Raw genomic sequence first — 143,379 nt, 5'->3', positions numbered from 1 at the left:
TGAAAAGGCAAAATTGATAAATCTTCTAACACCTGTAATGTATTCAGGACGAAGACGACCATCCGTAAGACGACGATACATCCACGATCGATCATCCATGTTAATCTAATTAACATGATAACACCAATAAGTATTTTTATAAGTAAGCATACTTCTTTAACTACTAGTACTTAAACAATCATTTAAAATAAAATATGTACCACATAGCTATACGTAATTGGTATTTTATAAACATTTTCTTTTAGGATAAGCTAGAAGATGGACAAGAAATTGCTATGAAGAGGCTGTCAAGGAGTTCTAGACAAGGATTAAATGAGTTCAAACATTTATTTGAAATATAAGAATTCTAATAGGTTATTAATTGAATCCAAATTTAAACAATATTGTTATTTATCCATTTCCTTTTTAATTATTGGAGTAAACTATTAATTTAATTTAATTTTCAGATTTTTTTAATATATAAACACTATAATATTACATTTTAATTAGATAAATATGATTTTAACACGGTGATTTTACTTAATGGCTTGTTTTTGTGGGTAAAAAAAATGCAGTATTTATTTGAAATATTTTAAGCATTTAAATTGAATTCAATTACATGATTCAAAAATTTATTTGAAATATAAAAATTCTAATAGGTTATTAATTGAATCCAAATTTAAAAAATATTGTTATTTATCCATTTCTTTTTTTAATTATTGGATTAAACTATTAATTTAATTTAATTTAATTTAATTTAATTTCAGATTTTTTTAATAAATAAACACTATAATATTATATATTAATTACAATGGTTTTGCCGCTAAAAAATTAAAGTATAAGTTTCAAAAAGCATTAATTATTATTTTTTGGACAACCCATTAATCAACATTAAAAATAATTAAAATTGGTTTAAACATGAAATGGCTTTTTTTTGAACTACCCACCCAAAGTTCTAAACTGCCTTGTCATTGATTTATATTGGCTAACCAAATAATCAAAATGGGATTTGGGCCTCTAAATGCCTTCATGGTTTTAAAATTAAATAAAGAAGACTGAGGCTTATTCTTATTCTTCTTAAGAGGAAAAATAACAAAAACATGAACTTCAAGAAGCAATATGTAAAAGCAGAAATAAAAAAGACAGTACTATACCCAGAAAAGTTAATTGAATATAATCCCAGCATCATGTTCACATAAACCTCCAAAACTAGGATCTACAAAGAAAATAAATTTAAATATGAATAATCTTATCCCAATGAAAAGCAGAGTTCCAATTAATTGAAAAGATTACAATAGGCATGCCCAGCAGACAAATTAAGCGTAATCTAATTAAGCAACCATCAAAAAAGGGAGCAAAATAGACTTACCTAAGCCCCAATAATCAATGGCCCAAGGTGGAGATTTCCTTATTGCAACCCAGTCAGACTTAGTCAACTCTATTGATTTATATTGTGATCTAATAAGCCATTCATATTGCTGGAAAAATAAAAAACATAAACAGTATGTTAAACCCATCCAGCTATATCAATTGCTAGTCTTTTAAAAAAAATCTAAGTTAAACTATGAAAAACAGAAAGAATATCCAAGTTAAAGTACTGTTTAGTTTTTATATTTTCATGGAAATTGTCTTCTCATAACAATTTTTTTTCTTCTAAGATCTAATCTAAAAATTTTCAATCTTGAACAAGATTACAAAGTTATTTTAAAATTTCAAAATAACTAACATTTAATTTATAACAAGGAACCATGAACATACCTCACCATGGACTTGTATATTATTTATATTCTTATCTTGTTTATTTATGTTTCTCTTCTTAATTATGTTTAGCTAAGTTTATTATGTCAAGGTGAAAATATTACACTAATGGTGTTATAATAGGTATAATATAAACTCAACATGGACTTCAATGTTTATATCGAAGAAAGTTTGTTATTAACATGTCTTATCTTTTTATCTTACTAATTCTTAATACCTTACTTGTTAAATGGTTAATCTAGATTTGTGTTGTATAACATTTGGTACAACAAATGCTTGGCACTTTCATAGCCAACCGTATGGTATAACCTACACCTGTGCTATGAAAGGAACTTGATTTTTTGTTAACATAAGTTAGCATCACGAATTCCTGACAATATTTTAAAAGTTTGGTGTTACTTAAATAAGATAATTGATATGATCATGTTAACAATTTATAATGAGCTATTAATGACAAATCATCCAATTAGAACCTCCTTGGTTTCTAGTTGAGTAATAAAAAGAGTTTATACTATACTTGTTTGAAATACCATTAGTGGATCCTCTAACCTTGACATTTGTTTTTATCATTGTTTAATCCTCACATTAATCAAACATCTCAAAGTCCTCTTTAACTTATTATTATTATTATTATTATATAGTTAACCTCCCTGTGGTTCGACCCCTGTCTTGCCAAGTTATTTATTACTTCGATACTCCTACACTTAGGAGAAGACATCAATCTTTTGATCGTGTCAAGTTTTTGGCGTCGTTGCCGGGGAGGTAAATTTCTTTACAAATTATAAATTTTGTTATATTTTTCTCTTTTCACTTTTCTTTTATCTAACTTTTGTTTCTTGTGTTTTGTCTCTTTTCTTTTCTTCCTTTTATTCTCTTTCTACACATACATGAGTGTTTGGTCACGTACATTAAGTGGTAGACTTTGTAGGGTATCGTCATCATTTTCAGAAAATATGGCCAAAGAAGATAACCAGTCGCTTCATAATGAGAATAATCGAGTTAGAACACTTAGAGACCACATGAATCCTACAAAAACAATTACGCGATCATGTATATTTTTGCTCTTGATGCATCTTATCTTATTAAGGTTTTATATCATCATTTTTCACTTGAAGTATCAATAATTCCTTAACTAAAGCATGTTTTATAATAACATATCTAATAATATAAGATACCTTTAATTTATGGTAAATGTTCATTTTAAATGCAGGCCTATCACATAAATGAAAGGATTGATTGATGAGTTTAAATACTGAAATTGAAAGGACAAAGAGAGGGTCAAACTTAGAAAAGAGATATTGGTGCAGTCCAAACTAGAACATTGTTCGGTAATTGGATCATATTTAGAGCTCTAGATCTCGAATTTAGGTCTGTTTTATATGGATGGAAAGGTAAGACTACGCCTACAATTTTCATGAGTAGTCCAGGATTTAAAAAGACCATTTTCAAGTCCAAATTATAGCAACAACGAAGAATTTTGAATCTGTCCTACAGCCGAGATACTGTTCAGTGTTCAGCCTATATCTCGAGTTCTAGAAGTCCAAATGACCTCAATTTTTTTTCATGGAAAGCTGAGACAATTTCTTAGAACTTTCATGTGTGAAGTTGGTTCAAATTTGGACATTATCAATGACGTTTTGTTTAGACAAGAAGATAAGGATTTTCACCAAGTCAAGAGTTGGCCACCCGCTCAACAATTAGTCATCAAATCAATAGTTCCAAATTTTGGCCTATAAAAGGAGGCATTTGCCATGCATTTAGGCATCTTGGTTGTTCAGATCAAGATCATGCTCTTTATTGTTTTCTTTATATTTTTGTAATGTTTAAGTTTTATTTCATGTTATATTTTCCTTAATCTCTTGTTTATACTTTTCATTTCCTTTACTATACTTATGTTCTCATGTTGTTTATTTATGTTTCTCTTCTTCATTATGTTTTAGCTAAGTTTATTATGTCAAGGTGAAAAGGTTTCAATAATGATGTTAGAATTGGTATAATATAAACTCAACATAGACTTCAATGTTTATGTTGTTACTCAATTTTGGACCCCACGTGCTAGAGACGGTGTATACCTCTTTTGAAGAGAATATAGGAGTTTAGCTCATATTCGCCAGAAGATTAACAAAAGCACAGAAATAAATATTGTTGTTATTTTCAAAAAAACCTTATTTGAGCTATTTTCTGGGTTTTTTTTTTATCCTTCCCTTTTGCTACCAAAATCGCCAGGTTTTCCTAGGTTGACCAATTAGATTTACAGCCAGATTCTGTTCTCTAAAAAGATTTTATCTCACTTCGACTCCTTCATCAAAGTTGTAGTCCTAGATGCGTAGATGATTTTGTACTTTTGAATTGCTTTATTTTGATATCAGAAGCTCAAGATATTCCCGTTTGAATATCTAACGTAAAGGCAGAGAATTGTGTCGCGAGAAGGATATTGACCGGAGTCTGCACTAAAAGAACTCTATTTTTGGCCTAGTTTTGTGATTTTTGTTCTTAGTTCATACTTTCAGTCATATTAAGATGCTCGACAATCGTCAGTTTTTGAGTTAGACCCGTAGATCCGTTTTGACCAACTAGATTACTGCCATTTTCTGTTTTGTAAAAAGATTTTATCTCACTTCGACTCCTTCATTAAAGTTATAGTCCTAGATGCGTAGATGAATTTGAGCTTTTGAATCACTTGATTTTGATATCAGAGGCTCAAGATGTTTCCGTTTGAATATCTAACGTGAAGGCAGAAAATTCTGCCGCGAGAAGGATATTGACCGGAGTCTGCATAAAAAAAAAAAAAAACTCTATTTTTGGCCTAGTTTTTGTGATTTTTGTTCTTAGTTCATACTTTCAGTCATATTAGGATGCTGGCATTCGTTAGTTTTTGAGTTAGACCCGGAGATCCCTTTTGACCAACTACATTACTGTCAGTTTCTGTTCTATAAATTTTTTTTATCTCACTTTGACTCCTTCATCAAAGTTGTAGTCCTAGACACGTAGATGAATTTGGGCTTTTGAATCACTTGATTTCGATATCAGAAGCTCAAGATACTTCCATTTGAACATCTAACGTGAAGGCAGAAAATTCTGCAGCGGGAAGGATGTAGCCCAAGTTCGCGGGGCTGATTCGAAGGATTTTTTTGGGACAAAGGACTAATTTGAAAAGTGTTAAAATGAGGGATTGAATTGAAGAAGGATATTGAAAGCTGGAGAGGGGGGATGGATCATCATAATGACAAGATTCTTTCCACACCAAATAAGGAAAATGAGACTTTGCAGCTGCACCCTTTCCTTTTTTCGCTGCAAATTCCTGCTGTTTTTCCTTTATCATCACGCCTGATTTTTGGATCTGAAGACCACGTTTTTGTTACCTCATTTCAAAGGGAGTAGCTGGCCCTATGGAAGGAAAGAAAATAGCCACACCCTCCTCTAAAACTGGAAAGAAATCAGACGTAAAGAACCAGCACAAAATCAGAATATTGCAGCTGCCTTTTGCATTTTTTTTTTTACTGCAAATCAGTAGGGATTTATGTCCTAGGATCAATGCATTGAATCCTTCCTAAATAGAGACATATTTAGACTATATATAAGCCCTTATAATGACCCAAAAAAAAGAGCATAAAAAGAAAGAAAACGAAGGCGAAAAAAAGGAAAAGAAAAACAAGAAAAGAAGCAGGGACTGCTTTCCGGGTTGCTCCCTTTTCTGCAAAATAAAATCTGCAGAATAGGGGAGAAGAAAGTGCAGATAACCAGTAGAGAGAGAAGGAGAAAGATTGCAGAAGTTAAAATTCAGGAGATGAATAGAGAATAGGGGAGAAAGAGCTGGAACAGATGACAACATTGATAGTCTTGCCAGCAACCTTCAACAGCGTTGCAGCTCCCTCATCTGCCTCCAGAAAGTGCAGATAACCAGTAGAGAGAGAGGGATGAAGATTGCAGAAGTTAAAACTCGGGAGACGAACAGAGAATAGGGGAGAAAGAGCTGGAACAGACGACAACACTGATAGTCTCGCCAGCAGCCTTCAACAGCGGTGCAGCTCCTTCGTCTGCCTCCAGGTCTGTTCTCTTCACCTTTTTGCATGCATTTTCCTTTGTGTTTGTACTGTTCAAGTGAAATATAATTTACTTGAACAGTAGCCGGGTCTTCTTTAAATATATTTTCTCTCTTGAATAATGTCTTGGCATGTGAATGCATCGTCCCTATACAAGCATGGTTTATCATTTATAGCAGTGGAGTTTGGTTTGTTATAAAAAGTGTGCACTGGTTTATCATTTATGCTTAAGCACTGGCGTGTTTGTTGAAAAAAAAATGTTTTCTTGTGTGTTGTATACGGCCAATACCTTAACATGTTTTGAACGTTTTTTATATGTACGAAAAAATATTGGAAGTTTTGAAAATATGTTTTCGCATGGATTTCTTAAACACAACAAAAAAATTATTTTCTTGCATTTCTGAATTTTTACAACATGTTTGTAAAATTCCAAAGGATATTGGCCAATATTCCAAAAAATATAAAAATCTTATTTTGGGGGGAATTCATCTATTATTCACAGCTAATGTTTGGATAAAGATATCCTTAAAGGATGAATATCCAAAATATTATTGGGAATAATTTGTTATTATTCACTGTTAATATTTGGATAAAGAAACCCTGAGTGGTAAATATCCAAAATAAGTTTCTAGGAATAATAAATCCGCACACATCCTTGAAAGAAGCCTTGATTATAATCGAGGACATTTCAATTTTTTACTCCACGGTTTACGAGCCGTGAGAGTATAAAACACTAAGGCAAAAAAATAGGTTTTTTAAAGCGCCTAGATTTCTAAATTTTTGTCCCTCCTCCTTGCGATTTACGAGTCGCAAACTCTTGAAATACTATGGAAAAAATGAGCTTTCGAAGCACATGGAATCTCCTTGGACTTCTATCTTAATAAATTTAGTTTGAATCAAACCTAGGAACACTGATGGGATTAGAAAACACTAACACCATAGCAATTATAAGGCAAACCAAACACCAAGCAGCTTACCTTAGGTAGGGCGTGATAGAGGTGCTAATACCTTCCCTTTACGCAACCAGTCCCTTGCCTTAGAATCTCTGAAATACCAGTTAAGGTTCCTAGTCACCAAAATACTAGGTGGTGACTCCTTAAAAAAAAAAAAAACCTTAAATTCAATCAACAGTCGCCGCGCTCCGCCGCGAGGGTGCGACAGTTTATATCGAAGAAAGTTTGTTATTAACATGTCTTATTTTTTTATCTTACTAATTCTTAATATCTTACTTGTTAAATGGTTAATCTAGATGTGTGTTGTATAACATTTGGTACAACAAATGCTTGGCACTTTCATAGCCAACCGTATGGTATAACCTACACCTGTGCTATGAAAGGAACTTGATTTGTTGTTAACATAAGTTAGCATCACGAATTCCTGACAATATTTTAAAAGTTTGGTGTTACTTAAATAAGATAATTAATATGATCATGTTAACAATTTATAATGAATTATTAAGGATAAATCATCCGATTGGAACCTCCTTTGTGTGTGGTTTCCAATTGATTAATAATAAGATTTTATACTATACTTGTTTAAAATACCATTAGTGGATCCTCTAACCTTGACATTTGTTTTTATCATTGTTTAATCCTTACATTAATCTTCCATCTCAAAATTCTCATCAACTTCTTCTTCATCATCTTCTTCTTTATTACAATTATTATTATTAGTATTACTATTATTGTTATTATTGTTGTTGTTGTATTGTTGTTATTTATAATTTATACAATTAACCTCCATGTGGTTCGACCCCGGTCTTGCCGGGTTATTTATTACTTCGACACTCCTGCACTTGGGATAAGACATCAATCTTTTGGTCATGTCACTAGGCATTATTCAACTTTTACCTTCTTTTCATGGCTTAGATCTAGAAAATCCATACTTGCATTTGAGAGAATTTGAAGAAGTTTGTACACTTATAATGACTCAAATTGTAGTATGAACACCATTAGATTAAATATTTTTCCTTTTTCTTTAAAAGATAAAAGCTAAAACATGGCTATAAAATTTGAGACCAGGATCCATTCGTGCTTGGGATGAAATGCAACAATAATTTTTAAAGAAGTTTTTTCCGTCTCACAGAACAAACTCTTTTAAAAGACAAATCACCACTTTCACTAAAAAACCAGGAGAAACATTTTACCAATGTTGGGATAGGTATCGAGACTTGCTTAATACTTGCCCTCGTCATGGTTTTGAAACATAGAGATTGGTTTCACATTTTTATGAAGGGTTAACACCTAAAGATAGACAAATGGTGGAATTGATGTGCAATGGAACTTTTGAAAATAAAGACCCTGATGAAGCAATGGAGTACCTAGACTTGCTAGGTGAAAATGCTCAAAATTTAAACACAACAGGCACTTATGAACACTACAGGCATCGGATAAAACTCAACCGCATACATCTAGTAGAGGTATGTACAACCTTAGAGAATATCATGACCTCCAAGCCAAATTTGCATATTTAGCTAAAAAAATGGAGGCACTTGAATTTAAAAAGAGTGGTTAATTAAAATTTGTTCAAGACAATGTGTGTCAAATCTGTGAAACGAATGAACATGCAACCAATGACTGTCCAACTTTGCCTTATTTCAAGGAATGCCTTCATGAACAAGCTCATGCTTTAAACAGTTTCCAACCAATTATAACCCAAACTCGTAAACATACAACCCTGGTTGAAGAAATCACCCAAAATTTAGTTAGAATAATGGTAACAATAATGCACAAACTTCACAGCCACCGTTTCAAACACATCATAATTTTCAAAATTCTCATGGATATGCACCTCCTTATGTTCCACCTCTTAGAAGAAATCTTAAGAAAACATTGCATGCATTCATTGAAAAGCAAGAGACAATTAACACTCAATTTGCTCTAAGCATGACAGATTTTAAAGATGCTCTTGCAAAATTTACATCTGCTCTTAATTTTCAAGAGAAAGGTAAGTTTCCATCTCATCCACAACAAAATCAAAAGGGGCAATACAATGCAAATGCAAGTAGTTCCACTCTTGAATCTTGTGAGAAAGATGATGAGTCAATCTCCGAGGGTAAGGAAGGGGTTGAATCTGAACATTACAAAATGAACACAAACCCAACTGCCCAAAAAAAAAAACTCAGAATGGTGTTAAACCCAAAAATCTTGTTTTAAGCCTCCAAACCAAACTCTTTTGGCCTCAGTAACCCATATTATCATAACCAAACATACTTAAATTAAAAAAAAAAACCCGATAAAAACAACAAATCATCATAAACATGCAAAAAAAAAAATCAAATTTCAAAACTATTAACCTAGAACAACCTATATTTTTATGCAATCTGGATTCAAATGTCTTTTAAAACCCTCTAACAAAAATAGATAAAACCCAATATCCCAAAAACATGCAATAACTAATAGAAGAATATCATACCCTTGCTAACCTATTTGTAAAAATTCCAAATCAAACTTAGATGCAAGCATTACATGTTAAAGCAATCAACAACATGTCAACACATTAAAAAAATGGCATTTAAACAATAAAATTAATCCAGTAGGGCCTCTCATTTAATCCAGTAGGGCCTCTCATGGACTCCACTTTCAAGGTTAGTAAGAATGTACAATCTTCAAATAGGAATGGATTTCCAATGTTGCCTTTTTTCTCTTCTCCAAACTCAGCAATAACAAGCTCAATCACTTTATGAGATTGTGACTTTGATTGAATCACTTGAACCTTAATAAAAATATTTTTTTCTCTTCTTTTTATCCTCTTTCTTCTTCCTTTTTTTTCCTCTTATTACCTCTCCTTTTATAGGCAGATTTAGAGCTTCTAGACGAGTTTGTTAGGATTCATCAAACCAAAACTAGGTTGGTTTCACCTTTGGACCAATGATTTTGGTTTAGGTGGTTTTGTAACAAACTTAAATGCCAAGGTAAAGTATTTCTAATCTCTTGATCTTGAGAGAAGGGTTTTACACCCTTGATAAGAATCATCTTGGAGTTTTTAAATGTGAACACACGAAAGAGTTAGGTGGTTTTGTGTAGATGGGTGTTTCATTTAAGATTGTCTGGGTTGATCACTTTTGTGGCTTTGCTAGAGTAACACCAACATCAACGTCACCTAAAATCACTTGATCATTGTAGAGGGGGTGTATATCTTTTGATTGGATCCATTCCTACTTAATTTGGAGGTCTATAGCTCCACATTCATTCATTTGAAAGTGTCAACTCAATCAACATGAAATCTGAAAATGCAATGATGCATAAAGGACAAGATGTTATTGAGATCATTGGAATAAATGAGATGTAAATGTTTGATTTCATGGAAATGAGGTTATAGAAGGGGTGTTTCTCAATTGAATAGTGGTTGTTGCAGCCTCAGAGGTGGTCGGAAACGCCACATTCCCTCACCTGAAAGTGTCTACTTGATCAGTCAAAACTACAGAAAAAGGTGCATAGTAGCTGAATGACATCTTTTTGGCTAAACCCTAAAAATTAAGGTTTTTAATTAGGGATCTAACAGACTTTAATTAAATCCCTATTCTTGTAATTGTTTTTAATTGCACCCGTAATTTCCTTCTGAACTTCTAATTTCATACAATTTCACCCTTGTCAAATTCAATTATTAGCCCTAGATTAAAGCGTCTTTTACAGTTTAGTCCTTGGTTTTTGATTTGTTTAACTGGACCCTTAATTGATCAACACAATTTTAATTTTCTTCGATTTGACCCCTGATTTCACCAATTTCAGTCCCCAAAGTCACGCCCCTTTTACAAGTTGGTCCTTAGTTTATGAATTGTTCAAATAACTTTGTAATTGCTAATAAAACTTTGAATTTTATTCAATTAAGCCCCTAATTTGACCAATACTTCTATTTGTTTCGATTAACATCCAAATTGACTCCAAAAGCTGATTTTCCTTGCAATTAAGTCCTCAATAAATTTAATTAAGCCTTCTAAACAATCAATTGAGTCCTTATACATCCAAATAAAAAAAAAATTCACCAATTAGACCTTTTGTTGATCAAATTTTGGTTGCTAATTTTATCGAGTTTGTACATTTTGATCTCCTAACTTTTTACTTGTTATTTTGACCCTACACCACTAACTTAAGCAATCTTTTAGGGTTTCTTCATGTGTATTTTCTTGTATTTTTTTGGATTTTTTCTATTTTATTTTAATTTTTTTATAGGGTAAAAAAATAGGTAACAATATTCTGCATTGTTGGCTAGAGAGAGATACAGGCTTGGAGTGGATGCCTTGGTGGAAGGATTGATCCAGTTTGGAAAAACAACTTTGATGACTCACTGGCCGTGGCTGGCTGGACATGCTCTGATTTAGTGAATAATTATAAGATTTCCCTCTGCTGCCTCATCTCATTTGCTTTTTCTAACTGCCTGAATCTCTCCTATAGTAGAGCAATTAAGTAATGAAAAATGATGGGATCACAACTTTACCTGCCCATTGAAGGATCTTTTTGTTGGAATATACAAAAAGAAATTGATAAATTGGAGTTAAAGTCTGTAGTTAATCAGAAAGTAGTTAGTAGTTAGTACTTAGAGTTAGTTAGAGTTTGTTACTAACATATTAAAGTTAGCTATACCAGCTGTAAATTAGTTGAAACTTTTGTGTGTGTGTGTGTGTGTGGTATCATCTTGTAAAGAAAGGCTAATGAATATAACAAGAAAGGAGAATTCCTTTCAATCATAATACATTTTTTCCTTCTCTCAGGTTCATATCTCTGTTTTATACAGATTACTTCTATACAATTTTACAGCGTATCAAAGCAGAAACATTTTTTTCCGCTATTTTCTTGATCTTTCTAGCTTCACCATGTTTGATCATTTTAAGGATAATGCTTCTACGACACATATTGATTCATCCAAAGTTTCTATTCATAATCTTTCTAATGATTCATCCAGTTGCTACTACTTGCATCCCTCAGACAATCCTGGTGCTCTTCTGGTCTCTGAGATCTTCACTAGTGAGAATTACATTGCATGGAGTTAATCCATGTCAATTGCTTTAACAGTGAAAAATAAAATTGCTTTTGTTAATGGTTCTCTAGTTCAGCAGAACGCCACTAATCATTCCTTCCATATTGTTTGGCTAAGATCTAATAATCTTGTTTTGTCTTGGCTAATGAATTCAATTGCTAAGGATATATGTGGTAGTCTTCTTTACTTCACAACAACTTTTGATATTTGGGAAGAACTAAGAATTAGATATCTTAGAAGTGATGGACCAAGGGTTTTCTCTTTGGAGAAATCTTTAAGTTATACTTTTCAGAACTCCAAAACTGTCACTGAATATTTCAGTGAATTCAAGGCTTTGTGGGATGAATACATCAGTCATCATCCAAGTCCCAGTTGCAAATGTGGAAATCTTGATCATTGTTCATGTAATATTCTGAAGCATCTAACAAATCAACAACAATCAGATTATGCCATGAAGTTTCTTATGGGTCTTTATGATTCTTATTCCACAGTCAGGAGTCAACTATTGTTTCAATCTCATTTACCATTTATGGGTATAGTTTTTTCTTTACTTTTGCAAGAAAAGAGTAAGAGGTCTTTGACAAATACAATTGGCATTTCTATTGATTTACAAGCAATGGTTGCTGAACAATCTGTGAATCAATCCTCCAGATTAGGTTCAATATATGCCAATCGATTTACTTAACAAAAAGGAAAGTTTGATGCCATCTGCTCTTACTGTGGTCATTCAAGACATCTTGTTGATAAATGCTTCTAGTTAATTGGATATCCTCCTCGATGGAAGGGCTAAGAGGAAAAAGATTTGTTTCTACACTAATCATTGCCAAGAATTTTCAAAGATTGTCCACTACAAACAATACTACTATGTTGGAACAAAATTCTAGCACTCCCAACATCACACCTTCCATGGTTCATTTACCAAATGGTCAAATGGTTCCAATTGTTTTTACTAGAATTGTCAAATTTTCTCCTAATATTGTTTTACACAATGCTCTGTATGTTCCATCCTTCAATGTCAATATTGTTTATGTCTTAAGATTAACTACTGCTAATTCTATTGGATTATTTTTTCTTCAATCAAAATGTATCTTGTAGGATCTAAGCAAATAGAGGATGATTGGGCTTGCTGAAGTTCAATCTGGCTTATACCATCTTCACAAACCATTTGCTCAAGCTAATAATGAAATGCTTCCTAGTTTAATTGGCTTACCTTCTAGTTCATTAGTTGAATCATGCATTGTTGCTTTTGATCTTTGACATTTTTGTTTAGGCCATATTCCAACTACAAAAATTAATCTCCTAAGTAGTTTTGATAATTCTATCAAAGTTACTCACAACTATGTTTGTGAGATTTGTCCATTAGCTAAACAAAAGAAGCTGTGATTTCCTCTGTCAACTAGTAAATCCAATAAAGCTTTTTAATTGGTTCACATTGATATTTGGGGACCTTTTTATATTCCTTCCCACTCTGGTTATAGATTCTTTCTTACCATTGTTGATTATCACACTAGATTCACCTAGTTATTTTTAATACAATCCAAATTAGAAACTAGAGCTATTCTTACCAACTTTCTAGCTTACGTTCATACTCATTTCAACACTAATATTCGAACTCTTAAATCAGATAATGGCTAAGACTTTAATATGCCTGCTTTTTATCAAGAGGCATTATTAATTAATTATCCTATGTTGAAACACCTGAACAAAATGGAAGGGTGACATGATCAAAGAGTTGATGTTTTTTCTCAAGTGCAGGAGTGTCATAATAAACTTAGCTAAACATTATGAAGGAGATAAACATAAATAAACTAGATAAGAACATAGTTATGATGAAAAGTATAAACAAGACATTAATGAAAGCAAAACTTGAACATTATAAAAATACAAAGAAAGAAAGTAATATGATCTTGATCTGAAAAACAAGATGCCTAAATATATGGCAAATGCCTCCTTTTAACTATTGATTAGATGACTAACTATTTAGTTGGTGGCCAGCCATTGACTTGATAGCTGGCTTTTGACATTGATGGCCGGCCAAAACGTCATTGCTAACATCAGTATTGTAGCACATAGTCTTCATGAAAGTTGTGAGCAATTATTTCAGCTTTTCAAAAAAACAAAAGAGCTTATTTAGACTTCTAGAGCTCAAGATATGGGTTAAACACCGAATAGTGTCTGGGCTGCAGGACAAATTCATACGTCTCTTTTGATGCTAAAATTTGAACTTGAAAACGGGAGGTTTGAATCTTGAACTCTTCATGAAAGTTTTAGGCTTATGTCTTAGCTTTCCATCAAGATAAACCAGACCTAAATCCAAGGTCTATAACTCTAGTTATAACCCAATAACCGAATAGTGTTCGAGTTTGAATTGAACCAGCATCTATTCTCTAAGTTTAGTCCTCTTTTTGTCTCTTTCACTTTCAATAGTTAATCACATCAATCAATCATTTGAATTCTGAGATATACCTGCATTCAAAATAAGCATTTATCATAAATTATATTATCATACTTGTTATTATAAAACATGCTTTTGTTAGAGAATTTAATGATACTTTAGTGCAATATGATGATATAAAGCCTTCATAAGAATGCACTTTTAAATAATAATCACACCCCTAACCAGCTTATTACTAGTCTCTAGTAATCAAAGTGTTAAAACAATTTGCGACATTCAAAAGCAAGGCATTCAACATCAACTTTCATTAATCTATCTAAATAAACAAACTCTCATTTAATTTATATATCTGCTTTATACTGTTGAAACAAGATATTAATAAACCTTATTTTTATGTTCAACATATCAAAACATAGCTAAGGAGCTTTTCTTGGAAGAAAACAACATTTTATTCTAATGTTTAAGGTTAACTTCTTTGGGTTAGGATTCTTATCTTTTTCTTCTTCTTTTTTTAAGTAGTAATTTATAACACAATGTATCTTGAACCCATGTAACGAGCTTTTGGCTAATGACTCCCAGACCAATTAGTCTTAGGGCATTAGGTGTTGAGACACCCCTTCGAGCTTAGTAACTCGGGTTGCAGTTACTAAAATGTAGATAGTGAAATGTTTGATTCCCTTAAGCTTTCTCCTCAATCCATGTAACAAGCACTGGGCCAATAGCTCCCAAGTCAGTTGACTTTAGGGTACTAGGTGTTAAAACACCCCTTCAAGCTTAATTGCTTAAGTCAAGGAGGCTACAAAACTAAACTTATCTATTTTATTATTTATTCATTTTATTATCAATTTGTTTTTGTTTTTTTTCAAATTATATACTATCCCTTTCCCTTAGTTGTTACTTTTAACAATAAAACATAAATAATGTAATAATCCAATATGCAACCCATAATCATATGTTAAAGTGTGTGTGTGAAAATGAAGGTTTATGAATACTTAACTAGGTATATGAGCAGAATCAATTGATAATAATGCGAGAGTTTGTGAACCTAAATATTTCAAGAAGTATTCTGATAGACCTTGTTAAAAATGATTACTAAGATGCGTCTCAAGAGTCACTAAAATTCCTCTTTTACTCTGTCATCCAAGTAACAACAGTTTTGCAAATGGTTTTAATAATAGAAAACATAGTTAATTTTTTTTAATATCAACTACTACCCTCTCCCCCAACCAAAATGAGACATTGTGCTCAATGTCCTAAGGTAGAAAGATAGAGTATAGAAGACATCACCTGAAACACACTTAAACAAATATAAGAAATAACAAAACAAAATAATATGCTATTAATAAAACCAAAAGACATAAGGTTTCACAAACGAAAGCTCAAATCCAATCTAAGCTTTTTACGACTTTCCATAGTTGACCAATTTATACGACTCATGGAGGGATCAATTACAAGGATTAAAGATTGTAGTTGATCAATCAATTGTTCAGTAGTAGTAGCAGAGATTAAAAACATAGTTATGATGAAAAGCATAAACAAGAGATTAATGAAAGCAAAACTTGAACATAACAAAAATACAAAGAAAAAAAACAAGAATATGATCTTGATATGAAAAACAAGATGCCTAAATACATGGCAAATGCATATTCTAATAGTGATTGGGGTTGTTGCATTGATACTAGGAGGAGTGTCACTAGTTTTTCAGTTTTCCTTCGAGATTCTCTAGTATCTTGGATATCAAAGAAGCAACCTACTATCAATAGGTCCTCAGCAGAAGCTGAATATAGAGTTGGCTGATTTCAAAGTAACACATTCTCAGGCTGCATTGTTATATGCTGACAGCAAACCTACTTCAAAAATTGCTTCAAATCTAGTACACCATGAAAGAACTAAACATTTACTGGAAGGTTGCATCTAGTTAGGGAGAAATTGAAGGAGGGTTTGATCAAAATAATCTATATACCTTCCAAGTTTCAATTGGCTGATATTCTCCCCAAACCCCTTGGTTATCTCAATTTTCATCATCTTCTTAGCAAGATGGAAATGATAAATATTCATTCTCATCTTGAGGGGGGGATGTTGGAATATACAGAATGATATTGATAAATTGGAGTTAAAGTTTATAGCTAATCAGAAAGTAGTTAGTAGTTAAATTCAGTTAGAGTTTGTTACTAACAGATTAAAGTTAGTTATACCAGGTGTAAATTAGTTGAAACTTTTGTATATATATAGCATCATCTTGTAGACAAAGGCTACTTAATATAAAAAGAAAGGAGAATTATTTTCTATCAGAATACATTTTTTTCTTCTCTCAAGTTCATATCTCTATTTTGTATAGATTACTTCTGTAGAATTTTACACTTGTGATGAGAAAGTCCTTTAGTGAAGTCCTGAGAATTTTCTAATCCTATTTATAGAGCATGTGTTTAAAGATCACAATACATTTATCATAAGCCTTTTCTAGACACATGAAAGGTGAAGTAGCATTGGCATTTGAGCAACAAAGTCGAAGAACACAATTATGTGGCTACCCAAGAAGTCTAGGTTGGTGGAGTTGAAAGGTTAAAAATCTTAAAGGGGCTGGAACAAAAAGAAATTGTAGTAATCTACCCTAAGAAGTCTAGGTTGGTGGAGTTGAAAGGTGAAAAATCTTAAAAGGGCTGGAACAAAAAGAAATTATAGTAATGGAAGGTGTATGTGAGTTTGATTGCAGTTGCTTTTCAAAGTGTTTTTCATTGAAAAATATATCAAAATAATATTTTTTTATTAGTTTTTTTAAAAAATCATTTTTGATATTAGCGTATCAAAATAATCTAAAAACACTAAAAAATATTAATTTGAAGCAAAGAAAAAAAAATAAAAAAAATAATTTTTTTCAAAAGAACTTTTGAAACGTAAAAATAAATAGTTTTTGCAAACGCATTTTCAGTGGAGTAAAAGGTTGGTCATGGGTGATGCTCTGTCAGCTTGTCTCCATGAACTGCAAAGACTTTGGAGAGGACGGTGCCTCATTTGATGGGATCTTAATACAACTGAACCGTCTCTTTTCATCGTTTTGAAAATGCAAAAAGAAAGTAAGGTATACATGACAATGGCTGCAACAGGAAATAACTCTTGATAGAAGCCTTTTATTAAAGTAAACCCACCAAACAAGAGCGGCTGGCAGGCAAACTTTCTACAATTATCTCATGTATGACACACATTTTTCGTTGTCCTACAGTTATTGGATGGGAGTGGCATGGAGGGAAAAGAGTTGGAGTGGATACTCAGTGGTTGATGATCCTTTTGTATAGCAAATTCAAATCAAACCCGATTATATTTGAAAAAATATTAATAATCTAACTAGAAAATATTTTGGCGAAATAATATAGTTTGGTACATGCCGCGTGATTGATAAGCATATAAGAAACATGGAATTTAAAAAAAAATTGTTAAATGAGTTGACAAGAATTACAATGAGAAGAGAAGAGAGAAACAAGAAAGAAAAAAAAAAGACTTTAAAGGCACATCAAAACTATAATTATAACACCATCAATACCATAAAAAAGATATCGAAGAGACAAATTCAACAACACCAATGAAAATCACTAATACAGTTCAGCTTTGTGATACGACCCAAACAATGTCAGATTCACATTTTGGCGTAAGAGTTTCTACCGTTCAGTTTTACGCTATTAAGCATAACTCCAAATCCAACCGTTGGATCGAGATGAAACTTTACCAGACGATTTCAGACTATATGAATTTTGTTATTTATTTTCTTTTGACCTGTGGACTTTCTATTTGGCATGGATCCTGTTTCAAAAAGGATGTGACAACTTGTTTTGAGAATTTCCTAGTTCCAAAAGAATCTTTAATGAGCTTAAACATAACTTCCAAGAGTGACAACGATTCATTAATGTTCCAGAATTCTTTGCTTATAAGGATTCCTTATTCATCCTAGCCGCACACGGAAAGAAGGGGTGACGCAATTTAATGAGAGATTACTTGTTTTTATTATTTTCTTTCATTTTAGGCTTAATTAAAACTTTGTTTTGAGCTAGGATCCAAGGCTTGTTTAGATCAGGTTATGAGCTTTTCAATTTCGTATTTTTGGGTTAGTTTTGTGTGTGCGTCAATTCAGCCGATAAGGGTAGATCCATTAGGGTTAATTTTTCAAGAACTATTTAAAATCATGTAACAAAAAATTTGGGAGCCATTGTCAATTACTTCTGAAGTTTTCATTTTTAACGTATGAGAGTGATTTTTGCATTTTTCAATTCTTGAACGAACTAAATTTGACTTAAAATCAAAGATTAACTGGCTTCGTGGCATCATTATACTTCTTTCCAATAGCGTTGGTGCCTTGGGGTAGGTTTCCATTGTGTCACACTCTTATCAGACTTATTTCGGCTTTCCGGGATCAGATCTCAATCTTGATTGTGGGTTGTGTGACCACGTGATCACGAGGTTCGCATCAATTGGTATCAGAGTTAGGCTCCCAAAACAAGGTCATTTCCTTATGTTATTTTTGTTTTTTTAGTGTTCCTTTAAGTTTTTCAGTGTCCCACGTCATTTTAGAAAAGAAAAAAAAGAGTAATATTTCATCTTGTTGCTATCTCTAAGCATATCAGTAGCATATATATATAAACATGAGAGAGATTAGATGAAATTTGAAGGATGATTTAATTTTGTCATAGAACACAACTCTTAGTGAACAATAAGCAAACCATCTCAAAATTAATTGAAACTTTATATTTTCTCTATTGGGAGTGAGATCGTATCATATATAAAATTTGGCCTTATTATGATATTGTTTGCTTGAGGTTTTAATTTAAGGTTCAATTATGCCGTAGAAAAACAAATCTTAGTGAACTATAAGCAAATCACCTCAGAAGCAATTTCAACTTCATATTCTATCTATCGGGGGTGAGATCACAATATATAAAAAATTTTGGGCTTATTTCGATATCGTTTCCATGAGATTTTAATTTGAGGTTCAATTTTATCATAGAAACACTACTCTTAGTTAACTATAAGCAAACCACCTCTAAATCAATTGAAACTTCATGTTCTGTCTATCGGGGATGAGATCACAACACATATAAAATTTGGGCTTATTTTGATATCGTTTGCATAAGATTTTAATTTGAGGTTCAATTATGCCGCGAAAACACTACTCTTAGAGAACCATATGCACTACTTTTAGTGAACCATATGCAAACCATCTTAAAATCAATTAAAACTTCATATTCTATGTATTGAGGGTGATATTGCACCATATATTAAATTTGAGCTTATTTAGATATCGGTTTCCTGAGATTTTAATTGGAGTTTCGATTCTGCCACAAACTGATCATTCAAGGGGTTTGAGTACCTGGATATAATAGAACGACCTATAAACTAAGATTTGATTTTTTTCTTGGTATCCAAATTCTATATATTAGATTCAAGGTCATTGAATAGTGTTTTCTTTAGGTTCTATACTCGGGTTTTGTCTTGCTGTAACGATCTATTTTGTGTTATCATTCGAAACTTGTTTTGTTTATATTGATTTTGTTCATGCCAGTATATTATCATCATATTTGGGATATTTTTTAGTCATTTTCATCACTTTCATATTTGTTTATTTTCGATTAGTTCTAGTCAAAACAAAAGTCAGATTTGTAATTTTGAGTCTAAATCAGTGTTCTTCCTGTCATAAAACTCTATTCTTCTTGTGTCTTCATCTTTTTCTATTTTTCCTATTTATGTCATTTGTTCAGCAAGGGAAAGGGAATGAAGGAGGATTCTAGCTCAAGGATGCGAAAAACTAAGCCATGGTTTGGGGGTTTTAGAACAAGAAGTTGATAAGTGTAAAAGATTATTATGTGATCTTCAAACTTCATGGGAAATAAGGTACAACACCAAAAAAATAAAACATGAAGGAGAGCTGCTTTTGTTATCATTCAAAAGTATGTATGCAAGTGGTTAGTACGACGTCCTTATCTGAAATTCTTGACAGTCACTACTTCTATACAGTGTTGTTGGAGAAATGTGTTAGCAATAAGGGAATTTCGAAGGCTTAAATAAAAGGCTAATGAAGTCGCTACTAATCCTATTCAAGATTTGAAGGCGAATCTTCTTGAAGAGGGAGGCAATGATACGATTCAGCCTTATGATACGACCCAAGCAAGGTCAGATTCAGATTTTGGCATAAAGTTTCTACCGTTTAGTTTTACGCTATTGAGCATAACTCCGAATCTAACTGTTGGATCCAGCTGAAACTTTACCAAAAGATTACAAAGTTATTTTTATATATTGAGGTAACGTTTCAGGTGAATCGAAGTTCGAAAAGAACTTGTGATATAGGTCATAACAGACTATGAGAATTTTGTTATTTATTTTCTTTTGACCTGTGGACTTCCTATTTGATAAGGATCCTTTTTCTAAAATGATGTGGCAGCTTGTTTTGGAAATTTTCTAGTTCCACAAGAATCTTTAATAGGTTGAAACATAATTTTCAAAAGTGGCAACTATTCATTTATGTTTCGGAATTCTTTGCTTATAAAAATTCCTTATTCATCTCAATTATACAAGGAAAAAAGGGTTGGTGCTATTTAATGATAGAATATGTAAACATCGGGAAAATCAAGGTTGGATTAAATTAAAGAAAATAAACTAAACTGAAAAGAAGTGGGGGCAAACCGAATACACTTAAAGAAAATGGAGCCTAAATAAAAATAAAAGTAATTATAGAGTATAAATACTCCTCTTCTCGTAAGAAAAAAAAAATCTGTAGCTTTCAATCATAAAGAAAGAAAAAAGGGAGTTTTTAGTATCTATTTTTTACAAATCAAGAGAGAAACACAAAAATTCCAAGAATCTATCCAAGATTAAGGGTTATACGTAGAATAAACACTGGTGGGCAAGGGATTTAAACAAGAAAATTTAAACAAGAAGAGAAAAGGGGAGGGCCAACTGTTATTAGGAAGAAAAGGAGGGAGTTGAAGATCGAAACCTTGATTCGTACCAGGTAAGGTGTTCTAAACATGGTTTTATAAGTTGATTATAAATTAATGCCTGGATGTTGAATTATAGTTTAGAGTTCTCAAACTTTAATTAAGAAAAAAGTATGAGTTGCTAAATTAAATAACTTCATGCGTTGTGTGTAAATGGAAAGGTTGACGAATCTGGATAGTTTCATCTCTTCACTTTCAGAGGGATTTCGGGTAGGAGGATGAAGAAATTAGGATCAAGTTCCTCATAAAAATTGTAGTTTTACATGTTGACTAACTAAGGAAATTGGTCTTGCGCAATTTGAAGTTATAAAACTCTAGCTATGAGTCACCAACTGAGATTGCGTCATGAAAGACCATGTAGGGTAATAGGTATGTTTTATTGATAAACAATTTTGACTGCCTTGGAGGCAGAACTGGGTTCTCCCCCTTTCAAAGAACTTGTAGCCTCATATCTTAGCTTTCCACCGAGACCAATCTCGCTGGAAACGAAGTTCTATAACTCTAAATATAGTTAAAAATTTAAGGAGAGGTCGAACAGTAACAGTTCAATGTCTAGATAGCAACCATTGGATAGTAATAGCTCAATGTCTAGATAGTAACCGTTGGACAGTAACAGTCCAATGTATAGACAACAACAATTCTATGTCTAGACAGTGACAGTTCAGGATTTAAATAGAAACAATTCAAATATAAAGAAAGGAATGATACCTACAGCATCAGTGTACATAGAAGGGGGTAAGTCAGTAAAACTTTGAGATGATTCGTTGTCCCGTCAGGCAGATGTATCCATGCCCGAGGTATTAGACAAACAGGGGGGATAATATACCCTCGCCAATGGCACCGGTAGTTGGATCAAACCCATTTTCGGATCCTGGTTTTATGGAATATATAATGAGAGCTGTAGCAGCGAGAATGGTAGCAAGAGCCTTTAGTACAACTCCTAGATTAGAGGGACTAGTCATCATAATGCAATGGGTGAAGGGTATAAGAGAAATGGCTTGTATGACTTACCGTGGCGAAGAGGATGTTGAGGTTGTCATACGCTATTTTGTAAAACAAGAATATCTGTTTTGATCAATTGGAAAATAAAAAATTCATACAAAAATAAATGCATCAATTCATATCTAATTTATCTCAATTCAAGCAACATCTCAAAGTATGACAATTAATCACTAAATTAATCCCAAACCCTATTTGATCAAATTTCTATATAATTGATGTTATTTACATTCTCAATTATATATGAAATCATGCCTAATTGCATCAATTCATACCTAATTTATTGTAATTCAACAAAATCTCTAATTACGCCAATTAATCCTACAATTCAACGCAAACCTTAATTGGTTGAATTTCTACCTAATTGATGTTATAAATAAAATCGGTTGCATGCAATCATATCTAATGACATCAATTCATAACTAATTTATCTTAATTCAAACAAAATCTCCAATTATAGCAATTAATCCTAAAATTCTATGCAATCTCTAATTAATGTTATAAATATCATCAATTGCTTGAAATCATACCTAATTGAATCAATTCATATCTAATTTATCTCAAAATTCAATGCAAACCCTAATGGATCTAATTAATACCTAATTGATGTTATTTACATCAGCAATTGCATGCAATCGTACATAATACATATATTAATGCCTTATTTTTCTCAATTCAAACCAATAAATCTTATTCTTGGATGCATGCATTTTTTATATATACTAATACCACTACTTAACCATTGCTAAAGACAAGGAGGTCATGGCATTCTTATTTAGAGAGTAGGTTCCTTTAAAATCATGCATATTTATTTAATAATAAGTTCAAAAACTGGAAGTAGGGGTGGGTTCCCGTCATAAACAACACTGTCACTTACAATGGTAGAAGCAATGTGCTGTTAAATGCTACTTTAGGCATGTTACTGATGGTTATTACTTGAAAGTGTCAAGTTGGGGAACATCAGTATCTTCATGTTCTAATTTCATATAATGTGAGTTTTAGGAATATAATTGAATCATTCATTTGAAATAGATCTAACATGGTGAAATTATATGTTAGTGGTCAACCTAAACAAATCATATCCTCCTCTACTATAAAACATGATCATACTCTTGTATTAGTCTCCACATATGCTTAAACGGGTAGACAAGCATCACAATATGTTGGCCCATTTAGGATAGTGAAGAGAGGATTAAACTTGTCATTATGGTGATCAAAGTATGTTTGAGAAATCATATGATGATCAACATAGGTATGACTCATCCAAGCCCAATGATAATGAAGATGATGATATATTGGGTTTGGGTGACACATAAGATGATGATGATGATGACAATGATGATGATGATGATGTTGATAACAATCAAGATTGAGATCTGATCCTAAAAAGCCAAAATAGATCTGATAGAAGTGTGACACAATAAAAACCTGCCCCAAGGTACCAACACTATTGGAATGAAATAAAATAACGTCTCGAAGCCAGTTAATCTTCGATATGTTAGATTCAATTCGTTCAAGAATTGAAGAATGCAAGAATCACTCACACATTAAAACTGAAAAATTCAGAAATAATAATCATTAATTACTAAGGTTGTCCAAAATGTTTTTCCATGTATTTTAAAAAAATATAAAAATATTAAAAATGTTATATTTTCAATAAAATCTAGTCAATTTCCATCATTTAATAACTTTTTGCACTTTTATTTTATTTTATTTTATTTTGGATGGCAAGATTGAAAAATAAAATACAATAATAATAATAGATAATAATGAAAATAAAGTTTAGAGAATGAAATTAGAGGCAATAGAGAAAAAGCGAGGACTAAGATGATTGTTAACTAAAGAATCAAGAAAAAATAAAAAAATAAATAAAAAATTGTAGAGAGTTCCTAGTTCAAGAAGGAAATAATATAAATGTGTAGTATCATTTTGAGTTTGCGCTTCTTTTTTTTTTTGAGATAAGCAAGACAATATAAATAGACAAAAAAAAAAATACATAGAAACTTAACCATAGAAGAAGAAAAAAGCAAGAGCAAAGAAACAAAGACTAACTCCGACAACCCTACCACCCAACAAAAAATAGAAACTTGTTAGTAGCATTGCCGAATTCTAACCAAAGCCAACCACCATGTCAGTAACTACAACCCTTATCACTTCTAATCAGATGCATCTCTAGCAATGCCACCAAATCAGCCCCACAAACTCAAATTGACATCTTTCTTTTTCCTCTTATCCACCATAGGGTAAAAATCGTAAATCCAATAGACCAAACCTAATAAACCCACCCAAATCATTTAAAACAACCGGTAAATAAAACACCAAATACCTTGTGGAACCTAATTCGCTTTTGAGGCATTGTATTAGTCTTGGTGGACGTGTTTTGCCGCCGACACAATTTTTTTTATACAAAAAAATAATATTTAGGTATTGAAATAAAGCTAAAAGATGACATAAAAAAAACACACATGATAAATGTGCAACAACGCTAATTGAAATTAAGACAACAATGTTTATTTTTTAACAATAGACGCTACCCATAATTGAAGAGACAACGATGAATAAAATTATACAGTGAAAATCTATTTTTGACCTTCGGATGCCGCCACACATACCGCCTGAAGCACAAGGTGGCCCCAACATGCCAATAATTTTTTTAAATTTCAAAATGCTAAAAGACCCTAATACCCCTGACCTTAATTACTTATATTTTGTGGATTCAAGGGAACATGTATAATTTGGTTGTTTATAAAAAAATAAAAATATTGAGATACCCCTGCCACAACTATGCTAGCTCTTTTTTTCCTCGGGAGTACTTTTGTTTTATAAACCATGTGAAAATACAAAAACACCCCTACCTCCGAGGCAAATGTTTTTTGTTTTTTAAGGCCATAGACTTCACTTGACTATTGTAATGAATTGATTGTTCATATAGCTAACAGGGAAACCCTTTCCTTTTTAATTGTTTATTTTTTATGAGTTTCATATATTATTATTATTATTATTATTAGCACCACCACCACCACACGACTACTATCATCATTTTCATTACCACCACCATGATTATTGTTGTTGTTGTTATAATAATAATAATTATTAAAAAAATAAAAAATATAAACTTGATTTAAAAGATTATTATTATTATTATTATAACCATCACTCACCACCGCCACCATGTCTTCTCATTAGTAAATTTTCTTTTACCATTCGATTATATTCGTATTTTGTTTTCTTGATAATGACGTACACTACCTAAATTCTATTAGTAAATAACTATACTATCTATTCTTTTCAAGATCATTCCCATTATATTCTTATTATCTATTTAATATATTTCTAATATATATTTAATTACCAGGATTACATCTAATACATTTAATTTATATACTATTTTTATATATTTGGTTTTTTTATTCCATTTTATTTTAATAGAATTCAAATTTATATTCATTTAAAATTTAATAAAAAGTTTAATTTATGATTTCTTAGAAATTATTATTCTAAATTAGAATTTAGAATGATTTACTAGTATTATTATTATTATTATTATTGAAATAACAAAAACATAAACTAAATTTGAAGGATAAAATTAAAGACCATATAAACTTTGACAAAAGGACATATTAAAAAACAAAGAAATCAAAAGAAAAGAGACCAAATTGAAATTAGTTATTATTGAAGAAAAAAAATTAAAATACTTGATATGAGCGATAAAATTGAAAACCATAAAAGCTTTGATAAAACAAAAAATAATAAAAAATAGGACTAAAATGTAAAACTTACATTTACAAATTAAAATTCAATGATTAAATTGAAAAAAAGATAAAACTTTAACAAAAAAAAATTAAAAAAATCAAAAATTAAAAAAAACTGAATCTGAAACACCAACCACCATAAAGACTGGAGTTGATTTTTTAGGGGGGAATGAAGGGCAATCGACGACAAACCGACCATTAGATGCCATGCGCCACCAATAAAGGAAGATGACATGCGCCACCAATAAAGGAAGATGACATGAAGTCGAACCAAATGAGATAGCATAAGCTTATTTTAAACCATCGGGAGATGGTGCACACGTCGTCCAATGTGCACAGAGCCGAGCACGCACCAACTTTTTGTATTTAAAAATCATGAATTCAATGCTAAATTACATTACAACTCTCAACCAAACCAATAATTACAAAAAAAAAAAATTGTGAGAAAAGTTGAACAAAAGATTAAACCAAACCACAAAGTTTAGCAACAAAAAAAAAACCATAAATGCTCTTAAACTGAATTTAGTTCCTTCAATTCATGTGCAAATAAAATAAAATATTATTAGCCATAATGGATAACCAAAATCCATAAAGTAATGGCAAAACTATACCTTTTCTAACTAGTAGCAGAGATCATGATTCTTAGAGGCTTCTTGACAAGATTTATGAAGATCATGTTCTAGTGCAATGACTTTTGCACGTAAAGATGTGAGATCCTCATAAATCGAGTTGAAATAGAAATGTATTGTCAAGACATGTTATGCCTCAAGGAAATCATTCCACAAATTACAACAGCAAAAACAACAGCAACAATAAAATCTAACAAATTGCAAGAATTTTACAAACATGAACAATTTAAAACCAAATCACCGAACTGATACCTCTAAAGATGAGAAATCACAATTTTAGAAGTGATCTTTGGGCCTGCTATCCTATGTAAAGAATATATATGTCATTCTAGATAGATTTATATAGACCACATTCATACAACTATCAACATTAAGTTACAGTAGCATTTCAGTATGCATGACAAACATTTCCAACTGTGGTCTTTTAGTGGCCTTTACACCCAAAGTATAATGGGTCTAGGCAACAAATTTAGTTCCTTACAATCAATTATAAAAATTTATCAATGTAATAATAAGCAACAATGAATTCCAAAACAAAACTAGCCACCTAAAGATCCATGGGAACAATGATAAATGGCCTCCAAACCAAATTCAATTCAATCATAACAAAAAATAATATTCATAATCATTTACAAGTCACTGCAATCTCTTCTCATGGTTATGATAATAAACATTAAATGAATAGTAAGTGTTATGAGCTTGTTATTGAAGCTCACCTTTTGTTTTCTCTCACAACCATCAACCAACTACAGTCACAAGCAACTAGCATAGTCAGCAACCTAGAAAGTAAAACAAAGAAAATTTTGCATTCCAATAAAATTTCTTATATATTTTTTTATCCTCGTTAAATGATGTACGTTTCCTTTCTCGTTACAAATGGTTGATGATATCCAAAAAAATTGATCAATAAGTTATGATTGAGTTGCAAAAAGAGCAATTAAGGCATCATGTTACATAATATGTTCTTTTTTATATCTATCTTATTTCTGCAAAAAAATAAACACATATAATTTAGTGACAAACATATTCATACCTTCATTTTCATAGTAACATATTTCCCTCCAGATTTGCTTCATGACGTCCATCATCGTCACAATTATCATCTTCTTGTCAAGATACCACAAAATTTATAGAATTGTTTCAACGACTATCTAGATTGACCACAAATGTATGACATGAAACGTTAAAATGCACTCCTATAGTTATCTCAAAATTTCAACATGAAAAACAAAAAAATATACTAATTAAACTTGGAAAACAATAAAAAGACAAAGGAAGAATGTCAAGGCATTGCATAAGACTAGCAAGGGAAATATGAACGATTTGAGTAAATAAAAGAAGAAATGAAACTAAGACATAAAAGGCTCCTTTAACTAACCTTTTTCTTCATCATAACCAAATAACCATGACCACCTTGCACAAGTTCAACGAATACTTTGTTGAACAGCTGAGCAACTCCTTTGAAAGTAAGATCTATCGATTCATCGTTTTGCTGATCAAAAACATATATAAGTTCTATTATTTTCTACATATAAGCATTGAAGTAAAAACATAATCTTGTTGAAATGAAGATAAATAAATCATAATCTCACGTTAAAAACAGTAAATACAACAAAAGACATTTAAGCAATAAAATCCAATAGCTTAGTCCCTCGTCACTTGCCTCAAGTTCAACTTGCCTTTTCAAGAGTTCCTCCTGTTTCTCAATGATATTTACATGGTTGAACTGCTGAAGTTACTCAGTGCACCTAAAATTATAGCTTAGGTAGTAATATGTGGAAAATTTTAGTTGAGGAAATACCTTACATTTTAGCATAGCACACGTTAAATCATAGCATCATCCTGAAAATAAAGCACATGTTAAATAAAAGCACTCAGCATTCTTTATCCCCAAAAAATAATTAGCTTTTTTCTCTTTGCTAGAGTTTGATACCTTGGCTTGGATATGTCCTGAAATTCACTTTAGCAGGTCTTTCACATCAAGCTCAAGCTCACACTATTTTTTTATGGCTTATGTTTGTCGTTGAAGGAAAGATACATAAATCATAATCTCACCTTAAAAACAATAAGCACAATAGAGGAAATTTAAGCATTAAAATCAAGTACCGTAGTACCTCGTCACTTGCCTCAAGTTCAGCTTGCCTTATCTGGAGTTCCTCCTGTTTCTCAGTGAGATTTACATGTTGATCTAGTGCCTTCTTGTTTACATGGTTGAACTGCTTAAGTTGCCCATTGCACCAATGAAGCATTTTATGCAACTCTTTCACACTCCACTTATACCTATATGTTCCAGTAAAAGAGAGCATATCACTCTTGACAAGCTGAATGCTTCAGTGGAAGGTAAACAATACCTATCTCAGTAAGTAACGAGTACATGTGGAGGAAGATCAAAACATCATCTTCTAAGATTTCAGCAAAGATAACGGCTGGCAAATCAAGCAAGATAAATTGATTTAAAACATTGATTACAAGACATGATAGTTTAACATAAAGAATAAAAAACTGAGATAGGCAAGAACAAAAAACTGAAGCTCAGACTAGCCATTTATCACATAAAGAAACAATAAAAAAATTCACAGTTCAGAGTCCTTGTGTTGTGACTTCAGCCAATGAGTCTATCCATCCTGTCAAAAACACTTAGAAGAATGGTTAGTCAAAAAAATCTTTTTATAGTGAAATATTAAAATCAAGTTTCTAAAAACAACTCAAAACACACTTTAGAGTTATTGTGTTATGACTTCAGCTAATGAGTTAGCATCATTTAGTTCCTACCCCTTCAATTAAGGACCATGTAACATCTCAGACTTCACAAAGGATATTATGGTTTCCAACTTTTGTTTTCGTCATTTTAAAGTAGTTGTGAAATTAATCTCTAGCTCTGTTTTCTCATTTTAGTCTATGTGATGGAAACTACGTGTTCCTGAGATTTCTTACCTCAATGTGATCTGTTTCTGCATAATTATGTTCATAAACTTCAACTTTGAGCATCGATAATCATAAAAAACCCTGTCATAACGACTTTCTTCCTTGCTTAATCACATTATCATTAGTAGCTTGTTAAGGCATCATAAACATGTGCAAGGATCATTATGTATAAGGCATCATAAAATATAAGATTTTTATCCTAACCATCCATAGTAATGCAGTCCAAATGATAAGTTTGTAGACACATCCAAATTTGGACATATCATAGTTTAGGTAAAAACTTAGGAGAAGAAGAAGAATATGCAGCGATATAAGCATGCAGACCATTGCACGAGTCATATCAACATCATTAACAATTTAGCTCATGCAAATTTTGAAAAGGTACACACATTTATAGACAAGCCCTTGGACATAAACAATGCTCCACCAGTATTCAAGAACATGTCAGTCAAATAATTTAATTTACTTACAAATATCATATCAAGGAAAAAGTGTTTTACTTCTCAAATCATATAATTTCCTAGTAGCATTGTGGTTGGGGGTGGACACTAGAAGCATATATGCAAGTACTTTATAGCTTACTATTAATGTTGGTATTAGTCAACCACAATTATCAAGTTAAAACGTTTTCTCACAACTATCCATCCTTGGATTCCAAAAGCAATAACTACAAAGCTTCTCCCACCAAAAACTTTCAACCTAAATTTGGACACCAAGATAATAAAAACATCAGCAATCAATTAACAAAACACATAGAGAAATAACCTTCTCGAACAAAATAGCACAAGTAATTACTTAGTTTTCACTTGTGTGCAACATACAGATTATTAACAACAAAACTCGAACCAATATTTTTGCTAGATCAATACTATTTCAGTTAGAACAAGCACGGTGGAGAACTAACCTGTGCTATCCAGGGGGAAAATTAGGAGAAACTTCAACTTCTCTTTAATAAAGGGACCACATCAGAACCAGGTGGATGGATAAATTAAACGAGAAGACTTACATATAAATTCAGAACAATAAAACTTGAATCAATGTTTCTATTGGATTAATACTATTTCAATTAGCACAAGCATGTGGAGGAATATCCTGTGCAAATACTAGGGTAAAATTGGGAGAAAACCTCAACATTTTTAATAAAGGTACCACATCAGAACCATGTGGATAAGTTACACACGAATACTTTTATCCTTACCTGTTAAGTGGGATAAAAGTGGCTTGTCCTCATTTCAAAGCATTAGGGTGCCTAATTATCTGAGTTGATATGTTATTACTCCCAACCATCACATGAAATAAGTTGCTCTAAAAACATACTGATATGAAGTACATCATTCAAATCATAATGTGACCATGGCAAAAGGTCAAGAGATTGCTAGTGATTATGCCATATCGTCTAGCAGATTGGGAACACAACTCTAAGAGAGAAAATATTTAACATAATAGAATAGACTAGGTAAATTACCTGTGTGATGGTTGTTATAGGAATAATGCAAGAAGTCAAGTGAGGATTACTTGAACTAATCCATGAAGCCGAGCGGAAAAAGAACCTAGTAAAAATGGGAAAAGAAAAATCAATAGTGTTTAGGTTAAATTGTGCAATCATATAGAGAAGCTTCTAATTAAGATGTCTTAACAATTGAAAAGGCCACAGCACAAAACATTTAGATCGATAATCACGGTTACAATCCGATTACAATAGTGTGACTAAAAGTGATGTAACAAAAATAGTTACGAGGAATGGAAGCAAAAGAGCTGAATGGGGTTAGTAAAGGTAAACAATGCTAGAACGGTACGGATAACAGGTATTTTCACAAAGCTGCTCAAAAGTGTGGAGACATGGCTTGATGTAGATGTTCTACTTTAAGATAAAGGTGTTAGCACTTGAATGTAATGTAAATTTAGGAGTTCTAATGTACATAATGTTTAGTAATAAACACACAAATAAAGGAAGGCACAACAACCAGTGGAAGAAACAAGAGACTGTGTACATCTATAATGACTGACCAATTTGATCATATTTGTTTTCCTCTTTGTCAGCTACTAGCATGCCTCTCCTTGTATACTTCAACTAGTAATTTTGGGCAACATTCTATGAGAATCATAAAAGCACTACATGAATAAACCTTTATGCATGTCCAAGCATCTAAACGGTACTGACCTCCAATATTTTTTGTTGAGCGTCATGGAGTTCCATATCATAAATAGTATATTCTAGATATTTTTTATGCTGATATTTTCTAACCTCTTCTTTCTCTTCATCCCTTTCCTTCAGCCTCTCATCCCAGTATAGAACAATTTGTAATTATTTGCTTTATGTCATTCCTTGTTTACCACAGAAAATAAAATTACACGCTGAAAACAACCTCGAAAGAAAACCCAACTTAATTATTCCCCCACCCCCCAAGAACAACAACAACAAGCAGTTGAAGAGCCAACCAAGATAAAACTAACATAGCAAAAACTAAAACTAATCAAACGCAAAGGGGAGAAAATAGACATAAGCTAGAAATAATACAATAACAACATAAACACAATAAAGGAGGAACTGTAAAATTAAAAAAAGAATAAAGAAAGTAGAAAAGGCAGGAACTAACAAAACGAGTAGGCTTGAACCAACCATAGCACCAATAGAAATAACATTTACGTCACAACAAAGATAAACAAGGCAATATCAAAGTACAAAAAACAACAAACCTGCAGCAAGCACAATCAAGAAAGCAATCAAATTTGTTAACTCTAAGCAACGAAAAAACCCGACAAGCAACAAAAATAAATCATAGTGCAATGCATAACAACCAAAACAAGAGTAAAAATGATCCGCTTCAACTAAAACACCAAGCTAGAGGTAACAAAAACATGTCCAAACCAATTATGAAAGCTATTAAAAATTAAATGTACAAACACAAATACAAAAATCATCAAAGCCCGTCCCATTAATCATTTTCCTAAAAATCATTCGATAAAAATGTTTTTTTCCGAAGCACACCTTCAACCCAACAAAACAATTAAATCCTTAGAAGACAAAAAACAAAAAATCTGACAAACATCTTTGAAAAAAAATTAACCAAACACCTCTCAAAACCTTCAATGAACACACCTTACAAGCAACATATGAGAAAAACAAAACTAACCAAGAAAAGGCCCTATTAATATCCCAGACCAACAAGTAGAGCCTAAGCAGAATTCAATCGTCAAATAAGGATTTTGATCGTAATATTTTCTCCTAACAAGTGGTTTATAATAAATTAAAATCGGTTCCAAGAAACAGTTGCGGTAGGTACAGTTATTTTAGTTGTTACAAGGTCAACAATACAATTTGGAAAGGTAGGAAACATTAATGAGAATCAACATCAAAACAAATAAAAAATCAGGTAATTGTTAATGCATGATTCAGGGTCTAAATACTTCCAAACAAGTATTAACATGGTCTAGCCAGTGATGGGAAATTTTGCTTGTTAGAAAGCACAAATAATACATTTATTTAGCAAGAGAAATATTATGGCCACACAAATAATCATGGATGCTAAGGTCTTTACTATTTATGCTAAGAGAAAAGCTTATGTAATAGGTGTCTCACAGTAAGTTAAAGCTTCCAGCCATTTTACCTAAGAAAAGAATCATAAGAAAATTTTTAAGGTTAGTCAAACTCCCAAGTATTTAAAGGTAACAAAATACCCAAAAAGACGTATTAAAAATATTTAACATGAATGTATGGTATGACTAATCTATTGTATTCTTGAGAGGAGTTACATCTTACTGTGTGGATTAAATATTCTATGCACTTTCAACATTTGGAGAAACTAACTGAGGATAACTTAATTATTCATATTAAGAATGTGGTTGATAAAGTAAGACTATGAGTACAACATAAATGTTTGGCAACAAAATAAAGCTATGATGCACAGCAAGATAATATATACCTTTTCACATCACTACTAGATAGTACATAATCCCTTAAAGTTGCAGCCATCCACAGTCTAGACAACATGAAATCAATTAGTTAGAGATCAAATCATGACATAATCATAACTTAGGATCATTGAATGACTCGAAACTTATCAAAAGATGAGTTAACAACATGATTAATACTAAGGGTGACAGAAAGATAAATCTATACAAGCCAAAGCAGCTTTCAGGACCTTTTACCCAACAAATCTAATACTTGAATGAAATGGGAGATTCAGTGATCAACAATGTAAAACCATTTTTCCTTCTCATAGTTACTAGCCAGTACAAGGGTATAAAATTAGATTTACATCTAATAAATCTACACAAGACCAACACGGCTTCTTGAACCTCATCTGCCCAGCAAATCTATTGCTTGAATGAAATGGGATGTTAAGTGACAAAATTTAAAAACATTTGTTTTTCTCATAGTTATCAACCAATATGAGGGTAGAAAATTGGTGGAAAATTTCATGTACATTTCTCTATTTCATGTTTGTTTCTATTTCTAATCTACAAAAATATATCACAAGAACATTTTAATTTTTCTATCTATCAATAGCATATTTTTAATGCCAAGAAGAAAGAGCACTTAATTGAATCTTTGTGCTTAACCTTTTATCTGGGGAGCAACCATAGATCCCATAGCATTTTTAATCCTAGGAAAAAATTGCTTGTTTTAAATGTAATTTCACTTGGAAATTTTGCATGCTTGTAACAATATTGCTGAAATCATGGATACACCGTGTTATAAAGACCATCATCAGAACTTAAAAGCTAATCTTTCCAACACCATCATCAAATAAGGTGCAGCTTTAAGATGACTAACCTGGATGTGATCTTTTGCTGCAGAAAGCTTGAGTTCTACAACGTCTTTTCCATCATGATCGTGATCATTAGGGTACAGAAGAATCAATTACCATTTAAGAGAGTTGTTGTAGCCATAAATATACAGGAATGAAATATTGTAAAGTATTATACCTTTACAAACCAAAAGCACATTCAACCAATTAAGCACTTCCAGAAAAGATGCTTAAAAAATGACTTTCAAGGAAAAACAATGATCACCTAATAAATGGAAAAACAAGCAATTATTTCTAAGATTATCCAATTAAACATCAGAAGGATGACGCAGGTTTGGTATATGATCATGCCAAATGAGGCACCAAATAATCCATAAGAGATGTGATAACCAAGTGTAGGCATTAGCATGTTGTTCCTATATGCTTTGACATCATCAGTGAACATGCATGTGCGTTTAGTGCTGGTTGAATCCAGATATTCTAATACTACTAATAATCCAGATATTCTAACATTAGTTGCTCTGTGAATTTCATAGGTGTTTCTGTTTCAAAAAACTGTTGTTTTTAAGTGCAACATGGCTGGAAAACCTGTTGTGGTTACTCTTGTTTTGGATAGTATGACAGAGAATTTGAGACCTCGTGCAGAACCAACTGATGTTGCCAATGCAATATTGGATGGTAATTTTCAGTTTGAAAAGCTCCCTGCTGGAACCTTTGTTGCGTGTATCATTCTGTTTTGGATAATGATGTGCTAGCTTCTTACACGAGTGAGAGTATTATTCTCCTGCTTATAGCTGTCCCCCATTCCTCCAGTTTGGTCAGTAAGTTAGATAGTATTATATGCTTCATAAATCCCAGACTAATAGAAGTGTTATACTGTGGTTTTTCTGTTGCTTCAGGGAGTAATGCAATTCTTCTAGGTGCAGAGACCTTGCGAGGACTGTATCCAGTGGAGACCTTCTCTACTGTTGGGAGAATTTGTGCCGAGGTAATTTTTCTCAATTATTCCTCCATTTTCCCTTGATATTTCCAAAATAAGTGATTATAACTTGTAAGCTGTACGTTGCAAGAAAAATTGATTGTTGATTTATAGTGTCCACATTAATACTTCAATTATCATTTATGTCCTTTGACAAATTTTTTTTTTAGAAGTTGTTTAACTGAATCTCTAACACAGCTTGCAGAAACAACAGAACCACAACAACTGAGTGGATAGTGGGGCGTGTGTGGAAATGAAGCACTTTTTTTTCCTTCCCCCCCTTTTTAGGTGCGCTTAAAAATACATAGAACTATCCAGCTTAAAAATACATATAACTACCCAAAAATAATAGAAGTTTTAAAACTAAATATGTAACATAGCTTGCGAAAACAATAGTACCACAATTGCAAAAACTAATAGAAGTGTTATTCTGTGGTTTTTCTTTTGCTTCAGGAAGTGATGCAATTTTTCTAGGTGTAGAGACCTTGCGAGGACTGTATCAAGTGTTGATTTATAGTGTGCACATTAATACACTAATTATCATTTGTGTCCTTGACAAAAAAATTTCAGAAGTTGTTTAACTGAATCTCTAACACAGCATGCAAAAAAAACATAACCACAACGACTGAGTGGATAGTGTGGCGTGTGTGGAAATGAAGCACTTTTTTTTCCTTTCCCCCCCTTTTCGGTGCGCTTAAAAATACATAGAACTACCCAGAAACAATAGAAGTTTTTTTACTGAATATGTAACATAGCTTACAGAAACAATAGTACCACAATGACTGAGTAGATAGTGTGGTATTTTTGGAACACTTTTTTTTTACCTCTCCCCTTTTTAGGCGTGCTTAAAAAAACTGTCCTTTCTTAAATTGTATTATCTTATGCATGGAAACTAATTTTATCATAGAACTACCCATCTTCCAGTTATAAAATTCTATTCTAATTTGCTTGGATATAAAGCTGCTTTCACCATGGATATGTTAGGCTGAATCTATTTTAAAATGTAATGTACCATATCAATCTCTTTGGTTATCTTACATTCATCAAATTCATTCAACCAATTAAGCACTTCCAGAAAAGATGCTTAAAAAATGACTTTCAAGGAAAAACAATGATCACCTAATAAATGGAAAAACAAGCAATTATTTCTAAGATTATCCAATTAAACATCATAAGGATGACGCAGGTTTGGTATATGATCATGCCAAATGAGGCATCAAATAATCCATAAGAGATTAACACATAGAAGTGCATCGTAGATTGTAAGAGATGTGGTGACCAATAGAAAGAGACAGAATATAGCTGATAAAACCAACCATGCGGACTATAGATCCACACCAGCATAACAAAAAAAATATGAATATATGTGAACATTAGGTTTTACAAAAGACAACAACCCAACATGGAAGCGCAAAAACTAATCTTTTCTGGATGGACAACCAAAACAGTAATGAAATATGTAGCCAATTATAGAACCTAATAAAAAATTAACCAAATTGGTTGATCTATGTGATAAAAATATTCACAAAGAACAACATGTAGACTGAGCACTTTCGAATAAGAAAAGAGTAATCAGGTTTCCTTTCATCTTTTGAGGGTCGGAAGGTATGAAGAAAATAGAGAAAAAAACTGTACAGAGCACTTCCCTGTCCCCCCCCCAAGTTCCTCTTTAAAGCATTACAAGGATAGTGGCAGAATCCTCGATTTGTTATCCCAATCAATGGTGGCCACAGTTTGACTTTCTGAACTACTCAAAGAAAATTATGCCTCACGACAAAACAACTAATTTCAAAAAAATTCTGGAGCATTGTGGAAGAAGATTTGTAATGATAAAGATAAGATTATATGTTAAAAGAAGAAAAAATATGAACATGAAAATCAGGATCCTTCTCCTTTCATAATAAGATCTAGACCATTATTTACACTCCATACCTCAGAAAAGAAAAGTAAGTAGGTTATGAAGTATTATTGGGATGTCATTGTCAGAATTATTAACACAATCTCAATGAAATCACCTCCCTATTAAATAGCAACAATTATTAGAATACAAACTTAAAAGGGTGTCATTGAGAAAATACCTCAATCTCATAGATTGGAAATGAGAGTGTATGATTAAACATACATCGAGTAGTTGATGCCTGTCATAATTGCATATGTTGTGGAAGACATCAATCAATACAAAACAAATGGCTACTAAAGAAACGTATTGTAAGCCCATAACAAAATTTTGATATCTATTAACTCCAATAAAAGTTTATTGAAAAGGACATCAACAAAAACAAATCAAGGACATGATCACTTACAATGAAAAAAAAAAATTATTGTCAGGTTCGTTATCTCCAGCTGCAGAAGACACTTGTAAGAGAAAGCACAGGTAGTTCATTTTAAATGAATCAAGCCAAAGTCAAATAAATTGATGAAACAAAGAAAGCACTAGAAAATTAATAAATTAACCAAGATCTAATAAGTTCCTGAAAACAAGTAACTGCAACAAAGAAATGCATCCCCCATCCTCGTCTTGATCCTCGCTCCCCCACTTTTAACTCCTACAAGGTGCTCTTTTCAGCCTCCCAGCATCTTTGAACATATACCTCTCTATACAGTGTCAACATTTCCAGAATTTCATGATTTCAAAAGTGTTACACACAAACACATGTATTATGACAAAGTGATGATATACATATCAAAAGACCATACTTTTAATAAATGATAGATTTATGGAACTACCATGCTTTCTCGGCATGAATCTCGGTGCGCCAGATTACATGATGGACAATTTATTACAGAAGATACAGGAATTATAGTATGGGTCTGGTGCCCCCACCAACAAGGAAATTCATATCCATTGTTACCAAACCATAAGATGCACAGTGTAGATAATGAGTTTATCATTATCTTAAAAGATTAATATTCACTTAAAAGAAAAACGTTCTAGGCAATTCAATCATGTTTGGCAGAGACATCCAAATAGTTTTTGTGTTCATATTCCCTTGAAATTGGCAGTAGAATGGAAGTACTTAACTCATAAATAAAAGTTTAAAATCCCAACTACTGTACATCTGAATTGATGAATCGATATGCTCAATCATCTCACATTTTTTATATTGTTTTGGATCCTCTAAGAATCTAACCATACCATCTTTCTGGCTGATTGTTGCATATATCTCACCATCTTCGATCTACAGTTTGAAATGAAATTGTTAATTTAAATTATGGTATGAGATACTAGTCTTTCAAACTGAAAATTACCATCAACAGAAAGTCAAACTGTGGCCACCATTGATTGGGATAACAAATCGAGGATTATGTCACTATCCTTGTAATGCTTTAAAGAGGAACTTGGGGGGGGGGGAACAGGGAAGTGCTCTGTACAGTTTTTTTCTCTATTTTCTTCATACCTTCCGACCCTCAAAAGATGAAAGGAAACCTGATTACTCTTTTCTTATTCGAAAGTGCTTAGTCTACATGTTGTTCTTTGTGAATATTTGTATCACATAGATCAACCAATTTGGTTAATTTTTTATTAGGTTCTATAATTGGCTACATATTTCATTACTGTTTTGGTTGTCCATCCAGAAAAGATTAGTTTTTGTGCTTCCATGTTGGGTTGTTGTCTTTTATAAAACCTAATGTTCACATATATTCATATTTTTTTTGTTATGCTGGTGTGGATCTATAGTCTGCATGGTTGGTTTTATCAGCTATATTCTGTCTCTTTCTATTGGTCACCACATCTCTTACAATCTACGATGCACTTCTATGTGTTAATCTCTTATGGATTATTTGGTGCCTCATTTGGCATGATCATATACCAAACCTGCGTCATCCTTATGATGTTTAATTGGATAATCTTAGAAATAATTGCTTGTTTTTCCATTTATTAGGTGATCATTGTTTTTCCTGAAAGTCATTTTTTAAGCATCTTTTCTGGAAGTGCTTAATTGGTTGAATGAATTTGATGAATGTAAGATAACCAAAGAGATTGATATGGTACATTACATTTTAAAATAGATTCAGCCTAACATATCCATGGTGAAAGCAGCTTTATATCCAAGCAAATTAGAATAGAATTTTATAACTGGAAGATGGGTAGTTCTATGATAAAATTAGTTTCCATGCATAAGATAATACAATTTAAGAAAGGACAGTTTTTTTTAAGCACGCCTAAAAAGGGGAGAGGTAAAAAAAAAGTGTTCCAAAAATACCACACTATCTACTCAGTCATTGTGGTACTATTGTTTCTGTAAGCTATGTTGCATATTCAAAACTTCTATTGTTTCTGGGTAGTTCTATGTATTTTTAAGCGCACCGAAAAGGGGGGGAAAGGAAAAAAAAAGTGCTTCATTTCCACACACGCCACACTATCCACTCAGTCGTTGTGGTTATGTTTTTTTTGCATGCTGTGTTAGAGATTCAGTTAAACAACTTCTGAAATTTTTTTGTCAAGGACACAAATGATAATTAGTGTATTAATGTGCACACTATAAAATCAACACTTGATACAGTCCTCGCAAGGTCTCTACACCTAGAAAAATTGTATCACTCCCTGAAGAAACAGAAAAACCACAGAATAACACTTCTATTAGTTTTTGCAATTGTGGTACTATTGTTTTCGCAAGTTATGTTACATATTTAGTTAAAAAACTTAAATTATTTCTGGGTAGTTATATGTATTTTTAAGCTGGATAGTTCTATGTATTTTTAAACGCACCTAAAAAGGGGGTGAAGGAAAAAAAAGTGCTTCATTTCCACACACGCCCCACTATCCACTCAGTCGTTGTGGTTCTGTTGTTTCTGCAAGCTGTGTTAGAGATTCAGTTAAACAACTTCTGAAAAAAAAAATTTGTCAAAGGACACAAATGATAATTAAAGTATTAATGTGGACACTATAAATCAACAATCAATTTTTCTTGCAACGTACAGCTTACAAGTTATAATCACTTATTTTGGAAATATCAAGGGAAAATGGAGGAATAATTGAGAAAAATTACCTCGGCACAAATTCTCCCAACAGTGGACAAGGTCTTCACTGGATACAGTCCTCGCAAGGTCTCTGCACCTAGAAGAATTGCATTACTCCCTGAAGCAACAGAAAAACCACAGTATAACACTTCTATTAGTCTGGGATTTATGAAGCATATAATACTATCTAACTTACTGACCAAACTGGAGGAATGGGGTATCAAGACAACTATAAGCAGGAGAATAATACTCTCACTCGTGTAAGAAGCTAGCACATCATTATCCAAAACAGAATGATAGACGCAACAAAGGTTACAGCAGGGAGCTTTTCAAACTGAAAATTACCATCCAATATTGCATTGGCAACATCAGTTGCTTCTGCACGAGGAGGTCTCAAATTCTGTCATACTATCCACAACAAGAGTAACCACAGCAGGTTTTCCAGTTATGTTGCACTTAAAAACAACAGTTTTTTGAAACAGAAACACCTGTGAAATTCAGAGAGCAACTGATGGAAGAATATCTGGATTCAACTAGCACTAAACGCACATGCATGTTCACTGATGATGTCAAAGCATATAGGAACAACATACTAATGCCTACACTTAGTTATCGTATCTGTACACATTGCCAGGATTGGGATCACGAGAAATTGAACCTTTTTAAAGTCCTCCAAAAGCCACAAAGTTATCCCACTTACAGCATGATATGTATACGAAAAATAGAACCTACAAAAGAAAGATTGATGATACAGCAATGTTGTATGGTTGTAACAATTTAAAGAATTTTGCTGCATAGCACTTTCTCCGTTTCCTTTCTATCTTCTATATATTGCTATTATGCAATCCTTATCAACTCTAATAGTTGATTATCACATGCTAACAAGCAATTCTAAGACCAGTGTATTTTAATTCCACATGTTTATGATAACTTACACATATGCAAGCTCATTAATCAGGTTTCATAACTAACCTTCTCTGGTGGGAGATCTATCCCCAAATTTCCACGGGAAAGGATGACACCATCTGCTTCTTGTAGGATCTCATCAAAAATCAAGTTAGTCTGGTAGATCCATGAAAGAAATGCATTAGAAATAAGGAATCTGGAACCTATAATGGAATTTAAGCACGGGTATCATAAAGAATGGCATATGATAACAGAATTATAAATCTCAACTCTACAATTTCAATTTTTGCAAAAATTTGAGTCTGGTAGAGGTGCAAGAGTTTAGAAAGAAATTCTCGAGCCTGTATAAAAGGATGACCGACCACAATTGAAATGTTAAAGGGGGAGGGAGAAATATATCGATGGAGCAAAAAATTGTAAGGACCCAGAAAAGGGGAGAAGTCGAAGTAATTTACTTTACAATGAAAAGAGATAATAGAAAACAACTCTTAGACAGAAAATCCTTACATGACGAACATCTTCTGCATGCCTAGTGTATGAAAGTGAGAGGATGTCTATGTTGTTCTGAACACCCCGTGAACTTATAACCTGATATTGATCATTAAAATTCCATCAAAGCAGTAATGGGTAAGGACAAAATAGGTGGCATTTTTCCATTATAAATGAGGGAAGCCAGCACTGATCAGTCAAACAAGAAAAGGTTAACACCAAACATGATTCAATATAAGCTTTTATAACAACAATCGAGTAGAAACAAATACCTCTTTATCTTTATCAGTGAGAGTAGGCAGATTAGTATGGATTTGAGAAACATGCAAAGTACATAGCAGTCCAATCAATGTAACAGTTCTTTACCAAGCAAACCACATATTCACCATTGACTTCAGCGACCTGCATCATCATGAAATTGAATTAAGCAGATTCTTCTTCTTTTTTGAAGTTGATGCAGGCCATTATGTTTTGAATACAAAGTCCCCTGGCTTGTTTGTACCAAGAACAGTTTTAATTGAAATGGGGAGGCAGCTAGCAATAAAAGTTACTGCTTATGGTATGTGAAAGATCCACCTGGCATGAAAAGTAGGTGACATGACATGCCGCAATGAAGCTACTTGCCTCTAGCCACACAGAAGTAGTTTCATTGACCAACAAAAATGGTGTCTCCCTTTTTCACCGCCTGCAAAGGCCATATCAAATTAAAGTTACATGTCATAAATAAAAGTGTAAAATCCCAGCTACTGCACCTCTGAATTGATGAATCGATATGCTCAATCATCTCACAGTTTTTATATTGTTTTGGATCCTCTAAGAATCTAACCATACCATCTTTCTGGTTGATTGTTGCATATATCTCACCATCTTCGATCTACAGTTTGAAATGAAATTGTTCATTTAAATTATGGTATGAGATACAGGAGTGCATTATTACTGGTCTTTCTACTTCCAGTATTTTGCAATAAATTGATCATACAAAAAATAAAAGGAAAGATATTTATGAAACTGCTGTAAGCTTAGCATCAAGGATAATTGCATAGGAAACTACCATTTGAAGCACATGCATCTCTGCCTCTTTAGGACTGCTAAGTTGCACATTTTTGGCTATGTCTTGGACGGAAAGAGTCCAATATGTTTGGGTCAATCTCTGAAAGTTTCTCTTATACATGGATGATATGACTTGCTTCACCAGTCCAAGATTATTGTCCTGAAAAAAAATACAAAGCCTGTTTTAGATGATGATGAATAGATCTTAAATTTGTCTCACTATGTATAAATGTGAAATGTATAACTGTAGGCTCATACTTTCAAACTTCTCCGTATTTGTTTGAATGTATGTCTTTAATTCTGAAACTTTTCCACTGCTATAACTACTTGCTACTTCCATATAGGGCTGCTCAAAGGGTAAAAGAAAGTTTGTACGATAATAGAACCCAAAAACTTCAGAAAAAATATGAATGCAGAATTCTGCATGAAGAGACACAAACACTGTTGATGGAAACAACAAATATTTCATCAAAAATAGAAAAGAAAAAAAATACCATTTATTCCATTTGATGAATGTAAGATAACCAAAGAGATTGATATGGTACATTACATTTTAAAATAGATTCAACCTAACATATCCATGGTGAAAGCAGCGTTTATCCAAGCAAATTAGAATAGAATTTTATAACTGGAAGCTGGGTTGTTCTATGATAAAATTAGTTTCCATGCATAAGACAATACAATATAAGAAAGGAAAGTTTTTTTAAGCTATGTTAGAGATTTAGTTAAAACAATTTTTGAATTTTTTTTTGTCAAGGACACAAATGATAATTAAAGTATTAATGTGGACACTATTAATCAACAATCAATTTTGCAAATCATAAAATGTTGTTTCAAAGAAATTAAAAGAGAAATGAATTATACGTGATCTTGGGATTGGGATGTCAAAACCCATCTAGAATGCAAATCCAGGCCAGCAAAGAATAATACTGAAGTAAGAAACACATGAGCTTGGAAAACTAATTACTTGTAAGCAGGCGATCATCTCTTTATTTTCCCAGAAAGGGGGGGGGGGGGGGGGCAGTCCTAAGAGTGTCCTATCATGAACATAGATTGCTGAATACATCCCAAATTCATATAATAAATGTCAAAAGACTGTCTATTTTGAATGAGAGAAACCAATATATATTTTTTGAATGCTTCAACAGCTATAGCATTTATAGAAGACATAGGAGCCGTCACGACCTGAGATGAGAGAGAAGCAATTTGCATGTAGACTCGGAAAATTTACAGGTTGGCTTGCCAATGAATAGAGTTTTAAGGGCGCCTCAGCACAACCACCATTATGACCATCACTGCCAAAGCCATGAGAGAGGCTCCCAGGGTCTTCTCAGTGGTAGATGATCCGGCCTTTTCATCTGCGGCATCGGGTGTGTGCTCTGCGGATGAAAAGCTAAAAATCTTCTTAAAGTAAGCAGATACATTTGTCACCATGTCAACCACAGTAAGCTTAACGTTATTGATGACATCCATGAGCCCAGTTTGAGAGTTTCCAGTTTCATTTTCATCGTCAGATAATTCTGTGAGCTTCTTTGAAGAAACTGCTGCATCCTGAGAGTCAGTATCTCCAACAGACTCATTATCTGCAACATATTCCTTATCTGCAACAGATTCCTAGGCTTCAGAGGCAAAACAGAAGGACATAGAAAACAGGAATATAAAAAATAATAAGAAAGACGAGTGGATTGAAAGACAAAAGGGTACACTTACTTGCATTCTGTGACTGGAGCAATTCCTGAAGGGCTTTGTTTTCCCAAACTGCATTCCAGACATTTGGATCAGAGGCAAGGGCAGCAACCATAGTCTGAGCATAATACTAAAATCAGTGAACTACAGTCCCATAGGCTGATTTCATCAATCAAAAGACAGGGTATGTTGGATGCAATGATAGAACATGTGAAAATACACTTCAAAATGTTCAAGAGGCCTTGAAGATCCAATCAAATTAAAAGCCCTCAGGTATTATATATGGGGGCTTATAATTTATAAAACAAAACGGTACATCAGTTATATATTCTCGGCATGGTCCAGGCCCTGAGAAATCACAGGGGTTTTTGAAATGCATTGACAGCTTAGTGTTCTTAAAGTTAAGCTAGGAAAATAATTGCAACTAACAATACCAAGCATCATCAACCACAACAAAAACATAATTGAAGCTTAATTTAATTCTGTATGAGCAAAAAACATTTACACATATTTGTGCAACTAACAACTCTATTGTCAAATTAATTCACCATGAATACAAAATAGTCTAAGCACTAGGAGGAAAGAAAAGGAAAGAACAACTTGAAGGGGGAGAGAGAGATATCAGAACCTGAATTCTAGGACTTTCATTAAGCAATGAAAATGCCTGCATAGCATATTTTGGCACAACGTGAGTAGATTGTCAAAGTGGACAAACATATTCTAACTAGATCACATACATTGTGAAGAAGCTCCAGTGCTTTCTGAAAATGCTTTTGTCCAATACATATCATCCCCTTGTCATGATGTCAAATGTCAGATGCATTCAAAGAAATTCCTCATCTAAATATCAAGGGAAAATGGAGGAATAATTGAGAAAAATTACCTCGGCACAAATTCTCCCAACAGTAGAGAAGGTCTCCACTGGATACAGTCCTCGCAAGGTCTCTGCACCTAGAAGAATTGCATTACTCCCTGAAGCAACAGAAAAACCACAGTATAACACTTCTATTAGTCTGGGATTTATGAAGCATATAATAAATACTATCTAACTTACTGACCAAACTGGAGGAATGGGGGACAGCTATAAGCAGGAGAATAATACTCTCACTCGTGTAAGAAGCTAGCACATCATTATCCAAAACAGAATGATACACGCAACAAAGGTTCCAGCAGGGAGCTTTTCAAACTGAAAATTACCATCCAATATTGCATTGGCAACATCAGTTGCTTCTGCACGAGGAGGTCTCAAATTCTCTGTCATACTATCCACAACAAGAGTAACCACAGCAGGTTTTCCAGCCATGTTGCACTTAAAAACAACAGTTTTTTGAAACAGAAACACCTGTGAAATTCACAGAGCAACTGATGTTAGAATATCTGGATTATGAGTAGTATTAGAATATCTGGATTCAACTACCACTAAACGCACATGCATGTTCACTGATGACGTCAAAGCATATAGGAACAACATGCTAATGCCTACACTTGGTTATCATATCTGTACACATTGCCAGGATTGGGATCACGAGAAATTGAACCTTTTTAATGGCCTCCAAAAGCCACAAAGTTATCCCACTTAAAGCATGATATGTATACGAAAAATAGAACCTACAAAAGAAAGATTGATGATACAGCAATGTTGTATGGTTGTAACAGTTTAAAGAATTTTGCTGCATAGCACTTTCTCCATATCCTTTCTATCTTCTCTATATTGCTATTATGCAATCCTTATCAACTCTAATATTTGATTATCACATGCTAACAAGCAATTCTAAGACCAGTGTATTTTAATTCCACATGTTTATGATAACTTACACATATGCAAGCTCATTAATCAGGTTTCATAACTAACCTTCTCTGGTGGGAGATCTATCCCCAAATTTCCACGGGAAAGGATGACACCATCTGCTTCTTGTAGGCTCTCATCAAAATAAGTTAATCCATGAAAGAAATGCATTAGAAATAAGGAATCTGGCCTATAATGGAATTTAAGCACGGGTATCATAAAGAATAGCATATGATAACAGAATTATAAATCTCAACTCTACAATTTCAATTTTTGCAAAAATTTGAGTCTGGTAGAGGTCCAAGAGTTTAGAAAGAAATTCTCGAGCCTGTATAAAAGGATGACCGACCACAATTGAAATGTTAAAGGGGGAGGGAGAAATATATCGATGCAGCAAAAAATTGTAAGGACCAAGAAAAGGGGAGAAGTCGAAGTAATTAAATTTACAATGAAAAGAGATAATAGAAAACAACTCTTAGACGGAAAATCCTTACATGACGAACATCTTCTGCATGCCTAGTGTATGAAAGTGAGAGGATGTCTATGTTGTTCTGAACACCCCGTGAACTTATAACCTGATATTGATCATTAAAATTCCATCAAAGCAGTAATGGGAAGGAGAAATAGGTGGCATTTTTCCATTATAAATGATGGAAGCCAGCACTGATCAGTCAAACAAGAAAAGGTTAACACCAAACATGATTCAATATAAGCTTTTATAACAACAATCGAGTAGAAACAAATACCTCTTTATCTTTATCAGTGAGAGTAGGCAGATTAATATGGATTTGAGAAACATGCAAAGTATATAGCAGTCCACTCAATGTAGCAGTTCTTTAACAAACCTAAATCTGCTTTCTTCAAGTGAATCTATAACAAGAAAAGCTGATAGCCCTTCATCTGCTTTCTTCAAGTGAATCTATAACAAACCTAAATCCACCGCGTTGCTTGATAGCCCTTGGATTTGCGCCACCAACGATTCTGCCGTCGCCATCTTCTGTCTCTGTTTATTCCTTCTTTTTTTTGTTCTTTCTTTTTCAATCAATTACAAAAACAAATAAATTTGTTTGAGAGAGAGAGAGATTTCACAAGGCTTTTTTAAGCAGGAAATTATCTTCTGCCTATCTGTGTACGATCCAAAATCTGAAAATATTCCATGCTTTTTTAAGCAGGAAATTAAAAATAAATAAATAAATAACAGTTTCCAAGATTAAAAAATAAATGCTTAAAAAACCTAACAACGGCTAACTAGGGTTTCAACTTCCAGAGATTTACAAAAATCGGAGTCTCAAACCCTAAGTTCTAAGTAACAAATACAGGCACTAAAACCACGGCGTAGCGCAGCAAGATTAGCAAGAAAACTTACGAAATTGTCACTCCATCGACTAGAAAGGGGTTTGGCTTGAAGAAGAAGAAGATGAGGAGTAGTGGAGGACTGGGTTTGAGCGGGCGAGTTAATGGTTTAGGTGTTGGGTGGGTGCGCAGGTTAAGACCGTTGAGCAAAGTGCTCCAGCGTGTGTTTTAGCTCTAGGATTGTGGTGTGTCTCTATCAGATGCTTTGACATGTTTTCCTCTTCCACCAAGCTCTTGACCGCTGTCGCTGCATAATATGATCCAAGAAATCCTTCCTCTTCGCTACATACTTCTACTTTGTCTCCACCGTGGAACTCCATTGTTACAGAATTTAACTGGCAAAGAAAGAGGAACTTGAAAGATCAAGGAATTTTTTTTCGTGTACTGTAAATCAAAATCAATGAAGTGGAAGTGTAACAAACGGGTTGTTTTTTAACGTTAGTCTTTTCCAGCAGGGAAGAGGATTCGGATGTCGATTTGATTTTTCTACGATGTTAACGGATAGTTTTTTTTCTTGTCTCTTGAGTACTAAAGGGATTCCATGAATCTAATACCCATATTATTATAATATGTGATAAAAATATTTTATGATAGGTACTCTTTTTACGATACGTGATAATAATATTTTTTAAAATAATATCATTTTAATACAGATTGGTACTCTTTTCTTTTTATGTTATTTTGAAGGAAAAAGTTTTACTCATGGGTATTGAGTTGACAAATAAATAAAGTTTATCATAAAATGATATTATTTTAAAAAATAATTAAAAATAAAAATTCTTTAAATTTATAGTATTAGAATCTCATGTTAATTTGACTGATCAATATCCATTTGTATTTAATGCCATGTTTGTTTCTCGGAAAGTAGTTTCCGAGAAACCATTTTCCAAACTTTATTATGTATGTTTGTCATTAGAAAAGTTGGTCAACGCAAAATACTTTCCAGTCAACGGAAAACACTTTACAGTCAACGAAAAACACTTTCCAGTCAAAGAAAAATTTGGCTTGGTTTTCAGAAAAATGTTTTTCCTTTAGCTGTGTTTGTTTTCCGGGAAATCACTTTCCAAACTTTCTTGTGTTTGTTTGCCATTAGAAAACTTGGTCAAAGAAAAACACTTTCCAGTAAAAGAAAAATTTGGCTTGGTTTTCAGGAAAGTGTTTTCCTGAAAAATTTGGGGGGAAAACACTTTCCGGAAGTTATGAAAAATTTAGAAATGTCATTATTTGCTGATTATATCAAATTTGATCCTCAAATTTTTGATTGCTATATATATTTTGTTTTGAATATTTATTTTCAATTTCATCTCTTAAATTTTATTTTTATATTAACTTTGGTTCTTATTTTTATAATTGCTATTTGCTTTTTTCTTATTATTTTTTTATTGAAATTTTTTATTTATCAAATTTGGTCCTCATTCTTTTGATTGTTACTTATTTTATTTGAAAATAATTTATGAAATGTTGATTATTATTATTTTAATCTCTTCATCTTTCATTTTTTTTTTTTAATTTTTTTGATTTGATCTCTATTATTTTGATTATTATTTATTCTATTTGAGATAATTTATGAAATTATATATTTTTTTCAATTTCATTCTCATTCAACTTTTAACTTTGTAAGATTTGTTCCTCATTATTTTAATAAACTTGAAAAAAAATAAAATATTAAGGGTTGGGCCGGCTGGGTCTGAGGTGGGCCCAGCCCCAAAAACATAAATAGAAGAATAGAAAAAATAAAAAATAGAAAAATATGTGTATGCATGAGTAAAAATAATATAAATTTACTGGTTTATTCACCAATACCAGAGTCGGGAATAAAATATTGGTTTAAATTTATATTATTTTTATTCGTTATATTTTATTTTATTTAGCAAGAAAAAATATATGTGTGCATGTATGAAAAATAAAATTATTTTATTGGTTTATTCACTAACGCCAAAGTCATGAATAAAAAACAATGATTTAATTGTTTTTTTTTTTGTTTTATTTATTTATTTATTTATTTTATTTAACTATATAGGAAAAAATATGTGAACGCGTAATAAAATGAATTTAGTTTATTTGTTTATTCACTAGTGTTAGAGTCAGGAATAAAAAAATATTGATCTAAATTTATTTTATAGCTATGTAATAGTTACCAACGCTAGAGTTGAAACTATCCGTAGTTGAATATTCACTGATGCCAAAGTCATAAATATTGTGAATAAACCATTAGAGCGTAAACAAAAAAAATTTGGCAATTCAAGACAAAAACAGCAATGAAGTTTGCCTTAGGCAGAACGTTTAAGGGGTGATAATATCTTATCTTTTACGTAACCAGTCCCGAACCATAGAATCTCTGTTGACCAGTTAGGGTTCCTAGTGACCATAATACTAGGTGGTGACTCCTCAAACAAGACTTTTTCCCCTAAAAAAACAAGATGCTAGAAATCTGTTCTTTTTCCATAATTTAAGATTATTTTTTAGGGCTGCCGCGATGTCGGATGCAACAAACCTATTAAACAAAAAAAAGGTCTAAACCACTAAAACAAACTGGAAAAAAAATTGCATCCTTGACATATATCTAGTTTTTTAGGTTATATCGAGGCTTAAAGCAACCACTATAAGACTCCCATCACCTAGCGAAACTCATTGACACCAATTTTAACATTTTTTTATGGTTGGATCGTCACTAACAAAGAGATTTCTCTTTCTCTCTTTCTCTCTTCCAAAATTTGACAACGCATCTTTCCACTCCCATGAAAAAAATTACTGAAAAAGAAAAGATTCTTGTACCAAAATGTATTTTTTAAAAACATTAAAGGACCAGCCACCTTAGACACAAACCATTCCCTGCACCAATAGATAATTAGGCAAGTAATACTCTCTTCCTCAAATCATGGATACTTGGGATCCAATTGTTCATTGTCACCTCCATAAATGCTGAGATAATTGTTGTGTTGTTGTGAACACACTTGATTTTGAGGCAGAATGTCTTGTGAATATGTTTTCATCTATTTATAATAAATACATTTCTTAATATGATTTTGGTGAACTTCCATGACTGAAATGTAATTAAATGGCTTTAGTGCTGCTAAATTTATAACAACATATTGTCCACCTGTTTTTTTATTCAACATTTGAAATAAAATCCAATTGCTTTAATAATTAAGAACTAGCTAAACATTTGAAAATTGAGTAATGTGGGAGACAAGCAGCTAAAATGGAAAATCCAGTGTTTTACCATTTACTAACTCATAATCAGATCTCAGTAATTGAATATTTGAAACTTGACAATTTAAAATTAAAAAAGACTTCAAAAGTAATAAAATATTATTTAATGGGCAAGAACAGTAGAATTGTTAATCACAATTCATATAGTAACAACATTTTGAATCCATTCAAATTGAATTGGTATTTTCTCCATCATAATTATCATTATAATTATTGAGGAGAAACATTCACAATAACTAACTTGGGATAGTTTGTTTGTGAAAATGTATATCAAAAAACGAACCACACCTAAAATCAGGTCAAGTTCTAATTATTCACGCCGACTCTGTAATACTAAGATTGTCTAAGCCCTATTTGGCCACTATTTCTGAATACGAAATCCCTTTTAATGATAAAGTTAAATAAGTCCCTTTCAAATTCCTAGTTGGAATTATAAGATCTTTTTTAGTTAATTCTTTTACTATATTATAATATTTTACACAGTTAGATGGATCCATTCAAAAATAATTAGATGATGACAAAATTATCAAAGATTGACATTCCATATTTCTATTCAACAACATACTAATACTAATAGTTCTTGATTTTGTTTAAGTGATTGTGGAATCCTTGTCTTGGAATAAATGTAATAATACGGATTAATATTGGTGCGATCTGGCCCATTATCATAGATCAGTCCCAAACTTGATGGATCGTTCCTTTTTCTGCTGATATAGGAAATGCATGATTTCCCTAAGTGGATTCTTGGGAAATCACAAATTAGACCATTTATATTATATTAATATTATTATTAACAATATACTAAAAGGCGTGGGGAAAGCACTGTAGCTTCCCCACGCCTTTCCCTTATTAATATATTATATAATTATAATTATAATTATAATTATTATGTTATATTATATAACCTTTTGTTTTGTGTTTTTAATGAAAATTTTTTGTTTGATTTAGTTTGTTAATGTTAAAATTTTTTTATTTAATTATCATATTTTCATGATACGAATCCCGGGTTTGATGGGTTAACCTGATTTTATAAGTTAACCAATATTTTTTTTTAATTAATTTTTTTCATTTAGTTTAGTTTGTTAATGTTAAATTTCTTTTTATTTAATTATCAGACTTTCATGACATGTATCCTAGACTTGACGGGTTAACTTGATTTGTTGGGTTAACCCAGTTAATTTTGGGTAAACCCATCAATTTTTTTCTTCTATTTAGTTATCAAACTTTCATGGCATGAATTCCAAGTTTTACGGAATAACCTGGTTTAAAGGGTTAACCCAATTAATTCAATTTTTTTTTCTTTTTCTTCATTAGCTTTTTTCTTCCTGTTGGTTTTTTTCTTTTTTTTTTTTTAATTAATCTATTTAATTATCACATTTTTGTGACACGACCTTATAACCAGATCCACATCCAATATTCTTGGGCCCGGTGTTGCAGTCAGACTCATTTAAATTTGGGCATGCAAGTTTAATGTTATTATTAATATTATAAATATTACTCTTAGGTTAAGCATTACAGCCAAACCCAAGACTTTTAAATCTTAATTTTTTTTGATATTTTTTATGTAAAAAAAATGACTCGTGGCATCGCGCAGTTCATGTAACTATTGTGTGTGTATGAAGAAGCAAGGTCATTTTCTTTCTTGTTAATATTGGACCTGACACTTTTAGGATTTGAGTTTCCAAAGTTAATCCACTACCATTTTAGCATTCAACTTTCACGTGTTAATGTGCACCATTTATAGAACTTGGTCTTTTGAAGAGATGGTAAGCATATAGCAGCTTTTATGTATTGCCAAGAACATTTTCCTACAAAATAGAGTAATATACTAGCCTATTGTCCAGAGCTATGCAGGGGAGAGAAAAAAACATTGATAACATGGTTTTTTTTTTTTAAATAGATTTTTATTATTAATTGAATAATATTGTTATTTAATATTGGTGAGAAAACACATGAAATCCACCTTGATTAACTCAAGATGGCCTGCAATAATTAAGGGGACAATCCTAAATTTCCTTTTTTTTAGAAGTTCAATCCTTGATTAACTTAAAATTGAACAAAATTAGTAAAAAATTAGTAATCAATTAAAATAAAAATCTTATTGAACTTGAGTCAACCAAACAAAAGTTTCTATTTATTTTCCTTGATTTTTTCACTTTAGTTCTATATTTTTTTATATACTAATACCACTACTTAACCATTGCTAAAGACAAGGAGGTCATGGCATTCTTATTTAGAGAGTAGGTTCCTTTAAAATCATCCATATTCATCTAATAATAAGTTCAAAACTGGAAGTAGGGGTGGGTTCCGTCATAAACAACACTGTCACTTACAATGGTAGAAGCAATGTGCTGTTAAATGCTACTTTAAGCATGTTACTGATGGATATTACTTGAAAGTGTCAAGTTGGGGAACATTAGTGTCTTCATGTTCTAATTTCATATGATGTGAGTTTTAGGAATATGATTGAATCATTCATTTGAAATAAATCTAACATGGTGAAATTATATGTTAGTGGTCAACCTAAACAAATCATATCCTCCTCTGCTATAAAACATGATCATACTCTTGTATTAGTCTCCACGGGTAGACAAGCATCACAATCTGTTGGCCCATTTAGGATAGTGAAGAGAGGATTAAACTTGTCATTACGGTGATCAAAGTATGTTTGAGAATTCATACGATGATCAACATAGGTATGACTCATCCAAGCCCAGTGATAATGAAGATGATGATATATTGGGTTTGGGTGACACATAAGATGATGATGATGACGGCAATGATGATGATGATGATGTTAATAACAATCAAGATTGAGATCTGATTCTGAAAAGCCAAAATAGATCTGATAGAAGTGTGACACAATAAAAACCTGCCCCAAGGTACCAACACTATTGGAATGAAATAAAATAACGTCACGAAACCAGTTAATCTTCGATATGTTAGATTTAATTCGTTCAAGAATTGAAGAATGCAAGAATCACTTACACATTAAAAACTGAAAAATTCAGAAATAATAATCATTAATTACTAAGGTTGTCCAAAATGTTTTTCCATGTATTTTAAAAAATATAAAAATATTAAAAATGTTATATATTTTCAATAAAATCTAGTCAATTTCCATCATTTAATAACTTTTTGCAGTTTTATTTTATTTTATTTTGGATGGCAAGATTGAAAAATAAAATACAATAATAATAATAGATAATAATGAAAATAAAGTTTAGGGAATGAAATTAGAGGCAATAGAGAAAAAGAGAGGACTAAGATGATTGTTAACTAAAGAATCAAGAAAAAATAAAAAAATAAATAAATAATTGTAGAGAGTTCCTAGTTCAAGAAGGAAATAATATAAATGTGTAGTATCATTTTGAGTTTGTGCTTTTTTTTTTTTTTTTTTGAGATAAGCAAGACAATATAAATAGACAAAAAAAATACATAGAAACTTAACCATAGAAAAAGAAAAAAGCAAGAGCAAAGAAACAAAGACTAACTCCGACAACCCTACCACCCAACAAAAAATAGAAACCTGTTAGTAGCATTGCTGAATTCTAACCAAAGCCAACCACCATGTCAGTAGCTACAACCCTTACCACTTCTAATCAGATGCATCTCTGGCAATGCCACCAAATCAGCCCCACAAACTCAAATTGACATCTTTCTTTTTCCTTTTATCCACCATAGGGTAAAAACCGTAAATCCAATAGACCAAACCTAATAAACCCACCCAAATCATTTAAAACAACCGGTAAATAAAACACCAAATACCTTGTGGAACCTAATTCGCTTTTGAGGCATTGTATTAGTCTTGGTGGACGTGTTTTGCCGCCGACACAATTTTTTTTATACAAAAAAATAATATTTAGGTATTGAAATAAAGCTAAAAGATGACATAAAAAAACACTCATGATAAATGTGCAACAACGCTAATTGAAATTAAGACAACAATGTTTATTTTTTAACAAAAAAACGCTACCCATAATCGAAGAGACAACGATGAATAAAATTATACAGTGAAAATCTATTTTTGACCTTCGAATGCCACCACACATACCGCCTAAAGCGCAAGGTGGCCCCAATATGCCAATAATTTTTTAAATTTCAAAATGCTAAAAGACCCTAATACCCCTGACCTTAATTACTTATATTTTGTGGATTCAAGGGAACATGTATAATTTGGTTGTTTATAAAAAAATAAAAATATTGAGATACCCCTACCACAACTATGCTAGCTCTTTTTTCCTCGGGAGTACTTTTGTCTTATAAACCATGTGAAAATACAAAAACACCCCTACCTCCGAGGCAAATGTGTTTTGTTTTTAAGGCCATAGACTTCACTTGACTATTGTAATGAATTGATTGTTCATATAGCTAACAGGGAAACCTTTCCTTATTAATTGTTTTTTTTTTTTTGAGTTTCATATTATTATTATTATTATTATTAGCACCACCACCACCACCACCACACGACTACTATCATCATTTTCATTACCACCACCATGATTATTGTTGTTGTTGTTGTTATAATAATTATTATTATTGAAATAATAAAAAATATAAACTTGATTTGAAGACTATTATTATTATTATTATTATTATTATTATTATTATTATAACCATCACCCACCACCGCCATCATAACTATCACCATGTCTTCTCATTAGTAAATTTTCTTTTACCATTCGATTATATTCGTATTTTGTTTTCTTGATAATGACGTACACTACCTAAATTCTATTTGTAAATAACTATACTATCTATTCTTTTCAAGATCATTCCCATTATATTCTTATTATCTATTTAATATATTTCTAATATATATTTAATTACCAGGATTACATCTAATACATTTAATTTATATACTATTTTTATATATTTGGTTTTTTATTCCATTTTATTTTAATAGAATTCAAATTTATATTCATTTAAAATTTAATAAAAAATTTAATTTATGATTTCTTAGAATTTATTATTCTAAATTAGAATTTAGAATGATTTACTAGTATTATTATTATTATTGAAATAACAAAAAACATAAACTAAATTTGAAGGATAAAATTAAAGACCATATAAACTTTGACAAAAGGACATATTAAAAAAAAAAGAAATCAAAAGAAAAGAGACCAAATTGAAATTAGTTATTATTCAAGAAAAAAAAATTAAAATACTTGATATGAGCGATACAATTGAAAACCATAAAAACTTTGATAAAAAATAAAAATAAAAAATAGGACTAAATTGTAAAACTTACATTTACAAATTAAAATTGAATGATTAAATTGAAAAAAGATAAAACTTTAACAAAAAGAGAAATTAAAAAATCAAAATTAAAAAAACTGAATCTGAAACACCAACCACCATAAAGACTGGAGTTGATTTTTTAGGGGAGAAGAGAAAAATGATGGGGGGGGGATGAAGGGCAATCGGCGACAACCGACCATTAGATGCCATGCGCCACCAATAAAGGAAGATGACATGAAGGCGAACCAAATGAGATAGCATAAGCTTATTTTAAACCATCGGGAGATGGTGCACACGTCGTCCAAAGTGCATAGAGCCGACCATGCACCAACTTTTTGTATTTAAAAATCATGAATTCAATGCTAAATTACATTACAACTCTCAACCAAACCAATAATTACAAAAACAAATTGTGAGAAAAAAACACTAAAACCCTTGTTTCAATGGTATAATTTTTTTGTCCTTAAAGTCATATGTGTAATCTTACTATATTCTAAAAAAAAAAAAAAAGACAACACCCTTGCCTTACAATGCTAGTTTTTTTTATCCAATGGGTATTTTGGTTTTTTTACTATTCATAAATATATTGAATAGACATAAATACCCCTAGACTAATGACTAATTCCTATATGAAAAGACAAAAATACCCTTGGTTTTAAGACAATCAATTTTTCTCAAGAACTATATATATTTAACATACTCATCACTCAAGCAATTTAAAGTACTTATCACTATATTATATAATAGGCAGACAACAAATAAATAAGATTATATATATAAAAAAAATTAATAAATCACAATGAAAAACAAACTTACCAACACAATAATTTTCGAACTGAAAGGGGCTCGATGTATGGGGTTGTGCTATCCATGTTTTGGATAAGAAAATCCTTACACACCAAACACACTCTCTTACCAGTCTTGCACAATATGCTTTTCAAGCATGTGATAGCCAAGCCCCTCACTTTTCCCTAATGAATGCACCAATTCAATAACTTGACCTACAAAACATAAGATATTAATGATAATGTTTCCTTGTCAAGAAAAGAACACAAAATAATCAAGAAACCCTCTTCTTTGAAGAAACCCAAATGCTATTAGATCAATCCAAGTGAACCCTCAAACTCGGAACATGGTAAGCAAATAAAAAAAATATTATCAATGGTGATACATCATATTCCTGAAAGTAGGACACCACCAGAAAAAAAAAAAAAAAAAAAAAAGATTAAACCAAACCACAAAGTTTAGCAACAAAAAAAAAACCCATAAATGCTCTTAAACTGAATTTAGTTCCTTCAATTCATGTGCAAATAAAATAAAAGATTATTAGCCATAATGGATAACCAAAATCCATAAAGTAATGGCAAAACTATACCTTTTCTAACTAGTAGCAGAGATCATGATTCTTAGAGGCTTCTTGACAAGATTTATGAAGATCATGTTCTAGTGCAATGACTTTTGCACGTAAAGATGTGAGGTCCTCATAAATCGAGTTTAAATAGAAATGTATTGTCAAGACATGTTGTGCCTCAAGGAAATCATTCCACAAATTACAACGGCAAAAACAACAGCAACAATAAAATCTAACAAATTGCAGGAATTTTACAAATATGGAACAATTTAAAACCAAATCACCGAACTGATACCTCTAAAGATGAGAAATCACAATTTTAGAAGTGATCTTTGGGCCTGCTATCCTATGTAAAGAATATATATGTCATTCTAGATAGATTTATATAGACCACATTCATACAACTATCAACATTAAGTTACAGTAGCATTTCAGTATGCATGACAAACATTTCCAGCTGTGGTCTTTTAGTGGCCTTTACACCCAAAGTATAATGGGTCTAGGCAACAAATTTAGTTCCTTACAATCAATTATAAAAATTTATCAATGTAATAATAAGCAACAATGAATTCCAAAACAAAACTAGCCACCTAAAGATCCATGGGAACAATGATAAATGGCCTCCAAACCAAATTCAATTCAAGCATAACAAAAAATAATATTCATAATCATTTACAAGTCACTGCAATCTCTTCTTATGGTTATGATAATAAACATTAAATGAATAGTAAGTGTTGTGAGCTTGTTACTGAAGATCACCTTTTGTTTTTCTCTCACAACCATCAACCATCAACCAACTACAATCACAAGCAACTAGCAGAGTCAGCAACCTAGAAAGTTAAACAAAGAAAATTTTGCATTCCAATAAAATTTCTTATATTTTTTTTATCCTCGTTAAATGATGTCCATTTCCTTTCTCGTTACAAATGGTTGATGATATCCAAAAAAATTGATCAATAAGTTATGATTGAGTTGCAAAAAGAGCAATTAAGGCATCATGTTACATAATATGTTCTTTTTTATATCTATCTTGTTTCTGCGAAAAAATAAACACATATAATTGAGTGAAACATATTCATACCTTCATTTTCACAGTAACATATTTCCCTCCAGATTTGCTTCATGACGTCCATCATCGTCACAATTATCATCTTCGTGATTAACTTCTTGTCAAGATACCACAAAATTTATAGAAATGTTTCAACGGCTATCTAGATTGACCACAAATGTATGACATGAAACTTTAAAATGCACTCCTATAGTTATCTCAAAATTTCAACATGAAAAACAAAAAAATATACTAATTAAACTTGGAAAACAATAAAAAGACAAAGGAAGAATGTCAAGGCATTGCATAAGACTAGCAAGGGAAATATGAACGATTTGAGTAAATAAAAGAACAAATGAAACTAAGACATAAAAGGCTCCTTTAACTAACCTTTTTCTTCATCATAACCAAATGACCATGACCACCTTGCACAAGTTCAACGAATACTTTGTTGAACTGCTGAGCAACTCCTTTGAAAGTAAGATCTATCGATTCATCGTTTTGCTGATCAAAAACATATATAAGTTCTATTATTTTCTACATATAAGCATTGAAGTAAAAACATAATCTTGTTGAAATGAAGATAAATAAATCATAATCTCACGTTAAAAACAGTAAATACAACAAAAGACATTTAAGCAATAAAATCCAATAGCTTAGTCCCTCGTCACTTGCCTCAAGTTCAACTTGCCTTTTCTAGAGTTCCTCCTGTTTCTTAATGATATTTACATGGTTGAACTGCTGAAGTTACTCAGTGCACCTATTAAGCATTTTATGCAACTCTTTCACACTCCACTTATACCTATATGTTCCAATAAAAGAGAGCATATCATTCTCAAAAGATGAATGCTTAAGTGGAAGCATGCAAACATGACGTATCTCAGTAAGTACCAAGTACATGTAGAGGCAAGACCAAAACATCATCTTCTAAGATTTCAGCATAGATATCGGCTGTCAAATCAGGCAAGATAAGTAGATTTAAAACATTAATTACAAGACATAATAGTTTAACAATACATTAAAATCCATGAACAAAAAATTAAAGCTGGCACTAAAGCAAATTCATAGTTAGTCATTTATCACACAAAGACACAATAAAGCAAATTCACAGTTCAAAGTTCCTGTAAACTCAATAATATGCTAGAGAGGTTAATCATTTCTTTAGATATAGCTCCTGTTAAGTCCAATTTACTAAAGATACCTAAACAATTGAAAAAAAGAAAATAAAAAAGAAAAAACCTTAATATTGTGTTTTGATCATGAAATTATCTGATAAGAGAGCCTGGTCCTTTCCTAATTAAATGATGAGCATGATATAAGAAAGTGGCACCTATAGGAAGATTCTGACAACATCATACATCCACATTGATGTTAAAGTATCAAAATAGACTAATCTGAACTCTTGCTTAAGCCAAATTTAAAGAAAAAAGACGTTGTAAATCATCATTTTCCTTTTGCAGCCTTTTGTCACGAGTAGCTTTGCTGGAAAAGGGGTTGTCCGACCTTGTTTTTTGATAAAGGATGCTCGGTTGCTTTTCACGCTACATTATACTGCAAGTTACCAAAACTTTTTATGAAAGAAAGACACTCCACAAGGCAAAAGTCCTTCTACCAAATGTAAGCTAATTATGGATTCTATTGACAATTTAGGATTTTTATGTAAATTAAACATGTATAAGGATCATCATGTAAAATAACATATAGGATTTTTATCGTAACCATCCACAGTTATATAGACCACACCATCATTTTGTGGACACTTTCAAATCTCAACAGATCACGTTCTAGGTAAATACTTAGGAGAATAAGAAGAATAATCAACGATATAAGCATGCACACCATTATAGGAGTCACATCAACATCACTAACAATTTAGCTCATGTAAATTTTTAAAAAGTACACACATTTATAGACAAGCCCTTGGGCATAAACAATGCTCCACTAGTATTCAAGAACATGCCAGTCAAATAATTTAAGTTACTTAAAAATATCACATCAAGGAAAAAATGTTTTACTTTGCGAATCATATAAATTTCCTAGTAGCATTGTGGTTGGGGGTGCACACTAGAAACATATATGCAGGTACTTTACAATGTACTTTAATTGTTGGTACCAATCAACCACAATTATCAAATTAAAACTTTTTCTCACAATTATCCATCCTGGGATTCTAAAAGCAATCACTACAAAACTTCTCACGCCAAAAAATTTCAACCCAAATTTGCACACCAAGCTAATGATCAGCAATCAATTAACAAAACACACAGAGAAATAACCTTTTGGAACAAAATAGCACAAGCAATTACTCAATTTCACTTGTGAGTAGACCAACATACAAATTATTAACAACACAACACAAACCAATGTTTTTGTTGGATCAATACTATTTCGGTTAGACCAAGCACGGTGAGGAACTAACTTGCGCTAATCCTAGGGATAAATTGGGAGAAAACTTCAACTTTATTAATAAAGGGATCACATCAGAACCATGTGGATGGATAAGTTACACGAGGAGACTTACATATAAATTAAGAACAACAAATCTCGAATCAATGTTACTACTAGATCAATACTATTTCAATTAGAACAAGCATGGTGGAGGACTATCCTGTGCAAATACTGGGGTAAAATTAGAAGAAAACTTCAACATTTTTATTAAAGGTACTGCATCAGAACCATATGGATAAGTTACACAAGGATACTTTATCCTTACCTGTTCAATGAGATAAAAGTGGCTTGTCCCCATTTCAAAGCATTAAGGTGCTTAATTATCTGAGTACATCATTCAAACGATAAAGTAACCATGGCAGAAGGTTAAGAGATTGCTAGTGATTATGCCATATCGTCTAGCAGATTGGGAACACAACTATAAGAGAGAATATTTAACATAATAATAGATTAGATAAATTACCCGCATGATGTCGTGGGTTGTTATAAGAATGATGCAAGAAGCCAAGTGATGATTACTTGAACTAATACAAGAAACCAAGCTGACAAAACCTAGTAAAAATAGGAAAAGAAAAATCAACATTATTTAGGTCAAAAATGTACAACCATATGGACAAGCTTTCTATAAAGATGTCTTAACAATTGAAAGGGCCACATCACAAAATATTCATATCAATAATCATGGTTGCTATCCGAGTACATTAGTGACTAAATGTGATGTAACAAAATGACCTATGAGGAATAGAAGCAAAAGAGCTTAATGGGGTTACTAAAGGTAAACAGTGCTGGAACAGTACGAATGGCAGGTGTACTCACCGGCTGATCCCAAACTCATAATTTGGCCTTAACTACTTAAATGCACTCAGGTCATATATTCTCTTAAGATAAAAATCAAATAAATCAATGGTTGCATGTAGAAAGTGACTCAATGAAAATGTTAATGAAACAACACAATGTGTAGAAATCATCCATCACAAAGGTATCTCCTATAGAAATTAATTCATCTAATAAGGTATCTCTAAGAGAACCCATTCAATCCACCATGCATAATTAAGTAGAAAAACAGTCATTGCATGAACATAATGGAAACAAATTTTGTTAAAAATAAAGGCAGTCACCAAATCAATCATATTCTCAACTGATTTCTCTAGGAGGTGTAGTCAAGTTGTCGTAGCAACAATTTTATCATGATCAAATAATGCTTATAATCCTTACCAACATCCATTATAGAATGCTAATAAGGGTATCGCACAGTCACAATATGAAGAGACATCAAAATTTAAAAGCAAACTATCATTTTCAGCAAAACATGTAATAGCCTTATTAGCAGCCTAGGAAAGTACGAAAAAGATATGGAAAACAATTATGGGCGTCAGCATGTGTTAATACAAAACTTGGGCATAAAGGGTAAATATGTGAATGATGTGCATCACTATTGATAAAAATAATGCTCATAATCCTTACCGGCAGCCATTAAAGAAATGTTAATACGAGCATCGCACAGTCACAGTATAAAGAGACATCAAAAGTTTAAAAACAAACTATCATTGCCAGCAAAACACGTAACAGTCTTATTGGCAGCCTAGGAAAGCACAAAAAAAATCTGGGAAAATATAACAGGCAAGAGCATGTGTTAACACAAAACATGGGCATAAAGGGCAAACATGTGTACGTTATGCCAACATTCTCAAAAGATTAAAAAATAGATAAAATTGAAATGCTGATTAAAATCACGTAGATCAAAACAAAAGACTGCAACTCAAGCTCACCAAAGGATTGAAGGAAAACAAAAACAAAAAATCAAGAAATCCAGAAGTAGCTTCCCTGAATCTACAAGAAAGTAGAAGTATTGATATCCACAAGAGTAAGGAAACATGCAAAATTGCAAAAAATCAAATTTCACTCGACAAGCATCTAGCATTAAGACTTTAAAATGGGTGCCTATACAGGTCCCCCAAATCCTACACTAGGCCAAACCAAAGCAGGAAATAAAATACCCAAATAATTCTTAAATAATTGTGTTCTCTAGACCATGTTTTATTATTATCTGCCATATCAGTTGTATGAATTAGTTTAATGTAAGGGGAATTTTGAGCTGAAATCATAGAATAGGTAGTAACATGTAGAAACTTTTAGTTGAGGAGATACCTTACATTTTAGCTTATTCTAAGCTGCACCCCCTATATCATTGAAGAAGTGTGTTGACATTATCCGTTTCACACCTAAATATACTAAAGAGTAACCTTATGAAATTTTAACCTATTCTAAGGTACACCCCTATATTATTCAATAAGTGTGTTGACATTGTCCCTTTCACACCTAAATATACTAAAGAGTAACCTCTTGAAATTTACATACCTATAAAGAAAAGAAAAGGCAGAGAAACACAAGTTGCCTGCAATCCAAGGAATGGAAACAAAATGAAGAAATTGAACAAATAATATGTTAGAGAGGTTAATCATTTCTTTAGATATAGCTCCTGTTAAGTCCAATTTACTAAAACTACCTAAACAATTCAAAAAAGAAAGTAAAATAAAACCTTAATATTGTGTTTTGATCATGGAATTATCTGATAAGAGGGCCTGGTCCTTTCCTAATTAAATGATGAGCATGAGATAAGAAAGTACCACCTATAGGAAGATTTTGACAACACCAGCTTACATTTGCATTGATGTTAAAGTATTAGAATAGACTAACCTGAACTCTTGCCTAAGCCAAATTTGAAGAAAAAAGACCATCATTTTCCTTTTGCAGCCTTTATTCACGAGTAGCTTTGCTGGAAAATGGGTTTCCTGACCTTGTTTTTTGATACATGATGCTCAACTGCTTTTCACGCTCCATTATACTGCAAGTTGCCAAAATTATTTATGAAAGAAAGATACTGCACAAAGCAAAAGTCCTTCAACCATATAAAAGTGCTATTTTGGCATAGACAGAACCATCAAGATAAGGAAAGAAAATACACTCTAGGGACTCATGCAGGTCTTTTTTATCGCTTCCTATTTCTCGTTTCTCTGCTGCCTCTTTCTCTATGTTCAATGCGTGAACTTCTTTTGTAAGATCTTTGAGCACCTTCTCCAAGTCCTTGGATTCCTCATTGGCATTCAACACCTCATCATGCATCTTAGCTAATTTTTCAGAAACCTTGCTTCGAGCCTCCTTCACTTGAAAGGAGACGAATAAATATATGTGGGCACTACCTTGCCTCGGAGAAAAAAAAATGAAACAATACAATTTAGATCCTGGATAGTCTTGAAATTGAATGTCAAGACAATCTAACACTACTTAAACACCACATGATATTACTATGGCAAAGGATTTCCATTTTAAGGAAGAAAAGCATATGTCATGCCAATGATAAACAGTTCAGAGAAATCTTGAAGGAAAAGAAAAAACACAGCATAAAAAAAATCACAAGCACAAGTCTTCCTACAACACACTGCCATTTCCAAGCAAGTCATGAGGGGCTAAAGTAAATGTCTCCAACAATGAACAAGAATGAGAAATACTAGACCTAAATCTTTATGCAGCAATCATTGTATGGCAACTAGCCATTCACACTTCATGACATTCTACCCTCAAGATTGTCAATTTAATGTTTAATTCCTGGATTGCGGTGCTAATTATAAATCCAATAGTTTCCAAAACTAGTCTAGAAACAAGAACCTAATAAAGAATAACATAACTGTCATATATTTTATTTTTAACGTAAGAATTAAGCTCACCTTTCAGTTCGTTGTTTAAAACTCCAAAATTATCTTGTAATAAATACACATAAAGGACAAGGAAGAACAATCAGTGGAAGAAATAAGAGACTCACTACATCTATGATGACGAGTTAGATCATGTTTATTTTCCTTTTTGCACCAGCATGCATGTCCTTCTATGCTTCAACTAACAATTTGGTGCACATTTTGCGAGATTCATAAAATCACTACATGAAGAAACCTTATGCATGTCCAAACATCTAACAGCTACCGACCTCCAATAATTTATGTTGAGCTCATTGGAGTTCCTTACCATAAATAATATACTCTAGAGATTTTCTCTGCTTTCGAAGCTGCAGATATTTTCTCAACTCCCTTTTCTCTTCACACCGGTCCTTCATCAGCCTCTCATCCAAGTACTCAACTGCTTGAATTATTTGTTTTCTATTGATCCCTGTTTAACAAAGAAAATAAAATTATACACACTGAAAAATCATCAACAAAAGAAAACCCAACTCAACTATCCCTTTCATGGATGTTTCCGGAATAATTTTCAAACTTTCACGGCATCCCACACTCGAGACACTTAGAGTCTGTCAACAATGTCAATGATGCTATCTATTAAGCGTCACAAGAAACACATAAAATTTAATAATCAATAGGAAAAGAATATACATAATTTTTAGCAAAATTAAGTGCTAATAAAAGGTTCAAGGAATCAAATATTCTTTCATGGCGTCTCTCTATTAAGTGCCACTAATTTCATTCAATAAATTAAGACACTCAAAGTCTTTCATCTCAATGTCAATGATGCTATCATTGTCACGAGAAACAAAATAAATTTTAAAATCAGTAGGAAAATAATATACATAATTTTTGGGAAAATTAAGCAATAACAAAAGGTTCAAAGAATCAAACCTTTCCTTGTTGCTCTACATAGTATAGATTGGAGCAAGAGAACCCACCACTTTCCAATAAATTCATAACTTCAATTTTTCTAAAAATTATTACTTTCAATCATTGATCTTCCAGAAACAAAGGAAAAGGCAATGCAAAATAGAGTGCATAAAGAACATAGATGAACATGATGTGCTTTCCATCCAAAAATACTCATCCTTTTTCAAACCAATTGTAGGGAGATGCAATTCCTCCTAATCAACAACTTGTGAAAACATATGCTTAACAAGTTAGGGCAAAAAGAAAACATTAAATGAATGCACGACATATGTAACAATTCCTCTTATAACGAAAGGTAACATGGATCCAAGGGACATTGTATAAAGCAATTTGCAGTCATTAAAATAAAATAGCAACAAAGAAGCACCAATAAATTTTTTCTTCTTACAAAATTCTCTCATGACTTGCACACATAACAATATATAAATTTCAATAAGCAAACCCAAAAAAGTGTAGCGAACATTTACCATCACAAAGATAGTCAAGTCGGCAGCTTGCTATTTGTGGTGGCCATCGAAAGCGAAGATGGTCCCAGTTGGTTGACGTGGAGACTAAAAAAGTGAAATAGAGACTTCCAACCCAACCAATTTAGAAAGACAGGAGAGTGAGGGCTTGGCATGACAGTAGTCATGTTTAAGCGACCCACCAAGATTGATAAAGTTGAAGATTCCAAAAGGTAGCAATTGAAGACAACATCCTAATAAAAATTTAACCACCTTGGTTAATCTATATGATAAACAACTTCGCAAAGAACTACACGAATAATGAACACTTTTGAATAAGAAAGGAGTGATTAGGTTCCTTTCATCTTTTTAGGGTCAGGAGGGATGAAAAAAAAAATATTATATGGCTGCAAATATAGAGCACTTCTCTGTTTTCCCCCTAGTTCTTTCATAAAGCATTACAAGTTTGCCAATTTTATGCAAGGTTGCAAGGATAAGGGCAAAATCCTAGATTGTTATCCCAATCGATGGTGGCTATAGTTTTTGACTTTTTGAACTTCTCAAATAAAATTAAGCCTCATCAGAGAATAAATAATTCAAAAACAAATTCTGAAGCATTGTGGGAGAAGATTTGTAATGATAAATATAAGCTCATATGTTAGAAGAAGGAAAAATATGAACATAAAAATCAGGATCCTTCTCCTTTTATAATAAGATCTGGACCATTATTTATCCTCTACACATCAAAAAGAAAAAGGAAGTAGGCTATGAAGTATTACCGGGATGCGATTGTTGGAATTATCAAACACAGTCTGTACGAAAGCAGATAAAACTTAATGCCCTACACCTACCTGTTAAATAACAACAATTATCAGAATACAAACTTAAAACAGTTACATTGAGAAAATACCTCAATCTCATTAATTGTAAATGAGATAGTGCATGATGAAACGTATATGGAGTCGTTGATGTCTATCATTATCTGCATCGGTTTTGGAAGAGATAACTAAATACAAAACGAATTATTGAAAGGACACCAATAAAAAAAAATCAAGGACACAATTACTCACAATGAAAAAAAATTATTGTCAGATCCTTCAGCACCAACTACAGAAAGCACAAGATAGCCCATTTTAAATGGATCAAGCCAAAGTCAATTTCATATTGCAGCCATTTATAACGAGCAATTTTGCTGGAAAATTGGGTTGCCTGAACTTGCATTTGATAGAGGATGCTAAGATGCTTTTCATGCTCCATTATACTGCAAGTTGCCAAAAACTGTTTATGAAAGAAAGATACACCACAAAGAAAAGGCCCATCACAACATTTTGCAGTCAAGATTATCAATTTCATATTTAATTCCTGGATTGCGATGCTAATCACTCATCCTACAATTTCCAAAAGTAGTTTAGAAACAAGAACCTGATAAAGAATACCATAACTGTCGAACATTTTATTTTCCACACAAGAATTAAGATCACCTTGCAGTTCAATGTTCAAAATTCCAAAATTATTTTGTAATAAACACACAAATAAAGGATAAGGAACATCTATAATGACTAGTTTGATCATATTTATTTTCCTCTTTGTCAGCTACAAGCATGCCTATCCTTGAATACTTCAACTAGTAATTTTGGGCAACATTCTACGACATTCATAAAAGCACTACATGAATAAACCTTTATGCATGTCAAAGCATCTAACAGGTACTGACCTCAACAATTTTTATCGAGCATCATGGAGTTCCTCATCTTAAATAGTATATTCTAGACATTTTTGTTGCTTATCAAGTTGCTGATATTTTCTCAGCACTTCTTTCTCTTCATCCATTTCCTTCAGCCTCTCATCCAAGTAATGAACACCTGGAATTATTTGCTTTATTTCATTCCCTGGTTAACTAAGAAAATAAAATTATACACAGTGAAAATATTCTCGAAAGAAAACCCAACTCAGCTATCCCTTCCTTGCCTGTTTCCTGCATAATTTTAAAACTTTCACGATGTCTGTGCCACCAATTTCATTGAATACATCAACACACTTGTTCTTTCATCAATGTCAATGGTGGTATCTATTAAGATTCATGAGAAACAGAAAGGAAATTTAAAAATTAGTAGGAAAACAATATACATAATTTTTAAGAAAATTAAGCAATAACAAAAGGTTCAAAGAATCAAACCATTCCTTGTTGCACTACACAGTATGGATTGGAGCGAGAGAACCCACCACTTTCCACTAAATTCATAACTTCAGTTTTCCTAAAAATTATTAGACTTTCTATCATTGATCTTCTAGAAACAAAGCAAAAGGCAGTGAAAAATAGTGTATAAAGAACATAGATTCTTTTCTATGGAGAAGCAATTGTTCTACAAAGATACAATTCTTCATGACTCTCACACACAACAATATATAAACTTCAATAACAAGTTAACCCGCAAAAGTGTATCATCCATTTACTATCACAAAATAGTCATCCAGCAACTTGCTATTTGAGGTGGCCATAAACAGTGAAGATGGTCCTGGTTCGTTGAAGTGGACACTAAACAAGTGAAATAGAGACTTCCAACCCAGCCCCTTTAGGAAGCCATCAGAGTGAGGACTAGGCCTGACAATAGTTAAGTTTAAGCAACCCACCGAGATCAATAAAGTTGATGATTCCAAGAGGTAGTAATTGAAGACAACAACCTAATAAAAAATTAACCAAATTGGTTGATCTATGTGATAAAAATATTCACAGAGTACAACACGTAGATTGAGCACTTTTGAATAAGAAAAGAGTAATCAGGTTTCCTTTCATCTTTTGAGGGTCGGGAGGGATGAAGAAAATAGAAAACAAACATCGTATGGCTGCAAATATAGAGCACTTCTCTCATGAAGAAAATGTAACATGGATTCCGGGGTCATTGTATAAAGCATTTTGCAGTCATTTAAAATAACATAGCAACATGGAAATACCAATCAAATTTTTCCTTTTACAGAATTCTCTCATGACTCACATACAACAATAAATAAACTCTAATAACAAGCTAACCCACAAAAGTGTATCATCCATTTACTATCACAAAATAGCCATGGCAGCAACTTGTTATTTAAGGCGGCCATCAACAGTAAAGATGGTCCTTGTTGGTTGATGTGGCACTGAACAAGTGAAATAGAGAATTCCAACCCAACCCATTTAGGAAGCCATGCGAGTGAGGACTACGCCTGACAACAGTTAAGTTTAAGCGACCCGCCAAGATTGATAATACAATGATTCCAAGAGGTAGTAAGTGAAGACAACAGCTTAATAAAAAATTAACCAAATTAGTTGATCTATGTGATAAAAATATTTACAAATAACAACTCGTAGATTGAGCACTTGCGAATAAGAAAAGAGTAATCAGGTTTCTCATCTTCTAAGGGTCGAGAGGGATGAAGAAAATAGAAATAAAAATTGTAAAGCATTACAATGTTTTTAATTTCATGCATAGATGGAAGGATAGTGGAAGAATCCTAGATTGTTCCCAATCGATGGTGGCCACAGTTAAACTTTCTGAACTACTCAAATAAAATTATGCCACATGATAGAACAACTAACTCAAAAGAAGTTATGGAGCATTGTGTGATAAAATTTGTAAAGATGAAGATAAGTTGATATGTTAGAAGAAGGAAAAAAACAAAAATAAAAATCAAGATCCTTCACCTTTTGTAATACGATGTGAGCCATTATTCACTCCATACCTCATAAAAGAAAATAAAGTAGGTTATGAAGTATTACCAGGATGTAATTGTCGGAATTATCAACACAATCTCAACAAAAGCAAATAAAACGTGATGCCCTGCACCTTCCTATTAAAAAACAACAATCATTAGAATACAAACTTAAAATGGTGACATTGAGAAAATACCTCAATCTCATAGATTGGAAATGAGATAGTGTATGATGAAACATACATGGTATTGTTGATGCCTGTCATCATTGCTAGGTTTTGGAAGAGATCACTCAATACAAAATGAATGGCTACTAAAGAAACGAAGTGTAAGGCCATAACAGAATTTTGATATCAATTAACTCCAATAAAAGTTTATTGAAAAGGACACCAACAAAAAAAAATCAAGGACATGATCACTCACAATGAAAAAAATAATTCTTGCCAGGTCCGTTAGCTCCAACTGCAGAAGACACTTCTAAAAGAAAGCACAGGGTAGCCCACTTTAAATGGATCAAGTTGAAGTCAAATAAATTGACGAAACAAAGAAAGCACGAAAGAAAATTAATAAATTAATCAATATCCAATCGGTTGCTTAAAACAAGGAACTGCAACAAAGAAATGCATCTCTCATCCCTATCTTGATCCTCGCTCCCCCACTTTTAACTCCCATGACGTGCTCTATTCAGCCTCCCAACATCTTTGAACATTTAACTCTCTATACAGTGTTAACATTTCCATACTTTCATGATTTCAAAAGGATTCCACACAAACACATGTATGATGACAAAGTGATAATATAATATTAAATGACAAATTTATGAAACTACCATCCTTTGTCAGCATGAATCTCGGTGCCCTAGATTACAAGATGGACAATTTGATTATGCACTAAGGTCTTGTGAATATTGTACTCTCACAGTGCATGCCGTATGTAACTTGGCTTCTTATCTTCACTCCATTGAACATTCAAACGATCTAGCTCCACCAAATCACAAGCCCGCCGGAAATTTGTCACTTCAAATCACTGCAAAAGGATGTGCTTTTACAACTGCCAATATTGGCAGCAAAACAGTTATCCATACTTTTGTCATGGTAAATATGAATTTTCATCAAACAGAGGTTAATGTTTCTATCATCAAATGAAACTATTTGCCGAAGTTCGGGCCTTGTAAACCTCTCTAAATGCTCCTTTCCCAAGAAGGTTTAAAGGGGCATATTGATTACGTGAATCATCCTCGTCTCGTATCCTTTTCAATTCACGTATAAGCCATCTCTCTCATGCAAAATTTCCTCTTCCTCCTACAGAGAATCAACAATTCAATAACAAGGGACACATGTATAATGGAGCACTTGCAACTTTTGCAATACTTGCAAAATGCAACAGCATCACCAAAAAGAATGACTTACACGCTTGATGCTCACTAGACGAGATTTAGAAATCTCATCTTGGATGAGAAAATCTTCTTCTTGTGCTCTAGATTCTGCATCTGTACCACCACCTTTGCCTTCATAGCAACAGAAACTAATGTTAATACTCAGAAAGTATCTTAATAAATCACAAATAGCAAATTGACATTGTAAAAGCATGAGGAATAATTCTTTTCTTTTTATTTACACATTTTCAGAGATAAGTAATATTATTTTTCTGGGGTTTGAGGCCAGGACACATCAATGCAACATCAATCTATCACCTCTAGTGCAACGAGTGGCAATAATAAACGATAATAAACTATTTTCTTCCAAATCATCACACACCTAAGTTAGCAACAAATATACAAAAACTTTTGGGGCAATATATTACCACACACCCATTAGCATATAGGCATGCATGACAGCAAGCAAGAGGCCTATCAGAAAGCACATCATAAATATCAAAGTAGCTTGGAAGGCCACAAAAGCTTCATGTGAAACAGAACAAATACCTGTTAAGGATACTCTACAGTTGCTTCTCAACAAGGTTGAGATATCTTACCTCGATGCGATCTATTCTAAATTTAATAAGCTCCTCTTTAAGATCTTTTATTTCTTAGTTCAGTTGGGATAGTTCATGTTTTTCCTGTGGTGTTAGTGATCAATGAGCTCTAAGCCCACCTCACCTTGTTTCGTGGTCACACTAGCTTTAAGCTGATCTATTTGATTAGTGACATCTACAAGAGATTTTTCTTTTTTCAATAATGATCTACAGAAGCAGAAAAGTCTAGTCAAACTATGCTATTTCAATAAGCCTGACCAAAATAAAAAGAGAAAACGATACCTACTTCCGCTCATCCTGTAGCTTGTTTATCTGTGCTTTATGACTATTGAATCCTTCACGAGACTAGGAAAAGACGATTTCAGCTCTGCAGCTCTCAACATAGGCATTTCACTCTTTGAAGTCTGCATTCAGCCTATAATTTTCTTCCTAAAGTTTGCCCTCAGGATACACACAAGTAGATGACTTATTTAACATCAAAACATCATAATATAAAGGAAATGGCAAGAGAGGCATGAGGACTTGCAACAACAGAGTTAAGAAGTTCAATTGCATACTCATACCAAGTAACAAAACATCTTTATCTAATTTCAACTAATCCATACATGTACACATAAACCTTGAAGATAATTCATCGTCAAACTAGAAATTCTCAAAAGGGTCTTGTTTTTAGTTTAATGGCGGGCATCTACTAGTTACTATTATAGACCTTCAATAAATCCCGAACATCTGTAGCCAGTACAACATTTGGAAAAGGTAAAAAACTTATCATCGAAGTGTCCAGTTAACGTGGAAAAGAAAAATCAATTATTTCTCATAACATGATCGTTCCGGTTCCTTGGACTAAAACAAAAAATCACCCAACAGTGAGTGAAGGAAAGAAAATCCTAGAAATCCATAAGAAGCTTCCTTGAATCTACAATGGAAGTAGAACAGTTGGTATCCACAAGAGTAAGGAAACCTGTAAAATTGCAAAAAATCAAATTTCACTAGACAAGCATCTAGCATTAAGACTCAAAAATATCCATGCCTATACAAGTCCCCCAAATCCTTAACTAGGTCAAATCAAAGCAGGTGTAAAATCCCTAACATATTAATAAGTAACAAAATACCCTAATAATTCTTAAATAATGATGTTTTAATTACTTATTTGCAAACTCTCCATCTCCTAGACTGCGTTTTATTATTATCTACCATGTTAGCTGTATCGATTAGTTTATTGACAGTAGAGGACAAAAACATAATGTGAGGTACTTTCAGCTAAAATTATAGCTTAGGTAGTAATATGTGGAAAATTTTAGTTGAGGAGATACCTTACATTTTAGCATAGCACACGTTAAATCATAGCATCATCCTGAAAATAAAGCACATGTTAATTAAAAGCACTCAACATTCTTTATCCCCAAAAAATAATTAGCTTTTTTCTCTTTGCTAGAGTTTGATACCTTGGCTTGGATATGTCCTGAAATTCACTTTAGCAGGTCTTTCACATCAAGCTCAAGCTCACACTATTTTTTTATGGCTTATGTTTGTCGTTGAAGGAAAGATACATAAATCATAATCTCACCTTAAAAACAATAAGCACAATAGAGGACATTTAAGCATTAAAATCAAGTACCGTAGTACCTCGTCACTTGCCTCAAGTTCAGCTTGCCTTATCTAGAGTTCCTCCTGTTTCTCAGTGGGATTTACATGTTGATCTAGTGCCTTCTTGTTTACATGGTTGAACTGCTTAAGTTGCCCATTGCACCAATGAAGCATTTTATGCAACTCTTTCACACTCCACTTATACCTATATGTTCCAGTAAAAGAGAGCATGTCACTCTTGAAAAGCTGAATGCTTTAGTGGAAGGTAAACATTACCTATCTCAGTAAGTAACGAGTACATGTGGAGGAAGATCAAAACATCATCTTCTAAGATTTCAGCAAAGATAACGGCTGGCAAATCAAGCAAGATAAATTGATTTAAAACATTGATTACAAGACATGATAGTTTAACATAAAGAATAAAAAACTGAGATAGGCAAGAACAAAAAACTGAAGCTCAGACTAGCCATTTATCACATAAAGAAACAATAAAGAAAATTCACAGTTCAGAGTCCTTGTGTTGTGACTTCAGCCAATGAGTCTATCCATCCTGTCAAAAACACCTAGAAGAATGGTTGGTCAAAAAAATCTTTTTATAGTGAAATATTAAAATCAAGTTTCTAGAAACAACTCAAAACACACTTTAGAGTTATTGTGTTGTGACTTCAGCCAATGAGTTAGCATCATTTAGTTCCTACCCCTTCAATGAAGGACCATGTAACATCTCAGACTTCACAAAGGATATTATGGTTTCCAACTTTTGTTTTTGTCATTTTAAAGTAGTTGTGATGGAAACTACGTGTTCCTGAGATTTCATACCTCAATGTGATCTGTTTCTACATAATTATGTTCATAAACTTCAACTTTGAGCATCGATAATCATAAAAACCCCTGTCATAACGACTTTCTTCCCTACTTAATCACCTTATCATTAGTAGCTTGTTAAGGCATCATAAACATATACAAGGATCATTATGTATAAGGCATCATAAAATATAAGATTTTTATCCTAACCATCCATAGTAATGCAGTCCAAATGATAAGTTTGTGGACACATCCAAATTTGGACATATCATAGTTTAGGTAAAAACTTAGGAGAACAAGAAGAATATGCAGCGATATAAGCATGCAAACCATTGCACGAGTCATATCAACATCATTAACAATTTAGCTCATGCAAATTTTGAAAAAGTACACACATTTATAGACAAGCCCTTGGACATAAACAATGCTCCACCAGTATTCAAGAACATGTCAGTTCTCATATCAAGGAAAAAGAACATTGTGGTTGGGGGTGGTCAAGCATATATGCAAGTACTTTATAGCTTACTATTAATGTTGGTATTAGTCAACCACAATTATCAAATTAAAACGTTTTCTCACAACTATCCATCCTTGGATTCCAAAAGCAACAACTACAAAGCTTCTCCCACCAAAAACTTTCAACCTAAATTTGCACACCAAGATAATGAAAACATCAGCAATCAATTAACAAAACACATAGAGAAATAACCTTCTCGAACAAAATAGCACACGTAATTACTTAGTTTTCACTTGTGTGCAACATACAGATTATTAACAACAAAACTCGAACCAATGTTTTTGCTGGATCAATACTATTTCAGTCAGAACAAGCACGGTGGAGAACTAACCTGTGCTAATCCAGGGGAAAAATTAGGAGAAACTTCAACTTCTCTTTAATAAAGGGACCACATCAGAACCAGGTAGATGGATAAATTAAACTAGGAGACTTACATATAAATTCAGAACAATAAAACTTGAATCAATGTTTCTATTGGATTAATACTATTTCAATTAGAACAAGCATGTGGAGGAATATCCTGTGCAAATACTAGGGTAAAATTTGGAGAAAACTTCAACATTTTTAATAAAGGTACCACATCAGAACCATGTGGATAAGTTACACACGAATACTTTTATCCTTACCTGTTAAGTGGGATAAAAGTGGCTTGTCCTCATTTCAAAGCATTAGGGTGCCTAATTATCTGAGTTGATATGTTATTACTCCCAACCATCACATGAAATAAGTTGCTCTAAAAACATACTGATATGAAGTACATCATTCAAATCATAATGTGACCATGGCAAAAGGTCAAGAGATTGCTAGTGATTATGCCATATCGTCTAGCAGATTGGGAACACAACTCTAAGAGAGAAAATATTTAACATAATAGAATAGACTAGGTAAATTACATGTGTGATGGTTGTTATAGGAATAATGCAAGAAGTCAAGTGAGGATTACTTGAACTAATCCATGAAGCCGAGCGGAAAAAGAACCTAGTAAAAATGGGAAAAGAAAAATCAATAGTGTTTAGGTTAAAATGTGCAATCATATAGAGAAGCTTCTAATTAAGATGTCTTAACAATTGAAAAGGTCATAGCACAAAACATTTAAATCGATAATCACGGTTACAATCCGATTACAGTAGTGTGACTAAAAGTGATGTAACAAAAATAGTTACGAGGAATGGAAGCAAAAGAGCTGAATGGGGTTAGTAAAGGTAAACAGTGCTAGAACGGTACGGATAGCAGGTATTTTCGCAAAGCTGCTCAAAAGTGTGGAGACATGGCTTGATGTAGATGTTCTACTTTAAGATAAAGGTGTTAGCACTTGAATGTAATGTAAATTTAGGAGTTCTAATGTACATAATGTTTAGTAATAAACACACAAATAAAGGAAGGCACAACAACCAGTGGAAGAAACAAGAGACTTTGTACATCTATAATGACTGACCAGTTTGATCATATTTGTTTTCCTCATTGTCAGCTACTAGCATGCCTCTCCTTGTATACTTCAACTAGTAATTTTGGGCAACATTCTATGAGAATCATAAAAGCACTACATGAATAAACCTTTATGCATGTCCAAGCATCTAAACGGTACTGACCTCTAATATTTTTTGTTGAGCGTCGTGGAGTTCCATACCATAAATAGTATATTCTAGATATTTTTGCTGCTGATATTTTCTAACCTCTTCTTTCTCTTCATCCCTTTCCTTCAGCCTCTCATCCCAGTACAGAACAATTTGTAATTATTTGCTTTATGTCATTCCTTGTTTACCACAGAAAATAAAATTACACGCTGAAAACAACCTCGAAAGAAAACCTAACTTAACTATTCCCCCACCCCCCAAGAACAACAACAACAAGCAGTTGAAGAGCCAACCAAGACAAAACTAACATAGCAAAGACTAAAACTAATCAAACGCAAAGGGGAGAAAAAAACATAAGCTAGAAATAATACAATAACAACATAAACACAATAAAGGAGGAACTGTAAAATTAAAAAAAGAATAAAGAAAGTAGAAAAGGCAGGAACTAACAAAACGAGTAGGCTTGAACCAACCATAGCACCAATAGAAAAAACATTTACGACACAACAAAGATAAATAAGGCAATATCAAAGTACAAAAAACAACAAACCTGCAGCAAGCACAATCAAGAAAGCAATCAAATTTGTTAACTCTAAGCAACGAAAAAACCCAACAAGCAACAAAATAAATCATAGTGCAATGCATAACAACCAAAACAAGAGTAAAAATGATCCGCTTCAACTAAAACACCAAGCTAGAGGTAACAAAAACATGTCCAAACCAATTATGAAAGCTATTAAAAATTAAATGTACAAACACAAATACAAAAATCATCAAAGCCGGTCCCCTTAATCATTTTCCCAAAAATCATTCGATAAAAATGGTTTTTTTCCGAAGCACACCTTCAACCCAACAAAACAATTAAATCCTTAGAAGACAAAAAACAAAAAATCTGACAAACATCTTTGAAAAAAAATTAACCAAACACCTCTCAAAACCTTCAATGAACACACCTTACAAGCAACATATGAGAAAAACAAAACTAACCAAGAAAAGGCCCTATTAATATCCCAGACCAACAAGTAGAGCCTAAGCAGAATTCAATCGTCAAATAAGGATTTTGATCGTAATATTTTCTCCTAACAAGTGGTTTATAATAAATTAAAATCGGTTACAAGAAACAGTTGCGGTAGGTACAGTTATTTTAGTTGTTACAAGGTCAACAATACAATTTGGAAAGGTAGGAAACATTAATGAGAATCAACAGCAAAACAAACAAAAAATCAGGTAATTGTTAATGCATGATTCAGGGTCTAAATACTTCCAAACAAGTAACCCAAAAAGACATATTAAAAATATTTAACATGAATGTATGGTATGACTAATCTATTGTATTCTTGAGAGGAGTTACATCTTACTGTGTGGATTAAATATTCTATGCACTTACAACATTTGGAGAAACTAAATGACGATAACTTAATTATTCATATTAAGAATGTGGTTGATAAAGTAAGACTATGAGTACAACATAAATGTTTGGCAACAAAATAAAGCTATGATGCACAACAAGATAATATATACCTTTTCACATCACTACTAGATAGTACATAATCTCTTAAAGTTGCAGCCATCCACAGTCTGGACAACATGAAATCAATTAGTTAGAGATCAAATCATGACATAATCATAACTTAGGATCATTGAATGACTCGAAACTTATCAAAAGATGAGTTAACAACATGATTAATACTAAGGGTGACAGAAAGATAAAATCTATACAAGCCCAAAGCAGCTTTCAGGACCTTTTACCCAACAAATCTAATACTTGAATAAATGGGAGATTCAGTGATCAACAATGTAAAACCATTTTTCCTTCTCATAGTTACTAGCCAGTACAAGGGTATAAAATTAGATTTACATCTAATAAATCTACACAAGACCAACACGGCTTCTTGGACCTCATCTGCCCAGCAAATCTACCCACCCAGCAAATCTATTGCTTGAATGAAATGGGATGTTAAGTGACAAAATTTAAAAACATTTGTATTTCTCATAGTTATCAACCAATATGAGGGTAGAAAATTGGTGGAAAATTTCATGTACATTTCTCTATTTCATGTTTGTTTCTATTTCTAATCTACAAAAATATATCACAAGAACATTTTAATTTTTCTATCTATCAATAGCATATTTTTAATGCCAAGAAGAAAGAGCACTTAATTGAATCTTTGTGCTTAACCTTTTATCTGGAGAGCAACCATAGATCCCATAAAGAAGTAGTTTTATTTCCTGTAAAGAGATATTGACCAACAAAAATGGTGTCTCCCTTTTTCACCGCCTGCAAAGGCCATATCAAATTAAAGTTACATGTCATAAATAAAAGTGTAAAATCCCAGCTACTGCACCTCTGAATTGATGAATCGATATGCTCAATCATCTCACAGTTTTTATATTGTTCTGGATCCTCTAAGAATCTAACCATACCATCTTTCTGGTTGATTGTTGCATATATCTCACCATCTTCGATCTACAGTTTGAAATGAAATTGTTCATTTAAATTATGGTATGAGATACAGGAGTGCACTATTAGTGGTCTTTCTACTTCTAGTATTTTGCAATAAATTGATCATACAAAAAATAAAAGGAAAGATATTTATGAAACTGCTGTAAGCTTAGCATCAAGGATAATTGCATAGGAAACTACCATTTGAAGCACATGCATCTCTGCCTCTTTAGGACTGCTAAGTTGCACATTCTTGGCTATGTCTTGGACGGAAAGAGTCCAATATGTTTGGGTCAATCTCTGAATGTTTCTCTTATACATGGATGATATGACTTGCTTCACCAGTCCAAGATTATTGTCCTGAAAAAGAATACAAAGCCTGTTTTAGATGATGATGAATAGATCTTAAATTTGTCTCACTATGTGTAAATGTGAAATGTATAACTGTAGGCTCACACTTTCAAACTTCTCCTTATTTGTTTGAATGTATGTCTTTAATTCTGAAACTTTTCCACTGCTATAACTACTTGCTACTTCCATATAGGGCTGCTCAAAGGGTAAAAGAAAGTTTGTAGGACAATAGAACCCAAAAACTTCAGAAAAAATATGAATGCAGAATTCTGCATGAAGAGACACAAACACAGTTGATGGAAACAGCAAGTATTTCATCAAAAATAGAAAAGAAAAAAAAAATACCATTTATTCCATTTGATGAATGTAAGATAACCAAAGAGATTGATATGGTACATTACATTTTAAAATAGATTCAACCTAACATATCCATGGTGAAAGCAGCTTTTATCCAAGCAAATTAGAATAGAATTTTATAACTGGAAGCTGGGTAGTTCTATGATAAAATTAGTTTCCATGCATAAGACAATACAATATAAGAAAGGAAAGTTTTTTTAAGCTGTGTTAGAGATTTAGTTAAACAACTTTTGAAATTTTTTTTTGTCAAGGTCACAAATGATAATTAAAGTATTAATGTGGACACTATTAATCAACAATCAATTTTGCTTGCAACGTACAGCTTACAAGTTATAATCACCTGACACAAGGTCTTTAAACTTCTCTGAGCTGCTGAAGAAGTGTACTTAGGAAGGCTGGTTGAGAACTGCCAGCAACAACCAAAAAAACAAAAAAAAAACGAAGAAAGAAAACATAAAATGTTGTTTCAAAGAAATTAAAAGAGAAATGAATTATACGTGATCTTGGGATGTCAAAACCCATCTAGAATGCAAATCCAGGCCAGCAAAGAATAATACTGAAGTAAGAAACACATGAGCTTGGAAAACTAATTACTTGTAAGCAGGCGATCATCTCTTTATTTGCCCAGAAAGGGGGGGGGGCAGTCCTAAGAGTGTCCTATCATGAACATAGATTGCTGAATACATCCCAAATTCATATAATAAATGTCAAAAGACTGTCTATTTTGAATGAGAGAAACCAATATATATTTTTTGAATGCTTCAACAGCTATAGCATTTATAGAAGACATAGGAGCCGTCACGACCTGAGATGAGAGAGAAGCAATTTGCATGTAGACTCGGCAAATTTACAGGTTGGCTTGCCAATGAATAGAGTTTTAAGGGCGCCTCAGCACAACCACCATTATGACCATCACTGCCAAAGCCATGAGAGAGGCTCCCAGGGTCTTCTCAGTGGTAGATGATCCGGCATTTTCATCTGCGGCATCGAGTGTGTGCTCTGCGGATGAAAAGCTAAAAATCTTCTTAAAGTAAGCAGATACATTTGTCACCATGTCAACCACAGTAAGCTTAACGTTATTGATGACATCCATGAGCCCAGTTTGAGAGTTTCCAGTTTCATTTTCATCGTCAGATAATTCTGTGAGCTTCTTTGAAGAAACTGCTGCATCCTGAGAGTCAGTATCTCCAACAGACTCATTATCTGCAACATATTCCTTATCTGCAACAGATTCCTAGGCTTCAGAGGCAAAACAGAAGGACATAGAAAACAGGAATATAAAAAATAATAAGAAAGACGAGTGGATTGAAAGACAAAAGGGTACACTTACTTTGCATTCTGTGACTGGAGCAATTCCTGAAAGGATTTTGTTTTCCCAAACTGCATTCCAGACATTTGGATCAGAGGCAAGGGCAGCAACCACAGTCTGAGCATAATACTAAAATCAGTGAACTACAGTCCCATAGGCTGATTTCATCAATCAAAAGACAGGGTATGTTGGATGCAATGATAGAACATGTGAAAATACACTTCAAAATGTTCAAGAGGCCTTGAAGATCCAATCAAATTAAAAGCCCTCAGGTATTATATATGGGGGCTTATAATTTATAAAACAAAACGGTACATCAGTTATATATTCTCGGCATGGTCCAGGCCCTGAGAAATCACAGGGGTTTTTGAAATGCATTGACAGCTTAGTGTTCTTAAAGTTAAGCTAGGAAAATAATTGCAACTAACAATACCAAGCATCATCAACCACAACAAAAACATAATTGAAGCTTAATTTAATTCTGTATGAGCAAAAAACATTTACACATATTTGTGCAACTAACAACTCTATTGTCAAATTAATTCACCATGAATACAAAATAGTCTAAGCATAGGAGGAAAGAAAAGGAAAGAACAACTTGAAAGGGGAGAGAGAGATATCAGAACCTGAATTCTAGGACTTTCATTAAGCAATGAAAATGCCTGCATAGCATATTTTGGCACAACGTGAGTAGATTGTCAAAGTGGACAAACATATTCTAACTAGATCACATACATTGTGAAGAAGCTCCAGTGCTTTCTGAAAATGCTTTTGTCCAATACATATCATCCCCTTGTCATGATGTCAAATGTCAGATGCATTCAAAGAAATTCCTCATCTAAATATCAAGGGAAAATGGAGGAATAATTGAGAAAAATTACCTCGGCACAAATTCTCCCAACAGTAGAGAAGGTCTCCACTGGATACAGTCCTCGCAAGGTCTCTGCACCTAGAAGAATTGCATTACTCCCTGAAGCAACAGAAAAACCACAGTCTAACACTTCTATTAGTCTGGGATTTATTAAGCATATAATACTATCTAACTTACTGACCAAACTGGAGGAATGGGGGACAGCTATAAGCAGGAGAATAACACTCTCACTCGTGTAAGAAGCTAGCACATCATTATCCAAAACAGAATGATACACGCAACAAAGGTTACAGTAGGGAGCTTTTCAAACTGAAAATTACCATCCAATATTGCATTGGCAACATCAGTTGCTTCTGCACGAGGAGGTCTCAAATTCTCTGTCATACTATCCACAACAAGAGTAACCACAGCAGGTTTTCCAGCCATGTTGCACTTAAAAACAACAGTTTTTTGAAACAGAAACACCTGTGAAATTCACAGAGCAACTGATGTTAGAATATCTGGATTATGAGTAGTATTAGAATATCTGGATTCAACTACCACTAAACGCACATGCATGTTCACTGATGATGTCAAAGCATATAGGAACAACATGCTAATGCCTACACTTGGTTATCATATCTGTACACATTGCCAGGATTGGGATCACGAGAAATTGAACCTTTTTAATGGCCTCCAAAAGCCACAAAGTTATCCCACTTAAAGCATGATATGTATACGAAAAATAGAACCTACAAAAGAAAGATTGATGATACAGCAATGTTGTATGGTTGTAACAGTTTAAAGAATTTTGCTGCATAGCACTTTCTCCATATCCTTTCTATCTTCTCTATATTGCTATTATGCAATCCTTATCAACTCTAATATTTGATTATCACATGCTAACATGCAATTCTAAGACCAGTGTATTTTAATTCCACATGTTTATGATAACTTACACATGCAAGCTCATTAATCAGGTTTCATAACTAACCTTCTCTGGTGGGAGATCTATCCCCAAATTTCCACGGGAAAGGATGACACCATCTGCTTCTTGTAGGATCTCATCAAAATAAGTTAATCCATGAAAGAAATGCATTACAAATAAGGAATCTGGAACCTATAATGGAATTTAAGCACGGGTATCATAAAGAATGGCATATGATAACAGAATTATAAATCTCAACTCTACAATTTCAATTTTTGCAAAAATTTGAGTCTGGTAGAGGTCCAAGAGTTTAGAAAGAAATTCTCGAGCCTGTATAAAAGGATGACCGACCACAATTGAAATGTTAAAGGGGGAGGGAGAAATATATCGATGGAGCAAAAAATTGTAAGGACCCAGAAAAGGGGAGAAGTCGAAGTAATTAAATTTACAATGAAAAGAGATAATAGAAAACAACTCTTAGACGGAAAATCCTTACATGACGAACATCTTCTGCATGCCTAGTGTATGAAAGTGAGAGGATGTCTATGTTGTTCTGAACACCCCGTGAACTTATAACCTGATATTGATCATTAAAATTCCATCAAAGCAGTAATGGGTATGGAGAAATAGGTGGCATTTTTCCATTATAAATGATGGAAGCCAGCACTGATCAGTCAAACAAGAAAAGGTTAACACCAAACATGATTCAATATAAGCTTTTATAACAACAATCGAGTAGAAACAAATACCTCTTTATCTTTATCAGTGAGAGTAGGCAGATTAGTATGGATTTGAGAAACATGCAAAGTATATAGCAGTCCACTCAATGTACCAGTTCTTTACCAAGCAAACCACATATTCACCATTGACTTCGGCGACCTGCATCATCATGAAATTGAATTACGCAGATTCTTCTTCTTTTTTGTAGTTGATGCAGGCCATTATGTTTTGAATACAAAGTCCCCTGGCTTGTTTGTACCAATAACAGTTTTAATTGAAATGGGGAGGCAGCTAGCAATAAAAGTTACTGCTTATGGTATGTGAAAGATCCACCTGGCATGAAAAGTAGGTGACATGACATGCCGCAATGAAGCTACTTGCCTCTAGCCACACAGAAGTAGTTTCATTTCCTGTAAAGAGATATTGACCAACAAAAATGGTGTCTCCCTTTTTCACCGCCTGCAAAGGCCATATCAAATTAAAGTTACATGTCATAAATAAAAGTGTAAAATCCCAGCTACTGCACCTCTGAATTGATGAATCGATATGCTCAATCATCACACAGTTTTTATATTGTTCTGGATCCTCTAAGAATCTAACCATACCATCTTTCTGGTTGATTGTTGCATATATCTCACCATCTTCGATCTACAGTTTGAAATGAAATTGTTCATTTAAATTATGGTATGAGATACAGGAGTGCATTATTACTGGTCTTTCTACTTCCAGTATTTTGCAATAAATTGATCGTACAAAAAATAAAAGGAAAGATATTTATGAAACTACTGTAAGCTTAGCATCAAGGATAATTGCATAGGAAACTACCATTTGAAGCACATGCATCTCTGCCTCTTTAGGACTGCTAAGTTGCACATTTTTGGCTATGTCTTGGACGGAAAGAGTCCAATATGTTTGGGTCAATCTCTGAATGTTTCTCTTATACATGGATGATATGACTTGCTTCACCAGTCCAAGATTATTGTCCTGAAAAAGAATACAAAGCCTGTTTTAGATAATGATGAATAGATCTTAAATTTGCCTCACTATGTATAAATGTGAAATGTATAACTGTAGGCTCACACTTTCAAACTTCTCTGTATTTGTTTGAATGTATGTCTTTCATTCTGAAACTTTTCCAATGCTATAACTACTTGCTACTTCCATATAGGGCTGCTCAAAGGGTAAAAGAAAGTTTGTACGACAATAGAACCCAAAAACTTCAGAAAAAATATGAATGCAGAATTCTGCATGAAGAGACACAAACACTGTTGATGGAAACAGCAAATATTTCATCAAAAATAGAAAAGAAAAAAAAATACCATTTATTCCATTTGATGAATGTAAGATAACCAAAGAGATTGATATGGTACATTACATTTTAAAATAGATTCAACCTAACATATCCATGGTGAAAGCAGCGTTTATCCAAGCAAATTAGAATAGAATTTTATAACTGGAAGCTGGGTTGTTCTATGATAAAATTAGTTTCCATGCATAAGACAATACAATATAAGAAAGGACAGTTTTTTTAAGCTGTGTTAGAGATTTAGTTAAAACAATTTTTGAATTTTTTTTTTGTCAAGGACACAAATGATAATTAAAGTATTAATGTGGACACTATTAATCAACAATCAATTTTGCTTGCAACGTACAGCTTACAAGTTATAATCACCTGACACAAGGTCTTTAAACTTCTCTGAGCTGCTGAAGAAGTGTACTTAGGAAGGCTGGTTGAGAACTGCCAGCAACAACCAAAAAAACAAAAAAAAAAACGAAGAAAGAAAACATAAAATGTTGTTTCAAAGAAATTAAAAGAGAAATGAATTATACGTGATCTTGGGATGTCAAAACCCATCTAGAATGCAAATCCAGGCCAGCAAAGAATAATACTGAAGTAAGAAACACATGAGCTTGGAAAACTAATTACTTGTAAGCAGGCGATCATCTCTTTATTTGCCCAGAAAGGGGGGGGGGGGGGCAGTCCTAAGAGTGTCCTATCATGAACATAGATTGCTGAATACATCCCAAATTCATATAATAAATGTCAAAAGACTGTCTATTTTGAATGAGAGAAACCAATATATATTTTTTGAATGCTTCAACAGCTATAGCATTTATAGAAGACATAGGAGCCGTCACGACCTGAGATGAGAGAGAAGCAATTTGCATGTAGACTCGGAAAATTTACAGGTTGGCTTGCCAATGAATAGAGTTTTAAGGGCGCCTCAGCACAACCACCATTATGACCATCACTGCCAAAGCCATGAGAGGCTCCCAGGGTCTTCTCAGTGGTAGATGATCCGGCCTTTTCATCTGCGGCATCGGGTGTGTGCTCTGCGGATGAAAAGCTAAAAATCTTCTTAAACTAAGCAGATACATTTGTCACCATGTCAACCACAGTAAGCTTAACGTTATTGATGACATCCATGAGCCCAGTTTGAGAGTTTCCAGTTTCATTTTCATCGTCAGATAATTCTGTGAGCTTCTTTGAAGAAACTGCTGCATCCTGAGAGTCAGTATCTCCAACAGAATCATTATCTGCAACATATTCCTTATCTGCAACAGATTCCTAGGCTTCAGAGGCAAAACAGAAGGACATGGAAAACAGGAATATAAAAAATAACAAGAAAGACGAGTGGATTGAAAGACACAAGGGTACACTTACTTGCATTCTGTGACTGGAGCAATTCCTGAAGGGCTTTGTTTTCCCAAACTGCATTCCAGACATTTGGATCAGAGGCAAGGGCAGCAACCACAGTCTGAGCATAATACTAAAATCAGTGAACTACAGTCCCATAGGCTGATTTCATCAATCAAAAGACAGGGTATGTTGGATGCAATGATAGAACATGTGAAAATACACTTCAAAATGTTCAAGAGGCCTTGAAGATCCAATCAAATTAAAAGCCCTCAGGTATTATATATGGGGGCTTATAATTTATAAAACAAAACGGTACATCAGTTATATATTCTCGGCATGGTCCAGGCCCTGAGAAATCACAGGGGTTTTTGAAATGCATTGACAGCTTAGTGTTCTTAAAGTTAAGCTAGGAAAATAATTGCAACTAACAATACCAAGCATCATCAACCACAACAAAAACATAATTGAAGCTTAATTTAATTCTGTATGAGCAAAAAACATTTACACATATTTGTGCAACTAACAACTCTATTGTCAAATTAATTCACCATGAATACAAAATAGTCTAAGCAATAGGAGGAAAGAAAAGGAAAGAACAACTTGAAGGGGGAGAGAGAGATATCAGAACCTGAATTCTAGGACTTTCATTAAGCAATGAAAATGCCTGCATAGCATATTTTGGCACAACGTGAGTAGATTGTCAAAGTGGACAAACATATTCTAACTAGATCACATACATTGTGAAGAAGCTCCAGTGCTTTCTGAAAATGCTTTTGTCCAATACATATCATCCCCTTGTCATGATGTCAAATGTCAGATGCATTCAAAGAAATTCCTCATCTAAATATCAAGGGAAAAAAATGGAGGAATAATTGAGAAAAATTACCTCGGCACAAATTCTCCCAACAGTAGAGAAGGTCTCCACTGGATACAGTCCTCGCAAGGTCTCTGCACCTAGAAGAATTGCATTACTCCCTGAAGCAACAGAAAAACCACAGTCTAACACTTCTATTAGTCTGGGATTTATTAAGCATATAATACTATCTAACTTACTGACCAAACTGGAGGAATGGGGGACAGCTATAAGCAAGAGAATAACACTCTCACTCGTGTAAGAAGCTAGCACATCATTATCCAAAACAGAATGATACACGCAACAAAGGTTACAGTAGGGAGCTTTTCAAACTGAAAATTACCATCCAATATTGCATTGGCAACATCAGTTGCTTCTGCACGAGGAGGTCTCAAATTCTCTGTCATACTATCCACAACAAGAGTAACCACAGCAGGTTTTCCAGCCATGTTGCACTTAAAAACAACATTTTTTGAAACAGAAACACCTGTGAAATTCACAGAGCAACTGATGTTTAGAATATCTGGATTATGAGTAGTATTAGAATATCTGGATTCAACTACCACTAAACGCACATGCATGTTCACTGATGACGTCAAAGCATATAGGAACAACATGCTAATGCCTACACTTGGTTATCATATCTGTACACATTGCCAGGATTGGATCACGAGAAATTGAACCTTTTTAATGGCCTCCAAAAGCCACAAAGTTATCCCACTTAAAGCATGATATGTATACGAAAAATAGAACCTACAAAAGAAAGATTGATGATACAGCAATGTTGTATGGTTGTAACAGTTTAAAGAATTTTGCTGCATAGCACTTTCTCCATATCCTTTCTATCTTCTCTATATTGCTATTATGCAATCCTTATCAACTCTAATATTTGATTATCACATGCTAACAAGCAATTCTAAGACCAGTGTATTTTAATTCCACATGTTTATGATAACTTACACATATGCAAGCTCATTAATCAGGTTTCATAACTAACCTTCTCTGGTGGGAGATCTATCCCCAAATTTCCACGGGAAAGGATGACACCATCTGCTTCTTGTAGGATCTCATCAAAATAAGTTAATCCATGAAAGAAATGCCTTACAAATAAGGAATCTGGAACCTATAATGGAATTTAAGCACGGGTATCATAAAGAATGGCATATGATAACAGAATTATAAATCTCAACTCTACAATTTCAATTTTTGCAAAAATTTGAGTCTGGTAGAGGTCCAAGAGTTTAGAAAGAAATTCTCGAGCCTGTATAAAAGGATGACCGACCACAATTGAAATGTTAAAGGGGGAGGGAGAAATATATCGATGGAGCAAAAAATTGTAAGGACCCAGAAAAGGGGAGAAGTCGAAGTAATTAAATTTACAATGAAAAGAGATAATAGAAAACAACTCTTAGACGGAAAATCCTTACATGACGAACATCTTCTGCATGCCTAGTGTATGAAAGTGAGAGGATGTCTATGTTGTTCTGAACACCCCGTGAACTTATAACCTGATATTGATCATTAAAATTCCATCAAAGCAGTAATGGGTATGGAGAAATAGGTGGCATTTTTCCATTATAATGATGGAAGCCAGCACTGATCAGTCAAACAAGAAAAGGTTAACACCAAACATGATTCAATATAAGCTTTTATAACAACAATCGAGTAGAAACAAATACCTCTTTATCTTTATCAGTGAGAGTAGGCAGATTAGTATGGATTTGAGAAACATGCAAAGTATATAGCAGTCCACTCAATGTACCAGTTCTTTAACAAACCTAAATCTGCTTTCTTCAAGTGAATCTATAACAAGAAAAGCTGATAGCCCTTCATCTGCTTTCTTCAAGTGAATCTATAACAAACCTAAATCGACCGCGTTGCTTGATAGCCCTTGGATTTGCGCCACCAACGATTCTGCCGTCGCCATCTTCTGTCTCTGTTTATTCCTTCTTTTTTTTGTTCTTTCTTTTTCAATCAATTACAAAAACAAATAAATTTGTTTGAGAGAGAGAGAGATTTCACAAGGCTTTTTTAAGCAGGAAATTATCTTCTGCCTATCTGTGTACGATCCAAAATCTGAAAATATTCCATGCTTTTTTAAGCAGGAAATTAAAAATAAATAAATAAATAACAGTTTCCAAGATTAAAAAATAAATGCTTAAAAAACCTAACAACGGCTAACTAGGGTTTCAACTTCCAGAAATTTACAAAAATCGGAGTCTCAAACCCTAAGTTCTAAGTAACAAATACAGGCACTAAAACCACGGCGTAACGGAGCAAGATTAGCAAGAAAACTTACGAAATTGTCACTCCATCGACTAGAAAGGGGTTTGGCTTGAAGAAGAAGAAGATGAGGTGTAGTGGAGGACTGGGTTTGAGCGGGCGAGTTAATGGTTTAGGTGTTGGGTGGGTGCGCAGTTAAGACCGTTGAGCAAAATGCTCCAGCGGTGTGTTTTAGCGCTAGGATTGTGGTGTGTCTCTATCAGATGCTTTGACATGTTTTCCTCTTCCACTAAGCTCTTGACCGCTGTCGCTGCATAATATGATCCAAGAAATCCTTCCTCTTCGCTACATACTTCTACTTTGTCTCCACCGTGGAACTCCATTGTTGTTACAGAATTTAACAGGCAAAGAAAGAGGAACTTGAAAGATCAAGGATTTTTTTTTCGTGTACTGTAAATCAAAATCAATGAAGTGGAAGTGTAACAAACGGGTTGTTTTTTAACGTTAGTCTTTTCTTGCAGGGAAGAGGATTGGGATGTCGATTTGATTTTTCTACGATGTTAACGGATAGTTTTCTTTCTTGTCTCTTGAGTACTAAAGGGATCCCATGAATCTAATACCCATATTATTATAATATGTGATAAAAATATTTTATGATAGGTACTCTTTTTATGATACGTGATAATAATATTTTTTAATATTTTTAAAAATAATATCATTTTAATATAGATTGGTACTTTTTTTATGTTATTTTGAAGGAAAAAGTTTTACTCGTGGGTATTGAGTTGACAAATAAATAAAGTTTATCATAAAATGATATTATTTTAAAAAATAATTAAAAATAAAAATCCTTTAAATTTATGGTATTAGAATCTCATGTTAATTTGACTGATCAATATCCATTTGTATTTAATGCCATGTTTGTTGTATTTAATGCCATGTTTGTTTCTCGAAAAGTAGTTTTCGAGAAACCATTTTCCAAACTTTATTATGTATCTTTTTCATTAGAAAAATTGGTAAACGCAAAATATTTTTCAGTCAACGAAAAACATTTTCTAGTCAACGAAAAACACTTTCCAGTCAACGAAAAACACTTTCCAATCAAAGAAAAATTTGGCTTGGTTTTCAGAAAAGAGTTTTCCATTTAGCTGTGTTTGTTTTCTGAAAAGTGGTTTCCAGGAAATCACTTTCCAAACTTTCTTGTGTTTGTTTGCCATTAGAAAAGTTGGTCAATGGAAAACACTTTCTAATAAAAGAAAAATTTGGCTTGGTTTTCAGGAAAGTGTTTTCCTGAAAAATTTGGGGGAAAACACTTTCCGGAAGTTGTGAAAAATTTAGAAATGTCATTATTTGCTGATTATATCAAATTTGATCCTCAAACTTTTGATTGCTGTATATATTTTGTTTTTAATATTTGTTTTTCAATTTCATCTCTTAAAATTTTATTTTTATATTAACTTTGGTCTTTATTTTTATAATTGTTATTTGCTTTTTCCTTATCATTTTTTTATTGAAATTTTTATTTATCAAATTTGTTCCTCATTCTTTTTGATTGTTACTTATTTTATTTGAAATAATTTATGAAATGTTGATTATTATTATTTTAATCTCTTCATCTTTCATTTTTTTTTAATTTTTTAGAATTGATCTCTATTATTTTGATTATTATTTATTTTATTTGAGATAATTTATGAAATTATATTTTTTTTTTTTCAATTTCATTCTCATTCAACTTTTAAATTTGTAAGATTTCTTCCTCATTATTTTAAAAAACTTGAGAAAAATAAAATATTAAGGGTTGGGCCAGCTGGGTCTAGCCCAACCCATGTGGGCTGCGCAGGGCCCAGCACCAAAAACATAAATAGAAAAATAGAAAAAATAGAAAAATAGAAAAATAATAAAATATGTGTATGCATGAATAAAAATAATATAAATTTACTGGTTTATTCACCAATACCAGAGTCGGGAATAAAATATTGGTTTAAATTTATATTATTTTTATTCGTTATATTTTATTTTATTTAGCAAGAAAAAATATATGTGTGCATGTATGAAAAATAAAATTTATTTTATTGGTTTATTCAGTAACGCCAAAGTCAGGAATAAAAACAATGATTTAATTGTTTTTTTTTGTTTTATTTATTTATTTATTTTATTTAACTATATAGGAAAAAATATGTGAACGCGTAATAAAATGAATTTAGTTTATTTGTTTATTCACTAGTGTTAGAGTCGGGAATAAAAAAATATTGATCTAAATTATTTTATAGCTATTTAATAGTTACCAGCGCTAGAATTGAAACTATCCGTAGTTGAATATTTACTGGCGCCAAAGTCAGAAATATTGTGAATAAACCATTAGAGCGTAAACAAATAAAATTTGGCAATTCAAGACAAAAACAGTAATGTAGTTTGCCTTAGGCAGAACGTTTAAGGGGTGATAATATCTTCTCTTTTACGTAACCAGTCCCGAACCATAGAATCTCTGTTGACCAGTTAGGGTTCCTAGTGACCATAATACTAGGTGGCGACTCCTCAAACAAGACTTTTCCCCCTAAAAGAACAAGATGCTAGTAATCTGTTCTTTTTCCATAATTTAAAATTATTTTTTAGGGCTGCCGCGATGTCGGGTGCAACAAACCTATTAAACCAAAAAAAGGTCTAAACCACTAAAACAAACTAGAAAAAATATTGCATCCTTGATATATATCTAGTTTTTTAGGTTATATCGAGGCTTAAAGCAACCACTATAAGACTCCCATCACCTAGCGAAACTCATTGACACCAATTTTAACATTTTTTTTATGGTTGGATCGTCATTAACAAAGAGATTTCTCTTTTTCTCTTTCTCTCTTCCAAAATTTGACAACTCATCTTTCCACTCCCATGAAAAAATTACTGAAAAAGAAAAGATTCTTGTACCAAGATGTATTTTTTAAAAACATTAAAGGACCAGCCACCTTAGACACAAACCATTCCCTGCACCAATAGATAATTAGGTAAGTAATACTCTCTTCCTCAAATCATGGATACTTGGGATCCAATTGTTCATTGTCACCTCCATAAATGCTAAGATAATTGTTGTGCTGTTGTGAACACACTTGATTTTGAGGCAGAATGTCTTGTGAATATGTTTTCATCTATTTATAATAAATACATTTCTTAATATGATTTTGGTGAACTTCCATGACTGAAATGTAATTAAGTGGCTTTAGTGCTGCTAAATTTATAACAACATATTGTCCACCTGTTTTTTTATTCAACATTTGAAATAAAATCCAATTGCTTTAATAATTAAGAACTAGCTAAACATTTGAAAATTGAGTAATGTGGGAGACAAGCAGCTAAAATGGAAAATCCAGTGTTTTACCATTTACTAACTCATAATCAGATCTCAGTAATTGAATATTTGAAACTTGACAATTTAAAATTAAAAAAGACTTCTAAAGTAATAAAATATTATTTAATGGGTAAGAACAGTAGAATTGTTAATCACAATTCATACAGTAACAACATTTTGTATCCATTCAAATTGAATTGGTATTTTCTCCATCATAATTATCATTATAATTATCGAGGAGAAACATTCACAATAATTAACTTGGGATAGTTTGTTTGTGAAAATGTATATCAAAAAACGAACCACGCCTAAAATTAGGTCAAGTTCTAATTATTCACGCCGACTCTGTAATACTAAAATTGTCTAAGCCCTATTTGGCCACTATTTCTGAATACGAAATCCCTTTTAATAGAACTTGGTCTTTTGAAGAGATGGTACGCATATAGCAGCTTTTATGTATTGCCAAGAACATTTTCCTACAAAATAGAGTAATATACTAGCCTATTGTCCAGAGCTATGCAGGGGAGAAAAAAAAAACATTGATAACATGGTTTTTTTTTAAAATAGATTTTTATTATTAATTGAATAATATTGTTATTTAATATTGGTGAGAAAACACATGAAATCCACCTTGATTAACTCGAGATGGCCTGCAATTATTAAGGGGACAATCCTAAATTTCCTTTTTTTTTAGAAGTTGATTAACTTAAAGTTGAACAAAATTAGTAAAAAATTAGTAATCAATTAAAATAAAAATCTTATTGAACTTGAGTCAACTAAGCAAATATTTTTATTTTTATCTCATAGATTATTTTTCATTTAATTATACAATAATAAAGCGCATGAGAATTTCTCTTTATAAAATAATTTTTTTAAAAAAAGAATAAAAAATCATGGCAAAGACCAAGATAGCTAAAGTAGATCATTAATAACAAATAGTAAAATTATATATATATTTTTTGTTTTGAATTAAGTAAAAAATTATATAATCAATAACAAAGTGTGAAATTGTACTTTTTTTTAGAAAACAATTGAGGGGAAATGTATTAAAGAAAATAATAATAATAATAATAATAATAATAATAATAATAATAGGTCGGATGCTGCATATTAACCCATTTATGAACTCAATTAGGTTCAATAATTTTTTTATCCAAATATAAAATAACAAAAAAATACAAAAGGAGCCTAGGCACGTGTGCTTGGGCCTTCACAAAAACAACTCATGCGCGAGGACTTCCAGCCTAAGTCGTGCGCCTAGGCCCAACAATATATATATATATTTTTTTTAAAGGAGCGGACTTGTCATTCGTTCTTTAAAAAAAAAAAAAAAAATATGCAAATGACATGTCATTTGCTTTCTATAGAATTATTAGGTTGCTGAAAAAACAAGGTCTCAGATTTTTTGTTAAAAAACTCAAAATACCTTGATAAACTTATCCATGATCTCAAAAAATAGCTTAAAAAGACAAAATCAGCCAAAACTAAAAAATATTCTTGTGGTTATATCTGCCCCATCGAGTTAGGAGAAGGAAAAAAATCATCTAGGTAAAACTCTCCTTTATCTAAAGCAGATTATTAGTGACACTAGTATAGATCATTTTGGTGGTTGAAACTTCTATCAATGATGACTTTTTCTCTTTATACTAAAATCTAACAAGCCTCTCTCTCCTCTCATGAAAAAAGACTACAAATGAGAAAAATAAAGTTTGGTATCAAAATTGAATTTCTACGTTACTAAAGGGACGAACACCAATTTACTAAAAAAACATGGGAGACTAAAATGAACTTTTTAATTGCAATTTGAAGTTTCCATTTATTTTCCTTGATTTTTTCACTTTAGTTCTATATCTTTACATTCAATCTTTTATTAAAAAAAATAAAAAAGCAAATTGGCTCTAATTTGAGCTCAAAAGGGTTCAATTATGTAAAAAAAGAGATTTAAGGACAAAATTAAAAATTTAGAAAAAAATAACTATTCCAATCCATAATAATTTGGAAGAGGGTGAAGTTTTTTTTTTTTAATGCATAATCATATAGCAGATTTTGAATCATTGAATTGGGATTCACTAATCTAACAACCTTGTGTATATTTTTGTTTTCTTAATGTTCAACTTCAGTATAAATGGAGTAGCTAAATCATCACATTCTTCTTTATCCCGAGTCTGCTATCAAAGAGGTGGCTTTCCTTCCCCACGAAAAACGAATACCATTTTTAGATAAACAAGACCAAAATAAGCTTAGAAGTAACATCTATGAGATTTGTTTTTTCAAAATAGCAATATCCAACAATGGTATTTGGAATGCATGGAGAATAACTCTCTTTTCCATGACATCCCATTTTTATATAGAATATACATGGTTCATTCTACAACACGAGCTTGGTCAAATTTTTCTCATCGCACAGGTTAGGAGAGAGAAAAGAAGAGGGAGGCGAAAAAAAGTCAATTATCATCGAACCATCAACAATCTCATCACACATGTCACCTCATTAGTCGCGTCATAACTCGACACTTCAGAGGACGTGCCAATTGGGCTTTTTGGTTGCCGAACAACGTTGTATATGTTGCCTGAAGACATCGGGAACACCCACACGTTGACATGTGCAACACACGTGTAAGCAATATCTTTTTAATAATATTTTAATATTATTAAATTACTAAACAACCCCTAAGGTACCTAAGTGTTATAAAAAGTCATATGAAAAATGCAAAAACATCATTTCAAAACCTACCTTAGATTTTTTTTATTTTAAGCTTAAATCTATCATTTAACCGTGCTAAAAATATCAAAATATAAAAAAGTCCATGTATAAAAGCTATATATATTTTTGTTTTTAAGGGCAACAAAGTCATTTCATTGTATTAAAAAAATATGTACATATATTTGCCTCCAATTAATTTGCTAATGACCAATTGATTCTTTGAAAAAGATAATTTTACCCCTAATAACAAGCTTTGTTAGTATTTTTTTAAAATAAAAAACATTATTTTACTGTTCCAATTCATGATATTTTGTGTCTTGAGTTGCAATGTTTCACTGATGCCTTTCAGGTTTTTTTTTTTTTTTTGTAATGTAATATAATATGTATGATTACAACACGTGTATTTTCTAGCAATGTTATATAAATTCAAACATTTTTAACAATAATTTTTTTGAGCTTTTGAAAAGAAAAAAGAACGTACGCGGATGACCTCTCTTTCTTTCACAGTATTTCGCAATTTATATATATTGCTCGGAAGTGACTATAGACAAGAATATCATAAAAAAAAAAAAATTAATTTCCTTAGGTATGACCAAAATACCTCATTCATCAAAGCTTGGAAAGTGCTAGGTGCGTTGGTGAGACCGAAAAGCATAACCAAGAACTTGAAGTGGCCGTGGTGGGTGCGAAATGTTGTCTTATCCACCTAGCTTGGCTTTTATTTCATCTTCTGTAGAAAAAAACCAGTGAAACCTGCAGTTCTGAATGTTTTGACGCAGAGGAAAGAAAAACCAGAAAAGCAGACATGAATACAAAGCAGCAAGAAAAGATTTGAAATAGATGAACACCGGATCAACCACATGCTTTCAACGTCGCTGCAACTTCTTCACTTCCGTTCCCAGGTTTTTTTTTTCTCTTCACCTCGCAGCATGCATGTTTTCTGTTTTTTGTTTGCACTGTTCAAGTGAATTTATTCACTTGAACAGTGCTCGCCAGCCTTCTTGGAACTTTACCTGAGCCCCCCTTTTTTTTGTGTCCAGCCGGGTCACTTGCTTGGTTTGAGTTTTTATTTTACAGTTCCTCTTTTATTGTGTTTATGTTGTTATTGTATTATTTCTGGATTATGTTTTTTTCTCCCCTTTTTGTTTGATTAGTTTTAGTCTTTGCTATGTTAGTTTTTTCCTGGTTGGCTCTTCAACTTCTTATTGTTGTTGTTCTTAGGGGGTGGGGGAATAGTTGAGTTGGGTTTTCTTTCGAGGTTGTTTTTAGCGTGTATAATTTTATTTGTTGTGGTAACCAAGGAATGAAATAAAGCAAATAATTACAAATTGTTTTGTACTTGGATGAGAGGCTAAAGGAAAGGGATGAAGAGAAAGAAGAGGTGAGAAAATATTAGCAGCGTAACAAGCAGTGAAAATGTCTAGAATATCTTATTTATGATATGGAACTCCATGATGCTCAACAAAAAATATTGGAGGTCAGTACCATTTAGATGCTTAGACATGCATAAAGGTTAATTTATGCAGTGCTTTTATGATTCTAATAGAATGTTGCCCAAAATTACTAGTTGAAGTATACAAGGAGAGGCATGCTAGTAGCTGACAAAGAGGAAAACAAACTTAATTTGGGCTTAATTTAGAAGAAAGAAAATTTTAAAGGACCAAACTTAATTTTTACAAAGGTAATGGGTTCACATTAGGGGTGAAATTGAAAGAAAATCAAAGTTTTAGGGTTAATTAGGGGTTAAATTGAAGAAACTCGCAGTCAAAGATCATTTTGCAAAAGGCACTGAGCTCTGGGGATTTAATTAAATGAAATCATAGATGAAATTAAAAAAATTAAAAGTTTAATGGTAAATTGAGGGTCAATTTGCATAAATCCAATACCAAGGACTAATGTGAAAAAGGCGCTAGAATTCGGGGCTGATTTTGAAGTTTTATAGGGAAAATTGCATAAAATTAGAAGTTTATGATCAATTAGGGAGGTGCATTTGAAAGAAATTAAAAATTGGAGGACCAAATTAAACTTTGACTAAATCCCTAAATTAAAACCTTAAAAGCTAAAATGACACACGACACGTTTTGACCAAAATAGCGTTGATTTTTACCTAAATAGTAAAGGAAAAAGAGCCAGACGACATGTTTTCTAGTTAATTTTCATCTTCTTTATCATTTTTTTCCATTTGAAAGCTGCTCGAGCTGCTACCTTTTCGGAGCATTTAATGTTTCTTCTCTTAACTAAACCAGACAAATCATACACCACCATGATGACCTAACACTTGACCATATCTTGGTATGGTTCTTTCTGGTTGATTGACAACACAGCGGCCTTGACACATCATTAAAGGTGTCAATTCAAGCAGCTTTTAGCTGCCAATGTTTTAGGTTACGATAGCAACTTTGAACTAATCATTAGGATCCTTCTTGTTCGAATCAAGGGGCAAGTTTGTCCCTAATAAAAACAAAATATTTCTCTTCCATCACTTATAAATAGATGTGCATTCCAAGCTTTGAAAGAGAAGAGATCTAAGATCAAAGTTGGGAAAAAATCAATTCCCTAGTTTTTTTTTTCTCCTCCAGCCTCCTTTGCGCCACTATAACCACAACGTCTCCACCGTCGTTTACCGCCACCCACTACTCGTCAGTCTTCCTTGCATTACCAGGAATGCTGCCAACAACTTTTCTTCTCCGACTAGGCAAACTCCCCGCCCCCCCCCCCCCCAACTTTTCCATTGGTCTTGATTTTGTTGTTAAAAAGGCTTGAATTCTCTAATTTTGAAAAATTCAGGATCTGGTTCTTTGATTCAATTTGGGAAATTTTGGATTTTTGCTACAAAAATTTATTCGTAATTGTATGGTCTTTTATTTTGAGGGGGGGGGGAGGGGGTTAGAAACTTTGAATGGGTTTTTTTTTTTTTATCAAATTCCATCACAGAATTGATATAAAAATAAAGTGGCTTCGCTTGCTCAAATCTTGGGACATTTTGAATTGTGATGTGTGAAGTCTCTTTAAAAAAAAAAAAAAAAACAAGAACGGATTGAAAAGACAATTAAAGTTTCCTAATTATTTTATTAAGCCTAGTTCAATTATTGTGCGTGGTTTTTTGTATCTTTATATTGGGAGTATATGGTAAGGTTGAATTTTGGAAGTGGAAGTTGGTGGTTCTAGCATCTTCGCATTCCATGAGGAGGCCAGAGGCAACTAGGATCAGGGACAAGTTCCCAGATAGTATCCGGTGAGAGTCCAACGATAATTCCCTCTCTCAATTGTTAATGTATTGCTTGGGACTGTTTTTTGTGCTTAAAATAGTGCCTTAATGAGATTATTATTATTATTCTGTTGGCAGCAGAATGGTGCATTACTTTCCATCTAGACGATATATTTGCTGATTTTATTTTAAAAAAATCTTCCGGGGCTTTGACGGTTTAACTCCTATAAAAGGATGATAGCCTTCTTGAACAGTAGTCTTTTTGTCCAAATGATCTAGCGACAGGTAGAAGATTGAATCAGATGAACTTGATAGTCCCGCAGTATACTGCAATATCATGGCCAAGAATTGATGATGGTTCTTGATTTGAGCCAAAAAAATATAGAAAGGCAGCTCTGCTAGCACTCTTGTAAAACGACTACAAATACATGGTCAGGTGATCGGAATAGATTTAGAGAAACTACAGATTCAACTGTGTCCAGCAGAAAAAAATAGGCAACTTTCACTATAACAAGGAAGGGAGAACGAGAGACCCAGAGAAGGAAAATAAAAGTCCACTAACCCAGATTAGCACACGTGTTCCTAAGTTAACCAGATCAAGATGATAAGTAAGAATACAACCTCATGGCACAGGGCAGTAGCCAGTCAAGGCCTCTTTCGACCACCAACAAATCATTACAGTTAATTATTCGACGGCAGGAATGCCTTCGATTGGCCACTTTCAAAACTCACTACATGACCCTGAAAAAGCGGGGAGTTATGAGATTTAGTAGCTGTTTTGCCATAACTGTTGAGCCTGCTTTGAAGGTTGGCCTTGAGAACCACCTAGGGACCCATCCCTTGAGTTTTGCTGCTGCTGCTGCTGATGTTCCAAAGACATCCCCGTTTGTGAATGATAATAATTTGGGTACCCCAGAGCCCCAAAATGCTGGGATGGTTGCTGACCTTGCCGAAATCCACCAGGCTGCTGATTCTGCCCCTGGAAGCTGTAATATGTGCTGGCAGGGACGGCAGACATTGTTCGCGATCCAGGCCCATGCATCCACATGGCTGAATTCTCATTCTGACAACAAAAGGAAGACACAAAATAAAGCTACTTGTACTTAAAGATATCGTATCCGAATGAGATAAAGGAATTTTTCACAACAGCCATCTCATTTCTACATTCCCTCACATCCATGTTGAACCTGCTAGATAATGGACCCCACATGAATGTGAGGGTAGCACCAAGTGAAGCGAATAATCTCCCATGAAACAATTTCTTTATGTTGGTCATAACCACACACAAAACTCAAGCTTCCAGTAGCTACAAAATCAAAACTACAAAAAGATTTTGGACATATAAATAAGAATTTTCATCATGACACCTGTCCCTGTATGGATGATGTGTATTCAATGCAGACTAGGTAATTCACATTCATGAGAGTTTTTCAATGCTAGGTGAAGGGCGAAGGCATTACCTGCTGAAGTGAGATCAAGTGGCTGGCATCCTTGTATTGAGAACCTAAAATATCATCGTAGCCTATTGTTGTGCCTGCAGGGGCAGTGGGTGCGTTCAGAGGAAAGTTTCCTGCAGGAATGCTGGTGGAACTCCCGAATCCATACCCAGAAGCAACAGCAGCAGACTGAGGCAAGCTGCTTACAGAAACACTGTTCTTGTATTGAGGAAGCACTGCTGCCAGCGACTGATGGTATGAGTTATTACCAGCATAAGTCTGCTGGAAGGCTGATGGCATATATGTGTAGCTCTGAGCCATGAAGGGGTAACTGATCATGTTGGCAAAATGTCCCAAAGGAAGGGTAGGCTGTTGATAAGGATGCACAGCAAGGTGTTGTGGAAGAGCAGGTCCTGTGGCAATGTTGGCACCAGGAAGAGTCTGAGGAGTTGGCTGAGGTGTAGAAACACCACCTGCTCTCAAAGCCTGACATGTTTACAAGCCAATAATCAGAAGGAAACAACCAAACCATAACACTCCAACTAAGTTTGAAACTAGATTCATTATATAATTTTATTTTATTTTTGTGTGTGATCTTACTCTTTGTATTCACATTCCAAGACAACCTTACAAGACAGACAATAATCAGGAGGGAAACAATCAAATCATATCACTCCAACCAAGTTTGAAACTACATTCAAATGTAAATTTCTTGTGATTTCACTCTTTTTATTCACTTTCTAAACCAACCAGATCACATCTTCATCTTACAAGAAACCAACTCAAATCACCAAAATATGAAGTCAATTCTATCATTATATGCCCCAATATCATCATATTATATTCAACAATTATGGAAATGCGAGAAATTACAAAGAAAAGGACAGCTGGTTTTGATGAGTTGAAGTTAAAAAGTATTTTGTTTGAAGAATGGTTATGAGATTTCTTCTCCTAATAGTGTTGTATCCAATATTTGCAATAATGGATTCATTTAATTTAAACAGCTGTTATCCTCAATCAAAAGAAATAGGCCCTATCAAAAGACAAAATATGCAAACTTAACAGATCACAACAATGAGGTCAGCTATGAGTTAGCATGTGCAAGCTCATCAGCTGAATGCTAAATCCATGACATTGTTCAATATGTGATACAGATAGCAATTACTATACAGCTTAGGAGAAACATGTATAAAAAAATCTGTCACAAGATGCTCATCACCATCAACGAATTCATTATCCTGGAAGAGAAATGTTGAAAACTGGAGAACAAATGAGATCTCTAGTTAGCAAGCTTTTTGCACATGATTTGTGAAACAAAGATGCATTGCACTTTCACTTCTATGTGATGCTACATCTTAACCTACATCTGTACAGAACGAGTATGCTGAAAGCTCATTATCTACTTGGTTATTGACAAAGGAACTTGAAAGTACAAGAAAAATAACAGTAGTGGAAATGTCTAGATCCCAAAACAGATGTTATGGAGATAGGTAAGTAGTATACCTCACATTTTTCAGTTAATTCAACAATTTAATTTTACAAAAATATATACCCCCCCCCCCCACAGATAAGCAAGAACTACAGAGTTTTTCCATATATTAACAGTTAAATGACTTCTTGAATGCATCAGCAAATACATCTTGAGGAAAACATGGTAAACTTCAAGTTCAAGAATGCTATGGCAGCAGGGTACCTCTGACATGGAAATGCTTGGACCACTAATAGAAGTAGCTGCATTGCTGTATTTTGTGGGCAGTGATTGCGCCACAGGGAAGGGTGAGTATGGAAGATCAGTCTCCCTCCCAGCCTGAACAGTTGAGGCCAACAAAGCGCTTGGCATAGAATTTGTATATGCCTGCTGTAAACAAAAATGTAATAAGAAAAAAAAAAGAATAACCAGATCAATAATGTGGTACTCTCTCCTAAGTTTAGTTCTAGTAAGTTGGTAACACAAACTAATTGAGTAAATAGACATGCATACATATGAACACAGAAACAGTATATATCCATTATTCCACACATAACCTCAGCAACACAAATGATAAGATAATAATAAAAAGAAAGATGAAGCAATGGGTACTTCACAGTATTATCTTCACTCTATACTTCCATTTATCTAGCATGGCTGTCACATGAATAATTTAAACTCTCTCTCTTCAGCACACCAATCTCTCATGCATATAATGAATAGAAAAGTAAAAAAAATCATAGTTAGAGCTTTGAACAAGAAGTCATTGATAAAATCCTTATCTTTGATATAAAACCGAATCTTTCTCTTTAAAAAAATAAAAACTTCCAGACAAACCACCCTTAACCACAATAAATTCAATATATCATGCAAAAATAGTGTACATCAAAGAGAAAAGTTCAGTTTATTGTAATGCATTACCATTACACTCGAGAAAGGAGCAATATTCTGCATCTGATTGCTTGTCTGTGGGTTATTAAATGCAACATTCAACTGTTGAGTGTTTTCATAACTATAACCAGGTGTAGATGAAGGAAATGCATATTGATTTCCTTGAGTTGCTTCAGATGTCTCCTCCTTCAAAGTCTCTGACTGTGGAACTGAAGAAGAATCGTAATTTGTAGCACTTACACCAGCTCTATGTACCAAACTTTCATCTACTGTATTTCTGAGATGCTCATCCCCATAATATTCAGGATTTCTACAAGAAACGTTCTTTCCACTTAATATTCAAAAATGAAAAACGCACATAAGGATATAAAAATATGACCTTAAAATGGCATACCTAGCTTCTGAATGTCCAGTTGATAAAGCATCTACCACTTCAGATGTCTCCTCCAAGCTTTTATTTATGGGCATTGATGCAAATTGCCCAGAAAAAGCAGAATTCACGCCAGATCCAAAACTCCCAAAGCTTAGGTGTGAGCATTCTTGAGCATGAACTTGCAGGTGATTTGGAATTATTACAGAAGGATTATTCTCTTCAGGCTGCACACCCTGATCATCATTCTGCAAACTTAGGTGCTGTAAGTTAGCTGCTACCAATGAAGTACCATCTTCAGCTGAAATCACATGAGATACAATCAATTCCGACAAATTGTCGATGGCTCCTTAAAGAAGGCAAAAGAGACAAGTTTAGAAGAGCATTGCTGTGTGTAATATAAGGAAAAATCACAAGAAATGGAACCTATCCTCCAATGCCTCAAGTCAATGTTGAACATACAATTCATCAAAATACCATACAAGGAAAAGTTAAAATTTTGAAAGAAATAGTTGAATGCAATTGGGAAGTGATAGATGAATCTAGAAAATTAAACTCACCTTCATTATTCTCAAAAGCAAGACTGTCAGACTGGTAGGAATTAATGTTGTCATACACGTCATTATCAAAAAGAGATGAACCTCCAGAACCATCCTCCTGTGTATTTCTAGTAGATACAGAAGCAGGTCCAACATGGTTTCCATCGAAAGATTCAACATGAGCATCTTCTACTGTTTGATCATCTAACTGGGACTTGACATGCTGACTACCTCTATCCAGAGGCAAGTTGGATAGATCTCCATACAGCTCAGAATTTGCAGGAACGTCCCGAACAGAGGATGTAATAGCAACTGTTGGCTGCTCAATCGATGGCCATTCATCATTAGAATGGTTATGCTGGCTTGTAGCCATTTCTGGTTCCGCAGTTATTTCCACCACCTTGGAAGCATAATTTTCTGATGAATGAAAATCATTGTGTGATGCTGCCAAAGGAGGAGCTGCAGCATGGTGATGATTAACACTTTGGTGAGGCAGTATGATTGATGCCTTATTTTGCGGCCTACCCATTTTCACAATGTCAGCCATTGATACCTGACCTGGGACCCCCATCCAGGCAGATTGATATACAGGAGAAGGCTGTGGTGATGAAGAAACTCCATCACCTGCACCTATGGTGGACATTTTATTTTCTGCGGCCACAGAATCACTGCACGAAATATAAATCAAACATGATAAACAATAAACTCCACACTGCATACACATTGACACTGGTAATCATATTACCCCAACAAGAAATGAAGCATCCCAAAATAGATGAGAACAAAATAACACAGTCCCAACAGAAGAATTTCATGATTTTTTCACATATTAATACATATAAATGAATAAAGATGAGCACATAACATATCTTTTCTTTTGCAGAATTAACTAACATTAGCAATGTAGTTTGGATCCACTGAGATGAAAGTTATATGTAAAACAAACACCACTATAATTCATAATGCAGTCATCATGTGCCCCAAGTAGGTAATTTAACCCAGATTTGTTTCAATCTAAGAAAATCATGCAAATTGGAAAACTATCCAATTATTTATCCCAGGCCAGTAAATCCATGATGGCCCTTTTATTCAGGAAAACTATCCAATTCTTAGAGCGCTGAGCTTTGTTTTACAATACTAGATATGAAGTAAAAGACATCAGCACATGCATGAAAAAAGAAATATAGCAGAGAAGTTATCACAAACATAAAAGTTTTATCATACCATTCCCCAAAAACATGAATAAATATAGACATATAGTATAGAGAATTCTCAGCCAAAAAAATTCCACTACTAAGGTTTAAACAGGAAAATTACCTGTGCGATGGAGGCTGCCAATTAATATTATTTCCTGCAATACCAGATGCAGAAGGAAAAGGATCAACATAAGCATTTGTTCCATTTTCCTTCTTGTATGCAGGTTTGCTGTGGAAAGTGCTGGATTCTGGAGAAAAGTTGTTTGTTATGGTCCACATCAATTGCACACTAAACAAATGATTAACTGTAGTAAATTGAATTGCAGCATTCTCATACCATTAGAGTTGAAATATGCAGACCTCCCAGGGCCACCACGCCCGTAACGGTCTGCACCGCCTCTACCACCACGATTCGAAATGTTACTAGCACCACGAGACCTGGAATCAGTTGAATCCTTATTCTGGATCAACAACAGAAAGAAAAGTGAGGACGGATGACAGGAAAAAAAAAAGATAGCTACAGATGGGCCACTGAAATGAAATACTAGGAATTTTCCAACAAGATGCTTCTCTTAAATTAAGAGTTTTAAGGCAAAACAAAATAGTTTGCTTCAATAGCCTTTCAAAGAAACAGATAATAAGCACAGGGATTTTATTTTTTTTGGTCTTGATACTAAATCCAACAATCAGAAAAATCAAGGAGATAAGTATCTACATTGTATACCTCTTTTTTCTTTTCTCGCTTGCTCTTCACCTCATGGAAAGGATCTGCACAATGAACAAATTTCAAGTCAAGTTCATATGCATGCAAAACTCAATAGAAGACTTGAGACCTCTCAATATTCCAATTGCATAAAAGACAAAAAAAAAACATTTAAGTATCAAAACTTTAAAGCAATACATTAATATGAGAGATAATGTAAAGTAATGACAAGAACCGAAACATTAAGATTAATATAACTAAACTCCCATACATAAACAGCTCGAACAAATCAGAAACATGAAGCCATAAAAAACAGCTAATGAGACAGCACAACCATCAGTTAAATCAGGGATTTGACATGGACAACAATGGCAGAGCAGCAGCAGTGGCCTAATTAGCTGTTAATCAATGTTACTTTGATTTTCTGATAAAAAAAAGGGGACTTGTATAAACACACCAAAAATAAAATTACGCAGGCACTTTTGTGCAAGTGCAAGCAATTTAGAATGTTCGTGATGTTCACTAAATGTCTAACAATCAACATATCCAAATCCACAACCTAAAATCTTCAATGAATACAGGGAGAAAGATAGCTCCATTGTTATGTTTTGTCAAAAAGGTAGGAACTTTAACTATATTTCTCCAGAACTTCCACTGTATAGCTTCTATTGCTCATATCTATGAACCAGAATCAAGAAATTCCATCAAAACTGCAAGACCACAAAACACACTACAAACTGCAGTAGAGAAATACTCCAACAAGATGAAACTGAAATCTTACCACGCACCGGAAAGTTAAAAAAAAAAAAAATTGAACTTTTCAGGTTAATAACTTCAAACTATCACGTCCAAGAAACATGATCAAACAATTTCATTGAAACTATAAGACTAACACAAAATCCCCAGTTTAATTACCCAAAAAAAAAGAAATATTCTCGGCCCATGATAAAAACCCTAACCTGAAAAGGTTGGAACGCTTGAAACAGAAAGAAAAGTAAACAACTTGAAATCGAAAACTTAAATTGGTCACAATCAAATTCAAGAGCCCCAGCAATAAAATATCTGTCAGTCCAATAATAAAAATCTAATCCCCAAACTCCACTGAGACCCAAAAAAACAAAGGAAAAGACCTTGAGAGAGGAGGCGATTAACAGCCTCATTAGGGTCCATGTTACACTCTTTAAGCATAGCGTAGATCTCAGGTTCGGGACAGTTAACAATCTCCTTCAAGCTTTGTACCATCTTCCTTGACGCTGCTGGTATCCCTGATATTCCAGTGTTACCCTTTCCATTATTGTTATTTACTCCTCCTCCTCCTCCTCCTCCTCCTCCTCCTCCTCTACCACTCATCCTCTCTCTCTCTCTCTCAACACGCACGCACGGAGACAGTATCTGTTTCGTTCTTTCTCTCTCTCAGATCTGAGAAGGGAAGACAGCGTTGTTTGCTTTGCTCGTCTGAGTTCTCTTCGTTTTTTATACGCGGCGACAGAGGGTTTAAAGGACCGAGTGGAAGAGGAAAATATGCTCAAGCTCTTGCTTTTAAGCACTCAAAACCCTCTCTCTCTCTCTCTCTCGTGTGATTTTTTTTTTTTTCTTTTAAATATTTCCTGTTTTGTTTTTCAGACGACTAAATATTTATTGAGTGGGGCAATGGGGGAGGAGTATGTTATCATTTTCCTTTTTTCTCTAATCATCGCATGATTGAGAAACTAAAGCCATAAATTATGGAATTTCGAAAATAAAGATATAATGTAGATTATAGTTTGTAACAGCACCTGAATCTAAAATATTAGGCATTGTGTTATTTAAAAAAAATTTTGGTATAATTTAATCGCTTTAATGTGTTGATATTAAAAATTAAAAAATATATATAAAAAAATTTATTTTAATATATTTTTAAAATAAAAAATATTTTGAAAACTAACATCTACCACACTTTTCAACCAGGCTTTATGAGTTATAATTGTTAAGTTTAAATTATTATTGGAGGCATTATTGTTAAAGTTGTGAGTTGAGTTTAAAAATTATATAATTTTACGAGTTAATATATATCTAATATATAAAATTAGACTAAAAACTTTTAAAGTAATAAAATTAAACTTGACTAATGTAAAACCAATAAAATCAGACAAGTTTATAAGTTTACTAAATTTAATCTCTGGAATTAGCTTTGGGAGGCAGTTATAAAAATTAAAAAATATTAAAAAACAACTTATTATTATTTTTTACAATAGTTACAAATATTAAGAAGAAAAAAGACTCATTTAAACAAACCAATTTATACCATTTCTATTCTTGCCTATATTTTTATTTTCTATCACTCAACGTATAATTATAATTCTAAAATAATAAATTACATTAAAATCTAAAATATTATTAAATTGGATCTTAGTTTTTTTAAGGGATATTTTTAATATCATTAGATTAAATTATTTCTTTTTGAGAAACTTTTCTTATTAAAAAAACCTATGTCAAAAGATAGCTAAAATTTTTATATGTGTCTATATTTTTTATATTTTCTTTATATTTATTAAAAATAAACTCTTTAATATTTTTCACATTAAGTAATACTCTAAAAAGGCTTGGGGAAAGTATTATAGCTTTTTCCACGCTTTTTATATATCAGTATTGTTTTACTATGCACACAGTGCACAGTGAAACTCTAAACTGTTTTTTTTTTTGTTATTTTTTCCTGTTTTTTTTTTTTGTTTTTTTATGCCTTTATTTTTTTTTTTTGCTTTTTTTCTTTGTGTTTTTTTTTTTCTTTTAATGGATTTTTTTTGTTTAATTTAGTTTGTTAATGTGAAAAAAAAATTTATTTAGTTAGCAAACTTTTATGACACGGATCTCAGATTTGACGGGTTAACCTAGTTTGATGAGTGAACCCAGATTTTTTTTTTTTGCTTTTTTCCTTTTTAATCAATTTTTTTTTGTTTAGTTTAGTTTGTTAATTATTTTTCGTTTAACCTGTTGATTTTTTTTTTCTATTTAATTATCAAACTTTCATGACGTGAATTCCAGGTTTGAAAGTTAACTCAATTGATTTAGATTTTTTTTCTTTTTTCTCATTAATAACAGGCGTATATCTTTTGTTTGTTTTTGTTTTTTTATCTTTTTAATTAATTTTTTTCGTTTAATTTAGGTTGTTAATATTCAATTTTTTTCTATTTAGTTATCAAACTTTCATGACACGGATCTCAGGTTTGATAGGTAACCTGATTTGACAGGTTAGCCCAGTTAATTCTGGGCTAACCCCTCAATTTTTTTTTCTATTAAGTTATCAAACTTTCACGACATGAATCCAAGGTTTGACGGGCTAACCTGGTTTAAAGGGTTAACCCAGTTAATTCAGATTTTTTTTCTTTTTCTTCATTAGTTTTTTTTCTTTTTATTGATTTTTTTTCTTTTTAATTAATTTATTTAATTATCATATTTTTATGACACGACTTTACAGCTAGACTCGCATTTAAGGCTATTGGCTCTGATATTGCAGCTAGACCTACTGGGTCATACAAGTTTAATATTATTATTAATATTATTTTTAGGTTAGGTGTTACAGCCAAACCCAAGATTCTTAGATATAGCGTTGTAAAAAGACCTAACACTTTTAGATCTTAGCTTTTTCTTAGTATTTTTTTATATAAAAAATTTAACTCGTGGCATCGTGCGGGTCATGTAACTAGTATTATTAAAAAGAATTATAATTAATAATAATAATAATAATATGGTTTTTTTTCCTTGGAGATATCATACAATAAATATCTTAATGCTATATAAACTCGGGTTATAAATGAAAGATGTATAATTAATGCAAGTGAAGATGTGATCTACCATTTATTAAACACAGAAGATACTCACATACTGTAAGAAAACCAGTATATATATATATATATATATATATATATATATATATATATATGGGAAGGATGCTATCATTGTACAATGAAGGATAAAAAATGATCTGTGCTTATCATAAAGTAGGATATTGGCATATAAAATAAAATAATGGCGTGTCCAAATATAAGGGTATCCACGTACTCCCTACTACTGGAAGATGACCTACCTGACACTCCCTTCGTTTTTGCATTTATTATTTCAACAATTCTTGACGGGCTGTTAAACCAATTATTGGGTTGAAACCCATTTTAGGTTATTTAAGATAGTGCTTAGGTCGTCGATATGCGAGTCGGGTTAAAAAAAATTTTTAATATAAAAATAATTATATTTTTAAAAAGTAAAAGAAATTTAATAATTAAGTTAAATCTTAATTAATTTATAATAAAATAAAACAGCAACAGCAAAAACAAATATATTAAAAAAAAAAAAGATTTTCCTAGACAAAGTTGGATTAAAACGCGAGATCCATGACCTAATATGTGAGATTCGGTTAAAACGGTTCAATTTTTTAAATTTGTGATCCAAAAAATTAACAAAAGCCCTATTAATAAAATGCTAAAGGATAAAATAAAATAAAAAATCCAATAAAAAAGGACTGAAAATAAAACAAATAGCAATCAAAAGAATAAAGATCAAATCTGATATAAAATAAAATTAACTAAAATATTGAAGGATGCAATTAAAAAAATTATTCAATTAAAAAATAATATAAAATATTGAGTGATGCAATTGAAAAGATAACTCAATTAAAATAATAATTAAAAAAAAATCAAAATAATATGGACCAAATATAAAAGCTAAAAAAAAGAGAGATTAAATTGAAAGAAAATCTCAATTGTATGGGTAGTCTAAAATAAAACAAATAATTTTTTTTAAAAAAAGATTAAATTCAAAAAATAAATAAATTGAAAGGTTGCTTTGATAATGTTTAGGGGTTAGCTTTAAAACCGAGGAAGAAAAAAGAAAGAATGAAAAAAAAAAAGATCACCGGCACAACACCGACATATTTTTGCCACACCCATCGCATAAGAATGGAGGCAATGTTGTGGTGATTAAAGCATCTTCGTGGAGGTCAAATTTTGCCTACTGAACAGCGTCGTACATGTCGTTCATAAACCATAAAAGAACCCATGCATGCATCTGTCTATTTTAGATTAAACAATATTTTATTTATGAAAAATACTAAACTACCCTTGGCCATACTCGAGAACTATATATAAAAACCAAAATGAAAAGATAAAAACATATCTTGACCCAAAGAAAAGACAAATCTCATCCAAGAGCTTTGTGGTAATTTTACTATGCAAATAAAATGAAAAACTCATAACTAAACTTGCTCACTAGTGCATATTCTTTTTCCTCCAAAGGTATATTAGTCATTTGACTACTCGATAAACAACAAAATACTATTATACACATGTTTTATAGGTCATTTGTGTTGTGTTAACATAGACAAAATTATTATTTTATTATTCCAATTCACAGTGCCAATGAATTTTAAATGGAGTTTAATTTATAAGAAATAGAAGGAAAAAAAAACAAATTAGATAAGAGATTCTCTAATTTGCTAAAGTAGTTTCTCTTAGAATTAATAATATTTCAAAATACGCACGTCTTTCTTTCCTTATAAAAATCCCATGTAAGAAGGATGACAGCATTTGTTTTTGCTTTTGATAATAATGATGATGGACAAGCTTATTGCTGTTGTAATTCTTTAGGTATCGTATTCTAAATTATCCTTTTTAATTTTTATTTAGTTTTAAACTCAATCTAGAAAATTATCTTTTTAAGCATTATGAGTTGTCTATTAACTTCTTTAGTTGTAGCAAAGGTACCTAGATTATGTGAACTGATGAGTTAATATTTTTTGTTATAATTTTTATAAATATAAAAATCTTAAAAAAAAAAATGGGTTTGATAAAAATACGAGACCCAAAAGACCTGGACTTAGCAAGTTATCTAAGTCCAAGATAACGTGGGTCTAACAAACATATCAGACCCAAAGAACTTGGGCTCAGCAGTCGACCAAGCTCAAGGTAGCGTAGGCCTATAAAACATATAAAATTCTAAGACTATATGTTTGATTCTAGACAATCCCTTAAATTAAAAGTATTGAAGGCATGATAAATTATCATGCCTCTCTAGCTAGAATAATTATGTGAGTCATTTATATCTCATGTAATGATTTCCCTATACTAACAAATATACACAAGATCTCTTAAGGGACTTACCATATTTACTATCTTATTAATGATATTTAAGGGATATTTGTCTCATTTTAATGTCATCAAAAGCAAAGAACTTTTTAGTCCTTCCTTTCTCTGAAAACAACAAGGTTCGAGGGATATAAATACCTCCTGAACCAACTAAGTAAGGGTTACTAACTTTTTACGTTTTAAGATAAACTTTCATAGATTTCAAAATATTAACCATCTTAAATTTAAGAACAAATATTTTTTGTTCCTTAAATTTAAAGTTCTTTTAAGCAATTTATTGCTTTTCCCATAAATAAACTGACTTTATAATCAAAAGGTCTTTAAATCACCTTGATTAGGATTTTTTTTCAGGTACTCAAGTTTTTACCATAAGCCTAGAATTCTTTGGTGTAAAGAGAAGAAATCCAAGTATCTAAACATATTGATTAACCATTATATCAAATTCTAAATAGCTTATTATTTATATACCTTGGATTTTAGGATATCATTAATGGCGCCATCTATAAGGAAACTTATAGAAAGTCATAAATAACTCCATTGTTTTATTATTTTCTATAATTAAACATTATTAATGGTAGATAATTAGCACTCCTGGAATAAGACGAGTTACTGATTTGCTTGCCACAACAAATACTACAGCCCTCACACAGTCAATCCTTCAACAACTTATGGAATAAATACAACTCCTTATCTAGGTAGTACTAGGAAATCAACAAACAAGAAAAAAATCCATCTTAACAAATCTCAATCCCTTCTTAGTAAGCTGTCACATCTCTCCACTCACCTCTATGACAGCAAGCCTTACCTAATGTTCGTAGATTGTTATACTATCCAAAAGAATGTTGACAAAATAATCCAATAGAAGATCTTCAATCTTAGGAGTCATTAAGTCATTCCAAGAAGCATATGCGCCCCCATGATGCTTTGGCGCAAATAGATTTTTCTAGGCTTCTATCCTAGCAACATAAAAAAAAGGTTGTCCGTGTATTATGCCATCCTACAATAGAGACTTCAAGTTTCCCTTAAATAAGTGTAGGAATGAAAAATAGCTAAAATAAGGATTCATCAAGGAGAATGTCTATACTCCTCATTAGATCAAAGATTCTCCTTTATCCAAACATGTGTTAAAAACCTGCATACCTAAAATCTATATTTCCACTAAAATAACCCTGGATAATTAAGATGAGCTCACAGATACTAGGAAACGTGTACAGATGTGCACAATAGTTTGTAGTTAGTCATTCAAGACAATCATATCATGTGCAAGATCCTTCTACTATCTTCATGAAGGTTCGATAAAAGCATGATAAAACAACAAAAGGCTGATGAATAAGATAAAGTTTGTGATTTTTTCTTAATCTAAAAAAAAAATATTGAATAACTAGTTTTAAGAACGAAACATGTGTAGATTCTATCACTCCGGTGTAAATAACCATGCTAAAACACAAACTTGTGCAAGAAATTGATTTCAATAGTAATTTTGTTGTTCGATTTAAAAGAAATCAAAGGTTCTTCATTGTTTATCGGAGAAAAAGAGTCAAAGAGGATAAAGTGATTTACCATTTAATATATCTAATTATTATAATATAGATATAAGGTATTATTGTTATTTTATTGTATTTAAAAGTTATTTGTAAACTAATTTGTAAATTATATTTTTTAAAATTTCACAAATAAGTAAAATATCGATATAAATACATTGATAATATTTAATTTTATATCAAACTATATTTAAAAAAAAAATTATTTTTTAATTTTAAATTATTGTTTTAATATTTTTAGATTATTTTAATAGAATGTAATGTAAAAAAATATTTTTTTTTAAAATAAAAAATATTTTAATATATCTTTAATTAAAAATCATTTAAAAAAGTAATGGAAATATATATATGTATATATAATGATATCGTCTTCGACATCCAACCTCTTAATACTTAACAGTAGTACATCAACCTCCAAAACATCCAAAGCCAAGAACATAAGCAGGCAAAAGATGAGTGTCTGTCTCTTCAATTCCCCTCCTACACTCTCTTTACCAACGCCAGCAAAGAGAACCCTAACTAGTATCCTCGACAACAGCAACAATTGGACCAGGAAAACCTTACTAGGTGGTGCCATAACTGGAGCACTCTCAATCAATTTATTACTTTCCTCTCCATCTTTACTTGCTTTAGAATCTCCATCGCCATCACTCCTACAATCACAATCAACAGAATATCTTTGCCGTGAAGAAGAAACCCAACAAGAATTTAAAGTAGAGAGCGAAGCTCCTCAAGTGGTGACTAATGAAGGAATTGTGGAAGAAGCCTGGGAGATTGTCAATGATAGCTTTCTTGATAGTGGGCGACGTCGATGGACTCCTCAATCTTGGCAGGTATACGTACATACATGGCATACAAAAGCTGCCTTCTTTTTAACTTAATCCTCTTTTATGTTGATTGATATTGTAGCAAAAGAGGGAAGATATTTTAAGTGGATCGATTCAATCGAGAGCAAAAGCCCATGACATAATTAGAAGGATGTTGGCTAGTTTAGGTGATCCTTACACGCGGTTTCTTTCACCAGCTGAGGTACTTAATTTTGCTGCTGCCTTTTCTTTTTCTTTTTTAAATAGTTTTGCTGTATCTTCTGATTAGAAATGTTTTTTTTTCTCTACCCATACAATATTCAGTTTTCGAAGATGGGGAGGTATGACATCTCTGGTATTGGAATAAACCTTAGGGAAATTCCTGATGAAAATGGAGAGGTCAAATTGAAAGTTCTTGGATTATTGCTTGATGGGCCTGCGTATTCTGCTGGTGTAAGACAGGTAGTTATGAGTTTAAAACTGTTAACCCAACGTGTCAAAACCTTTCTTGTTTGGTAGCTTTGTCTTCCAAGTGATTATTGGTGCTTGTTGTTTATATTGCTATATTTATATTTGATGTAATTCTCTATGTTGATTAGTTATGAGAATTCGCTTCCTTTCATAGCACATTATTTATGTAGGAGTTTCTTATCGAGATTTGAATATATTTGGTTCATATTATTTGTCTAGTAGTGCATAATTACTAGATATCAGTAGTGCGATATGGTTTTTAATTGAAGAGTAGAATGAGCTTTACTATCGTTTTCAAAATAGGAAATGCTGTTTCAAGTTGCATATATGTATGGATAACAAAGCAGTGATCTCACTAACTCGTCCTTTGGAGAGAAGACTATTCTTCCCCTTCTCATTCTGCCATTTTAACTAGTGTATGGGGTGAGTTTCCTTATGTTCTATCTTCTTTTGGCAGGGTGATGAATTATTATCTGTTAATGGAGAGGATGTCAAAGGGAAATCAGCATTTGAAGTATCATCTTTGTTACAGGGCCCAAATGAAACATTTGTAACAATCAAGGTTTATAAAATTGGTCTCAGATGTACAGTATTGCTGTATTAGCTTTTGGGTTCTTATCTTTCAATTGATTGTTCTAATACATGCTGTTGTATTATAGGTGAAGCATGGAAATTGTGGACCTGTTCACTCTATAGAGGTTCAGAGACAACTTGTTGCTCGAACTCCAGTCTTTTATCGTCTGGAACAAATTGACAACAGCACTGCTTCTGTTGGGTACATACGCTTGAGAGAATTCAATGCATTGGCTAGAAAAGATTTGGTAATTGGTAAATGTTTGTCTTGTTTAACTTGGTTATTGCAATTTTATAGTAGCAACCAAAACATACTTTTATGACATACCTTTAACACATGCAACATTATATTATCTGCTTCAGGTTTATTCTACTTCCTAAAAATTGGCGTCAAATTAAATCATTTTTTGTGTTTTTCCTTATTTCTCATGCTGCCTTTTTCATATATTTTTTTAAAATAGAAGAATGAAATGATTGAAAGAAGCTACATGCAATCTCAAACCAGAACCAGTGATGCTATGGAAGCTCAATTAGATTACCATAATGCCCCGCCCCCAAATCTGATATTCAACTATGCCTTTGCAAAGCTCACAAATGTTATTTAAATTCTTAGCAGGGATTATCTCTCTAGGCTCATGTTATGTAATTTTAGCTGATGTTATATAGTTTTAGCTGGCCTGATGGTTAATGATGATTGTGCAGCAATGAAGCGACTTCAAGACAGGGGTGCCTCATATTTCATTCTGGATCTGAGAGATAATCTTGGTGGATTAGTACAGGTTCTTATCCATTTTCCTCCATTGTTAAAATCCAGTCCCTTATTTAGCTCGGATGATCTACTTATTCCCACTATTTGTATATGCAAGTGTTGATTTATTTTACTTTACCAAGTGAAAGAGCTTAAGCATATGTTGAAAGAAGATTTGGAAATGGAAATAAAGTGAATAAGCCATTCTCACACATGTGGACATCTTTTTGTTGGTCATAGTTATAATGCCTTTCTGGAGAAACTTAAAATGAGGAGGAAATTTTTTGAAATAGCAGCTAAATGCCTCACAAATGTTTTTGATGAACTAGAAGTTGCTTGGAGATAAGACTGAGAGAACATGGATATCGGTGGTCTTCTTGTGGGCATAAATGTGTGTAGGATAAATCTGGAGAATTTATAAGAGTGGAATGAACGAATGTTCCTCAAAGGAAAAGATTAAAATAGAGGGCCTACCCTTTCCATCCTCTCTAGACAATCAAGCACAAGACATTGCTAGGATTGAAAATTCAACTATGGTGATGAGGAAAGAATCAGCATTTACTCTGATTATACTAATCCCTCATCCAGTAAGACTGATGGGAACTGATCTGATTCATCCTGGCTTGCTTGGGTGATTGTTTTCTAGTTACAAACTTCCTTCCAACACTATTGGCCACTAACCTGCAAATAAATTGCAGGCTGCTGATTTTACCTTTTTCACCTCTTTGCTTTCTCCGTCTCTCTCCCACTCTTGGGTGCCTAAACGTTCATCTGAGATAAAAAAAAAATTAAAAATTAACATCTGGAAAGAGATTTGTCTATAACAATGATGAATACTTGGCCATCATTTTGTCCCACTTTCAGGAAACCTTGCCATATTTTGTTCATCTGATCTTTAGACATCATACTGTAATGCTCTTCTGCAGACTCTGACATTAGTAAGGATCTTGTTGAGAAATAAAACTGAGGAATTATCATTCCTCATTGCATTAATGATCCTCCAAAAATTTAAGCTGTTGTGAAACTAATCAAGAATCAATTTGTCTTTGACATATTCCCCTGTCTGCTTGTTTTGATTTCTTACTCAAACAATTACATTCCTAGCACCCACCTAGTAAATATTTGATCCTTTACTTTTGCCTTCTTTCTCCAACATAAAAGAAGCCTCAGATCTGTTCATGATGTGCATCAAAATGTGTCAAAAGGTGTTTTCAATAACTTAAAATAAAGAATGTTCGTCCAATTGTACAGCTTTTCATGGCAATATTCATGCATTCATATCACCAACTTCACTGGCTATGGTTCCCAAGAGAATGGTCAGCAATAAGGGAAAAAAAACAATAAAGAAATTGTTTTCTGTCACTTCTGCAAGTTCATTGGAGGGATTAATACGAATAAGTTCTTGAATTTGTGCTTATATGCAGACAAGTAATATGCAAATGAATATCTTTTTTTTTGTCTTATGAAAAAAAAAACCTCAGTTATATATGTTTATCAGAATAAAATAGCATGGATCGACTTCAGTGAGATGATTGTGGATTGGTAGTCTAATAAATAAATAACACCCCCCCCCCCTGCGGCATTCTTAGTTTTGTTTGTTATGATGGATGTTTGCACATATGCCAATTGATTTTTTTTTTTTAACTTATTTCAGGCTGGAATTGAAATTGCGAAGCTCTTTCTGAATGAAGGGGAGAAGGTACATGTTGAAGATTTGAACTTCAAAGAACCTTTTCCTGTTTGTTTTTGTTTTATGCTGTTGATATCTGAAAATTTTTATGCATGACTTTCATTTCTCATCAACTTCAAAAAAGTTAGCAATCTCTCATTAGGTTATGTGGGTAATGGGATTGGGAACAGTATGGCGTGGATACTACAAGGCCAAAATGCACCTTTGCCTATAAAATGTTGAAAACTGTACTGAACATTGAAAGGTAGCTATTGGACATGGTATGTACCATTAAATCTGAAGTTTGAAGCTTCATGATTGAGATAAAATGTAATGAGGTCTGCAGTGTCAATTTATTTTGACTGATTTTGACATTTGTCTTGGATAGTGAAAAAGAGGAAAGTGGAGGAGGGTGTTGGGACTTAGAGCTGTTGATAGGTGACGAGGCAGTATTTACATGGAGCTCTCTTTTTAATAGCTTCTGTATGTGAATTTGCAACTTGTTAGATTCAAGTATTTTCTGTTTTACTGTTATTATGATCATCCTTGTGATGTTTGATTATTTGGAAGTCCCATCTGAAAGGAAAGGGTATCGGTGCATAACATTTTTGAAGTTGACAATTATGGTTAATACTTATTGAGGATGAAATTTGAGGATTGATCAAGAACTGATTGTGGGACATCCCTAAATATTTGGATAGTGAAATGTTTGATTAGGAATAAATGTTGGGATGAGGATATAAGAGTTCCTGATAAGGATTATGAAGGCATTTGGGTTTCGGGAATAAAAGTTTAGGTTAAACTATCAAGTACAGGGGCTATCTTGTGATCTGGTTGTGGAGCTGGAACATGCATGTGTTATTATCAACAAGAAGAAGAAAGAAAAATAGAATTAGAGGAGAGTAAAGGAATCTGTGACTATATAAGAAGAAAGAAACTAGGGTTGCATGGATCAAAATATGCTCTCATTCTAGAAATTCTCAATATGCTTATTTAACGATTTTTTTTCATAAGAAATACTATATTCTTATACAAACTCCAAAATTCTAAAACATTGAAGGCTGGCCTAATAATATAACTACTCATAGCCATTGATTAAAACTCTGATTGAAGAAGCCAAAGAGACTAAACTACCAAACTTGTTCACTGCAAACAGTATAGTTCTGAAAAATAAAACCTATATATTTATATATAAGTAGGGAAATTGGGTAATGGATGGAATTGAACTTTGAATTGTGATCTAAAGTCCTGAAAGCAAGAATTAATGTGGTGTTTTATCTTGATGTATTATCAGGTGATTTATACTGTCGGAAGGGATCCACAATACCAAAACACTATTGCAGCAGACAGCGCACCATTGGTCAAAGCTCCTGTTATTGTATGCTTCTTTTCTGATATATTATTAGCACTATGGTGAATGTGTAGGTTTTTGTTAATATCCAAGTCTCAGTCTTTTCACTATCAAAGTTGATGGCTCTGAACATGGGGCATTTATTATTTGGGTGATTTTGTTGCCTATGCAACATGGGCATGGACAATGGTGATACTTTTAAGCATTAATAGCAGCTACCAGGACCAAATACTTGAGGCTTGAGCTTCTCAAATTCTGTTAGATTTGATTGCCCTTTCAAATATATTCTAGTCACACCTTTTTTTCGTCCAGACAGATTCTGTTATCCACTGCTCAGAGCATTGTTTCCTTGGGATCTTATATGCATTTTTTTCCTCTACAAAGCTTGACACATTTCCATGCAGGTTTTGGTGAACAACAAAACTGCTAGTGCGAGTGAAATTGTGAGTTCCTTGTTTCACCAAATATGTTTGTTTATTTGGCTTTTAGCTTGGGGTGCTAATCAAGCTTCATGTTTCAGGTTGCCTCTGCACTTCATGATAACTGTAGAGCTGTGCTTGTGGGAGATAGGACTTTTGGCAAGGTTAGCTAGCTTATTGTGCGTATTTTGTTCATGTTGTTTCCATATTTATTTCAACCAGGCTATGTGTGTATTGTTATCTTGTAGATGAAGACCCCTCTAGAACCCCTTTTAAGTCGACTTTAATTGCATTTGGTGTCCAAATAGGGGGAAATCACAAAAGACGGCTCTATGTCAGGCATAGGAAGTTGATTTCTTTTTTGGGTCCTGCTTGAGTTAATCGAACATCCAATCATTTCTGCATCAATAAGAATAGCTGATTTTGATTGTTTAGTGATCCAATTTGTTGAGTTTGATACTTGCGGGTTCCAACAATTCAAGTAAGAATAGGGGGATTAGTGCTGGAACCTGTTAATATTCTGTTGCTATGGCAAATATATTTTCAGGGTTTGATTCAATCAGTTTTTGAACTTCATGATGGGTCCGGAGTGGTTGTCACTGTTGGGAAGTATGTCACACCAAATCACATGGACATAAATGGTAATGGAATAGAGCCAGACTATCAAAAACTTCCAGGTACAGGTCATCATTGTTTCCTTCCCTTTCTTCTGCTTTTTTTTTTTTGGGTAGTAAAATGGTGATTTCTCCCAATAATCTGAACAAAACTCCATGTGCAGGTTGGAGTGATGTTAAAAAACACCTGTCAGAATGCAACATCAATCGGCAAGGGTAAAATTGAGGTCCACATCAATATTCTTTCCAGAAAATTGTGCAAATTGATTCCATAATCAGCTGTCCAATGATTCTTGTGCTTTGCTAGCTGACTGCACCTACCTTCGTGAGTCAAAAAACGTAAAATGCATTGCTTCTGCATTCTTCCCTTGCAACATACAGAGGGATTTTTATTAAGAGCTACATTAGTGCTGTCTTTCGAAATGACAGGAACTACCACCATGAAGTGATTTTCTTTTTTTTCAAAAAAAAAAAAATCCCGGGATTGGGGTGGAATTGGGTAGGCAAGAGTTTGGTTGCAGCCTGAGTTTTTCCTTCTAAGATGTATAGACAATTTATCGTAACCCCCGTGGAACCAAGGATGTCTCTTCGTTCTCTTATAGTACTGTGATGCGGAATCGTTTTCCTTTTAACTTATAACAGGGAAGAATTCCAAATTCCTCTATTGAGATCATGTAATTCGCAGTTTATTTAATCAGGAAAAAAATTTCTTCCAACTTTCAAGTAATCATTGAAATTGGCGATAATGTCGTGGTGATTTGTAAAGAAAAATGGATGTTGTAGTAGCAAGGGGGGAGGATATTAGATATTATATATATATATATATATAAAGGGATTAGTAGCTTATAATCATAATTTCCATTTGAGAATGAAATATATAAAAAAAACTTCCATCCAAATGCATGCAGCAGAAATGATAATTTTGATCATCAATGAAGGCGCTGAGCTTCATTGTGAAAGGATGGTTCCAGACCAATGCCTAACAAAAGCAGATTGTTCGTTTTAGATTCACACAGGAAGGAAATGAGGCTCAAAAGTACTCCCCTTGAGGTGATGCAGCATCGTCAAATCACAATCTCAAGCGTCTGCCTGCTAGCTAATGTAATAATAGGAAGATCCCATGAGCAAGCTCTTGGAGTAGTGTAAAGTATGCCAAAAGTAGACGGTATCCTTAACTTTGCACTGTTCTTATTCGAGGTAATATGCGGCCGGGAGAGCTCATTTTTATTTAGGAAGACGGTGAAGCTTATCCCACGTAAAAAAAAAAAAAAAAAATCTCAAGCTGCCCGCCTTTAACTTTTGATCCAGTCCCATGAAACAGTAGAAAGAGGAGCACGAAAGTGAAAAGAAAAATGCCATTAGGTTTGGACATAGATTAGCATCCCAAACAAACATCAGATTTAAATTCCCAACAGATTGCTCTTTTGCCTTTTCCCTCCTCCATACACTTTTTGCAGTATCTTCCTCCTCTTGCTTGCAAAATTTAACTACCCAATGCCTCCTCTCTCAAGTTTTCTGATATTCTTCCGTCTCTCTACGACCCAAGGAAACTTTGATTCTTCAGGTTCTTATTTATATAACTTATGTCAGGATCATATATAAACTCTTCTTTGCCACAACTCCATTGGTCCTCAGGGTGGCTTGTATCTCATTCTTCTTAAAGAAAAGAAAAGAAAATTTCCGAACCACATTATAGCAGCAGCAGCAGCTTGACAATATGGGTTCTGGAGGAGCTCTTCAATATTTCGCAATCTTCCTCTTGTACCTGTCTCTCCATTCAGGTGACTGGCATTTCCTCTCTTTGGTTTCCAGCATTGCTGACATCAGGAAATCTCGTTTCGGTGGCTCAGTTTCTTCATATGAATGTTATGTGCTTTTGTTTATATAATCTAAGCATGTGTGTGTATCCCTTAATGTGTGTGACCAAAGTGGATCCTAGAACAGAATTGTCTGAAAAAACAAAAGAAAAACCATCCTTCTGCCTAGTGGCGAGGCTTCTGGTTAAACAGTCTATATTGAATTTCGTTACTTGTGATCATGCTGTAAACTAAATCTTAATTCAAGCAGAACCTGGTAGATTTATTCTATTTGTATCTGTAACAAGTTGATGAAATTGTTATGCTTTTCTATGATTGCATGAAACCCAATTCTGAGCAAGAAACACTGCAATCATGGCATCATAAACATTTGATTTTGAAATTTACCCCTTCTACATTTTCTCTCGGGAAAAAACATTGCTTTTAGCAAATCAGGGAGTTGTTTGCGAAAATATATGGGTTCAGTATGCTATCCTGTCACCAATCCACTCTGACAATGTAGAACTTCAAGTGCATCCATTAGCATGAAACATACAGAACTCGATATAAAAGAAAAGAAAGAGATTTGATCCTTCCTTTCGACTTGTTCAGGTCATCCAAGTGTTGCTGGAACGCCTACTTTGGAATCAATCCAGAAACATAAAATCGTAGGCGACCAAGAAAACAGGATGCTCATCTCACACGCAGTGTCCACCACCCAACGAGACACAGTTACAGGAGGGGTTCCCGTTATCAATCCAACAACTCCTGGAACAACTCCTACAGTAAATCCAGTAGACTCTCCTCCGACACCAATGGGATTCAGCCCAATACCTACGACGCCCCCAGCTGGTATAAATCCAGTAGACTCTCCTCCGGCACCAATTGGAATCAGCCCAATACCGACGACTCCCCCAGCTGGTATAATGACCCCAGTCACTCCGAACCCCCCGGCTTCCACAAATCCAACCTCTTCAGGAGGGCAATGGTGCATTGCGAGCACCATTGCTTCACAAACCGCCTTGCAGGTAGCTATTGACTACGCTTGTGGCTTTGGTGGGGCAGACTGTTCTGCAATTCAACCTGGTTCAGGTTGTTATAATCCAAACACCCTCCGCGATCATGCTTCTTATGCCTTCAATAGCTACTACCAGAAGAATCCAGGTGCTACAAGCTGCGTTTTTGGCGGAACAGCACAACTTACCAACACCGATCCAAGTAAGATATGTGATCTTGACAAAGAACATCATCCTGTGGATTGAGATCCAATACTGTATTTTCGAAACAGGCATACTGCAGAAGTTTTGAAATCTGCTCTGTTTTCAATTATAACATACATTCCATAAACTAAATTCACTGCTTGGCTCTTGAAAAATGGTTTTTCCCCCCCTTTTAGGAATCCTTGTTTCCCCTTCAAAAACTCTTTTTCATAGCTATGACTTGTGGCTTAAGCTCTAGCTCATCTTTCAACCACGAATCCTCTATTTTTTATATATATATTTACTAATTTCCTTACTTTTAGTTGATTGGCCACTCAGAATCCTGAAATAATAGGGCTTGAATCTATATAATATGCTTCCTATTAGATTACTAAACTTCTCTATCTGCGCCCATTGCAGGTAATGGAAACTGTCACTATGCATCGTCATCCACGACAACACCAAGGTAAGCTTTCATATCCATTTTAAAGCCATTCCTATCAGCAAAATTAGGGAATAGATACTCATTCATGTTCTTGGAAATACAGCACAAGCTCACCAGTTAACCCGAACCCAACTACGACGACTCCCGCAACAACCAGCTTCCCTGATGGACCACCAGCAGTTTATGGCGTGGCAGAACCAACCGGCGAGCCCAGCTCAGCCACCTCTATTTCATGCAGTCTACTGCTCCTCTATTCCACAACTGGTATTGTGGGGTTTCTTGTTGCTACAAAACATCTCTGAGCGCATGGAAATTCAGTTTATCACTCCCCTCGATGAGATGGCAACTTCCTTGATTGTCATCCAACTTCATGAACACAAGTAGTAAGAATCAACAACCTGGTATTTTCTCGAGGATTTGTCCTCGGCATAAATGTCAATCTATTTGCTCTACTATGCTTTTTAGTAGGTACGAAGCCCAGGAGAAAAGGAAGAAGAAAGTAGAATATCATAGGTTCTTGTACTTGTAGACAAGTTAAGTAGTTACATTCTCTGCAACTTTTAGCATAATAAAGTATTAGACAGGCTTGTATTGCCTTAGGATTGCTTTCACAGCTTGTGTACTCGTCGTCTTCGGGAAGCATACAGTTTAATTTATGAACCAGCAGAGTTGATTTTACTTCAACAATATTCATGGTAATTAATAGAAGAATTTATTACATTCTGTAACAGAGGGATTTGTGTTATTCCCTCAAAAAATCATGAGCTCATACAACATTATACACCAGTAATAATCTTAGCTCGGACCGCCAAGCTGGGCTTGAACTTTTTTCTCTTTTTTTTTCCCTTAAGGGTGAACGACCCTTTTCTTTTAAAAAAATAAAATTAAGCAGACAGATTTTGATCATAGAAGAGGTAGCTAAAAAATCATGTTAGGTCTTTTTTTTTTTTCAACATGTGTTTATTTAAAAAATCCGGTGAACACTCTTAAAACCCCAATAAAATATTTTATCAAGTCAAAATATTTCTAAATTGTTTTAAAAACATAAAATTAAACAAAAAAAAAACTCTCTAAACCCTAATTGATTTCTTTTTAGCAAAATGAAAACTCAAAAACATCTTATGCCTTGTTTGTTTCCAGGAATTCATTTTTCTGGAAACCACTTTCCCATATTTGGCAAGCATAAGGAAAATCAGTCAAAGGTCAATTCCAGAAATGTTAGAGCAGGAAAAGTGTTTTCCTTTTCTTATTCTAAGGAAAACACTTCCCTTTTCTTTATTAACAAAAAGTATTCTCTATCTCAAAAAACCAAATCCCTAAAGCCTCTCTTTCTCTCCGACCTGGGAGCCGGATGGAGGAGACGAAGACGATGGCAGAGCTCTTTCTATGTGAATGAACCACACTTGGCAGGGCACCTTTTCCACCTTTCCTTGCGTCTTTCTGGCCTTATTTCTTCTGTTGCTAAGGACTCGGAGCAGAAACTGAAGGTGAATGGCCGACTTGATCAATGCTTGCAGCTTCTCTGTTTTTTATTTGCTTGCGTTCTGGGACGAAGACAGAGCTAGAAACACTGATCCTTGCCTTCCTCGATCTTTTTCTTTTCTGTTTTGGTTCGTTTGTCTGTTCAGGGGGCAGCGCAACCCGAGACAAGGCTGATGCTTGTGCGTTGGCTAGCCAATGCTTCCCTGTTTTTGCCTCCCCTGTTGCTGGGCTCCTCCTTTGTTGCTAGGTTCCCCTCTGTTCTGGGTTTTTTGGTCAGCCGCCTTGTGTTGTTTGTTCGTCTTTTTTTCTGGGTTTTTGTATCCGTTTTTGCCTCCCCTGTTGCTAGCCCCATGGTGTTGGGTTTTCTTCTCCCTTTTATAGAGAAGCTTGCCCCTCAACCAGTCCTGCCTTTGCAGGACTGTTATGGAATCCACGAACGAGATCGTGGGCAAGAGACGTGGTCCATGATCGGATTTGTTGCAGATTTTCAGGTCTCCGGTTGAATCGAGATGGAGAAGATGCACAATCCCCAGCACGGCGCCGTTTCGGCAGAAAGTGACATTTTCATTTTGATCCCTGCTTTCTTTGGAAATTTGACAGTTGGATCTCAATTAAAATACCTTTTAATTTTACCCTTGGATAATTTCAATTAAGTCCATGAATTTATTTAATTAATTAAATAAAAGTTTAATTAAGTCCCCAAACTTATTAATTCTTCTAATTTCATTAATTAAACTAATCAAATTTTAATTAAATTTCCAAACTTATTAATTCTTCAATTTTTGACCAATTTACTCTCAAATCTGATAATTTTAACCCTGAACTTTAAATTTGTGTTGTTTTAACCCCATTCTCAAATATATTTTTATCCATTCATTTTGTATTATTTATTCAAAAATTGGGTTATGACATAAGTGATTAAATATTTTATATATATTAGATAAATTTGAAAAAAAAAATTAATTCATTAATAAATTATTTTCCAGTTTATTTTTCATAACACAACCAAACACTGGAAAACGTTTTCCAGTTCATTTCATAACACTACCAAACATCGGAAAATACTTTCCTGGAATTCACTTTTCAGGAATTCACTTTCCAAAAAGAAACAACTTTCCTACAAACAAACGGAGCCTTAATAGCACTTCTCTTGTTAAATAACATATATTAACATGAAAATTTAGGTTATTTTATTAACAAAATCTCATTAACTAATTGTTTTCTCTCTCCTTTATCATTTTCTAGCTACCCCCACTTAGAAATATAAAAAGAATAAAGTTTTGAATTAAAACATAATTTTTTTTTAAAAAAAAAGATAACAAATTAAAGTAGAAAAATTTCATTGAGCAAGATTTTTTAAAAGATGCTAAATAAACTGTAACACCTCGTATTATAACAAATTAATAGAAATTATTCTCTATGTTACATGATATATTTATTATCATTTTCATAATTTTTTTTTCAATACCGAATCTTCATTATTCATCAAGACTTCATTACTTCGATTATATGTTTTTATTTTATTTATTTTATTTTTTTATGGGGGTGCACATAAACAGTATAAAAAATCTTGTATATTTTCCGGTTTGATCCCTATATTTTCATTTTTTTTGCAAGCAATGAAATCGGTGGCTTAGAGGGCCACTGGATTGACTGGTCACTCAAGGTCGGGCTTATAACACTAGCTTCAATATTATTATCTCTTTACTGTTAGATAGTCTTTTTTTTTTAAAAAAAAATTTGGTTGTTAAGGTTTTTCAATTTATAGGTTTTAAGTGTTTTTGTCGATATTACAAATAATAATAATAATAAACCCATTTTTATTATGGATTTGTCTTAAAACACGGTGGATAGTACCGTTCATTTTATTGTGCTTTTTTTCAAACCTTAAACTTTATTTCTTTGTAATTTATCCTTGTACTTGATGCTTGCATTGATTTATTTGTTATAATTCACTTCTATTTGCTTTGTATTGCATATATGAGGTTTTTGGATTTTTCTTTCTGAATTAAATATTAATTATATGAAAAAGAATTTTAATTTATTGATTGAAAAAAAAATTAAAAGAACAACGATCAAAATTTTAAAAAAAAAAACTAGGCATTTCATTTTTTATTGCTCAAGATGTGCAAAAATTAACATTTGCAAACCTAGAGTTCAAATTTTTACATATTCCATCTTATTGTTTGAGAATTTTATGTTTAGATCTTAAAGTTAATTTTATTTGCATTTTAATCCCTATTTGTTGAGGGATGAGAAACAAAGTTGTTAAAAAAAAGAGTGGAGAAAAAAAAAGTTCAGTCGCCACATTTTAATAACTAAAATGGTCAATTTTATGTTAATGAGTATTTTTTAAGTAGTGAAGTTTCTTGAAGATGATTTGAAATGTTCATTTTACTAGAAAATAATAAACTCAAGTTAGGAAAGGTTTTCTTGAATCTCTTTTTTTTTTAACCAGTTTATAGTGCTGTAAGGCTAAAAATTATTTACTTGGATTGCTGGATTGTTTTAGATGTTTTTAAGTGAAAAAAAAAATTTGAATTTTTTTTTTTCTTTAAAAACCTAAAACTCAACTTTTGATAGTTGAAATTTAAATTATATTATGAAACGTTATTTATCTAGGTGGATGACATGTCATCTTTTTTTATTTTAAAAAAATAGCCAAACGAACGGGCCTAACATTATGGTCTTTTTTATATCTAATTTAATTATAAATTTATATTTTTTTATAATAATATTAAAAATTAATTTTTGAAATATTATATATGAATCCAATATGCAAAATTTTAAAAAAAAAAATATACTCATGAATATTAATTGAGAATTTTATTTTTATTTTTTTATCATAAATTTTTTACATAATTTTTTCAAATTAAATAATCTTTTTTTTATTGTCTATAAATTATTGAGTTATGAATTTTTCTATTTTTTATTGAACCTCACTTTTCATTTCATGATTTAAAAAGAAATGATTCTCATAAAAAAAAAACCAAAAATTACACATTTGTCACCACTACAGTATTTGCTATAGTAAAAAAAGATAGAAAAAAAAAATCAATTGTGCCATTTCTATAGTAAAATACCATTAAAAAATTCTTGAGAATTACATGTTTGTCACTGCTATAGTAAAAACAAATTGAAAAAAATTTCAATTGTCATTTCTACATTAACAAATTCATTTTAGTATATGTATAATGATATCATGCCTTAGCGTTGCATTGAGGTTTTTTTTTTTTTTTTTTGGTTATTTCACCCCTTTTTTTATTAATGTTTTTTTTTCTTTGCAAAATTTGTTATATTAATTGTTTTTTTTATCTGATTTTATTCTTCAATATTTAATTGGTTTAAATTTAAACTATTTAATTAAGTTCGTGTTTAGAATTTCACGAGTTACAAGTTTTGAAAATTAACTCAACTTTACGGGTTCGCTCGAGATTGCTTTGTTTTATTTATCATTTTTTTTTTAAACTAATGTGTGTTTAGTTTCATCTTTCAGCATTTATTTAATTAGAGGTGGGGCTTTATTTATTTTTTTCAACTTTCTGCATCCTGTTTTTATTTAATTGGGTTATCTCGGGTCTTTTTATTTATTGTTCTTTATTATATTTATTTTTTAAAATAAATTTTAATCTTGAAATAAATAAAATTGATTGATTTAATATAGGTGGATGGTCATTTTTTTTCTTTCTTTTTTGAGGCATTGCTCTGGCCATCTATATAGCTTCTTTTGATGTTGTTATGCAACCTTTTGCAGCAATATATAAACGATCTCAACAAGCTTTTCTGATGGTGGGCAATATCTACTTTGAAATGAAAGTGAGTCTCCAATAATCTTTATTTTTTTTATAGGTATGATATCTACAGTTTATTTTTTTCAGTTAATTATTACTAAATATTTTTTATATGGTTTGTTTGCTATCATTGCCTATAATTTAAATTAAATAATTATATTAGTTGATTTTATTAAATCTATTCAAGTTAATACTCAAGCATCAGATTTTTTTTTGTTTCTTTAAAAGTACTATCATTAACTAAGTATCTTTGTTGTATGATAAAAAAAAAAAAATGATCTGCCTGCGGTCACCGATCCGGTCATAATCTAAAACACAAAGAAAGAGTGTAATTATTCTTGATTGTTGTTGTTGTTTTCGCTGTTATTAGTACCTCTAACAGCTAACCTCAAATTCAAATCAAGGAACCAAAGTTTGCTTTGGAACAATCTTAACAGGCACTACAGATCATATGGCGGCGGCGGCGATGGAGCAGTGGAATCGACAGCTTTATCACAATTACCATCAAGAATTTGGCTCTCTTCAATTAATCATCCATGAAGCTTACAATAAATGGCATTAAAATTCCAGTAGTTGGTATGAACTGATACGGTTCTTCCCTTAATAATGTTGTAGTTTGATCTCAAGTCTTCGGAAGATTTTGAGCCCATGTTGTGATAATAGCTGTATTTTAAAATATTTTTAAAATTGTTATTAACAATGTTTATTATTAACAATGATAGAAAGTTATTAACATTGTTTACCAATCCTTTCACAGGAAAAAACTTTAATTTCTTATGGACACCATTAATTACCATCTAAAAACTAAAATAAATGATGTTTTCATTATTCATATTTATTTTAAATTATATTTTTAATTTTCTAATGTCATCCTTTAAAGTTTAGTTTATTGAAAATTGGACTTCATAATTTATTGTGGTTTACTTTCTACGGGTTATCTCAATCTCATAGCCCATGTTCCGGGTTTGATCAGTATACTCGATTTTTTTTATAATTGGCTTTCCTTTTAATTTTATCATTTAACATTGAGTTTATTAAAAATTAGGTTTTTTTTTGTTTGCTTTATATAAAGTTATCCTAGTATCGTGACTCGGGTCATGATTTTTGTGGGTTATCCTAGTCTCATGACTCGGGCTGCTAGTTTGACAAGTTAACTCGGGTTCATGGGTTTGACAAGTTGACTTGGGTGGTGTTTTGTGTTTTTTTTTTTTCAATTTCATCCTTCAACATTAGTTTGATTGAGAATTAGGATCATATATTTTTTTTTATATTTACTTTCTATAGGGTTACCCTGGTCTTATGACCTGGTTTATGGGTTTGGCAAATTAACTCGAGTATTTTTTTTTATTTTTTCTAATTAATTTTTTTTTCAATTTCATCCTTCAGCACTGGATTGATTAGGGATTGAGATTTATAATTTGTTTCTGATTGCTTTATATGAGTTCTCGTGGTCTCATGACCCATACCGTGGATTTGGCTGGTTAAGATGTATTAATTTAGATTGATCTAATATGTTGCTGTATTAATATTTTTTTTTAAAACATCGTCTTTAATTTTTTTTAGTCAAATCACGTTTTTATTGATAGTCTGGGTTGTCTTGGGACCCACCAAGTTAATCAGATCATATTAGGCATAATTATCAAACCCGACCTATGAGATGACCCAACCAAAGGGTTGGGTCGCGGGTTACACATGTCAACAAGGAAAAAATAAAAATAAAATATTTTAAATTTTAATATTTCATATGAAAAATATTAAGAAATAATTCATATAAATATAAACTATATATGATGTAAATAATGAAGTTTAAAAGAATATATAAAAAAGTTTTTTATCCCACATTGAAAAAACATAATTTTTTTTCTCGTAAACATGAAGTACATATATTAAAAGGCTTCAAATCTCATATTGAAAAAATAAATTTTTTCTTGGAAATATAGAATATATAGACTAAAAAGTTTCAAATCCACATTGAAAAAATAAAATATTCTTCTAGTATTTATATAGTAAACTTTGAAAAGTGTTAATAATCAACTAAAAAAAAAATGAAAAAAGAGAGGTCTAAGAGAAAAAACAACATTTGCAAAAAAAAAAAAAAAAAGGTCTCGTCCGAATTCGCCCGGGTCACGAGTCGACCGGGTTTTGCTGGGTTTTTACATTGGTTGGTCTTTTGCCTTACCCGGACCGGTCCAGTCACCGGGTGTACTTGTCAGGTCGGTCCGGATTTAATAACTATGATATTAAATCAACCCCCACATGATTTAAATTTTTTTTTCTACTAGAAAAACATTAATAATGCCTAAACACTTTTTTTATATTAAAAAAACTGATTTCCGACATTGTATAGGCCAACAATCTAGCATAAGCATGTGTGTGTGTGTTTGGCTTTTTTAATTGTTCAACCTCTCATGATTTACTGTGAATTATAATAGTTATATTTTTTTTAAAAAAATCAATTTGATCTTCGAATTTCTTTTGTATAATTAAGCTCAAATTGGAGTTCAATTCCATGTTCTTTTAGGGGTGAGGGTTCAATTGAAAGAAAAAGGAGATTAAGTGAAAAACATGTATAACATAGGTGGCGACTTTGTATTTTGTTTTAAAAGTTCATTTTAGCCTCCCATCTTTTTAAGTTATTAGGTAATTGTTCCTTATAGTTTTTTAGACATTACATTATGGTACCATACTTCATTTTCCTTTTTTTAGTTCTTTTTCAGTGGAGGGAAAGAGGGGGTTACCAGATTGCAGCTTAAAGAGTGAATTTTCGTTGGTAACGATTTCAACCACTAAAATACTTGATTTTTATGTCAAATATTTTCACATGATTAGAGAAGTTGAGATTAAGTGTTTTCTTACCTTTAGAAAAACTAAAAAAAATATCTATGCTCCGAAATTTTTTTTGTTTTAAGTTGATTATGGGTTTTGGGATGGTTTTTTTTGTGTGTTTTGAGGTCATTGATTGGCTAATTAAGGTTTCAAAGGTGTTTTCTAAGTATTTTTGGTCAAAATAGATTGAAAAAACAAGAGTCTCATTTTTCTGAAGACCATAATAATCGGATATTAGTAATTATAGACGAGGTGTTGTCTATTTTTTTGGTGAAGAATGGACAGACAACGTGTTGTCCACCTTATTAACTTAAAAAAACAAAAATTAAAGGCATGTACACGGGCCCTTTCTTTATAAGTTAGGTGCTAGGTTTGGCCCACCAAGCCCACAGTGGTTGGCCTCATTCTTTATTATTATTATTATTATTATTATTATTATTATTATTATTATTATTATTTTATTTTTAAAAAATTACTACTTTTTTATATGTATTTTTCAAAATAATTTTTGCATTTATGTTTTGATTAATACCTCTTCTCCATGATTTGTCTGACTTATCTAGCCTTTTTGAAATAATAATTATTTTATAATTATATTGAGTGTGTGTAATGTTTTTTATGAGGTTGATGTGATTCATCTATAATGTTTTTCCTTTTATTTTATTCAATAAATTTTATGTGTATGTTGATTTTTGTTACGGATTGATTTTCATAAATATATTCATTAAACATAACCAGGTAAATGACTTGTATTGTAATATTAAATATTTTGATCTATATATGTTGCTTAATTTTTTCAATTATGTTTTTATTTATCGTTGATGGATTTTTTTTTGCAAAATAATTTGTAATTTATGTAATTAGATATGTTCATAAGTTTTTGTATTTATATTTATGATTTTTTTATATTAAACAACATGTGAAAAAAATTCTGCATGTTTAACTTTTTTTTTTTTTAATCATATACTAGTGTTTTCAATTTGATCCTTATTTTTTATATTTTTTTCTTGATCTTTTTATAAAAGTTTTATGGTTTTTAATTTCACCCTTCAATCCAAGTTGATTGTGTACTTTTTTTTGTCCTTATTCTTTTGATTTTTTTTTTCTTTTTTTATTGTTTTTATTCTTTCAATTTAACTCTAAAATTAAAAATTTGTTATTGCCATTTGATTTATTTTTTTCTTATGATTTTAATAGTAGTTCTTTTAATTGTTATTTTTTAAAATTTTTTATCTTTTTTTTTCCCGACTCATCCTCCAATGTTTCTTTTTTTAGAAATTGAGTTTCATAATTGTTTTTTCATGTGTAGTGCTTCTAGTATGATGATCAAGGTGAAGAATTTAAAAAATTAACTAAGATTGATATCTTTTTTTTTCTTTTTTTTTAATATCATCGTTCGGCATTGTTTTACACACACATCTTGTTTGTTATCATTTTTCTTTTTTACATATGATTTAATAAAATCAATTTATATAGTTAATTTGAACTATAATCTAAATAATTGAATTTTTTTTAAAAAAAAATTATGTTTGCAACTCTTAAATATTTTACTAAAAAAAATAGTGTACATGTAACAAAGCACAGGCACCAGTATATATATATATTAAAGAACTCTAAAACGCGTGGGATTTTCACTATAGCAGCTTTTTTTTTTTTTTTTTCTGTAGCAGTTTTTTTTTTTCGCTTTTGTTTCTTCTTTTTTCTTTTACATGTTCCCCCCCCTTTTTTTTTATACCCAAAATTGACTTCTTCTTCTTCTTCTTCTTTTTTTTTTTTTTTTTTAAATTTTTTTTCAAAATTATCTTTACTAATTTTTTTAAATATTGAACTGGTTAAAAATTTTAACTATATAGCTTTTTTCTTTAAAACATTGTGGTTGCTATAATATTCTCTCATACATTGTTTTTTTTTTATGATTTATTTATTTTTTTTTATCAAAATGGTCTCTTCGTAGATTTTATTTTTTTTATATTAAGTTGGTTGAGAATTTAGCTTTGTAGTTTTTTTTTTTTTTAAAAAAAAAAACAATATGGATTGCTACATTGTTTCCCCTACATAGTTTTTGTTTTGCTGCAGTGCTTCCCCACATATTTTTTTAAAAAATTATCTTTATCGAATTTAATTTTTCAATATTGAGCTAACTGATAATCTAGCTTTAGCTTTCCCCACATTTTTTTTTATATGTTTTTCTTTTTTTTCAAAATTATCATTTTTTATATTTTTTTTTCAGAATTATTTTTGTTGATTTTATTTTTTTTACTATTGAGCTGGTTGAAATTATAGTTTTTTTTGTTTATTTTTTTAAAACACTGTAGCTTTCCCCATGTGTTTTTTTTTTCGCTTTTGTTTCCTTTTTTTACATTTTTTTTCCTTTATTTTACCCAAAATTGACTTCTTTTTTTTTTTTTAAAAAAAAAAAAAATAGTCTTTGTCGGTTTATTTTTATATTGATCTGGTTGAGTACTTAGCTTTGTAGCTTTTTTTTTTTTAAAAAAAAAAAAAAAAACACTATGGATTACTACAATATTATATTTTTTTTCTTTTTAATTTTTTTAATGAATTTTTTTTGTTTGATTTAGTTTGTTAATGTTAAATTTTTATTTATTTAGTTATTAGATTTTCATGATACGGATCTCGGGTTTGATGGGTTAACCTGATTTGACGAGTTATTTTTTTTCATTTAGTTTAGTTTGTTAAAGTTAATTTTCTTTCTATTTAATTATCAAACTTTCATACTTTCATGATACGTATCCTGGGCTTGACGGGTTAACTTGGTTTGATGGGTTAACCTAGTTAATTCTGGGTAAACCTGTCATTTTTTTTCTGTTTAATTATCAAACTTTTATGACGTGAATCACAGGTTTTACGGGATAACCTGGTTTAAAGGGTTAAACCAGTTAATTCATTTTTTTTTCCTTTTTCTTCATTAGTTTTTTTCCTCCCTGTTGATTTTTTTTCTTTGTTTTTTTTAATTAATCTATTTAATTATCATACTTTTATGACACGACCTTATAGTCAGACCCACATCCAATATTTTTGGGTCCAGTGTTGCAGTCAGGCTCACTTAAACTTGGGTCATGCAAGTTTAATTTTATTTTTAATATCATAAATATTACTTTTAGATCAGACGTTGGAACCAAATTCAAGATTCTTGGTATAACTTTACAGAAAAATCTAAAATTTTTAAATTTTTATTTTTTAAAATATTTTTAATATAAAAAATATGATTTCGTAGCATTGCACGGGTCATGCATCTATCTAGTATATATGATTATTCGAGGAAAGGGAAAATTTGACGTTACCTGGAGTACGAGTTTTGGTAAAGTTTATGGTACTGCTACCAACTCGCCACGTGTGTTTGTGTGGGATTAAAGGAAAGGCATGGTTCTAACCTTTTCCTTTTCTTTTCAGATAAAGAGTCCCACCCAAGGAATTTTACATAAGAAAATTGAACACGTGAAGGAATAGAGGGAGTGTTTACAGTATTGTTCGGTTAAGTTTTAATTTAAAAATTCAACCGAATTAAAAAATAGTATTCCTTGTTAATATAATCTGGACCAAATTGACAACCAATTTAAACAGAGCTAGTTTTGTACAATTTAAATCGGTTTTTCAGTATTAAAAACCATAAAAATCAAAAACCAATTAAATAAGTTTATTTTTACTATTGTGGTTGTGCCAAAGGCTTCTAATTCCATTTCTCACATAGCTTGTTTATAAGAACTTGAATTATTATCTCTAACATGAGATGACACCTTTACTTTTAGGATGAACGGAAATGGAGAGAAAGACTTGGATTTGTAAATGTTCATGAGCCATTATAACCACCATTGTCAGTGGCTGATGATAAGAGTGAAGTGAAGCTTGTGAAAGGCACTGTTATATGAGAGACCACATAGTAATTGTAATAGAAGGTAGGCGTGAGGTGATGTGGAAGAGTATAGAGAAGAAGGGGATGGCTGTAAAGGGATAGAATGAATTAGGATTAAAGATACTCCTTTTTATATATATTTTTTAAGTAATTCAAATCAAATTAAATCGATTCAATTTAATTTGATCCGGTTCAATTAATTTAAACTTTTTAAAATCAAAACCAAACTGAATAATTATTTTTAATTTTAATTTAATTTATTCAGTTTTTCTATATGTTTATTCTTTTCTTAGTTTTTTCAGGTTATCAATTTTTTTAAACACCTTTGGTTAATTAGATATTGAAATAGTAGTTGTTTTTTAAGGTATTTTTTATTTAAAAATATATTATAATAATTTTTTTTTAAATTAACTTCTAACATTCACATATTAAAAAAATCAAAAACCATAAAAATAATAATAATAATAATAAAAACACATTTAAATTTTTTAAAAAATACTCGGCCTTAATAGGGAGGTTCCTATGGCAGGGTCACAAGAGATATACGGGTATTCTAACTTTTGAAGGACCCCAACTAGGCGAAAAAACAAAAAACTAGGCTAACCTTGTTAGAAGCTGAGACACTGCCGTGTAGTCAATTGCATATGCATCTCATATGCAAGAACTGGCAAGCTGATTTCAAGTGCTCTCTGCTAAAGCAATTGTTCTTAGCATTGCCAACAGTAGTTAAGTTCACAAATCCCCTTGAAGGGGAAGTGCACGACGTTTCTTACCATCTTGGAACAAGCATCAAGGATTTTGATGGCTGCAAAGCCCTCCAGGAAAAAACTTGTAGTAAAAAGAAACTGCAAACGTCTTATTCAACGAACTGTAAAACTGATTTGGCACAACGAAAACAAGTGGGTAAAGAGTACATTCCACTTGAACAGATTAAATGGTGACCTCAGGATTCAAATTCAAACAGTGAGACTCAGAAAGGAAGTGAAACTGAACACACGTTAGTACATTTTCTGCCCTTCCACAAATATCAGAGAAATAACTATTGGTACAGCAGCATTACACCAATTGGATGCTCTTTACTTGTTTACACAAGGATCAGTCATTGGTTTAAGAACAGACAAATCTGACCAGGCATTGTAAGGATACAAACCAGGGGGAAAAAAAATCTTATACAAGATTATACAACACATTCTGATCTTAACATTGCTTAGTAAATTCATAGTCACAGTCCATTCTGTAACAAATTTCGGTATCTACAAAGTGACGGGAAAAAATAGCAAAATAACCCGACGTACCTATACTTTCCATTAGCAGATAATCTAGTATGTTCCTCAAATGACCTGCAGATAAGGTATGCAAAATTACAAGAGAGAAAAGATCTTATGATTCAGCAGATGTTACTATGACAGGCACTGAGGTACTTTTTGGATGGCAGACATGTCGTCACCGTTTTCTTCCCACAACCATGGATGAAGGAGCATTTCAAACCCATTTTCTTTTAGCAATCTGCTAAATGCCCTTCAAAAGGACCTCACCCTAATCAGATCTGGATGTATCTACATAATCCACCCTTGCATGTCATATTTCAGACTCAAATGCATAGCACTAACTCCAGATCCATTTACTCTCATGGTCTCGGGATCTCAAAATGCAAACTCGGGGGATTCTTACTAAAAAGGCATGCAAGTGAATTGAATACCCACAGATAATATCAGTTCCTCCGAATTTAATGAATCCAGAATTAGACACACTTACAGAAGTGCTCAATCACACTTTTTCTAGCTATTATCATCTCTCGAGGAAATTGTACAGAAAGGATCTTGTGAGAAAGCAAGATACATATTATCAAAGAAAGAAATATCATTATCAAGGAAGCACTGTTATGTTTTTCAATTAAGCAATATGTAAACATTGAGGAGAAACATTTAATAAGTCACTTTTATGGTTGATGGTGTAAATACTTGCAAACAGCCTGCCCACAATCATCCTGTCTTAGCAACTACCCCCTCTCGAACCACACACTAACTTCAGATAGGGCACATCAAGGGTTAGAGGAAAGAGAGTAAGCCCAATCATCAAGACCTAATTGAATGGGTAAATGATCCAACGACATGAAGTACAAACAAATTTAACAGAACAATAACTGGTAAGAAAAATTGGAAAATTAAATCTGCACATAGAAAAATCCATAACATGGATGAAATTGAATGATATAAATTGTAAAACACTTTGATCAGTTTAATAAACAAGCTAGGTTCAATTGCTCTATAATTCCTTAACTCAAAAAGGAAAAAAGAAAAAGAAAGCCTTCTCAGCAGAACTGCCTCCATAAAATTGGAGATCCATAAAGTGAGATAGTGAAGGTCATCCATAATGTTCTCTAAAAATATTTTCTTAAATGAGAACTTTTGAGTTCAGCAATATTTAGACTAGCATGCAAGCAGCCAATGATTCACTGATGTAGTCCACAAATTCTAAGGATACCCCTATATAAGTGATGACATCAACCGAGAGAAAAACAATTATTATTGTAAGAGCCGACACAAATTCAAGCATCATAATTTTAATATAAATACCAGTCACCACAGTGAGAAGAATTTAGTGAGGAAATTAAAGAGCATCATATGCATAGTTTCTAAATTGTGAAAGACTTGATTCTATCCTTATGTTTATTGAGTCACTATAGAGTTCTCAATCATGATTTTTTTAAAAAAAATCTCTTTCAGTCTCTCATTCAACTTTTTTAAGTGCTTCCATGTATGCACTACTTAGACTTCCCACCTACATGGAAAATCACAAAAAGTTTTTTCAATCAGATTTAGCACAATTGAGAAAAATAAAACAACAATGTTGAAAGACTATCGAAGTTCAATTTTTTTTCTTTCCATGGCATTCAATAATAATTGATGTCCATACATGGCATTAAAAAAAAAAAAAAAAAACCATTCCCCGCTTATCAACCATTATTCATCCTTGAACAGCTGTTTTAAGATATGCGAGTTAAACCACAGTCAAACTATGATCTCAAAGGATAAATAACTATGCTTGATGAATGAATTATGAAGCCTCAAAACAATGTTTCAGGAATATAGAGGCATGTAGAAAGGAATAAGCCTAGAAGTTTAAGGTCCAAAGTTCTTATTTCATACTGCTAGCCTAGATAGAATTTCAATATTTTCATACCGAGGATGAACTGACACCAAGTATAGTAGAACATGTAGATGAGCACCAATTAAGATAGCAAACAAGAGTTTTGCAAAATTATATTTCACAAGATAAAATTCACGTGCACACCCTTATGAATTTGATTGCAATTTCAACTGTACAGTAAAATGAAACAGAGACATGCACTACAACTACCTTTTGGGAAAATTAGATAGAGCACCCTGTGAAGTTGTCAGCTGCGAGGAGAAAAGAAAGGGTCCAAACACTGAGAGCTGACCCGAGGACGAGACAAATGCTAGTTTATTCTATAGTATAGTTAAATATATCAGATACTCAGAAAAAAAGAGAATGTGCATTCTAAATCAGAGGCCAAATTTCACATAAAAGATAAACTGAATGAGGAAGGAGCTATATTCAAGCTAGTAAGGAAAAAGAAGCTCTTTTATTCCTTGTTACCGAATCTCTTTGCAATGATGGGCCGGACATCATCAGCATCGACCAGTGTCTCTAAGAAGGGTAGTAATGAAATTAGCGCGCAATCTGATGAATCACTAAACCAGCTCTTAATAGGAATCCCATTATTTACTTGCAACCTGAAAACCTGAAATCACCAAAAGAACAACAGTTAAACAATCAGGAGTAAATTCAATAAGAAGATTTTTCTTCGTTCCTGCCATTTTGACACCCGGAATCCTTCTCTGTAGGAGGAGGCAACTACACTACATTTCCCATCTCACTAGCCTTAATAAAAAAAGGATGGACCTCGTGTTCCATCACTTTTCACTTTTGAGGTTATGACTTCTACTGCCCTCTCCATGCTAGAGCCCAGACCTAAGATAAGAACTTTGGTGTGTTCTACTTCTACAGTTAACCTACAAGTATTGCTGAGATAATAATTTTTATGTGAGCATAAAAGGCAAAGCAAGACCCCAAAAATTTGAAACATAAAAACCCCGGGTCTTATTGTTGAAGATCAGACAGAGTACAAGTACATTTAACAATAATTTGATATCCCAACTAAAATTATCACACAACACAAACCCATTTACCTAGATGGAAATCATAAGCAAGTATGATAACTTCTCACAGCTCGTACAGCAAGAAAATTGGACAAATGAAAGATGGGGAAGGAAGGGAAGGGGAATAGCAAAGTGCAAAACCATCGATGCAAAATAGCTAGGTAAATACCTGTGGAGAATTATCAATGATGGCAACTTTGGCAAGATCAACACCTAAAACTGTCAAATCTTTTGTGTAACTTCCATCTGAAAAAATGCACGATTCACGATAAATCCGCCGAGATATAAGCTTTCTATCAGGATCCAGCATGTCCAAAAGCTGTGCTGCATAGATGCTCTGGCTAGCTGTGAAGATAACAACTTCAAACATCTCTGCTACTCTCTCCAAGAAAGTGTGGACGTGAGGCCTCTGTTTTACATACACTGTGTGCTCTTTCATATTGAAAAACACAGTAAAGGTGAAGTCCGCATCATCGCAATGTTCCAATGTTGAGTGGACAAGTGTTTCTGATAACAGAAAAGCCATCTGTGACTCAACCTTCGTATTATACTTGGGACACAATTCTTCAATTAAATTAATTATAGAGAAAATGATGCTGATATAGCACGATTATGACCAAAAAGTTTATGAGAGAATTTATGAGAATTTCAAACCAACCAGCCTATCAATATCTTCTTTTCAATGGTGGCCATTCAAAATAGTGTTTAGACTTTGGATAATGCAAAAGCACAGGTAAGAGAGTCGGGCTCAGACTCAACAAAACCAATTGGTAAAATTTACATATATTAGAAACACATAAAGCACCGTATTTGGACCCAATGACCTACCCACTAACTTATCTCAGTTGTTATAATTCAAATAGTGTTGTCAGAAGGCAGCAGTATCAGTAGAAGAGTCGAAGAATCAAACTCAAAAATATGAAAGGACAAGGAATATTGCATGGACTGGCAACATGTAAAACAAAGACATAAATAACATAATTTTTTTACCATCCAAATCAAGCACCAGGGTTATGGACTTTCTTCTGCAAGGCTCCTTCGGGCTGATAGAGGGCCGGAAATTTGAAACCACATCAGATAATTCCGGCAAATTTCTGATAAAGAACTGAGGATCAAAGTCTTCTGCTTGGTCTGAGTCAGTGATTAGATCAGATTCCTGGTCACAAGATCTTATCTGATTCATTGCTAGATACAAACCACTGTTATCTGAATCTATCATGGCTTCTTCACTTGATTTCATATCATTGGAGTAGCTCGCTTTGGCAGTATCCTTGAGAAAAGGTAGTATCATGCACTCCTCAGCCCCATCAAACAACATACTTGGCTCAGCGCACTTGTAATCAAGAAAAGGATTCACATCCGTGAAATCATTGACAACAGCACTCTCATCAAATGGTAAGCTAGCACTAATCATGTCAGAAATAAAGAAATCCGATATGTTGCAAGTTTGATAATCACATGAACTTCTATTATAATCACTGTCATCAGGACCCAAACCTGGCACGTAAAGATCGCTGTTATTCCCTACAATAGAATTCAGAGAAAGTTTATCACACTGGATATCGTCATAGAAAAATCACAAAGAAGGAGTAGCTCCAATACAAAACTCTTTGGAGATCTCCATTAAAATTCTAGCTTTACCATGACATCAAGTAATAATCAGTGTTGATTTTATGTTAGATCCTAGCAAAGCTAGATACCACGGCAAAAAATGAAACTGTTACAGATGTCCAATGTAATTCTTGCTTCTACCATCCAGCAAATGCTTTGAAGGTCCTGTACATGTCCTCAATATCCTTGTTTTCAACTCACCAACACTCTTTGACACAAATATTACAATACCCCGTAAAACAGTAGATTGTCTCATTACAATAGCATAAACAAGAGACAAACCAAAAATCATTCATTTGTATATGATTGGCTGTCATGCAGGCAACTAAACAGGAAAAATGTAGTGCAGGTATTGTAGGAACATGACTTTCTTCCATTTCTTTAGCGATGAAGGCATATTGATGACTAGTTTTTTGTGCATTTAGATGCAGAAGTATGAGCTCTACCTGCACCATCATCGATATTTGGCACACTGAGGACTTCAATGGGCTCCAGAACAGGAGAAAAAATTGTCTCCAAGTTTGATGCAAAGTTATAACTAGATTCCTGCATTAAATTAACTATCATGAGAAACCATCCAAAAGAAACTAACTAAAACACAGTGATTATACTACGTAAAGCATTTCAAGAAGCAGATTAAGGGCAACATGAGTACATTGAAATCCATCCAAAATAGTTCAATTTTAAGCATCTGTAACTTCCTAGGCAGTATTAGGTTCAAGAGTCTCCTTAGTCACTAAAGCACTACGAATTTCCTAGGGCTTCCCCACTCTATGGACCTAGGACAAAAAACCTCTGCACTAAAGCAGTTTCAAGCATCACTTGATGGCTTAGCAGTAAGGATTGTTCTTCAGTGTTGGTAACCTACAGTAACAAGAGATGACAAGTGCAGCCAAGAATTACTACATTGTCATGAATTTATTCTGTAATGGACTGTAGGAAAAGATGTCCATATCAGTTCTTTTATTCTATATTTCAGTATTGGTAAAGTCTCCATGCCCCAAAAAGGGAACATCAAATAAGACACCAGAGATAGTATTCAACCTTGACAGGATTATAAAAAGCAGAAATCCACACGAAAGTTTTGGAAAGTAAATCAACAAAGCAAGGTTCTGTTGACACCGTGACAAATGTGTTGCGAGCACATCCAGTAATTAGAGTCCAAATATTGAAGAAAGACAAGCAAAACACTAGTATCTACATACAAACTTACAATATCCCCAGTTGTGCCAGAATCTACAGAGATTGGTAGCTGCTTCAGAAACTGAGAATTACCATCACGGGGCCAGTCTTGCAGATCAACGGCTTTGTTATTTTTAATGTCCCCCTCCTGTGTGTGTATTTCCATACTCGAAGCAACTAGCAGGAATTGTTAGAAGTCCGGTTAATAAAGAAAAATCTCTACAAAACCTAACTGCTCATAATGCAACAAATCTGGCAATTGAACTGCTTGTAATGCAACAACATGGAGTCATGATAACAGTAAGAGCAGGAAATATTGCAAGTGTCATTTTTTCAGGTGCATAAAGGAACATAAAACAGATGAACACTACATGACAAATATAACGACTACAATGACAAACATTCAGAAAACTTCACAGTTCTTCAAAAATTAAAAATGCTTCACTGAGAAACAAAACACTGAGAAATCTTTCACAACCATCTGCAAGAGTAGTTAACATAAGTGTAACTCAAGTGGGATTAGTTGCTTACCATAGCCATCCTGACATTTCTGAACATACTTGTCGAACTCTACATGTTGTTGAGAAACTGAGACATGGGAGTACGATTTTTTGGATATTACATTTGACTTTTGACACACACTAAGACAATTTGTTTCTCTTATAGAACTCATGTTTAGGTTGGTCTTCATTTTGAATGATGGCATTTGATCTATTTTTTTATATGTGCCACAAGCTCGTCTTGAAAAAATCAGTGAGGAATAAAACCCCTTTAGACAATCAAAGCACCCGCTGAGACTCCTGCAAAAGAAATAAGGAAGATATTAGTATAGACAGGGATTTGGAGAAGCAACGAGAAAAGGATAGATTATCATAAAAAAGAAATAATGCAAGATAACTTTGTTGTGTCATGGGTGTGTGGGGGCAAGTGTGATAAGACAATAAAGGAGACAGAACTAAACACCGAATTTACACCAAATTTTTGTTTTTTTTATTGCCAATTAAACACCAAGCCCGGCAAAACTTTCCCGAAGCTAACTCAAACTGCTGCCACTAACTAGCCGTAAAAGGAATAGCTCCAAGCACAATAAAAGCAACTTGTAGATCGGTAAGTTTCAAAATTGCAGAATATGAGCTAACAGTACTAAAAAGAGGCAGGTCCAGGACCAGCAGTGCTAAACGGAATCCCTGTCAAGTGTAGTGATTTAAGGTCGCAACTTCCATACTTTTCAATAACAACCATTGATGCGAGATTCTGGAAAAACCCAAGTCAACACTTCAAAAGTTGATAAGCAAATCAGAGACTTAAAAGTGAGCTGGTTAACATTGCTATTGCACAGAAAGAAAATAAAACTAGAAAAAACAGGGTTGACTGTCTTTCATGAACTTCCAGAAAAGGTAAAAAGAAAGTACACAGCACCAAAACTCATTAGAAAAACTAAACTTTGAAGCTGAAATACATCAAGGATGAATTCTTTTGGTGATTAATACTTTTATATCACAGTTAAGGCCAGAAAGAGAAAGCTTTACCTTCTTCAGTTGTAAAAGAATGAGTTTAAGGCCAGGAAGAGAAAGAGAAAGGGAGTCTATCCATATCACAAAACTCTCTCAAAGTCTATCCAATCAAAACCCGTAAAACCACATCATAATTACACAAACAAAACCAAGAAAACCCTGAAAACAACCAGCTCAAATGACAGTCATACACTTCAACTATCAAAAAACCAAAAGAAGAAGAAAAGAAACAGAGAGGAAGAGAGATCAGCAGCAAGAGAAGCAGTTCTTGAAGATAAAAATTCACCTGAGAACGTTGAAACTGAGAAAGTAAATCAATTATGGAAACATACAAAGCCAAGAAAAAAAAAATACCCGTGTGTCAAGATGCTATTAACTGAGAGAGACTTTCTCTCTCTATCTCAAGAGCTTCATTCTCTCTCTCTCTCTGCAGAAAATAAATTAAAGACTTTCTTCTCTCCTTTATATTTCTCTCCGAGTAAATTATTTTTTAGTCCCTGGAATTTAATTGAATTTCTAATTTTAGTCCTTTGACTCTTGCTTATTGTCGTTTAAGACTTTCATTAGTTTTTCTCGAGATTCCTGCAGTATATTTAATTTTTTTATAAGAAATAAAAATGTGGGTGGTTTTATATATAGTATGAGAAAACCAACGTATGGTTTAATTTATAAGATAGCTATAAACAAGAATAAA

The 143,379-nt window shown here is 32.7% G+C and overlaps 10 protein-coding genes and 2 pseudogenes across 28 annotated transcripts in view; 3 read left to right on the top strand and 9 right to left on the bottom strand.

Moving 5' to 3' along the window:
• LOC140956074 (uncharacterized) overlaps positions 1 to 99 on the bottom strand; it is a 1,644-nt gene extending 1,545 nt beyond the window's left edge. The window contains exon 1 of the mRNA XM_073412248.1: positions 33 to 99. Coding sequence (XP_073268349.1) covers positions 33 to 99 — 67 coding nt within the window. The remainder of the gene's footprint in view (positions 1 to 32) is intronic.
• A 28,182-nt stretch (positions 100 to 28,281) lies between these two features.
• On the bottom strand, positions 28,282 to 38,382 carry LOC140956178 (structural maintenance of chromosomes protein 3-like). 9 transcript variants are annotated; one of them, XM_073412736.1, is made up of 9 exons: positions 37,470 to 38,381; positions 37,245 to 37,304; positions 34,214 to 34,257; positions 33,360 to 33,416; positions 30,952 to 30,986; positions 28,886 to 28,937; positions 28,626 to 28,791; positions 28,445 to 28,521; positions 28,282 to 28,353 (listed from the first exon to the last, which is right to left on the bottom strand). In XM_073412736.1, exons 4-8 carry the CDS (start codon positions 33,407 to 33,409, stop codon positions 28,516 to 28,518), a joined length of 309 nt encoding a protein of 102 aa, XP_073268837.1. In that variant the 5' UTR covers positions 33,410 to 33,416; positions 34,214 to 34,257; positions 37,245 to 37,304; positions 37,470 to 38,381; the 3' UTR covers positions 28,282 to 28,353; positions 28,445 to 28,515. The 9 variants fall into 9 exon arrangements, 5 of the variants coding, with proteins under 5 accessions (XP_073268837.1, XP_073268833.1, XP_073268836.1 ...); XM_073412732.1 differs by having other exon boundaries at positions 28,445 to 28,791; positions 37,470 to 38,382; XM_073412735.1 differs by lacking the exon at positions 37,470 to 38,381 and having other exon boundaries at positions 28,445 to 28,791; positions 37,245 to 37,414.
• LOC118054825 (pyruvate kinase 1, cytosolic-like) lies at positions 34,728 to 36,112 on the top strand. The gene is made up of 3 exons (XM_035066600.2): positions 34,728 to 34,865; positions 35,087 to 35,175; positions 35,365 to 36,112. Exons 1-3 carry the CDS (start codon positions 34,763 to 34,765, stop codon positions 35,401 to 35,403), a joined length of 231 nt encoding a protein of 76 aa, XP_034922491.1. The 5' UTR covers positions 34,728 to 34,762; the 3' UTR covers positions 35,404 to 36,112.
• Positions 38,383 to 39,640: 1,258 nt separating the features above from the next.
• Positions 39,641 to 42,694, bottom strand: LOC118054837 (pyruvate kinase 2, cytosolic-like; annotated as a pseudogene).
• LOC118054824 (pyruvate kinase) lies at positions 42,584 to 47,039 on the bottom strand. The gene is made up of 12 exons (XM_073412247.1): positions 46,972 to 47,039; positions 46,792 to 46,879; positions 46,542 to 46,620; positions 46,112 to 46,191; positions 45,457 to 45,601; positions 45,143 to 45,231; positions 44,997 to 45,053; positions 44,888 to 44,923; positions 44,284 to 44,377; positions 43,759 to 44,174; positions 42,832 to 42,919; positions 42,584 to 42,733 (listed from the first exon to the last, which is right to left on the bottom strand). Exons 1-10 carry the CDS (start codon positions 47,037 to 47,039, stop codon positions 43,831 to 43,833), a joined length of 1,080 nt encoding a protein of 359 aa, XP_073268348.1. The 3' UTR covers positions 42,584 to 42,733; positions 42,832 to 42,919; positions 43,759 to 43,830.
• A 372-nt stretch (positions 47,040 to 47,411) lies between these two features.
• LOC118054821 (uncharacterized) lies at positions 47,412 to 78,932 on the bottom strand. The gene is made up of 34 exons (XM_073412611.1): positions 78,849 to 78,932; positions 78,594 to 78,752; positions 78,369 to 78,416; positions 78,129 to 78,178; positions 77,471 to 77,527; positions 75,319 to 75,353; positions 73,354 to 73,405; positions 73,094 to 73,259; positions 72,913 to 72,989; positions 72,786 to 72,821; positions 71,750 to 72,428; positions 70,903 to 71,000; positions 69,737 to 70,794; positions 69,561 to 69,631; positions 67,983 to 68,061; positions 67,756 to 67,874; positions 67,521 to 67,668; positions 66,877 to 67,067; positions 66,586 to 66,788; positions 65,831 to 66,060; positions 64,720 to 64,860; positions 63,663 to 63,899; positions 63,397 to 63,544; positions 63,058 to 63,094; positions 62,469 to 62,529; positions 61,163 to 61,251; positions 60,965 to 61,023; positions 59,143 to 59,202; positions 58,927 to 59,053; positions 58,642 to 58,755; positions 58,285 to 58,366; positions 57,963 to 58,000; positions 56,669 to 56,853; positions 47,412 to 47,733 (listed from the first exon to the last, which is right to left on the bottom strand). Exons 1-8 carry the CDS (start codon positions 78,930 to 78,932, stop codon positions 73,127 to 73,129), a joined length of 618 nt encoding a protein of 205 aa, XP_073268712.1. The 3' UTR covers positions 47,412 to 47,733; positions 56,669 to 56,853; positions 57,963 to 58,000; positions 58,285 to 58,366; positions 58,642 to 58,755; positions 58,927 to 59,053; positions 59,143 to 59,202; positions 60,965 to 61,023; positions 61,163 to 61,251; positions 62,469 to 62,529; positions 63,058 to 63,094; positions 63,397 to 63,544; positions 63,663 to 63,899; positions 64,720 to 64,860; positions 65,831 to 66,060; positions 66,586 to 66,788; positions 66,877 to 67,067; positions 67,521 to 67,668; positions 67,756 to 67,874; positions 67,983 to 68,061; positions 69,561 to 69,631; positions 69,737 to 70,794; positions 70,903 to 71,000; positions 71,750 to 72,428; positions 72,786 to 72,821; positions 72,913 to 72,989; positions 73,094 to 73,126.
• Positions 78,612 to 81,935, bottom strand: LOC140954185 (pyruvate kinase-like). The gene is made up of 9 exons (XM_073412731.1): positions 81,601 to 81,935; positions 81,291 to 81,403; positions 81,145 to 81,201; positions 81,036 to 81,071; positions 80,431 to 80,526; positions 79,695 to 80,321; positions 79,441 to 79,506; positions 78,849 to 78,938; positions 78,612 to 78,752 (listed from the first exon to the last, which is right to left on the bottom strand). The coding sequence occupies exons 1-6, from the start codon at positions 81,704 to 81,706 to the stop codon at positions 80,148 to 80,150; spliced, it is 582 nt and encodes a 193-aa protein (XP_073268832.1). The 5' UTR covers positions 81,707 to 81,935; the 3' UTR covers positions 78,612 to 78,752; positions 78,849 to 78,938; positions 79,441 to 79,506; positions 79,695 to 80,147.
• A 2-nt stretch (positions 81,936 to 81,937) lies between these two features.
• On the bottom strand, positions 81,938 to 88,328 carry LOC118054835 (pyruvate kinase 1, cytosolic-like; annotated as a pseudogene).
• Positions 88,329 to 98,414: 10,086 nt separating this feature from the next.
• On the bottom strand, positions 98,415 to 106,105 carry LOC118054820 (uncharacterized). 2 transcript variants are annotated; one of them, XM_035066552.2, is made up of 10 exons: positions 105,610 to 106,105; positions 104,501 to 104,544; positions 104,114 to 104,237; positions 103,898 to 104,024; positions 102,602 to 103,248; positions 102,066 to 102,342; positions 101,702 to 101,981; positions 101,006 to 101,170; positions 99,337 to 99,798; positions 98,415 to 98,939 (listed from the first exon to the last, which is right to left on the bottom strand). In XM_035066552.2, the coding sequence occupies exons 1-10, from the start codon at positions 105,827 to 105,829 to the stop codon at positions 98,643 to 98,645; spliced, it is 2,643 nt and encodes an 880-aa protein (XP_034922443.1). In that variant the 5' UTR covers positions 105,830 to 106,105; the 3' UTR covers positions 98,415 to 98,642. The 2 variants fall into 2 exon arrangements, with proteins under 2 accessions (XP_034922443.1, XP_034922444.1); XM_035066553.2 differs by having other exon boundaries at positions 101,006 to 101,167.
• Positions 106,106 to 112,512: 6,407 nt separating this feature from the next.
• Positions 112,513 to 119,500, top strand: LOC118054819 (carboxyl-terminal-processing peptidase 1, chloroplastic). Of its 2 annotated transcripts, none has more exons than XR_012171249.1 (12): positions 112,513 to 112,966; positions 113,043 to 113,162; positions 113,264 to 113,401; positions 113,868 to 113,972; positions 114,070 to 114,238; positions 114,686 to 114,762; positions 116,386 to 116,430; positions 117,695 to 117,778; positions 118,156 to 118,194; positions 118,272 to 118,334; positions 118,479 to 118,847; positions 118,949 to 118,968. XR_012171249.1 is itself a non-coding variant. In XM_035066550.2 (12 exons), the coding sequence occupies exons 1-12, from the start codon at positions 112,586 to 112,588 to the stop codon at positions 119,002 to 119,004; spliced, it is 1,407 nt and encodes a 468-aa protein (XP_034922441.1). In that variant the 5' UTR covers positions 112,513 to 112,585; the 3' UTR covers positions 119,005 to 119,500. The 2 variants fall into 2 exon arrangements, 1 of the variants encoding a protein (XP_034922441.1); XM_035066550.2 differs by having other exon boundaries at positions 118,718 to 118,847; positions 118,949 to 119,500.
• An 837-nt stretch (positions 119,501 to 120,337) lies between these two features.
• LOC118054818 (uncharacterized) lies at positions 120,338 to 122,952 on the top strand. Its single transcript, XM_035066549.2, has 4 exons — positions 120,338 to 120,565; positions 121,193 to 121,798; positions 122,200 to 122,245; positions 122,328 to 122,952. The coding sequence occupies exons 1-4, from the start codon at positions 120,502 to 120,504 to the stop codon at positions 122,524 to 122,526; spliced, it is 915 nt and encodes a 304-aa protein (XP_034922440.1). The 5' UTR covers positions 120,338 to 120,501; the 3' UTR covers positions 122,527 to 122,952.
• A 12,382-nt stretch (positions 122,953 to 135,334) lies between these two features.
• Positions 135,335 to 143,122, bottom strand: LOC118054816 (uncharacterized). 9 transcript variants are annotated; one of them, XR_012171239.1, is made up of 9 exons: positions 143,040 to 143,122; positions 141,703 to 141,971; positions 141,203 to 141,348; positions 140,436 to 140,535; positions 139,369 to 139,902; positions 138,548 to 138,885; positions 137,816 to 137,960; positions 137,555 to 137,664; positions 135,335 to 136,975 (listed from the first exon to the last, which is right to left on the bottom strand). XR_012171239.1 is itself a non-coding variant. In XM_035066543.2 (9 exons), exons 2-8 carry the CDS (start codon positions 141,875 to 141,877, stop codon positions 137,567 to 137,569), a joined length of 1,467 nt encoding a protein of 488 aa, XP_034922434.1. In that variant the 5' UTR covers positions 141,878 to 141,971; positions 143,040 to 143,122; the 3' UTR covers positions 135,335 to 136,975; positions 137,555 to 137,566. The 9 variants fall into 9 exon arrangements, 7 of the variants coding, with proteins under 7 accessions (XP_034922434.1, XP_034922435.1, XP_073268689.1 ...); XM_035066543.2 differs by having other exon boundaries at positions 137,555 to 137,595; XM_035066544.2 differs by having other exon boundaries at positions 135,335 to 135,534; positions 137,555 to 137,595.
• Between the last annotated feature and the right edge of the window lie 257 nt (positions 143,123 to 143,379).

The sequence above is a fragment of the Populus alba genome, chromosome 11 (assembly GCF_005239225.2).
Source record: "Populus alba chromosome 11, ASM523922v2, whole genome shotgun sequence".
Classification (NCBI taxonomy): domain Eukaryota; kingdom Viridiplantae; phylum Streptophyta; class Magnoliopsida; order Malpighiales; family Salicaceae; genus Populus; species Populus alba.
The sequence above is the reverse complement of the archived record's forward strand: the minus strand, read 5'-3'. Positions and strand labels throughout refer to the sequence as shown.

What these genes read in the sequence shown, in the direction of transcription:
- LOC118054816 (XM_035066540.2), bottom strand. Translation starts at nt 141,877, where the DNA reads ATGCCATCATTCAAAATGAAGACCAACCTAAACATGAGTTCTATAAGA. An exon ending in CTGGCACAACTGGGGATATT is followed by an intron (nt 140,536 to 141,202) that starts GTAAGTTTGTAT and finishes AATTTAATGCAG; the next exon opens with GAATCTAGTTATAACTTTGC. An exon ending in TCATTGATAATTCTCCACAG is followed by an intron (nt 137,961 to 138,547) that starts GTATTTACCTAG and finishes TGGTGATTTCAG; the next exon opens with GTTTTCAGGTTGCAAGTAAA.
- LOC118054821 (XM_073412611.1), bottom strand. Translation starts at nt 78,932, where the DNA reads ATGGAAGTAGCAAGTAGTTATAGCAGTGGAAAAGTTTCAGAATTAAAG. An exon ending in TCAACCAGAAAGATGGTATG is followed by an intron (nt 78,179 to 78,368) that starts GTTAGATTCTTA and finishes ATCTCTTTACAG; the next exon opens with GAAATAAAACTACTTCTTTA. An exon ending in GGCTTCATGGATTAGTTCAA is followed by an intron (nt 73,406 to 75,318) that starts GTAATCCTCACT and finishes TTGATTTGCCAG; the next exon opens with CCGTTATCTTTGCTGAAATC.
- LOC140956178 (XM_073412732.1), bottom strand. Translation starts at nt 33,409, where the DNA reads ATGGCTGCAACTTTAAGGGATTATGTACTATCTAGTAGTGATGTGAAA. An exon ending in TCTAGTAGTGATGTGAAAAG is followed by an intron (nt 30,987 to 33,359) that starts GTATATATTATC and finishes CATTTTTACTAG; the next exon opens with GTTCTTTTTCCGCTCGGCTT. An exon ending in GGCTTCATGGATTAGTTCAA is followed by an intron (nt 28,938 to 30,951) that starts GTAATCCTCACT and finishes TTGATTTGCCAG; the next exon opens with CCGTTATCTTTGCTGAAATC.
- LOC118054825 (XM_035066600.2), top strand. Translation starts at nt 34,763, where the DNA reads ATGGCTGGAAAACCTGTTGTGGTTACTCTTGTTTTGGATAGTATGACA. An exon ending in TGCCAATGCAATATTGGATG is followed by an intron (nt 34,866 to 35,086) that starts GTAATTTTCAGT and finishes CTGTTGCTTCAG; the next exon opens with GGAGTAATGCAATTCTTCTA. An exon ending in TTGGGAGAATTTGTGCCGAG is followed by an intron (nt 35,176 to 35,364) that starts GTAATTTTTCTC and finishes TCTCTAACACAG; the next exon opens with CTTGCAGAAACAACAGAACC.
- LOC118054824 (XM_073412247.1), bottom strand. Translation starts at nt 47,039, where the DNA reads ATGGCGACGGCAGAATCGTTGGTGGCGCAAATCCAAGGGCTATCAAGC. An exon ending in TTGGGAGAATTTGTGCCGAG is followed by an intron (nt 45,054 to 45,142) that starts GTAATTTTTCTC and finishes CATCATGACAAG; the next exon opens with GGGATGATATGTATTGGACA. An exon ending in CACTGGAGCTTCTTCACAAT is followed by an intron (nt 44,924 to 44,996) that starts GTATGTGATCTA and finishes TATGCTATGCAG; the next exon opens with GCATTTTCATTGCTTAATGA.
- LOC118054818 (XM_035066549.2), top strand. Translation starts at nt 120,502, where the DNA reads ATGGGTTCTGGAGGAGCTCTTCAATATTTCGCAATCTTCCTCTTGTAC. An exon ending in GTACCTGTCTCTCCATTCAG is followed by an intron (nt 120,566 to 121,192) that starts GTGACTGGCATT and finishes CGACTTGTTCAG; the next exon opens with GTCATCCAAGTGTTGCTGGA. An exon ending in TCATCCACGACAACACCAAG is followed by an intron (nt 122,246 to 122,327) that starts GTAAGCTTTCAT and finishes TTGGAAATACAG; the next exon opens with CACAAGCTCACCAGTTAACC.
- LOC118054819 (XM_035066550.2), top strand. Translation starts at nt 112,586, where the DNA reads ATGAGTGTCTGTCTCTTCAATTCCCCTCCTACACTCTCTTTACCAACG. An exon ending in ATTCTGCTGGTGTAAGACAG is followed by an intron (nt 113,402 to 113,867) that starts GTAGTTATGAGT and finishes TTCTTTTGGCAG; the next exon opens with GGTGATGAATTATTATCTGT. An exon ending in TAGAAAAGATTTGGTAATTG is followed by an intron (nt 114,239 to 114,685) that starts GTAAATGTTTGT and finishes ATGATTGTGCAG; the next exon opens with CAATGAAGCGACTTCAAGAC.
- LOC140954185 (XM_073412731.1), bottom strand. Translation starts at nt 81,706, where the DNA reads ATGGCTGGAAAACCTGCTGTGGTTACTCTTGTTGTGGATAGTATGACA. An exon ending in CACTGGAGCTTCTTCACAAT is followed by an intron (nt 81,072 to 81,144) that starts GTATGTGATCTA and finishes TATGCTATGCAG; the next exon opens with GCATTTTCATTGCTTAATGA. An exon ending in ATGAAAGTCCTAGAATTCAG is followed by an intron (nt 80,527 to 81,035) that starts GTTCTGATATCT and finishes TATTATGCTCAG; the next exon opens with ACTGTGGTTGCTGCCCTTGC.
- LOC118054820 (XM_035066552.2), bottom strand. Translation starts at nt 105,829, where the DNA reads ATGAGTGGTAGAGGAGGAGGAGGAGGAGGAGGAGGAGGAGGAGGAGTA. An exon ending in AGCGAGAAAAGAAAAAAGAG is followed by an intron (nt 104,238 to 104,500) that starts GTATACAATGTA and finishes TTGTTGATCCAG; the next exon opens with AATAAGGATTCAACTGATTC. An exon ending in TGCATATTTCAACTCTAATG is followed by an intron (nt 104,025 to 104,113) that starts GTATGAGAATGC and finishes ACTTTTCTCCAG; the next exon opens with AATCCAGCACTTTCCACAGC.